We start from the raw sequence: 133961 nt of genomic DNA, 5'->3' as shown, positions 1-133961 counted from the left end.
AGAAATATTTTGGGGGGGGCAATTGCTAGCGTGCTTCACCATGCCATATCTCACCTTGTTATGTAGTGGCGGTGAAATTCCACAGTATGCATAGCTCATGCACATTTTAAAAAAATATATTAATTTTTTCTGTTGCTAAATGTGGTACAGCCCGCCGAATTCCACTTTATTTTGTGGCGGTGATATGAAGCCTCTGCAGACCTAATGCACATTAAAAATGAAAGTTTTAATTTTTTTCTGTTGTAAAACACTATACAGCCCTCTGTATCCCACATTGTCATTTTATGATGGTGATATGAAGCTAGTTGCAGACCTAATGCACATTAACCCCCAGAGCTTTTTTCGGTTTTGCGTTTTCTTTTTTCTTCCCAGAGCCATAACTTTTTTTATTTTTCCATCAATATGGCCATGTGAGGGCTTGTTTTTTGCGGGACAAGTTGTACTTTTGAACGACACCATTGGTTTTACCATGTCGTGTACTAGAAAACGGGAAAAAAATCAAAGTACTGTGAAATTCCCCCAAAAAAGTGCAATCCCACACTGTTTTTTTGTTTGGTTTCTTTGCAAGGTTCACTAAATACTAAAACCGACCTGCCACTATGATTCTCCAGGTCATTATGGGTTCATAGACACCAAACATGTCTAGGTTCTTTTTTTATATAAGTGGTGAAAAAAAATTCCAAACTTTGTTACAAAAAAAAAAAACCTCACTATTTTCCGATACCCGTAGTGCCTCCATTTTTCGTGATCTCAGGTGAGGACTTATTTTTTGTGTGCCGAGCTGATGTTTTTAACCCCTTCATGACCCAGCCTATTTTGACCTTAAAGACCTTGCCGTTTTTTGCAATTCTGACCAGTGTCCCTTTATGAGGTAATAACTCAGGAACGCTTCAACGGATCCTAGCGATTCTGAGATTGTTTTTTCGTGACATATTGGGCTTCATGTTAGTGGTAAATTTAGGTCAATAAATTCTGCGTTTATTTGTGATAAAAACGGAAATTTGGCGAAAATATTGAAAATTTTGCAATTTTCACATTTTGAATTTTTATTCTGTTAAACCAGAGAGATATGTGACACAAAATAGTTAATAAATAACATTTCCCACATGTTTACTTTACATCAGCACAATTTTGGAAACAAAATTTTTTTTTGTTAGGAAGTTATAAGGGTTAAAATTTGACCAGCGATTTGTCATTTTTACAACGAAATTTACAAAACCATTTTTTTTAGGGACCACCTCACATTTGAAGTCAGTTTGAGGGGTCTATATGGCTGAAAATACCCAAAAGTGACACCATTCTAAAAACTGCACCCCTCAAGGTACTCAAAACCACATTCAAGAAGTTTATTAACCCTTCAGGTGCTTCACAGCAGCAGAAGCAACATGGAAGGAAAAAATGAACATTTAACTTTTTAGTCACAAAAATTATCTTTTAGCAACAATTTTTTTATTTTCCCAATGGTAAAAGGAGAAACTGAACCACGAAAGTTGTTGTCCAATTTGTCCTGAGTACGCTGATACCTCATATGTGGGGGTAAACCACTGTTTGGGCGCACGGCAGGGCTTGGAAGGGAAGGAGCGCCATTTGACTTTTTGAATCAAAAATTGGCTCCACTCTTTAGCGGACACCATGTCACGTTTGGAGAGCCCCCGTGTGCCTAAAAATTGGAGCTCCCCCACAAGTGACCCCATTTTGGAAACTAGACGTCCCAAGGAACTTATCTAGATGCATAGTGAGCACTTTGAACCCCCAGGTGCTTCACAAATTAATCCGTAAAAATGAAAAAGTACTTTTTTTTCACAAAAAAATTCTTTTAGCCTCAATTTTTTCATTTTCACATGGGCAACAGGATAAAATGGATCCTAAAATGTGTTGGGCAATTTCTCCTGAGTACACCAATACCTCACATGTGGGGGTAAACCACTGTTTGGGCACATGGTAAGGCTCGGAAGGGAAGGAGCGCCATTTGACTTTTTGAATGAATAATTATTTCCATCGTTAGCGGACACCATGTCGCGTTTGGAGAGCTCCTGTGTGCCTAAACATTGGCGCTCCCCCACCAGTAACCCCATTTTGGAAACTAGACCCCCCAAGGAACTTATTTAGATGCCTAGTGAGCACTTTAAACCCTCAGGTGCTTCACAAATTGATCTGTAAAAATGAAAAAGTACTTTTTTTTCACAAAAAAATTCTTTTCGCCTCAATTTTTTCATTTTCACATGGGCAGTAGGGTAAAATGGATCATAAAATTTGTTGGGCAATTTCTCCCGAGTACGTCGATACCTCATATGTGGGGGTAAACCACTGTTTGGGCACTCGGCAGGGCTCGGAAGGGAAGGCGCGCCATTTGACTTTTTGAATGGAAAATTAGCTCCAATTGTTAGCGGACACCATGTCGCGTTTGGAGAGCCCCTGTGTGCCTAAACATTGGAGCTCCCCCACAAGTGACCCCATTTTGGAAACTAGACCCCCCAAGGAACTTATCTAGATGCATATTGAGCACTTTAAACCCCCAGGTGCTTCACAGAAGTTTATAACGCAGAGCCATGAAAATAAAAAATAATTTTTCTTTCCTCAAAAATGATTTTTTTAGCCTGGAATTTCCTATTTTGCCAAGGATAATAGGAGAAATTGGACCCCAAATATTGTTGTCCTGTTTGTCCTGAGTACGCAGATACCCAATATGTGGGGGTAAACCACTGTTTGGGCGCACGGCAGGGCTCGGAAGGGATGGCACGCCATTTGGCTTTTTAAATGGAAAATTAGCTCCAATCATTAGCGGACACCATGTCACGTTTGGAGAGCCCCTGTGTGCCTAAACATTGGAGATCCCCCAGAAATGACACCATTTTGGAAACTAGACCCCCAAAGGAACTAATCTAGATGTGTGGTGAGGACTTTGAACCCCCAAGTGCTTCACAGAAGTTTATAACGCAGAGCCATGAAAAAAAAAAAAAAATTATTTTCTCAAAAATGATCTTTTAGCCTGCAATTTTTTATTTTCCCAAGGGTAACAGGAGAAATTTGACCCCAAAAGTTGTTGTCCAGTTTCTCCTGAGTACGATGATACCCTATATGTGGGGGTAAATCACTGTTTGGGCACATGCCGGGGCTCGGAAGTGAAGTAGTGACGTTTTGAAATGCAGACTTTGATGGAATGCTCTGTGGGCGTCACGTTGCGTTTGCAGAGCCCCTGATGTGGCTTAACAGTAGAAACCCCCCACAAGTGACCGCATTTTGGAAACTAGACCCCGAAAGGAACTTATCTAGATGTGTGGTGAGCACTTTGAACCCCCAAGCGCTTCATAGAAGTTTATAATGCAGAGCCGTGAAAATAATAAATACGTTTTCTTTCCTCAAAAATAATTATTTAGCCCAGAATTTTTTAATTTTCTCAAGGGTAACAGGAGATATTTGACCCCAATATTTGTTGTCCAGTTTCTCCTGAGTACGGTGATACCCCATATGTGGGGGTAAACTACTGTTTGGGCACATGCCGGGGCTTGGAATTGAAGTAGTGACGTTTTGAAATGCAGACTTTGATGGAATGCTCTGCGGGCGTCACGTTGCGTTTGCAGAGCCCCTGATGTGCCTAAACAGTAGAAACCCCCCACAAGTGACCCCATTTTGGAAACTAGACCCCGAAAGGAACTTATCTAGATGTGTGGTGAGCACTTTGAACCCCCAAGTGCTTCATAGAAGTTTATAATGCAGAGCCGTGAAAATAATAAATACGTTTTCTTTCCTCAAAAATAATTATTTAGCCCAGAATTTTTTATTTTCCCAAGGGTTACAGGAGAAATTGGACCCCAAAAGTTGTTGTCCAGTTTCTCCTGAGTACGCTGATACCCCATGAGTGGGGGTAAACCACTGTTTGGGCACACGTCGGGGCTCAGAAGGGAAGTAGTGACTTTTGAAATGCAGACTTTGATGGAATGGTCTGCGGGTGTCACGTTGCGTTTGCAGAGCCCCTGGTGTGCCTAAACAGTAGAAACCCCCACAAGTGACCCCATTTTAGAAATTAGACCCCCCAAGGAACTTATCTAGATATGTGGTGAGCACTTTGAACCCCCAAGTGCTTCACAGACGTTTACAACGCAGAGCCGTGAAAATAAAAAATCATTTTTCTTTCCTCAAAAATTATGTTTTAGCAAGCATTTTTTTTGATTCACAAGGGTAACAGGAGAAATTGGACCCCAATAATTGTTGCGCAGTTTGTCCTGAGTATGCTGGTACCCCATATGTGGGGGTAAACCACTGTTTGGGCACACGTCAGGGCTCGGAAGTGAGGGAGCACCATTTGACTTTTTGAATACGAGATTGGCTGGAATCAATGGTGGCGCCATGTTGCGTTTGGAGACCCCTGATGTGCCTAAACAGTGGTAACCCCTCAATTCTACCTCCAACACTAACCCCAACACACCCCTAACCCTAATCCCAACTGTAGCCATAACCCTAAACACAACCCTAACCGCAACACACCCCTAACCACAACCCTAACCCCAACACACCCCTAACCATAACCACAACCCTAATTCCAACCCTAACCCTAAGGCTATGTGCCCACGTTGCGGATTCGTGTGAGATATTTTCGCACCATTTTTGAAAAATCCGCGGGTAAAAGGCACTGCGTTTTACCTGCGGATTTTCCGCGGATTTCCAGTGTTTTTTGTGCGGATTTCACCTGCGGATTCCTATTGAGGAACAGGTGTAAAACGCTGCGGAATCCGCACAAAGAATTGACATGCTGCGGAAAATACAACGCAGCGTTTCCGCGCGGTATTTTCCGCACCATGGGCACAGCGGATTTGGTTTTTCATATGTTTACATGGTACTGTAAACCTGATTGAACACTGCTGCGGATCCGCAGCCAAATCCGCACCGTGTGCACATGGCCTAATTCTAAAGGTATGTGCACACGCTGCGGAAAACGCTGCGGATCCGCAGCAGTTTCCCATGAGTTTACAGTTCAATGTAAACCTACGGGAAACAAAAATCGCTGTGCCCATGCTGCGGAAAAACTGCACGGAAACGCAGCGGTTTACATTCCGCAGCATGTCACTTCTTTGTGCGGATTCCGCAGCGGTTTTACAACTGCTCAAATAGAAAATCGCAGTTGTAAAACCGCAGTGAAATGCGCAGAAAAAACGCGGTAAATCCGCCATAAATCCGCAGCGGTTTAGCACTGCGGATTTATCAAATCCGCAGCGGAAAAATCCGCAGAGGACCAGAATACGTGTGCACATACCGAAACCCTAACCCTAGCCCTAACCCTACCCCTAGCCCTAACCCTACCCCTAACCCTAACCCTACCCCTACCCCTACCCCTAACCCTACCCCTAGCCCTAACCCTAACCCTATTCTAACATTAGTGGAAAAAAAAAATTTCTTTATTTTTTTATTGTCCCTACCTATGGGGGTGACAAAGGGGGGGGGGGGTCATTTATTATTTTTTTTATTTTGATCACTGAGATATAATCTATCTCAGTGATCAAAATGCACTTTGGAACGAATCTGCCGGCCGGCAGATTCGGCGGGCGCACTGCGCATGCGCCCGCCATTTTGGAAGATGGCGGCGCCCAGGGAGAAGACGGACGGGACCCCGGCTGGATCGGTATGTATGATGGGGTGGGGGGGGACCACGGGGGGGGGATCGGAGCACGGGGGGGGGAATCGGAGTGCGGGAGGGGTGGAACGGAGCACGGGGGGCGTGGAACGGAGCACGGGGGGGCTGGAATGGAGCACGGGGGGGTGGAACGGAGCACCGGGGGGGGTGGATCGGAGTGCAGGGGGGGTGATTGGAGCACGGGGGGGTGATTGGAGCACAGGGGGAGCGGACAAGAGCACGGGGGGGAGCGGAGCACTGGACGGAGGGGAGCCGGAGCAGTGTACCGGCCAGATCGGAGGGCTGGGGGGGCGATCGGTGGGGTGGGGTGGGGGCACACTAGTATTTCCAGCCATGGCCGATGATATTTCAGCATCGGCCATGGCTGGATTGTAATATTTCACCCGTTATAATAGGTGAAATATTACAAATCGCTCTGATTGGCAGTTTCACTTTCAACAGCCAATCAGAGCGATCGTAGCCACGAGGGGGTGAAGCCACCCCCCCTGGGCTAAACTACCACTCCCCCTGTCCCTGCAGATCGGGTGAAATGGGAGTTAACCCTTTCACCCGGCCTGCAGGGACGCGATCTTTCCATGACGCCGCATAGGCGTCATGGGTCGGAATGGCACCGACTTTCATGACGCCTACGTGGCGTCATGGGTCGGGAAGGGGTTAATTATACCATTTTGGTGCAGATACGATCTTTTGATCACCTGTTATTGCATTTTAATGCAATGTCACGGTGACCAAAAAAAACGTAATTCTGGCGTTTTTGACTTTTTTTTCTTCGCTACGCTGTTAAGTTAATGTCCGCGGGTGGATCACAATTCCACCCGCGGCTATTGCGGGCACATGTCAGCTGTTCAAAACAGTTAACATGTCCCAGGAAAGATGTGGGCTCACCGCCGGAGCCCACATCAAAGGGAGGGTATCCGACATCGGCATACTATTACGTCCGATGTTGGAAGGGGTTAAAGGAAAACTGTAGAAATGATTGTATGCAGCATCTTCGAAGTCTCCTCCGGTCTATCAGGCTCAGTTTAGGAGGACGCTTACAGTTGTGTATAAAAGAAACCGCTCCCATTCTCATCCAGGAGAACGGGATGATTTGTTCGCACTCCTCATTGGTGTGCTATCTCAGTTTTTGATAATCAGGAGCTATTAATCTTTTCCAGGACCATTTTCAATTTTCCATATTACAGAATTGTATGTTTATAAATGTTGCACTGATGGGCCATATGGCGTCCAATGTTTTCTGCTCACACCCATCTGATTTCAGTCACATTGGAGCCCAATACAACGAAAAAAAACTCAACAGATCGTCCCGGCCTGATAGAAGAACATTGTTCCGAGTGCAGGCCAACACGGGCAGCAGGGTGGCTCAGTGGATAGCACAGCAGCCTTGCAGCGCTGGGGTCCTGGGTTCAAACCCCACCAAGGACGACATCTGCAAGGAGTTTGTATGTTCTCCCCGTGTTTGTGTGGGTTTCCTCCAGGTACTCCGATTTCCTCCCACATTCCAAAGACATACTGATAGGGAATTTAGATTGTGAGCCCCATCAGGGACAGTGATGATAATGTGTGCAAACTGTAAAGTGCTGCGGAATATGTTAGCGCCATATAAAAATTATCATTATTTTTACTCTTCGCCATGACAGCACCCACTGGAGAGAGGGAACCGCCCAATAGGAACAGGAAACCTACAGAAAAAATAAAAGGGGGCAGTTTGCCTCTCCTTCTCAGTTGGTTTCCTGTTCCTATGGGAACCACAGGACTATCTTACAGAAGACATACCTGGGCCAGTGCATGCCGCCTGTGCGGTCTCTGTGGGAACGGCAGGGGCTGCGGTCCAGAGGCAGCGTCGGGGGAGTTCCATTAAGACGGCTCCCCCCTTGTTTGATGGATGCAGTGAGATCCGGGGAAGGCCGCCCGGTCTCACTCAGGAGCGGAGTAGGTGGTGATGCGGGGGCTGAAGTGTGGAGCATTTCCCAGATGCTAGCCAGTGTGGGAAGCCGGGTCCGTGCATGCGCCAGCCAGCGCAGAAACTCCTGCAGCAGCGATCGCCGGGTAAGAGAAAGTGGCGTTTCCCGCACGCCAGCCGGTGTGGGAAGCCGGGCCGCTTGTGCGCAGAAATTCCTGCCCGGAAGTAAAAGTTAGGACTTCCGGGGCACGCAGACATCGGTGGGGAAAGCGCTACAGGTGCATGCGCAGTATACCGTGATCTTTAGAATGGAACTTCCGGGGTAAAAAACAAAAGTGTGTATGGCCTATAAAAGAAAGAGCATTGCTGGCAGGCGGCGATGCAATCATGTCATGCCCAGGCCAGATGGTGAACCCAGCAGGCAGAGATCACTCCGGCAGAGGGTCTACAGATGTCAGCCGCAAGAGTGATACAGCGGACTCTAGCTTCAGGACTGTATCTCAGCCACCTGATCTGGTACCAAAAAGCTTCACTGGGTTTTAACTCTTCATATTAAGCTGATACATCTTTTTTTTCTGTCTTGCCATATTCCCCCTCCAGGCCAAAAAGAAGCAAAAATCCAAGCCTTATGCAGTCAACCTCTCCCTGATTCCTACCCCAAGAAACTCTGTAAACAGGGCATTAGTGAAACCAGAATGCAACAATATCAGTCACTGATATACGGACTAATTAGAGAGGAGTTGCAAGCCATTACCCAGGCCAGTGCACCCCTAGAAAGGAAAAGCAATAAAAAAGTAGCCTCCAGCTCAGAGCCCGATAATGATCAAGTAGTAGCCTCGGACTCCTCACACGCATCATCTTCATCACCATCAGATATTGAAGGTCGATCATGCTTCCCTATAGATGGGGTGCATAATTTGGTAAAGTCAATCAGAAACACTATAGGATGTGAAGAAACAAAAGATACTCAAACTATACAAGATATAATGTTTCCGGGGTTGGCAGAGAGGAAAAGGAGAGCTTTTCCAGTAATTCTGGCAGATAAGGCCTTGATAAAGAAGGAATGGGAAAAGCAGGATCAAAGAAGCTTCCTCCCATCAGCCTCCAAAAGGAAATATCACTTTAGTGATGAGGAACTAATAACATGGACTAAGATCCCTAAGGTGGACACAGCTGTCGCCTCTACCTCAAAACAATCCACACTACCAGTAGAAGACGCAGGCCTGCTTTCTGATCCTCTTGACCGTAAAGCAGAGTCATCATTAAAAAGGTCATGAGAAGCCTCCACGGGCATATTTAAACCAGCAATATCCAGTACATGCACCGCCAGATCCATGCTCATATGGATTGATCAACTAGACCAACAAATTGAACAGAGAATCTCTATAAACTGCGGGATGCTATACCTTTAATTAGAGGGGCAGCAGCTTTTATGGCTGACGCATCATCTGATACACTACGCCTAGCAGCAAGATCAGCGGGTCTAGTAAATAATGCCAGACGAGCTTTGTGGATGAAGAGTTGGAAGGGGGACATGCAGTCGAAAACAAAGATCTGCGCTATCCCATGTGAGGGTGAGTTTCTCTTTGGGAAAGCCCTAGATGACATCCTTAAAAAAGCAAAAGAAAGAAAGAAGGCTTTCTCTGACCCCTCAATTCCTTTCTATAGGAGAACATTTAAAAGGAGGCCATTCGGAAGAAGGAAACAATGAGAAAGAACAACGCGATGGACCACAAAAGAAGAAAAACAGAGGGGTACAATGTTTAGAATAGAATTCCTTCAAATTCCCCACGACTCATCCCTCAGCTCGCCAATACACCAAAAAGCCCTTGAAATAGAAATTTAAAGCCTATTAAACAAAAGAGTCTTAAAGGGACTCTGTCACCTGAATTTGGAGGGAACAATCTTCAGCCATAGGGGCGGGGTTTTTGGGTGTTTGATTCACCCTTTCCTTACCCGCTGGCTGCATGCTGGCTGCAATATTGGATTGAAGTTCATTTTCTGTCCTCCATAGTACACGCCTGTGCAAGGCAAGATTACCTTGTGCAGGCATGTACTACGGAGGACAGAGAATGAACTTCAATCCAATATTGCAGCCAGCATGCAGCCAGCAGGTAAGGAAAGGGTGAATCAAACACCCAAAAACCCCGCCCCTATGGCTGAAGATTGTTCCCTCCAAATTCGGGTGACAGAGTCCCTTTAAGGTACCTTCACACTGAACAACTTTCCAACGAGAACGACAATGATCCGTGACGTTGCAGCGTCCTGGATAGCGATCTCGTTGTGTTTGACACACAGCAGCGATCAGGATCCTGCTGTGACATCGCTGGTCGTCGCTGAAAGTCCAGAACTTTATTTAGTCGTCAGGTCGGCGTGTATCGTCATGTTTGACAGCAAAAGCAACGATGCCAGCAATGTTTTTTCATGGAGCAACAACCAGCGAGAACGATAAGTACGTCACTGGATCGCTCCTGCATCGTTCAGCTGTTGCCGGTATTTGACGTCTCCTAGTGACCTAAACTGCGACGCTGCAGCGATCGGCTCGTTGTCTATATCGCTGCAGCGTCGCTAAATGTGATGGTACCTTTAGTCAGAGTTTCAGAGGGGCAAGAAGGTAGGGGGTTTTACTCTCCTTTATTTCTAATCCCTAATCCCGATGGATCATTTAGAACAATTATAAATCTAAAAAGGCTTAATACATTTATTCGAAACCATAAATTTAAAATGGAATCTATCAGGTCCACCATTAAGCTTCTTTTTCCAAATTGCATGATGGGGGGCATTGATCTAAAAGATGCATATTACCATCTCCCTATCTATGACAGTGTAACGCTCGCGCCGAGACTGGTTGGCGCAGGCGCCTGGGGGTGTGGCCCCACTGGACCACAGACCGAACTTCCCTGGAAGGGGCGTAACTAAGTAGTTTCCTAGGTGTTCGCTGGAGCCTCTGATGGTGAGGTCAGACTTGTGCAATAGGAAGCTACCAGGTACCACTCCAGGGTGGAGTCGGACTGTGGATGCTGATCCCACCGGGGACAAGACACGGGCAGGCAGGCACGGCTGTGACACTGGCTGACAGACGGGTATGGCAGAGGCCCTGACAGGTGGACTGGCTTGACAGAGATACAGGCAGGCAGACGGGCGCGGCTGGCACTCAGGCAGACAGGACTGATACTCTGGTAGGAACTGGTATTCGGATGGATGGAAATAGGTAAGAACCTGTTCAGACTGGAGAGTATATGGAAACAGGTAGGTACCTGTACGGCAAGTTGCTGAACAGAGGTAGAGCAAGAGCGGATGCAAAGCAGAACCACAGGAGGCGGAGTAAGAGCAGGAAGGTGAAGGCAGAGCTGAGAGCAGAGAAGGAAGAGCTAAGAGCAGAGAAGGAGAAGGCGGAGCCACGTGTAGAAACGCAGGAGGCGGAGCCAAGAGCAAGAGACGTAGAACCGCAAGGAGCGGAGCCAGGTAGAACCGCAAGGAGCGGAGCCGCAGAGCGAGAGCTGAGCAGAACCGCAGAGCAAAGCCACAGTGCAGAGCAAGGTCAGAGTGCAGAGCAAAGTTACAGAGAGCAGAGCTGAGAGCAAAGCCACAGTGCAGAACTGAGGGAAAAGCTGAGAGACACAGAACCACTGATTGTGGTAGAACTGAGCAGAGAGAAGCAGAGCCACAGAGAGTGGCGAACAGAGCAGAAAGATAAGGTGAAGGTACACACAGCAGAGTGGGAAATGATTAATGACAAAGGAGGGGCAGGGACGGACATAAACCAGAGTACAGACAGGAATGGACATAGACCAGAGTACAGACACGACGGACACACAAACAGAACACAGATTGAGGCCTGCTAATTGCAGCCCTCTGAGACAGGAAACAGACACGACCTGGCAGCTCAGTAGCAAGTGCTAACTGAGAGAAATAGTCTGCTCAGGCATCCTCCAATGGGTGAGGATGCCTTAAGTATCAGAGGCCTCAAGGCTATTGGCCAGAAGCACCTTAGGGAGGCGCACACTGTTGTGAGTTCTGTGGTCAAGCTCCCTCCTGTGGTCATGAGTAATACTTCGGCTGGTTCTGTCCATGAGCTTCCTTTGGTGGATGTGAGTGGGGCTGCGGCTTCTGAGTTTTCTTCCTCAGGTGACGAGGTTAAGTCGTTAGGTGCTGCTCTATTTAACTCCACCTAGTGCTTTGATCCTAGCCTCCAGTCAATGTTCCAGTATTGGTCTTGCTCTCTGTTGTGATAAGGTAATTCAGTACCACAATGGACATAGAGGTCAGAGCACATACAGTGACCTGACAATAACATAGTAACATAGTTAGTAAGGCCGAAAAAAGACATTTGTCCATCCAGTTCAGCCTATATTCCATCATAATAAATCCCCAGATCTACGTCCTTCTACAGAACCTAATAATTGTATGATACAATATTGTTCTGCTCCAGGAAGACATCCAGGCCTCTCTTGAACCCCTCGACTGAGTTCGCCATCACCACCTCCTCAGGCAAGCAATTCCAGATTCTCCCTGCCCTAACAGTAAAGAATCCTCTTCTATGTTGGTGGAAAAACCTTCTCTCCTCCAGACGCAAAGAATGCCCCCTTGTGCCCCTCACCTTCCTTGGTATAAACAGATCCTCAGCGAGATATTTGTATTGTCCCCTTATATACTTATACATGGTTATTAGATCGCCCCTCAGTCGTCTTTTTTCTAGACTAAATAATCCTAATTTCGCTAATCTATCTGGGTATTGTAGTTCTCCCATCCCCTTTATTAATTTTGTTGCCCTCCTTTGTACTCTCTCTAGTTCCATTATATCCTTCCTGAGCACCGGTGCCCAAAACTGGACACAGTAACCAAAAACATAGAACGAGCTCTGAGACGTGGGAACTCTGCTGACCGCAATCCCTAATCCTCTCCAACCACACTAGAGGCAGCTGTGGATTGCGCCTAACGCTCCCTATGCAACTCGGCACAGCCTGAGAAACTAGCTAGCCTGAAGATAGAAAATAAGCCTACCTTGCCTCAGAGAAATACCCCAAAGGAAAAGGCAGCCCCCACATATAATGACTGTGAGTTAAGATGAAAAGACAAACGCAGAGATGAAATAGATTTAGCAAAGTGAGGCCCGACTTTCTGAACAGAGCGAGGATAGGAAAGATAACTTTGCGGTCAACACAAAACACTACAAAAACCACGCAAAGGGGGCAAAAAGACCCTCCGTACCGAACTAACGGCACGGAGGTACACCCTCTGCGTCCCAGAGCTTCCAGCAAGCAGGAAAAAACAAATAGACAAGCTGGACAGAAAAAAACAGCAAACAAAATAGCAAAGCGGAACTTAGCTATGCAGAGCAGCAGGCCACAGGAACGATCCAGGAGGAAACAGGTCCAATACTAGAACATTGACTGGAGGCCAGGATCAAAGCACTAGGTGGAGTTAAATAGAGCAGCACCTAACGACTTCACCATATCACCTGAGGAGGGAAACTCAGAAGCCGCAGTACCACTTTCCTCCACCAACGGAAGCTCACAGAGAGAATCAGCCGAAGTACCACTTGTGACCACAGGAGGGAGCTCTGCCACAGAATTCACAACAGTACCCCCCCCCTTGAGGAGGGGTCACCGAACCCTCACCAGAGCCCCCAGGACGACCAGGATGAGCCATATGAAAGGCACGAACAAGATCAGGAGCATGGACATCAGAGGCAAAGACCCAGGAATTATCTTCCTGAGCATAACCCTTCCACTTAACCAGATACTGGAGTTTCCGTCTTGAAACACGAGAATCCAAAATCTTCTCCACAATATACTCCAATTCCCCCTCCACCAAAACCGGGGCAGGAGGATCAACAGATGGAACCATAGGTGCCACGTATCTCCGCAACAATGACCTATGGAATACGTTATGTATGGAAAAAGAATCTGGAAGGGTCAGACGAAAAGACACAGGATTAAGAACCTCAGAAATCCTATACGGACCAATGAAACGAGGTTTAAACTTAGGAGAGGAAACCTTCATAGGAATATGACGAGAAGATAACCAAACCAAATCCCCAACACGAAGTTGGGGACCCACACAGCGTCTGCGATTAGCGAAACGTTGAGCCTTCTCCTGGGACAAGGTCAAATTGTCCACTACATGAGTCCAAATCTGCTGCAACCTGTCCACCACAGTATCCACACCAGGACAGTCCGAAGACTCAACCTGCCCTGAAGAGAAACGAGGATGGAACCCAGAGTTGCAGAAAAACGGCGAAACCAAGGTAGCCGAGCTGGCCCGATTATTAAGGGCGAACTCAGCCAAAGGCAAAAAGGACACCCAATCATCCTGATCAGCAGAAACAAAACATCTCAGATATGTTTCCAAGGTCTGATTGGTTCGTTCGGTCTGGCCATTAGTCTGAGGATGGAAAGCCGAGGAAAAAGACAAGTCAATGCCAATGCCCATCCTACCACAAAAGGCTCGCCAAAACCTCGAAACAAACTGGGAACCTCTGTCAGAAACGATATTCTCTGGAATGCCATGTAAACGAACCACATGCTAGAAGAACAATGGCACCAAATCAGAGGAGGAAGGTAATTTAGACAAGGGTACCAAATGGACCATCTTAGAGAAGCGATCACAGACCACCCAAATGACTGACATCTTTTGAGAGACGGGAAGATCTGAAATAAAATCCATAGAGATATGTGTCCAAGGCCTCTTCGGGACCGGCAAGGGCAAAAGCAACCCACTGGCACGAGAACAGCAGGGCTTAGCCCGAGCACAAATCCAACAGGACTGCACAAAAGTACGCACATCCCGCGACAGAGATGGCCACCAAAAGGATCTAGCCACTAACTCTCTGGTACCAAAGATTCCAGGATGACCAGCCAACACCGAACAATGAACCTCAGAGATAACTTTATTCGTCCACCTATCAGGGACAAACAGTTTCTCCGCTGGGCAACGATCAGGTTTATTAGCCTGAAATTTTTGCAGCACCCGCCGCAAATCAGGGGAGATGGCAGACACAATTACTCCCTCTTTGAGGATACCCGCCGGCTCAGATAAACCCGGAGAGTCGGGCACAAAACTCCTAGACAGAGCATCCGCCTTCACATTTTTAGAGCCCGGAAGGTACGAAATCACAAAGTCAAAACGGGCAAAAAACAGCGACCAACGAGCCTGTCTAGGATTCAACCGCTTGGCAGACTCGAGATAAGTCAAGTTCTTATGATCAGTCAAGACCACCACGCGATGCTTAGCTCCTTCAAGCCAATGACGCCACTCCTCGAATGCCCACTTCATGGCCAGCAACTCTCGATTGCCCACATCATAATTTCGCTCAGCAGGCGAAAACTTCCTGGAAAAGAAGGCGCATGGTTTCATCACCGAGCAATCAGAACTTCTCTGCGTCAAAACAGCCTCTGCTCCAATCTCAGAAGCATCAACCTCGAACTGGAACGGAAGCGAAACATCTGGTTGACACAACACAGGGGCAGAAGAAAAACGACGCTTCAACTCTTGAAAAGCTTCCACAGCGGCAGAAGACCAATTGACCACATCAGCACCCTTCTTGGTCAAATCGGTCAATGGTTTAGCAATACTAGAAAAATTGCAGATGAAGCGACGATAAAAATTAGCAAAGCCCAGGAACTTTTGCAGACTTTTCAGAGATGTCGGCTGAGTCCAATCATGGATGGCTTGGACCTTAACAGGGTCCATCTCGATAGTAGAAGGGGAAAAGATGAACCCCAAAAATGAAACCTTCTGAACACCAAAGAGACACTTTGATCCCTTCACAAACAAAGAATTAGCACGCAGGACCTGAAATACCGTTCTGACCTGCTTCACATCAGACTCCTAATCATCCGAGAAGATCAAAATGTCATTCAAGTACACAATCAGGAATTTATCCGGGTACTCTCGGAAGATGTCATGCATGAAGGACTGAAACACTGATGTAGCATTGGCAAGTCCGAATGGCATTACTAGATACTCAAAATGGCCCTCGGGCGTATTAAATGCTGTTTTCCATTCATCGCCTCGCTTAATACGCACAAGATTATACGCACCACGAAGATCTATCTTGGTGAACCAACTAGCCCCCTTAATCCGAGCAAACAAATCAGATAACAACGGCAAGGGGTACTGAAATTTAACCGTGATCTTATTAAGAAGGCGGTAATCTATACAAGGTCTCAGTGAACCATCCTTCTTGGCTACAAAAAAGAACCCTGCTCCTAATGGCGACGATGACGGGCGAATATGCCCCTTCTCCAAAGACTCCTTCACATAACTCCGCATAGCGGCGTGCTCAGGCACAGATAAATTAAACAGTCGACCTTTTGGGAATTTACTACCAGGAATCAAATTGATAGCACAATCACAATCCCTATGCGGAGGTAGGGTATCGGACTTGGGCTCATCAAATACATTCCGGTAATCAGACAAGAACTCTGGAACCTCAGAAGGGGTGGATGACGAAATAGTCAGAAATGGGACATCACCATGTACCCCCTGACAACCCCAGCTGGACACAGACATAGATTTCCAATCTAATACTGGATTATGGACTTGAAGCCATGGCAACCCCAACACGACCACATCATGCAGATTATGCAACACCAGAAAGCGAATAACCTCCTGATGTGCAGGAGCCATGCACATGGTCAGCTGGGTCCAGTACTGAGGCTTATTCTTGGCCAAAGGCGTAGCATCAATTCCTCTCAATGGAATTGGACAGTGCAAGGGCTCCAAGAAAAACCCACAACGCCTAGCATACTCCAAGTCCATCAAATTCAGGGCAGCGCCTGAATCCACAAATGCCATGACAGAATACGATGACAAAGAGCAGATCAAGGTAACGGACAGAAGAAATTTTGACTGTACCGTACCAATGGTGGCAGACCTAGCGAACCGCTTAGTGCGCTTAGGACAATCAGAGATAGCATGAGTGGAATCACCAAAGTAGAAACACAGCCCATTCCGACGTCTGTGTTCTTGCCGCTCAACTCTGGTCAAAGTCCTATCGCACTGCATAGACTCAGGTTTAAGCTCAGGTAATACCGCCAAATGGTGCACAGATTTACGCTCACGCAAGCGTCGACCGATCTGAATGGCCAAAGACATAGACTCATTCAGACCAGCAGGCATAGGAAATCCCACCATGACATTCTTAAGGGCTTCAGAGAGACCTTTTCTGAAAATAGCTGCGAGCGCACCTTCATTCCATTGAGTGAGTACGGACCACTTTCTAAATTTCTGACAATATACCTCTATTTCATCCTGACCCTGACACAGAGCCAGCAAATTCTTCTCTGCCTGATCCACAGAATTAGGCTCATCGTACAGCAATCCGAGCGCCAGGAAAAACGCATCAATATTACTTAATGCAGGATCTCCTGACGCAAGAGAAAATGCCCAGTCCTGAGGGTCGCCACGTAAAAAAGAAATAATGATCCTAACTTGTTGAACAGGGTCACCAGAGGAGCGAGGTTTCAAAGCCAGAAATAGTTTACAATTATTTTTGAAACTCAGAAATTTAGTTCTATCTCCAAAAAACAAATCAGGAATAGGAATTCTCGGTTCTAACATAGAATTCTGAACCACAAAGTCTTGAATATTTTGTACTCTTGCCGTGAGCTGATCCACACATGAAGACAGACCTTTAATGTCCATTGCTACACCTGTGTCCTGAACCACCCAAATGTCTAGGGGAAAAAAAAGGCAAAACACAATGCAGAGAAAAAAAAATGGTCTCAGAACTTCTTTTTTCCCTCTATTGAGAATCATTAGTACTGTGGGCCTCCAGTACTGTTGTGATAAGGTAATTCAGTACCACAATGGACATAGAGGTCAGAGCACATACAGTGACCTGACAATAACCAAAAACATAGAACGAGCTCTGAGACATGGGAACTCTGCTGACCGCAATCCCTAATCCTCTCCAACCACACTAGAGGCAGCTGTGGATTGCGCCTAACGCTCCCTATGCAACTCGGCACAGCCTGAGAAACTAGCTAGCCTGAAGATAGAAAATAAGCCTACCTTGCCTCAGAGAAATACCCCAAAGGAAAAGGCAGCCCCCACATATAATGACTGTGAGTTAAGATGAAAAGACAAACGCAGAGATGAAATAGATTTAGCAAAGTGAGGCCCGACTTTCTGAACAGAGCGAGGATAGGAAAGGTAACTTTGCGGTCAACACAAAACCCTACAAAAACCACGCAAAGGGGGCAAAAAGACCCTCCGTACCGAACTAATGGCACGGAGGTACACCCTCTGCGTCCCAGAGCTTCTAGCAAGCAGGAAAAAACAAATAGACAAGCTGGACAGAAAAAAACAGCAAACAAAATAGCAAAGCGGAACTTAGCTATGCAGAGCAGCAGGCCACAGGAACGATCCAGGAGGAAACAGGTCCAATACTAGAACATTGACTGGAGGCCAGGATCAAAGCACTAGGTGGAGTTAAATAGAGCAGCACCTAACGACTTCACCATATCACCTGAGGAGGGAAACTCAGAAGCCGCAGTACCACTTTCCTCCACCAACGGAAGCTCACAGAGAGAATCAGCCGAAGTACCACTTGTGACCACAGGAGGGAGCTCTGCCACAGAATTCTCAACAGCTCTCTCCTGGATCGTTCATGTGGCCTGTCTGCTCTGCATAAGCTAAGTTCTGCTTGTGTTACTTTTGTTTGCTATTTTTTCTGTCCAGCTTGCTATATTGGTTTTTCTTGCTTGCTGGAAGCTCAGGGACGCAGAGGAAGCACCTCCATACCGTTAGTCGGTGCGGAGGGTCTTTTTGCGCCCTCTGCGTGGTTGTTTGTAGGTTTTTGTGCTGACCGCAAAGCTATCTTTCCTATCCTCGGTCTATTCAGTAAGTCGGGCCTCACTTTGCTAAAATCTATTTCATCTCTGTGTTTGTATTTTCATCTTTACTCACAGTCATTATATGTGGGGGGCTGCCTTTTCCTTTGGGGAATTTCTCTGAGGCAAGGTAGGCTTATTTTTCTATCTTCAGGGCTAGCTAGTTTCTCAGGCTGTGCCCGAGGCGCCTAGGTCTGGTCAGGAGCGCTCCACGGCTACCTCTAGTGTGGTATGATAGGATTAGGGATTGCGGTCAGCAGAGTTCCCATGTCTCAGAGCTCTTCCTATGTGATTAGCAACTATCAGGTCATTTTCTGTGCTCGTAACCACCAGGTCCATTGTGGTTCTGAATCACCAGTTCATAACAGCACACAGTCTCAATAAGAATCCGGAGTGGCTGGCGCCGCCCCCCTATGCACACAGCCAGGAAGTGTACACAGAGCAAGCTGCCATAAAGCACATGGCATGGAGCCGACAGCAGACAGATCTCACAGCATGGCACTGGGTGAGTGAGTTGATGTAACAGGCAGGTGGGGAATGGAAGGCCATGCAGTGATGTCGGCAGGGTTGTTACAGACAGATATCAAAGATACTTCAGGGTCGCAGTGACATTCGAAGGCCAAATCCGTCACTTCCAGTACACGGCCATGCCCTTTGGCCTCTCTACAGAACCAAGGATCTTTACCAAAGTGATGTTAGAGGTGATGGCTTATCTACGTCAAAAAGACACCTTAATTATCCCTAACCTAGATGACTTTTTAGTTATCGGGAATTCGGCTATCCAGTGTGCTGTTTAGCTTACACTGTCTCATCTTTACAGGATCTAGGCTTGATCATCAACTTCAAGAAATCCAGACTTATCCCACTTTTCCTCTAGACGTTTTTAGGGTTCCATCTGGATTCCACAAGCCAGAGGTGTCTACTCCCTCAGGTAAAGATTTTGCTCCTAAAAAATAAGGTGACAGCCGCAATAGACAGACCACGAATGTCTGTTAGGGAAGCAATGTCCTTGTTAGGATCCCTTTCTTCCTGTACCCCAGCGGTCCAGTGGGCACAATACCATACCCAGATGTTGCAACATCAAATCCTTCAAGATGAGAAACGACTTCTTGGCCACCTCGAAAACAAAGATAACCTTATCTAAGGAAGCCCTAGCTTCTCTAGTGTGGTGGTTATGATAGTAAACACTTGGCGGGTGGTGTCCCTTGGGTTATAACACCATCTCATACTCTAATTACTGATGCTAGTCCCCGCGGAAGGGGCGCCCATATGGGAAATAGTTTCTGCCAAGGCATATGGAATAAAGAAATCCGACAGTCATCAAACTTAAAAGAACTAAATGCAGTAAATCATGCATTACATAATTTTCTTCCACAGCTTCGAGGAAAACACATCAGAATTTTGTCAGACAACACTACGACAGTGGCATATCTAAACAAACAAGAAGGTACTGGATCAGACGCTCTAATGTCTTCCGCAGGAAAGATCTTGAACTTGGCCGAAAGACATCTCTCTTTCTGCCCTTCACATCAAGGGAGAGAACAACCAACAGGCGGACTTCCTAAGTCGATATGCTCTACGACAAGGAGAATGGTGCCTAAATCATCACATCTTCCAAAAAATAGCATCATTATGGGGTCATCCTCAGAGGGGTTAATTTATACACTCTTGCACAGCAGGAAACAGTCCACCACAAAGATTTACCCTAAAATATGGAAGAAGTTTCTTCAGTTCCATACAACTTCTGATTCTACAGAAGTCCCGATAGAGCCCATCTTAGAATTCCTAAAAAAGGGAAAAGATTTGGGGCTTTCTGTAAATACACTACACTGTGTGCAGAATTGTTAGGCAAGTTGTATTTTAGAGGATTATTTTTTTTATTATTGATCAACAACTATGTTCTCCATCAACCCAAAAGACTCATAAATATCAAAGCTTAATATTTTTGGAAGTTGGAGTGTTTTTTTTTTTTAGATTTGGCTATCTTAGGAGGATATCTGTTTGTGCAGGTAACTATTACTGTGCAGAATTATTAGGCAACTTAATAAAAACCAAATATATTCCCATCTCACTTGTTTATTTTCACCGGGTAAACCAATGTAACTGCACAAAGTTTAGAAATAAACATTTCTGACATGCAAAAACAAACCCCAAAAATTAGTGACCAATCTAGCCACCTTTCTCTATGATGACACTCAGCAGCCTCCATCCATAGATTCTGTCAGTTGCTTTATCTGTTTACGACCAACATTGCGTGCAGCAGCCACCACAGCCTCCAGACACTGCTCCGAGAGGTGGACTGTTTTCCCTCCCTGTAGATCTCACATTTTATGAGGGACCACAGGTTCTCTATGGGGTTCAGATCAGGTGAACAAGGGGGCCGTGTCATTATTGTTTCTTCTTTGAGACCTTTACTGGCCAGCCACGCTGTGGAGTAGTTGGAGGCATGTGATGGAGCATTGTCCTGCATGAAAATCATGGTTTTTCTTGAACGATACCGACTTCTTCCTGTACCACTGCTTGAAGAAGTTGTCTTCCAGAAACTGGCAGTAGGTCTGGGAGTTGAGCTTCACTCCATCCTCAACCCGAAAAGGTCCCACAAGTTTATCTTTGATGATACCAGCCCATACCAGTACCCCACCTCCACCTTGCTGGCGTCTGAGTCGGAGTGGAGCTCTCTGCCCTTTACTGATCCAGCCTCTGGCCCATCCATCTGGCCCGTCAAGAGTCACTCTCTTCATCAGTCCATAAAACCTTTGAAAAGTCAGTCTTAAAGGGAACCTGTCACCTGAATTTGGCGGGACAGGTTTGCGGTCATATGGGCAGGGTTTTCGGGTGTTTGATTCACCCTTTCCTTACCCGCTGGCTGCATGCTGGCCGCAATATTGGGTTGAAGCTCATGCTGTGTCTTCCGAAGTACACGCCTGCGCAAGGCAAGATTGCCTAATCCCGCCAAATTCAGGTGACAGGTTCCCTTTAAGAGCCCCATATTTGCAAAATGTTTGTTCCCCATTGAGACTCATCCCAGGATCCATCTCCACCCATCGAACCTTCCACAGTCCCACCGCCCACTCTTGGAAAAACTCCACTTCTGCACCACGTCCTCACCAATCACACTAACAATTCCCATGGAGAACATCAACAATATCCCATACATAGCCAGCAGCCCAAAGAGAGTAACATAACCCCCCTTCCCCATGCAGACCCCCAGCATGAAACATCACCCCCTTCCCCAGAAAGACCCACAGTACACACACGCAGCCCCATGCAAGGATCAACCCCTTCCCCAGAAACCCCCAACATGCAGCCCCATGCAAGCATCACCGCTTTCCCCGGGCAGACTCCCAGCATGCAGTCCCATGCAAGCAACATCGCCCCCTTCCCCGCGCAGACTCCCAGCATGCAGTCCCATGCAAGCAACATCACCCCCTTCCCCGGTCAGACTCCAAGCACGCAGTCCCACGCAAGCAACATCACCCCTTTCCCCAAGAAGACTCCCATCATGCAGTCCCACGCAAGTAACATCACCCCCTTGCCCAGGCAGCCCCCCAGCGCGCAGTCCCACACAAGCAACGTCACCCCTTCCCCATGCAAGCGATGTCATTCCCTTTCCAAGGCAGACCCCCAGCGTGGAGTCCCATGTAAGCATCACTCCCCCCCAGGCAGACCCCCAGGGTGCAGTCCCATGTAAGCATCATCCCCTTCCCCTGCCAGACCCAGCGCACAGTCCCATGTAAGCATCACCCTCTTCCCCAGACAGAACCCCAGCGAGCAGTCCCATGTAAGCATCACCCCCTTCCCCAGGCAGACTACCAGCGTGCAGTCCCATGTAAGCATCACCCTCTTCCCGGGCAGACCCCAGCATGCAGTCCCATGTAAGCATCACCCCCTTCCTCAGGCAGAACCCCAGCGTGCAGTCCCATGTAAGCATTACCCTCTTTCCCAGGCAGACCCCAGCGTGCAGTCCCATGTAAGCATTACCCTCTTTCCCAGGCAGACCCCAGCGTGCAGTCCCATGTAAGCATCACCCTCTTCCCCAGGCAGACCCCCAGCATGCAGTCCCATGTAAGCATCACCCCCTTCCCCAGACCCCCAGCGCGCAGTCCCATGTAAGCATCACCCCTTCCCCAGGCAGACCCCCAGCGTGCAGTCCCATGTAAGCATCACCCTCTTCCCCAGGCAGACCCCCAGCACGCAGTCCCATGTAAGCATCACCCCCTTCCTCAGGCAGAACCCCAGCGTGCAGTCCCATGTAAGCATCCCCCTCTTTCCCAGGCAGACCCCAGCGTGCAGTCCCATGTAAGCATCACCCTCTTCCCCAGGCAGACCCCCAGCATGCAGTCCCATGTAAGCATCACCCCCTTCCCTAGACAGATCCCCAGCGTGCAGTCCCATGTAAGCATCACCCTCTTCCCCAGGCAGACCCCCAGCACGCAGTCCCATGTAAGCATCACCCTCTTCCCCAGACAGATCCCCAGCGTGCAGTCCCATGTAAGCATCACCCCCTTCCCCAGACAGATCCCCAGCGTGCAGTCCCATGTAAGCATCACCCCCTTCCCCAGGCAGACCCACAGCACGCAGTCCCATGTAAGCATCACCCACTTCCCCAGGCAGACCCACAGCATGCAGTCCCATGTAAGCATCACCCCCTTCCCTAGACAGATCCCCAGCGTGCAGTCCCATGTAAGCATCACCCTCTTCCCCAGGCAGACCCCCAGCACGCAGTCCCATGTAAGCATCACCCTCTTCCCCAGACAGATCCCCAGCGTGCAGTCCCATGTAAGCATCACCCCCTTCCCCAGACAGATCCCCAGCGTGCAGTCCCATGTAAGCATCACCCCCTTCCCCAGGCAGACCCACAGCACGCAGTCCCATGTAAGCATCACCCACTTCCCCAGGCAGACCCACAGCACGTGCATAAACATCTGATCCGTAACTCTATGGAGGAACAGGCGCCGCCCATTCCTGTGACGTCATCCCCACACATGGTCACATGGGCATGACGTCAGCAGAGGTCCTTCCGGCCATTTTGCTGTAGCCTCTACCCTATAGGCTGTTCTGGCCACAATGCTAGAAGGTTATTGGTAGGGAGGATTGGTGACGTAGTGGAGGCGTGTCGCCTGTTTAAACTGTAGCGGCGGCGCCGAGGTCCTGTGTGACGGGCAGCACAGAGCGCAGGGCGGCGGCGGCGGCGGGCACCATGGGGGTGGTGGGAGCCCCGGAGACGGCGGCGGACAAGGGGCAGCTGTCGGTGTGCGGGGAGAAGCGGTTCACGGTGCCGCAGCCGCCGTCCATCGAGGACTTCACCATAGTGAAGCCTATCAGCCGCGGGGCTTTTGGGAAGGTTTATCTGGCTCGTAAGAAAATCAACAACAAGCTGTTCGCAGTGAAGGTGAGCGACCCGAGCATAGCGAGCGGCAGGGCATGCTGAGACTTGCAGTGCACCGGGGGAATCCTGTGCATGACTACTCCCAGCATTGCATCTATTGGTTGTCAGGGCATGCTGGGAGTTGTAGTTGTGCCACGGCTTGCAGACCCCTTGGATAACTGGCACACCTAATTAAAGGGATGGGATGATGAAAACTGGGTCTGGACTCCTACATTTAAAGGGGGTTACTGCCAAACGTTCACACTATCCCCAACCCATCAGATAAGGGGATGACTTACTGACAGAGGGGGTCTGACACACTGGGAACCCCAGTGATCCCAAGGAATGGAGCGTGGGTGCACATGATCGGCCTCCACTCTGTCCATGGTGTACGGTACTGTCAGGTGCAGATCTCTACTATGTCCCATAGACAATGGATGGAGCGTGATTGGCCTCCACTCTGTCCATGGTGTATGGGACTGTCAGGTGCAGCGCTCCACTATGTTCCATAGACAATGAATGGAGCATGATTGGCCTCCACTCTGTCCATGGTGTACGGTACTGTCAGGTGCGGATCTCTACTATGTCCCATAGACAATGAATGGAGCGTGATTGGACTACGCTCTGTCCATGGTGTACGGGACTGTCAGATGCAGCGCTCCACTATGTCCCATAGACAATGAATGGAGCGTCATTGCCCTATGCTCTGTCCATGGTGTACAAGACTGTCAGGTGCAGCGCTCCACTATATCCCATAGACAATGAATAGAGCTGATCCTGAGCCCACGCAAGATCGGGCTCCTCAAGATAAAGGGATCAGTGAGTTACCCCCAATCATTGTAATTTTTGGAAGATGCCTGTAAACGGAGGTGGTCTCACATGTGCAATACCACTGTTACAGAGCATAAGAGCGCCGGCGTGTGTAGCTATCGGAGGGGTCAGACACCCGGCCCCCCACTGATCAGCTGATGTTAGCGGCTGTAAATCCTTCTCAGACCCTTTATGGACCCTGAAGCTGAAAGGGCTTTTACACTTTTTTCAGGCGATCACTGGGGACCGGAGGTCGAACCCTTCTGCACATAATGTCATATGTAGCTGTCATGATGGGAATACCCCTTTAAAGGCATTGACTGGTTCAAAGGGGTGTACAAACAATGATCCTCTGTGCAGTGGATAGGTGATCAGTGAGGATTCCCTGTTCTCACCTGTATGCTGCTCCTATAATGCTGCTGTCTGATCATGTGGCCGTGTGGGGTCTATGCCCCTCGTATTATCAGGACGATGTTTTGCATCATTAGTCTCTATATGAACGTGACTGCGACGCACAAGATGGGACAATTGCGCTACAATATCAGACATTACTGTGGGTCCTGTGTGGCCGCCTCCATGTGACCCCTGTTACCGTTTGTCCCCTATAAGTTACCAGTGGTCACCAATGCGTTTGGGATCAGCAAAGTTACAAGGTGTTATCTCAGCATGCTCAGGTGCTAACCGAGTGTCTTCGGCGTGCTTGAAAACTTTGTTTTAGTCCCTGCAGCTGCGTGGCTCGTGGCTGTGGAAACAGCTGAGAGACATGCAGCCGTGGGGACTCGAACACTGTGTTAGAGCCCGCCGGAGACCCCACCCGAGTGTGTTCATCACTTAAGGTACCTTCACACATAACGATATTGTTAACGATATCGTTGCTATTTGTGACGTAGCAACGATATCGTTAATGAAATCGTTATGTGTGACAGCGACCAACGATCAGGCCCCTGCTGGGAGATCGTTGGTCGCTGAATAAAGTCCAGAACTTTATTTCGTCGCTGGACTCCCTGGAGACATCGCTGGATCGGCGTGTGTGAATTGTACTGGACACAATGGTGTCCTGATTGTTGTCAGATGTTCCTATCACTTAGGACAATGGCTGGGATAAAGCACAAGGTCTCGGTCCAGAAAAACCTATTGAGGGCAACAGTTCAGTTTAGATGGAAAAATGGTGACAATGAGGCGGCTTTGACGGTATGTATAGTATCCACACAGTCGGCGTATGACCAGGAGGGGTCCCGTTGGGCTACTATCTAGGGTATGTTCACACATAACAGAAATGTAGTGTTTTATTGTATCCAGCAAAGTGAATGAGATTTCTGATGCAAGCGGTGAAAGAAGGAAACCTGCTCACCGGAACAACGCCAGAAATGCGCTGGTGATACGTCTTATGGATGCAGCCGTGAGATTATGATCAACTAATAAAAGTTCAACATAATATCTCCATCCTAGGTTTCTTAAAGGGGTTGTCCACCACTTGTACAACCCCGTCTCACTGCTCATGTTTAGCGTTGGCCTCTCAGTGGTTAGCACTGCAGCCTTGCAGCGCTGGGGTCCTGGGTTCTAATCCCACCTTGGACAACATCTGCAAAGAGTTTGTATGTTCTCTCCGTGTTTGCGTGGGTTTCCTACGGGCACTCCGGTTTCCTCCCACATTCCAAAGACATACTGATAGGGAATTTAGATTGTGAGCCCCATCGGGGACAGTGATGATAATGTGCGCAAAAATTGTAAAGCGCTGCGGAATATGTTAGCGCTATATAAAAATAAAGATTATTATTATTATTACATAACCACATGTGAGCCATGAGATCGCGAGTGCCGACACTGGAGGAGGGGAGATGTTCTTATTATAACCGGGTCAAACATGAGGAATCACAATGGCTTGTCCCAATAGTGGACGACCCCTTGAAATGTAACGCTCACGATGCTTTTTCCTTGCAGATTTGAAGCAGGTTTCTATTCTGCGACATCAGTTCTTTCAGTGTCTCTAATAGCATTTTCCACCGATTCAAATGAATGAGAGAAAAAAACGTACCCCAAACTGCACTTATTTCCACTATTTTTTTTTTCCAGCCAACACTCCAGTATTTGCTGCAAACTTTTCTGCTGCAAATATTGAATGTGTGCACGCATCCTTAAAGGGGTTGTATGGCCTAAAGCACCAAGTGTGTGCAGTCACTCTGTAAGTGCCGACTTATGACTTCCAACATCGTGCACCCTGCGCCGTGAGGATTCTCCCATGCAGTGTTTTATTAGCAGGAGATTATCACTACAGGACTGGGTGTCTTGTGCCTACTAGTCTAACCACACTTCCACCAATGATTGGCTGCTCTTTGTCAATATACAATATACACAGAACGCAGCCAATCGGAGGTGTGGGCGGGGTCATACAGAGCTCAGCATTCAGAGCTCTGCTAGATCTGCAGCAGAGAGAAAAAAAAACATGGACAGAATATGGATGACCTCCACAGACTTTTTTTTTTATTATTTATTTAATGGGCAGGAAAAGCTTGGAAAGGTGTTTTTTTGTTTGGGTATTTTTTTTTTGCATACATTACATCTAAATAAAGCCTAATAAACATTTCACTGTGAACGTGACCATGTCAGGATCTGATTGTAAGCGAGGATGTTAATAATCACTGGAAGCAAGTATGTTCCGAAACCGCTTTAAATTCTTCATATTGATCCTTTCTTTCCTGTGTTCTTCACCTGCTGTTTGCAGGACAGTCCTGTACTGAGCCGCGGAGAACCACGTGGCAGAAATTCCAACAATTTTCAGCGAGTCCAAGTGAAGCAACAAAACGAAAATTGTGCCTGACCTGGAAGTTATGCGAAACTTTGATAAGTCGCATTAAAACTTTTGCAGTGTCGGCTGCAGGGCGGCGCGCTAGTACCCAGAGCCACTGTGAGAAAAGCTGGAATTAAATCTAATATATTTATTAATTAATGTGTTTTTCTTTTTTCTGTTTCCCAGTTGGTAAAGAAAGCGGATATGATTAATAAGAACATGGTGCATCAGGTTCAAGCGGAGAGGGACGCGCTCGCCTTAAGTAAAAGTCCTTTTATTGTACATTTATATTACTCCCTGCAGTCGGCCAACAATATCTACCTGGTAAGTGCCCAGAAGCCTCACTGCGCCCATCGTCTGCTCTACAAGCCGCGCACATAAAGTGTTCGCTCTATAAATACAAACCTCAGTAAAAGGATTAATCCTCATTACATAGTGGAGTGTTACTGCTGATTCAGCCATTTCTTCTTTCTAGTCTGTGCCAAGAGAATAACAGCGGGTTTAGGTTTTTTTTTATATATAACATAACTTTTATTCCTATTTATTTAAAAATAACAAACCCCAAAATATCTGAAAGTGCAAATCAAACTGTGCAATGTAAAGTGCTATGTGCAAGATATGGAAAAAGTGCCAGTTAAACGTATAGTACCACTGGAACAACGTTTAGGGGGCTTTTTCACATAACCATATGGTGTCATCTACAAGCTTACCCCTATAAAACAAAAATCTGTTGGATTTTACATAGGTTACACTACCTTATTAATCTTCTAGGACTCGTATCACATCAAATCCTCTTTACAGATTATTGCACAAATAGGGGTGATCTAATAGGGTATACTTCCCCACATATACATTATTTCATTACATCTCCCCATGTGTCAATAACAATAAACAGCAGAAATACTAATATATTGATTAACGTCATTAATTATCATTTGACTTCGTATATACGCTGTTATTCTATCCGGACAGATTGTGGTATCAGCGCGCTCATACAAATAGTTTAAAGGGAAATGTCACATTAATCACATTTCCTTCACACATCTCTTACCCCAAATAACCACTTGAATACATCTCTGCCTCTATACTTTCTGGCATACGTTCTTATTTATGATCAAAAATGGGTTCAGTGTGTATTATATATATTTTTGTTATACTCATCTGGATCACCAAGCGTGTCGCTGGATTTAGCCACCAAGTTCATAAGGTGCCGTCTACGGCAATCGCCATTTCATAAGATGCTGTTATCCGGTTCCCTTCCCATATTATGTCTCCCGACGCGTTTCATCATACAGATTCTTCAGGGGCAAATGACATCTTAAAAGATATGAGCATAGCCATGGTGCTCCTCCATCTACTTGCCTTGTATAGATCAATACAAAAATGCCCAGACTCATAGTAATCGGTCAGCCAAGCGCCATCACCTAGCTACCTGTATACCACTCCATTACCATATACTAACAAAGGAGAAACATAGGAGTTTTATGGTAGAAAAGTTTATGACAAATCTTTATTAATACAATCACACGTATATTGACAAACAATTTTTAAAAAAATTGAGAAAGCCATGCTGTACATCGGCGAAACGTACGTCGGGGTGCGTCCAGTTGTGTATTACGGCACTGGTAAGGTTAACCCTTATTCTTTCTGTCTAATATCTGTTATAACTTTGTACCTATATGATGGCATGTGAGACGGAGCTATTATGAACTGTGGACATTATCATGCATTAACCATTGGGACAGAACTTGTGCTGTCCTCCCCCCTAGAGGTCTTGTGGGGATATGTTTGGACACACTATTGGATAGGGTTACTTACCATATATACTTTTGGTCCTTCTCTTTGGACGTTCATATTTACATGGTGCTGTATGTTGCTCATTGGTGTCCTTTACCAATATATATATATACAGTGGGGCAAAAAAGTATTTAGTCAGTCAGCAGTAGTGCAAGTTCCACCACTTAAAAAGATGAGAGGCGTCTGTAATTTGCATCATAGGTAGACCTCAACTATGGGAGACAAACTGAGAAAAAAAAATCCAGAAAATCACATTGGTTTTTTTTTTAACATTTTATTTGCATATTATGGTGGAAAATAAGTATTTGGTCAGAAACAAACAATCAAGATTTCTGGCTCTCACAGACCTGTAACTTCTTCTTTAAGAGTCTCCTCTTTACTCCACTCATTACCTGTAGTAATGGCACCTGTTTAAACTTGTTATCAGTATAAAAAGACACCTGTGCACACCCTCAAACAGTCTGACTCCAAACTCCACTATGGTGAAGACCAAAGAGCTGTCAAAGGACACCAGAAATAAAATTGTAGCCCTGCACCAGGCTGGGAAGACTGAATCTGCAATAGCCAACCAGCTTGGAGTGAAGAAATCAACATTGGGAGCAATAATTAGAAAATGGAAGACATACAAGACCACTGATAATCTCCCTCGATCTGGGGCTCCATGCAAAATCCCACCCCGTGGGGTCAGAATGATCACAAGAACGGTGAGCAAAAATCCCAGAACCACGCGGGGGGACCTAGTGAATGAACTGCAGAGAGCTGGGACCAATGTAACAAGGCCTACCATAAGTAACACACTACGCCACCATGGACTCAGATCCTGCAGTGCCAGACGTGTCCTACTGCTTAAGCCAGTACATGTCCGGGCCCATCTGAAGTTTGCTAGAGAGCATTTGGATGATCCAGAGGAGTTTTTGGAGAATGTCCTATGGTCTAATGAAACCAAACTGGAACTGTTTGGTAGAAACACAACTTGTGTTTGGAGGAAAAAGAATACTGAGTTGCATCCATCAAACACCATACCTACTGTAAAGCATGGTGGTGGAAACATCATGCTTTGGGGTTGTTTCTCTGCAAAGGGGCCAGGACGACTGATCCGGGTACATGAAAGAATGAATGGGGCCATGTATCGTGAGATTTTGAGTGCAAACCTCCCTCCATCAGCAAGGGCATTGAAGATGAAACGTGGCTGGGTCTTTCAACATGACAATGATCCAAAGCACACCACCAGGGCAACGAAGGAGTGGCTTCGTAAGAAGCATTTCAAGGTCCTGGAGTGGCCTAGCCAGTCTCCAGATCTCAACCCTATAGAAAACCTTTGGAGGGAGTTGAAAGTCCGTGTTGCCAAGCGAAAAGCCAAAAACATCACTGCTCTAGAGGAGATCTGCATGGAGGAATGGGCCAACATACCAACAACAGTGTGTGGCAACCTTGTGAAGACTTACAGAAAACGTTTGACCTCTGTCATTGCCAACAAAGGATATATTACAAAGTATTGAGATGAAATTTTGTTTCTGACCAAATACTTATTTTCCACCATAATATGCAAATAAAATGTTAAAAAAACAGACAATGTGATTTTCTGGATTTTTTTTTCTCAGTTTGTCTCCCATAGTTGAGGTCTACCTATGATGTAAATTACAGACGCCTCTCATCTTTTTAAGTGGTGGAACTTGCACTATTGCTGACTGACTAAATACTTTTTTGCCCCACTGTGTATATGTGTATATGTGTATATATATATATATATATATATATATATATATATATATATATATATATATATATATATATATATATATATATTTTTTTTTAAATTGTTAATATACGTGTGATTTGTATTAATAAAGATTTGTCATAAATTTTTGTACCCTAAAACCCCTTTGTTTCTCCTCTGTTAGTTGCCTTATATAGATTATGCGTGGCTTCTTGCGGTCGCATGTTTCCGTACGCCGGCACCTCCGGTAATTGGGGCGCATGCGCCGTTAGAACCAGACCGCTTACATCCCGTCCGGATATTGGAACGCAAGCGGTAAACAGTGATCCGCCAGCGTCATATCCGGTACACGAACATTACCGCATATTGCGGCCGATCGTGACTGTGACAAGCGTACGGCCCGTGCCTTTCGCTACGAGCCTGTATTACGTGGATATTCGTTATCCTATCAATTTCTTTTATAGTAACAGAATACATCATATTCTGTCTATCGCCTTTTTGGGCATATGCAGATTTTATTCTTCTTTTAATCTTCACAGTTAATTATTTACTTTATTGGATATGGTCCTACCCGAGGATCTTCTGATTTTAATACCACACAAATCAAAGAGCACCATCTTATACAAAAAATATGACAAATGAGAGAGAGTAAGTAGGGATTTATTTTAGTATTTGCCCTAAAAAAAGAACACAAAGAAAATGATACGACAGACCTCTCATTACTTATCATTAGGAAAGATAGAAAGGGAGTAGGTGCAGGAGCACCATGGCTATGCTCATATCTTTTAAGATGTCATTTTTCCCTGAAGAATCTGTATGATGAAACGCGTCGGGAGACATAATATGGGAAGGGAACCGGATAACAGCATCTTATGAAATGGCGATTGCTGTAGACGGCACCTTATGAACTTGGTGGCTAAATCCAGCGACACGATTGGTGATCCAGATGAGTATAACAAAAATATATATAATACACACTAAACCCATTTTTGATCATAAATAAGAACATATGCCAGAAAGTATAGAGGCAGAGATGTATTCAAGTGGTTATTTGGGGTAAGAGATGTGTGAAGGAAATGTGATTGATGTGACATTTCCCTTTATACTATTTGTATGAGCGCGCTGATACCACAATCTGTCCGGATTGAATAACAGCATATATATGAAGTCAAATGATAATTAATGACGTTAATCAATATATTAGTATTTCTGCTGTTTATTGTTATTGACACATGGGGAGATATAATGAAATAATGTATATGTGGGGAAGTATACCCTATTAGATCACCCCTATTTGTGCAATAATCTGTAAAGAGGATTTGATGTGATATGAGTCCTAGAAGACTTTTTTTTTTTTTTAATAAATCGGAATAAGTTATGTTTTATATATATATAAAAAAAACCTAAACCTGCTGTTATTCTCAAAAAATTTTGGTTTTGGTTGAATCAAAGCCCTTGCTAAAAAGTAGTCAGTGCCAAGCAATCCAGTGGCCGTATTCTGTGGATGTCAGATGGTGGCCTGGAGAACAGTCTCCTGCCTCTCTCTTCCTTTTCCTCCCCCGGCTCTGCCTCTCTCTTCCTTTTTCCTCCCCCGGCTCTGCCTCTCTCTTCCTTTTTCCTCCCCCGGCTCTGCCTCTCTCTTCCTTTTCCTCCCCCGGCTCTGCCTCTCTCTTCCTTTTCCTCCCCCAGGTCTCTGCCTCTCTCTTCCTTTTCCTCCCCCAGGTTTCTGCCTCTCTCTTCCTTTTCCTCCCCCAGGTCTCTGCCTCTCTTCCTTTTCCTCCCCCAGGTCTCTGCCTCTCTCTACCTTTTCCTCCCCCAGGTCTCTGCCTCTCTCTTCCTTTTCCTCCCCCAGGTCTCTGCCTCTCTCTTCCTTTTCCTCCCCCAGGTCTCTGCCTCTCTCTTCCTTTTCCTCCCCCAGGTCTCTGCCTCTCTCTTCCTTTTCCTCCCCCAGGTCTCTGCCTCTCTCTTCCTTTTCCTCCCCCAGGTCTCTGCCTCTCTCTTCCTTTTCCTCCCCCAGGTCTCTGCCTCTCTCTTCCTTTTCCTCCCCCAGGTCTCTGCCTCTCTCTTCCTTTTCCTCCCCCAGGTCTCTGCCTCTCTCTTCCTTTTCCTCCCCCAGGTCTCTGCCTCTCTCTTCCTTTTCCTCCCCCAGGTCTCTGCCTCTCTCTTCCTTTTCCTCCCCCAGGTCTCTGCCTCTCTCTTCCTTTTCCTCCCCCAGGGCTCTGCCTCTCTCTCTTCCTTTTCCTCCCCCAGGGCTCTGCCTCTCTCTCTTCCTTTTCCTCCCCCAGGGCTCTGCCTCTCTCTCTTCCTTTTCCTCCCCCAGGGCTCTGCCTCTCTCTTCCTTTTCCTCCCCCAGGGCTCTGCCTCTCTCTTCCTTTTCCTCCCCAGGTCTCTGCCTCTCTCTTCCTTTTCCTCCCCCCCCCCCCCCCCCCCGGCTCTGCCTCTCTCTTCCTTTTCCTCCCCCCCCCCCCCCCCCCCCCGGCTCTGCCTCTCTCTTCCTTTTCCTCCCCCCCGGCTCTGCCTCTCTCTCCCTTTCCTAACCCCAAACCCCCCCCCCCCCCCCCCCCGGTGGCGGTTCTCAGGGCTCACGTCCGACAGCCACAAATTAGTGATCCGACCCTTGGACTGGATCCTGACATTGATTCCATGCTCTGCAATTTTCCCACGTACCATACAAATGAATGGACAGAGCCACATAGAGCGGCCATATCTTTATTCCACGCAGAATAGAACATCTATGCATGGCCCATAATATAGGGAATACACCCCTTCACCCCAGCCAAATTGTTGTTTTTTTTTTTGCTACATACCATCATGAATCCATGATTAATAACAGCAGTGTCTTCTACCAGATAATGGAGTATCTCATTGGAGGAGACGTGAAGTCGCTCTTGCACATCTACGGTTACTTTGATGAGGATATGGCGGTGAAGTATATATCGGAGGTTGCTCTGGCCCTTGATTACTTACACAGACATGGTATAATTCACAGGTAAAGACCATTATTTCACAGTTTGGTAGCATAATGATCACTGGGGGGGGGTCTGACTACTGAGACCCCCACCAGTCCTTAGAGCGGGGCGTTGAAGAGTCCTGTCTGAATAGAGCGTGTGCTCCTCCACTTTATTAATTCTTCATGAAGAGACTTTCTCCGGCTTTCCTACAGAGAATAAATGTAGCAGAGCTGAGCATGATTGACCTCCCTTCAGATGAGGCTCTGGAGAACTCTGATCTCTGGATTGGTGGGGCCCCAATACTCGGACCCCCAAGAATCAAAAAGCTTTTCTCCATGCTTTGTATGAAGTACACAAGTTATTCCTCATCAATCCGTCACTGTTTTTTTCTTTAAGAAAGAAGCCATTGCTGTTATGAATAGGTAATTCAGAACCACAATGGACCTTGAAGTTCAGAGCACAAAAGTGACCTGACAAAAACCACAAAACATAGGATGAGCTCTGAGACGTGGAAACTCTGCTGACCGCAATCCCTAATCCTAACACACCACACTAGAGGTAGCCGTGGATTGCGCCTAATGCTCCCTATGCAACTCGGCACAGCCTGAGAAACTAGCTAGTCCTGAAGAAAGAAAAACAAGCCTACCTTGCCTCAGAGAAATTCCCCAAAGGAAAAGGCAGCCCCCCACATATAATGACTGTGAGTTAAGATGAAAATACAAACACAGAGATTAAATAGATTTAGCAAAGTGAGGCCCGACTTACTGAATAGACCGAGGATAGGAAAGATAGCTTTGCGGTCAACACAAAAACCTACAAACAACCACGCAGAGGGGCAAAAAGACCCTCCGCACCGACTAACGGTACGGAGGTGCTCCCTCTGCGTCTCAGAGCTTCTAGCAAGCAAGAAAAACCAAAAAAGCAAGCTGGACAGAAAATATAGCAACAAAAGTAACACAAGCAGAACTTAGCTTATGCTGAGCAGACAGGCCACAGGAACGATCCAGGAGGAAGCAAGACCAATACTAGAACATTGACTGGAGGCCAGGATCAAAGCACTAGGTGGAGTTAAATAGAGCAGCACCTAACGACTTAACCTCATCACCTGAGGAAGGAAACTCAGAAGCCGCAGTACCACTCGTGACCACAGGAGGGAGCTTGATCACAGAATTCACAACACATTGCTAAATCTGTAAAAAAAAAAAAACTTTAAACAGTTCCTGAGACATACAGTACAGACCAAAAGCTTGTGGACACACCTTCTCATTTAAAGATTTTTCTGTATTTTCTTGACTATGAAAATTGTACATTCACACTGACGGCATCAAAACTATGAATTAACACATGTGGAATTATATACTTAACAAAATAGTGTGAAACAACTGAAAATATGTCTTATATTCTAGGTTCTTCAAAGTAGCCACCTTTTTCTTTGATGGCTGCTTTGCACACTCTTGGCATTCTCTTGATGAGCTTCAAGAGGTCACCGGGAATGGTCTTCCAACAATCTTGAAGGAGTTCCCAGAGATGCTTAGCATTTGTTGGCCCTTTTGCCTTCACTCTGCGGTCCAGCTCACCCCAAACCATCTTGATTGGGTTCAGATCTGGTGACTGTGGAGGCCAGGTCATCTGGCGTAGCACCCCATCACTCTCCTTCTTGGTCACATAGCCCTTGCACAGCCTGGAGGTGTGTTTGGGGTCATTGTCCTGTTGAAAAATAAATGATGGTCCAACTAAACCCAAACCGGATGGAATAGCATGCCCTACACCATCACACCTCCTCCTCCATGCTTCACGGTGGGAACCAGGCATGTAGAGTCCATCCGTTCACCTTTTCTGCGTCGCACAAAGACACGGTGGTTGGAACCAAAGATCTCAAATTTGGACTCATCAGACCAAAACACAGATTTCCACTGGTCTAATGTTATTTCCTTGTGTTTTTTAGCCCAAACAAGTCTCTTCTGCTTGTTGCCTGTCCTTAGCAGTGGTTTCCTAGCCGCTGTTTTACCATGAAGGCCTGCTGCACAAAGTCTCCTCTTAACAGTTGTTGTAGAGATGTGTCTGCTGCTAGAACTCTGTGTGGCATTGACATGGTCTCTAATCTGAGCTGCTGTTAACCTACGATTTCTGAGGCTGGTGACTCGGATAAACTTATCCTCAGAAGCAGAGGTGACTCTCGGTCTTCCTTTCCTGGGGCGGTCCTCGTGTGAGCCAGTTGGGGACACTTTCAAAGTTTTCCCAATTTTTTGGACAGACTGACCTTCACTTATTAAAGTAATAATGGCCACTCGTTTTTCTTTACTTAGCTGCTTTTTTTTGCCATAATACAAATTCTAAGAGTCTATTCAGTAGGACTATCAGCTGTGTATCCACCAGACTTCTGCACAACACAACTGATGGTCCAAATCCCACTTATTAAACCTGACAGGGCACACCTGTGAAGTGAAAACCATTCCCGGTGACTACCTCTTGAAGCTCATCAAGAGAATGCCAAGAGTGTGCAAAGCAGTCATCAAAGCAAAAGGTGGCTACTTTGAAGAACCTAGAATATGAGACCTAATTTCAGTTGTTTCACACTTTTTAATTATATAATTCCACATGTTAATTCATAGTTTTGATGCCTTCAGTTTGAATGTACAATTTTCAGTCATGAAAATACGGAAAAATCTTTAAATGAGGTGTGTCCAAACTTATGGTCTGTACTGTATACATTCAGCAATACTTGCAATTGTCTATGTTGCAAATCCTGTACCGTGCTCAGGTCCTGTTCTGGATAATGGGACCCCTGCATGGTACTTTCTGGGTTTTAGAAGGGGTATTACTAAGGCAATTATTTATTATTATAGCGCCATTTATTCCATGGCGCTTTACATGTGAGGAGGGGTATACATAATAAAAACAAGTACAATAATCTTGAACAATACAAGTCACAGCTGGTACAGGAGGAGAGAGGACCCTGCCCGTGAGGGCTCACAATCTACAAGGGATGGGTGAGGATACAGTAGGTGAGGGTAGAGCTGGTCATGCAGCGGTTTGGTGGATCGGTGGTTACTGCAGGTTGTTGGCTTGTCAGTGGGTCTTCAGGCTCTTTTTGAAGGTTTCGATGGTAGGCGAGAGTCTGATGTGTTGTGGTAGAGAGTTCCAGAGTAGGGGTGATGCGCGAGAGAAATCTTGTATACGATTGTGTGAAGAGGAGATAAGAGGGGAGTATAGAAGGAGATCTTGTGAGGATCAGAGGTTGCGTGTAGGTAAGTACTGGGAGATGAGGTCACGGATGTATGGAGGAGACAGGTTGTGGATGGCTTTGTACGTCATGGTTATGCTTTTGTACTGGAGTTTCTCGGTAATGGGGAGCCAGTGAAGGGATTGACAGAGGGGAGAAGCTGGGGAATAGCGGGGGGACAGGTGGATTAGTCGGGCAGCTGAGTTTAGAATAGATTGGAGGGTTGTGAGAGTGTTAGAGGGGAGGCCACAGAGCAGGAGGTTACAGTAGTCGAGGCGGGGAGATGATGAGGGCATGGACTAGGGTTTTGCAGATTCTTGGTTTAGGAATGTACGAATCCATGAAATATTTTTGAGTTGAAGGCGGCAGGAAATGGAAAGGGCTTGGCTATGTGGTTTGAAGGAGAGATCAGTGTCAAGGATTACCCCCGAGGCAGCGAGCTTGTGGGACTGGGGAGAGTGGGCAGCCGTTTACTGTAATGGATAGGTTGTGTAGGCATGGGTAGGCAATGTGACTAGCCGGTGTGCAGCTGCATCTCTTTTTGTTTAGATGACCCCTTTACATTACACCTTGGTGACCCATTGCTAGTCTCCTCCTTCCCTTGCACTACTTGCCCCTATGTGTCATGACATTCGGTGACTGCAAGATCGAATCTCTGGATGCATCACCAGTGCGGATCCTGCTGTCCATTATAGATGTTGTGTCTGTGCTCCGGGGGCAAAGGTAACGTCAGCTAGTGATTGACGTGAACTTGGCAAAGTGGTTGAAGAAGAAACTATTGTTTACATATCGGGCAACAATTCAGGGACCTTAAAAGGAACCTGTCATGTCCAGAAAAAAGACAATTTGCCTGTATGAATAGAGCTAGTCTATATGTAAATCACATTAAAATCCTTTCTGGAGCAGTGGCTATAGGGAAAAAATGACCTTATGTTCTCCCTGCAGCCGCTTGTGTCCAGTCATCGGGACGGTGCAAGGAGCTGTTAGTCACCACTTGCTGTAATCACTCCCTGCACATTAATCGACAGCGTGTAGTGATCGGTGACTAATGTACGCTCTGCTTCGCTGAGCATGCAGGGCTTTCAGTAGGGAGATCGGAGTAAGCTGCTGCTGCAGATCTCCGGCGGCAGCCTATCCTCACGTGGGAACAAAAGGATCATGTGGTTCCAACACATCGGCTACTTATCTCCTGTTCGGAGGGCCCTGCTCATTACTCATTACATGGTTGATGGTTTGGCCTTAAAGGGTTATTCCACTAACATGCTATCTATGCCTGGGATAGTGTCAAATCAGTTGATCGATCAGTCGTTCGACCATTAAACATTTGACGGATCTTTGCTGCTCCGCTCCGGCCTTCCAGCCAGCCCCTGCCGGAACGGATCAGTGAGACCTCTCCCAGGAGCAGGTCATCCATAACATAGTAGTGGAACCACCCTTTTTAAGATTTTCCCTTCTATACTGTGATCAGATGGCACAAGGCCGATTTAGCAGTTTTTCTGTAGAACATTGTGTTCCTCCTGTGTAATCTCTGCACAAGTTTTCTCCCTGTTCACATTATAATCCATGTTAATCTGAGCAATTCTTATTTTTTTTCACGCAGGGACCTTAAGCCGGATAACATGCTGATTTCTAACGAGGGTCACATTAAGCTCACAGACTTCGGACTCTCTAAAGTCACCCTAAAGAGAGGTAAGTCTCCTCGTGCCGCATTACCTCGTATTAGAGCATCATGGCAGCGACTGCAATTTACAGACTTGGTGCTCATGCAGACGTCTGAGCAAGGACTGGCCACGGATCTCCGCACCCCAGCGTCACAGCTTCATGGGTCCATATGTATCTGACACGCTCCGATCTGGAGACCCCCGGCCAGTCTATGCGTTACGGTCCGTGTTCGGACGTCTGCCTGAGTCCTTATATTGCGAATGTCATGTCCCTCTTATAAACCTCATATTAGCTGTTGTTCCCTGTTATCAGCTTGGACATGATCTGTTGGGGGGCCTCGAGGACGGGGTTTGGGAAATGCTGACATAGTAGGTTCCGTGCTTTATCAGTCTCCATTCGTAGCCCTCCAGGGTCAGATATCAGGAGGACGGGCACAGGGATTCTGGTGTCTGGAGGTTACACGTGTGCACAGCTTGACGCCTGGTTATACAAATGTCTTTATTGCATCAGATTCTGAGACTTTTTGCAAAGGAACACAGCATTTGTATATAAAGCGTTTTGTAGTTCGTTTATTTGTGTGTTAGTTTTTATTCTAGACGCATTTTATTTACTCAATATTATTATTATTATTATTATTATTTTTTATCATTATTAGAAATTAATATGATCGATATTCTTACAACACCTTCAATGGCCAAACCCAAACAAGACTACTTCCGAACTCCGGGACAAGTACTTTCTCTTATAAGCTCGCTGGGATTTGTAAGTACTTACCCAAATGACATTTCTGTGACTAATTAGAAAAAAAATGTCCAATAATGGTCAAAAAAAGGCTGTCGCTTCTTCACCGGAGAGGTGATCTCTTACTGATCGCTGGGGTCAGACTATTGGAAGCCCCCATTGAATGAAGGTCCATAAAAAGAAAACTGCAAAAAATCTGTGTGAACAAGCCCTTAGCCTTTTATCCTACAGCCTGTAGTCAAAGCTTTGCTGTTATCTGACTCGGCAGTGATAACTTTTATCTCTTTGGTTCTGGACAGTGGTTATCACACAGGACCAGACTACACAGGTTCTGTTTGCAGTAGGCACAGTGGCTTTTGAGAGAATATTCACCCCCTTTTGGCTTTTTACCCATTTTGTTACATGACAACCTGTGTTTTAAATATTTTTGTAATCTGCTTTGTGTGTGATGCATCAGCACTAAATAATCTAAGTTGGTGAAGTGAGAAAAATATAAGGATAAATAAAATTTATGGGATCAAAGCACTAAAAATTGGCTTGTGCCTATGTATTCACCATTTTTGCTATGAAGCCCCCCAAAATTTATGGTGCAAGCAATTACCTTCATAAGTCCCATGCTTAGTGACAGGACGTCCCCCTGTGTGCAATCTAAGTGTCACACGTCGGTCAGTATATGCACTTTACCTTTTCTGAAAAGCAACAGAGGCTGCAACACCATTAACAAGAGGCTCCACTTAGGCTACGTTCACATTAGCGTTGCGCGCCGGTGCGTCGGCAACGCAACGCGGGACGCACCAAAAACGCGCGCAAAAACGCTGCGTTTTGCGACGCGTGCGTCGTTTTTTGACGAAAATCGGACGCACGAAAAATGCAACTTGTTGCATTTTCGTGCGTCCGACGCTAGCGTCGAAAACGACGCACATGTCGAAAAACGCTAACAAAAAAACGCACGCGTCCCCTATGTTAAACATAGGGGCGCGTCGCCGACGCAACAGCGACGCACATTAGCGTAACGCTAATGTGAACGTAGCCTAACAAACACCATGAAGACCAACGAGATCTCCAAAAAAGTCATGGACTAAGTTATTGAGAAGTACAAGTCAGGGTTGGGTCATAAAAGAAATATCCCAATCTCTGATGATCCCCTGGGGCAACATCAAATCCATCATCATCAAATGGAAAGAACATGGTACCACAACAAACAAACCTGCCACTACAACAAACCTGCCAAGAGTGGGCAGCCCACCAAAACCCTCAGCCCGGGTAAGGAAGGCGTTAATCAGAGGCAGCTGAGATCAAAAATCACCCTGAAGGAGCTGCAGGGTTCCTAAGCAGAGACTGGAGAATCTGTCCACACAACTACAATAAGCCGTACACTCCATAGAGGGGGCCTTTATGGGAGAGTGGACAGAAAAAAGCCTTTACTTACACACAAAAATTGTAAGGCTCATTTTGAGTTTGCCAAAACACTTGTGGGAGACTCTGCAAATGTCTGGAGCAAAATGCTGTGGTCAGAGGAGACGAAAATTAAAGTTATGCTATGTCTGGCCCCAAACCAACACAGCTCGTCACCCAAGAACACCATTCCCACAGTGAAACGTGGTGGCAGCATTATGCTGTGGGAATGTTTTTCGACAAAAGGGACACAGAAAATGGCTTGAGTCAAGGTGGAAGATGGATGGTGCAAAATACAAAGATATTCTTGCGCAAAACCTGTTTGTCAGTAATTTGATATTAGGACGCAGGTTCACCTTCCAGCAAGACCATGACCCATACTCGACCCATAAAGCCATACTTGAGTGGTTTAAGGGGAAATGTGTAAATGTTTGAGTGGCCTAGTCAAAGCCCAGACCTTAATCCGATGGAGAATCTGTGGTCAGACTTGAAGATTGCTGTTCACCAGAGGAAACCATCTAACTTGGAGGAGCCGGAGCAGTTTTGCCTTAAGGAATTGTCAAAAATCTCAGTGGAAAAGCTCATGGAGACTTATCCAAAGAGACTTGCAGCTGTAATTGCGGCAGAAGGAAACTCTACATAGTAGAGGGGGGTGAATAGTTATGCACACTGAAGTATTCAGTAATTTTGTCCTATTTGTTTGGTTCACAATACAAAGAAAACCAAATGTTCACAGTTGTAGGCATGTTCTTTCCATGAAAAATGCCAAGGGGGTGACTACTTTCGCAAACCACTTGTAATTATGGAGACACATTGATCTGCATAAACAACAAGCAAAATTACATTTTTAATGATGACCATTGATGGTTTGGATGCATTGGAGTATATCCTGCCTTGCCCTCCTTTTGTGTCTATATTTTTCATTTTGTACCTTTTCTTGTTTCCTTTGTAATAGAATACTCCAGTCCGCAGTAAGGTGAAAGGAGCGGCTCCTTCCGTAACCCCAGTGTTTAGTGAGGTGTCTCAGAATAACTCTACCCCTCTTTTAGTGAGCAATAAAGAACATTTGGGGAAAGCCGGGAAGCTCCTAATATCATGTAAGTGGCTTGTGATGGACATTTCCGGTGATCTGAGCGCTTCTCATTTCGGGTGGTCACACGCTTCAGCACATCTGTGGCCATTACATGGACTATGGGTGTATTTCCTGCAATTTTCTATCCATTCTGCATCTTTTTTTTGCAGTGTAAATCCGTTCTCTATACACTGACACAATAGAGAGCTTGTTTTGGCATTGTGCTTATATGCAGCAGCCAAGCTGTTAATGGCGAAATTCAGTGTAAAGCATGGGGGCAAAACAGCAGCCTGAGCCTGTGACAATGCTTCCTGTGCATCTAATCTTTTTGGGATCCACTTTGTATCGTCAATTATCTCCTATGGAAATACATTCCTATCATTATAATGTAGAGGATTACTGATGGATCGACTGCTGGTACTGTAATAGTTTCCTAAAAGGGGGGCTCTTTCGGAATAGCATGGTGGTCACTCGCGTGCGCCAATGCTCCATTCATTCTCTATGGAGAAAGCAAAGTAGCGTGCCGTCCCTCCATTTCATTGGTGAGGGTCCCAGTATTCAGCCCCTCACCAATCCGAAAGTTGTCGACTATCCATTTGAATAGGTTATAACTTTTAATACTGTGAATGGCCCTTTAATATAAATCAATATAAAGATAGATTCATGTGAGTTGTTTTTTTTTTTCCAGGTCCTGAGGTAAACACATCTAGCCCCAGCATGCCGGTGAAATGTCTCACGCCCAACCTGCTGAAGTTAAGGCCACGGGTTGGAACGTCCAGCACCAGCAGCCAGTCCCGGTTATGCTTATCAAGTGTGGAGTCCGATTATTGCAGCAGCCCGAAATGGGAGAATGGAAACCAGGTTTGGATTATGTTTTACTTTGATTTTTTTTTTTTTTTAGAGGAATATTCTTTTCTTACACAGTGATGACACATCCCTACCATATGCCATCATGTTATCACTGGAGGTCTGACCTCTCTAGGATCCCCACCGATCCAGAGAATAAAGGAGATTCAATGTTTTACGTTTTTTCCTGCAACTTGCTGATGACCAGAAACGCCACTGCCATGTTTTGCTTTCCCATTTTGGTAAATGACAGCATCTTGCTGTCATATAAAGGGGTTGTCAAAGGTGGTCGGTCTCCATGGTAAGGGACTCAGAAGTGCAGCTCTGAAGCTGGCTGAATTCGCTATCCCTTCTCTCATTCGATGCTATATTTTTGGGTCAGTGGCTCAGCCTAACTGCAGTCATTAGGAGCGCATGGATTCATGAGAGGCAGAAGAAAGTGGGCGCTCCTAAGACTAAAAGCTGAGAAAACCCCTTTAATGAAACCTCTAAGACCTCCTCCATTAATCTTGAGAATTATTAAATGTACACGGCCCTTCTTCAGTTGTTTCTCTGCACAGTGAATCTCTTGGGCCACATAGAAAAAACTGAACTGAATCAGTGCTGCGACCACCTTCGTTGTCAGAATCAAGGGGGTCCTAGACGTCAAAGCCCCAGTGATCACTAGGTAGCAATGTGCCATGACTAAGGTAAAATTGTGAAGTTCTTGTTAAAAAGGCAACTTTGCAATTTACCTCTTAAAATTCTCATTTACGGCTCGTCGCTTAGTGAACGGCCACCTCTGCAGTCTTATCGGCACATGGCCATTCTTCTAGGCTAGGAGCTCGTGCTTGCTCTGAAGCTTGGCAGAAGACTAGATCCGGCCAACTTCACTACCTAGAACAAAGAAGATCAGACAACTTCTTTTAAAATAAATACGTTGTGGCTCCAACCAGGGCTGTAGAGTCGGTAAGCCAAACCTCCGACTCCTCAATTTCCATGACTCTGACTCCACCAAAATGGGCTTCGACTCTGAGTCCACAGCCCTGGCTCCAATCAGTTTTTATTTAATTGTTTTTCTGACTGTCGCAGCATTATTGATCATGATCTGTTTTTTTTCCTGTCTGTTTTGCTTCAGGATTTTGAGGCTCCGCGCTTTCTCTGCTCCAGCCGTCTAAAGAATAGTTTGTCTGATAAGTCGCTGAGCAAATTTCCCATAGGAAAAGTTTCAAAGTGCATGAAGGACCTAGAGTCGGCCATCTCCCCTATTGTTAATAACAAAAATAACAAAAAATCGGACATCAAGAATATTAATGACCTGGAGGACACTCCCATTGCTGGCCTAAACGCAAAAGGCTTAATAAGGAAATGTCTTTATGACCCGAACACTGAGGAAGAAAAGGAGAACCTGCGTGCGGATGGACAGTTGAAAGAGTTGCCCAGATCTCCTGAATCTCCTCCTTGGTTAGCGAGTTCTTCTTTGGATCCCCTAAAGTACAATGAAGATGTTATTGCCGATCGAGTTGGAGTCAAAAGAAACTTTTCTCTTGTTGAAACGAGCCCCAAGGAAGAACTTATGGAAAAGAAAACCAATTCCCAGTATGAACGAGCCTACAAACTTTCTGGGGTTCAGGACAACCCAACTTCAGGTCTCACTATGGAGATTACATCATTGATTCTTGGTGACCTCCATGAAAACAAGGAGAAGGATGATGATGATCAACTCACAAATACTTTTGTCCCTGCTCCAGCTACTCCAGAGAAGCTCTGCTCGGGGAATACGGTTGCCAAAAATTTATTGTGCGAATTAAATGAGAATTGTGAGCTGAAGAGCGATACCTGGAAACCAAGTGCAGAGAGGGAGTTGGAACCCATGGCCAATATGTCTCTTGCAGAGCAACCACTGGAGAAAGAACTGTCCGAAGTCGATAAAAGCATGAAAGAACTGTCTTTTGACTCAGAGAGTGATGTGAACGCCAGTTGCTCTTCTCAGGAAGCAGGTGCAACCTGGACATCAAAAAATGAGGAACGAGGGGAGGGCAAGGCTTTAGATCTTGGTTTATCAGGACTTGTCAATATTTCTTTGGCATCTCCTGCCACAACGCGGACATTAAATAAGAGTAAAAGAAGAACCGTGGTGGCTTTCAGGAGCTACAACAGTCCTATAAATGGGTCAAACCTCTCCGAACCTTCTCGGATAAGTATTGGATCTGTGGACAAACTACACTTCTCGTTGGGTTACACAGGATCTTATCCGATGGCGGCTACTCCGGCCCAAAAGGACAGAACGCACAAGAACTCCCAGGTATAATCGGCTGTGCTGCGTGTATAGCATTAGACCAGTGTTCCCCAAGTCCGGTCCTCAAGAGCCACCAACAGGTCTTTTTTTCAGGATATCCTTAGTATTGCACAGGTGATAATTGCATCACCTGCACAGGCAAGCATTCACTGACCTGTGTAATACTTAAGAAATCCTCAAAACATGACCTGTTGGTGGCTCTTGAGGACCGGAGTTGGGGAACACTGCATTAGACTAATGGTTCAATAGTCTGTGCACCAAAGAAATAATCAAAGTATACAGGCTGTGTCTGAAGCCAGGGTTTACCATGGACTTAAAGGGAACTTATTGGTTGATTCATGCTCCCTAAACCTCGGGTAGTATGGGCCGAAGCCTGCCTGCATGATTGCAATAGTAGCTGCCCTCCTTGCTCTACCCGTCAAGAGACCCAGTTATTATTGTTTTTTTTTTTTTGTTTTTTTTTAATTCTGAGAAATCTTCAGCTAGTAATTAATTTGTGCACATACCCATCTTCCTGTGAAGCCCAGCCGTTCATGGGAGAACTTGAATTACGCTAAGTACTGGAATATATTCCGATTATTTATATATATATATATATATATATATATATATATATAATATTATACATATGCAGACCACAACAGAAAACCTGTATATTAGTCTGTCATGCATGCTCAACACCAAGTGGGGGAGCTAAAAACAGAGAGATAGAAAAGGACACTCCAGCATAGAAGCCTTATAACCCAATAGAAAGAATGGAGTTCAAGTCCAATAATTTAAAAGGGTATAAATTTATTACAAAAATAAACATTTAGAGTCAATAATAATACAGTAAAGGTACTGATAACCATTAGAATTTCAGCAAGAAAAACAGGTGGAAAAGATCGGTGGGTACACCAGACATCACCACATGAATATCATGAAATAAAATGCAAAGTGCTTTGTTATAAAGGGGGAAAAATTAACAGGATGAAGGGTAGTAGATGTAACTCAAACAAAATGGCTCACTAACCTAGGGATCAGTGCCCTGTCAATATCATGACCCTCCATATTCTAGATACCTTACCCATGTTGTCATATCCTCTGGCTCCCCACCGTGCAGCCCCAACGCGCGTTTCGCGTTGGCTTCGTCATCTAGTTTTAAAAAAAGAATCCCATTTAGTATTATTGTGCCTGTAAATGTCCAAGCTGTCAGAATACAAAATGATTTAAAGGGGACTTGACAGCAGGATGTTGCCCTATTAACGAATTACAGCGCTGCATTTGTCATGTAAGGCTGATTTCTAGCAACCCCAATGTTTGGGTAGAATTGGCAGCATAATCATGAAATCTGTGTTTTTAATCTTCTGGTGCCGCATATGGTGCACTTGGAGCTGATGCAGCCCACCCGGCTCACAGAGGTTGTCTCTTCGCTTCTTCCCTACATCACTCACGTGCTGTTACAGCTGCGACTTCGGGCATGCACAGTGATCGGCCGATATGCCACTGCCCTGGCGTCACACCGTGCAGACCCTAAGCCTGACCGGCCGGGTGGTGTCTCGCAACAGACGCGCTGCCCTGTGCCTGCACGTAGTTGTACTTCTGCCCTAGTCCTGCACAATCCAAACTTTTCAACAAGAAATCAGTTGATACTTGTATAGTAAAAAAAAAAGCATCTTCTGTAATTTTTAGGGTCTGGCAGACACCCCCTACAGAACACCAAAGTCTGTGCGACGAGGAGCAGCGCAGGCAGAGAATGATAAAATCCTCGGGACACCGGACTACCTGGCTCCGGAGCTGCTACTGGGGAAATCCCACGGTGAGTTTCTCTATACTGGACGGCCTGGTGGGTTTAGTTGCACATTTTCGTTATGTGTCTGTTTAGTGACTATCATGGTAATATAGGATTATTTGTCGATTCTGGTTATTTTACGTTTTGATCCCCATAATATGTTTTCTTTGCACTCAGGTTTTGTGATCTCCGGTAAGTTGACCATTGCCGCTTTGGTGGCACAAGACCGCTTTACTCAGTCGGGTGACTTTTGCATCTCCGTGTCGCTGGCTTCACATCTATTACTGCAGAGTAGATTGTGCCTCATTGACCCAGTGAACAATGTGCCTCAATTGTAATGTCTGGGTCTGAAAGAGCTAATTGCATGCGTTCAAAATATGGAGACATCCCTCAGTGCAACTCTGGGAAAATATCCCAAATTGGTCAAATGGAGACTCGGGTCATGTAATGTATCGGGAGTATAAACTCCAGGTTTCCAAAGTGTTCTGTGCACTATAAGGCAAAGAAATGGCTGCAAGTTACTGGGCTGTACAGTAACCTAAATGACCCAATCGCCTGCTTTCCCCGGACAGAGTTCTCTGCTCTCAGCGAATGTCTAAATGTAAGAAGAAACTGCATTGCCAGTAAAAGGCCACGGTCAACATTCTGTATTCTACGTCGACATTCTGTATTCTACGTCGACATTCTGTATTCTACGTCGACATTCTGTATTCTACGTCGACATTCTGTATTCTACGTCGACATTCTGTATTCTACGTCGACATTCTGTATTCTACGTCGACATTCTGTATTCTACGTCGACATTCTGTATTCTACGTCGACATTCTGTATTCTACGTCGACATTCTGTATTCTACGTCGACATTCTGTATTCTACGTCGACATTCTGTATTCTACGTCGACATTCTGTATTCTACGTCGGTATTTGTAGGCAAAACCAGGAGAGGAACAATAGGAGGAAAAGAATAATAGGAACACGTCACCAATTCTGGGGCAGAGTTCATGTAAGGGGCAGGTAGTGCACAAAGACTGCACTGTACAGATTCAGCAAGATCTGCAGAGCCCCCATTGGTAGGAGGCAGGTAGCGCACCAAGACTGCACTGTACAGATTCAGCAAGATCTGCAGAGCCCCCAGTGGTAGGAGGAAGGTAGAGCACCAAGACTGCACTGTACAGATTCGACCAGATCTGCAGAGCCCCAACTGATACTAGACGCGCGGCAGGTGTCGTGTTGTACATCGGCAGGAGTTTTTTAATGCATGAGGTGTTAAAGGAATACTAAACATCAATTCCTCCCTTCTTCAGCCAAGGGTAGAACAGATCCTCAAACCCCTGTGATTTTTGAAACATTTCTAGAATACTTTGTCGGTCAGCAGAATTTTTTGCAATTTCTAAAACTGACAACTAGTGAGATTACTCTGTGTATGTTGAGCTTTAAAGGGGTATTCCAATCCCCCCAAATCCTATCCCAACATGTAGTAGGTGTAATTATAATAATCAATATTTCAATTAGAAATGTAGTAAAGTTCTTTTAATTACCGTAGCTATGCTGCTTCCCCATGTGCGGGACATTGCAGTAGCTTAGGTATCCATGGTTACGACCATTAACAACTGTCAGAGTGGTTATAACCATGGATACCTAAGCTACTGAAATGCCCTGGACATTGGGTAAGCGAAGAACTATACTATATTTCTAATTGGAGGTATTTGCTAGTATAGTACCTACTACATATTGGGATAGGATCTTGGAGAAGGGAATACCCCTCTAAGGGATTTGCCAGATTTGCAAAACCCCTCTTGCCTCTGTTGTTCTTCTGTGAGGCATAACATTGCTTAAAAACAGAGAAATGTAAAAACCTGCTGCCAGGGAATCTTGACAGCAGCATGATGTAGGGGCGGAGACCCTGATTCCAGCACTTAGTTTACTGGTTGCAGCGGTATTGATAGACTCAGCCTTCTGTGCTGCAGATCTAGCAGAGCTGAGACGTTGAGCTGTGTATAGCTTCATACACATCTTTCTGTGTACTTTTTTAAGTGACCTCTTCTAATCTGTGGTGGACGACGAGGAGGCAAGATTCCGGTTATACTATACTGATAATCTTCTGCTTATAAAACACTGATTGTATTGAAAGAGCAAAGCACAGGCCAGTAAGTGTGGCATCAGGGTCTCTGCTTCTACATTATGGTGCTGTCAGATCATATTGCAAAAACCTGCTGCCAGATTACCTTTAGGCTGTGTGCACACGTTGCGGATTTTTCGCTATAAAAACGCATACATTATGCATCCCATCATTTGGAATGCATTCCGCAATTTTTGTGCACATGACGCGTTTTTTTACCGCAATGCGTTTTTTCGCGGAAAAAAAAAACCGCAGCATATTCATTAATTTTGCGGATTTTTTGCGTTTTTTCCGCTATTAAATGCATTGGGAACCTCCGGGGAAAAAAAAGTGAAAAAAAAAAAAAAAAAAACGCATGCGGATTTCCTGCAGAAAAAGTCTGGTTTTGTTCAGGCAAAATTCTGCAGAAAATCCTGACGTGTGCACATAGCCTTAATTGATTCCGGCCCCTATAGTGTACAGATCATTTTTGGAAACTTCCATGTTAGGAGCCGATACATGTAAATGACCCTGGTTACATTTTTTGTGAATCATTAAAATTTTCTGCGAGTTTTACTCGAAGTTGTACATGGAGGGGGATCTTCTTTCTGACCCTGGTGTATTTTTGGTTGAGGAAAAACAAAATTGACAGAAGCCGCGATTTCGGATTAGTGGCCAAACGGCCCACAGCTTTACACTTAGTCTGGCCTTAGGCTCGGTGCTGGATGGGAGCTTTTCACGCTTTCTCGCCAGCTGTGCCAGAATGTGCTTGGTTTGGCTGCTGGACGTGGAAGGGTTAATGACGGCTTGACACTAACACGAGACGCTCGGGGATCCGGACGATCTGCTCACTGACCTCACTGATCTATGCATTTCTTTAGGACCGGCTGTGGACTGGTGGGCCCTCGGAGTTTGCCTGTTTGAGTTTCTTACTGGCATACCCCCATTTAACGACGAGACTCCCGCCCAAGTGTTCCAGAACATCCTGAAGAGAGGTGCGTTTTTATTAAAGTTGTCACGTCTCCAAAAATAACATTGCCAGGAGGATCTCCTACCCCCTGACAGCTACTGATGATCTTGTGATCTCGCTCTGTTTGGCGTGCTCACCTGTTTATTTGCCAACGTGAGTGCTGTTTGGGATCTCCACATGTTTTTTGGTCGAGTGTGACTTTTTAGTAGGGCGCCATTTTTTTTGGTGCAAATGTACTCCAAATTTTGCGACATTTTAGTTCAATATGCACATTTTTGCTTTAAAAAAAAAAAAAGCGTAAAATAATGGTAAAAGAGCATTTTTGCTTGAAGGGAAGGGATCATCCGAAAATTATAGTTCTAAATCATGCTTGTGTTGCGTTTTTTTTATTTATTTGTTTTTTTATATGAGGTTTTTATATTTTTCTTTTTTTTAAAAAAAAAAATAATAATAATGACCATCATGCAATTTTCACACTGGCCACTGTGGTTTTTAAGTAAGTTTTCAGCAGCCTCATTGTCATCAAAGGCAGGTAACGCCTCTGTGCACAGTCGATAACACAAGATCCACCAATCACTATTGACTATATCACAGCTCGCCTGCTCCTCCTCACTTCACCATGGCCTTTGCACGCGCTCATTAGATACCATACAAAACACAGGTCTGAGCTTGTTCATTGTGTCTATGCACATGTGCTGCCTCCTGAAATGGGAAGTTGAGTCAAAAAAAAAAAAAAAAAACCCCACGGGCCAGTATGAAAATTGCCAGATTTTTTACTTTTTATTATTTTCAAATACAAATTGTGACATGGAAAGAAAAATAAATGTAATTAATGAACAATGTGTGCCATTTTAAAGAATTTGGCTTTAAAAAAAAAAAAAAAGACAAAAGTAGAAAAATTTACATAAATTTTTGACGTTTCCAGATATTCCTTGGCCAGAAGATGATGAAACCCTTTCGGTTAATGCTCACAGTGCAATAGATATTCTCCTCACCCTCGACAACACAAAGCGAGCTGGATTAAAAGGTAATGGATTCTTTCTGGTGGACTCGCTGCTTGAAGAATGATTATATGTTACAGCCTTGTCTTTAATAGGAAGATGTATATAATTTTTGGAGGGGGTGAAGGGGACTAGTATGGACATCATAATTCTGCTATTTTACTTAACCTGGATGTAAACCTACAAATAATTGTCTGATCTGCAGTAGTGATTTACAAAAGAAAGCGGTTTTGCTTTTCTTACCAAGTGGTGAAAATATGTGGTTGCCTTAAGTCATCACTTGGGAGCCCGATGCTTACGGGCTCCAGTACACACTACGGAGGCTGTTTAATGGGAACCTGTCAGCAGTATTGTGCTCAGTAACCTACAGACAGTGTCAGGTCGGCGCCGCTATACTGATTACAATGATATCTTGGTTGATGAAATCTGTCTTGTGGTTGTTGTTGTTTTAATCTTTATTTTCAGCTTTTAGTTAATGATACGCTCGTGCTCCGGGCGGCCTGTGGGGGTCTTCATGTGGTGCTCCGATTAGGTATTCATAATGCAGACTGTTGACCGGTCACTGATCCCTCACAGGCCGCCCCGGAGCACGAGCATATTATTAACTCAAAACTGAAAAAGATTAAACAACAACCACAAGACAGATTTTATCAACCAAGGAATCACTGTAATCCGTATAAGGCCGGAGTCACAATACAGCGAGATATGGCCGAGTCTCGCAGGTTAAAAACAAGCTCTGGCGCCGGCACTCCGGAGCGGAGCGTGCGGCTCCATGTATTGCTGTGCGGCTGCACGCTCCACTCCAGAGTGCCGGTGCCAGAGCTTGGTTTTAATCTGTGAGACTAGGTCGTATCTCGCTGTGTGTGATCCCGGCCTAACGGTGCCGACCTGACACTGTCTGTAGGTTACTGTGCACAATCCTGGTGACAGGTTCCCTTTAATTGGAAACGGTCGCTGGGCTTTCAGCCATTAAACCACCAGAACCTCATTATACTGCTGTGAATTAGAAATCTGCCCTTAATAGTATCTGTCATATCTGTGTAAAAAGTCTGGTGTCGTTGAAACAAAGAAAAGTGCAGCAGGGTCCATTTTTTCGGCACTTGTTCTCTACCTTTGGGGATAATATTTGATTAATTGCATGTATTGTTTTTTTGGCTAAAAATCATTTTTGCAATTAGACTAAATAAAAAAAAAAAAAAAAATGTTGCACAGTTTGTAATACAGTGGCTATAGAAGTCACTGTCTATTGCTGGCTGGAGAATGAGTTAACTCAGAATCTATCAGTAAGCTCACGAAGACTGTCTGACTGGAGAGTTTGTAAGACTTACAGTATCTTTTTCTGGATATCTTCAGATTTATAGCCACAGACCACCAGGTTCCTTTAAATGCTTAAAGGCCTGTGCCGTAAGGCTGCGGAGATTAGAGCATTATATTTCTACATAGGGTTGCATTGCATGGAGTTACTGTAATAAATACAAATATACATGTTATATTTTCACCTCTAATGATGGCATGTATAATGCTTCTGTTTTTGTTTTTGTGCAGAACTGAAGACTCATCCTTTGTTCCAGGGTATGGATTGGGAAAACTTACAGAACCTTCCCATGCCTTTCATTCCACAGCCGGACGATGAAACGGACACGACTTATTTTGAAGCCAGAAATAATGCCCAGGATCTTAAAGTGTCTGGTTTCAGCCTGTAGGACTTTTCTGCCCCCCTGAACCTTCCTCCTTTTCTATGAATAGGAACATTGCCCATATTAATAATTCCGGTTTTTAGCTTTTGCTACCAAGTTTTGTCATTTTTAATTCGGCGCGTGGTATTCCCAAATGTATGAAAAAAAATGGGACATCGATGTGGATCTTAAGGTTTGTAAATGGTTTTGCTTTAAAAGCAGCATTCTCAACCTGTGCACCTTACATTAAGCCTAGGACCGCAATTGTAAAATAAAGTAATATATCAATTACTTTTTTTTTTTTTGTACATTGAACTCTAAAAAGAGAAAAAAAATTTTTTTAAAGAAAAGATTATATATATAATTTTTAATGTTCCATTTAAAGAAACATTACATAAATTCATAGTGCTAGCTAATATAATAAACTTATCAGATAAATCTACCTCTTGCCCTTTCTCCTGAACTCTTATTTCAGTCTAAAATATGCCTTGGTCAAAAGAGACACTGTCAACAGTGGGGTGACAGGTTACAGCTAGCAATTGAAGTCTATGGGTTGGTGAATTTAAGAGGAACATGTACTCGGTATGCTGCAGCTTTCTAGTAAGTGTTAATCTCACCCCAGTGCTGAATTCACAGCTGCACTGCTCAGTACTGTTGTCCATTCTGCTGATGTGTCTGAACTTGTGCAACATGGAGAGGGACCTGAGCCAGAAGGTAGACTGAACTGTGCTAAGTGTGCACTGAGCACTTGTGCTTTGTTTGAATAGTCATTTTGGGCTGACAGGTTTTCTTTTAACTTGAATAGCTTATCAAAAAATGGCAGCGTCATTTAAAACATGCTCAAAAGAGAAGCTACAGCATCAAAAACTCACTAAAAAAAATGCATGCATTTCCCCAAGAATAAGATGTGGTCTTGTTGTTTTGTTTTTTTTTTTTGTTCCGAAAGATAGCTTAAGGCTTAATATATTAGCTCAGCCAGGTAGGACTGGGTTACATCCTAGCACTGCAGGTTGTGATTAGATGCACCTGGTGAGCTTTTGACAAAAACAGGGCCTGTGTTCACTGTGTGTCAGTCTGCTCCATGGAGCAAAGTTGAGTGTGCTGCTGGGGAATAACCAGCCAAAATGCAAGACATTCCAGGGTCAGCTAGGAAAGCTGAGCAGTCTGTTTGTTTAGAGTTGCAGCAGCAGCCTGTTCAGTGTGAACTGTGCAAGGAGTTGGGAGTTTGGCGCTGCAAGCTGCTTAACCCTAGGCTGAATATGATACTAAGACATGGTAGGAACGTACCACTTAGGCTAGGTGCACATTTGCGTTCAGGAGGGCTGCATACTTCCTCCCTGAAGCTCCGCCTACTTCTTTATGGGTCCGTCCTGCGTACTTATCTTTAACATTGGGTATGCCGGGAAATAAATTTTATGCGTCCGCATGCGGCGATTTGACGTGTGCGGCGACCGCACGGAAATGCCATATTTTGCGTTTGTGTAGTCACCGCGCACGTCAATACGCCGCATGCGGACGCATCCGCATACAACGCATATCCTGCGTACCAAATGTTAAAGATGAGTATGAAGGACGCGTACAGAAGTAGGTGGAGCTTCAGGGAGGAAGTACGCAGCCCCCTGAACGCAAATGTGAAACCAGCATTATTTGATTAACGTTTGCTCCTGGAGAAAGTGTGAGCATACACTGACATACAGTATGTACCTGCTGAATGAACTCTTTATTTGCTGTTTTATGTTTGTGCCCAGAAGATTCCATTTTTAATCCATTGGAGTTTTATGAAAGCAATAAAAAGGAGATTTGTGTACTCACCGTAAAATCCTTTACTCCGATCCAATCATTGGGGGACACAGGACAATGGGTGTTATGCTGTGGCCACTAGGAGGACACTAAGTAAACACAGAAAGAATAGCTCCTCCCCTGCAGTATACACCCTCCTGCTGGCTCTCAGTGAACCAGTTCGGTAACAAAGCAGTAGGAGCTTAATATTTAACAAGGATGAACTATGCCAAAACCACGTTAACTCAAAAAAACCAAAGCCAATAGGCTAACAGGGTGGGTGCTGTGTCCCCCAATGATTGGCTCGGAGAAAAGGATTTTACGGTGAGTACACAAAAATCTCCTTTTCTCCTACGCCTCATTGGGGGACACAGGACCATGGGACGTCCTAAAGCAGGTGGAAAACTATTAACTGCAATTGCTGCTTCTACCCACAAGTTACAGATGCGGCACAGCCGCCTGCAAAGTTCGTCTGCCGACGGTCACATCTGCCGAGGCCTGAGAGTGAATGTGGTAATGTTTTGTTAAGGTATGCAGGCTGGACCAAGACTCTCCCGAAGCTTGGTGCCGGATGGCCCAAGACGCACCCACTGACCGAGTGGAGTGAGCCTTAATCCCTGCTGGGACAGGAAGACCTCTGACTCGGTAGGACTCTTGAATAGCCGAACGAATCCATTTGGCTATTGTCGCCTTGGAAGCGGGAAGCTCTTTCCTCGGTCCTTCCGGGAGGACGAATAGGGCATCTGACCTGCAGAAAGACGCTGTCCGCGAGATATATCTCCTAAGAGCTCTCACTAAATCCAATGTGTGAAGGGTCTTCTCGATGCAATGGACTGGTGCCGGACAGAGTGACGTTAAGACAATCTCCTCATTGAGATGAAAAGAGGATACAACTTTCGGTAGAAAAGAGGGGGATGTCCTCAAAACCACCTTATCCTGATAAATTCAGGAACGGAACTTGAGAGGACATAGCCGCCAGCTCAGAGATTCGTCTAATAGAGGTGACCGCAACCAGAAAAGCAACTTTCCATGAAAGAAGAGACAGAAAAACCTCCTGTAGCGGTTCGAAAACTCCAAGGACCTGATTAAGATCCCATGGTTCCAACGGCATCCTATAGGGGGGCGCCCGATGGGAGACTCCCTGAATAAACGTCTTGACCTGTAATCTGTTGGCAATCCTGCGTTGGAAGAGAACAGACAGGGCTGAGATCTGCCCCTTGAGAGAACTAAGGGCGAGACCCAAGTCCAAACCCGTTTGTAAGAACTCGAGAATGGAAGGGCGGGAAAAATGTAGAGGAGAACGTCCTCGGTCGCTACACCAAGAAAAGAAAGTCTTCCAAGTGCGATGATACAGTTGTGGCCAAAATTATTGACACCCCTGCAATTCTGTCAGATAATACTCAGTTTCTTCCTGAAAATGATTGCAAACACAAATTCTTTGGTATTATCTTCATTTAATTTGTCTTAAATGAAGAAACACATAGAATTGTCCTAAAGCCAAATTGGATATAATTCCACACCAAACATAAAAAGGGGGTGGACAAAAGTATTGGCACTGTTCGAAAAATCATGTGATGCTTCTCTAATTTGTGTAATTAACAGCACCCATAACTTACCTGTGGCACCTAACAGGTGTTGGCAATAACTAAATCACACTTGCAGCCAGCTGACATGGATTAAAGTTGACTCAACCTGTGTCCTTGTGTGTACCACATTGAGCATGGAGAAAAGAAAGAAGACCAAAGAACTGTCTGAGGACTTGAAAAACCAAATTGTGAGGAAGCACGAGCAATCTCAAGGCTACAAGTCCATCTCCAAAGACTTGAATGTTCCTGTGTCTACTGTGCGCAGTGTCATCAAGAAGTTTAAAGCCCATGGCACTGTGGCTAACCTCCCTAGATGTGGACGGAAAAGAAAAATTGACAAGAGATTTCAATGCAAATTTGTGCGGATGTTGGATAAAGAACCTTGACTAACATCCAAACAAGTTCAAGCTGCCCTGCAGTCCGAGGGTACAACAGTGTCAACCCGTACTATCGGTCAGCATCTGAATAAAAAGGGACTGTATGGTAGGAGGCCCAGGAAGACCCTACTTCTTACCCAGAGACATAAAAAAGCCAGGCTGGAGTTTGCCAAATCTTACCTGAAAAAGCCTAAAACGTTTTGGAAGAATGTTCTCTGGTCAGATGAGACAAAAGTAGAGCTTTTTGGGCAAAGGCATCAACATAGAGTTTACAGGAGAAAAAAGAGGCATTCAAAGAAAAGAACACGGTCCCTACAGTCAAACATGGCGGCGGTTCCCTGATGTTTTGGGGTTGATTTGCTGCCTCTGTCACTGGACTGCTAGACCGTGTGCATGGCATTATGAAGTCTGAAGACTACCAACAAATTATGCAGCATAATGTAGGGCCCAGTGAGAAAGCTGGGTCTCCCTCAGAGGTCATGGGTCTTCCAGCAGGACAATGACCCAAAACACACTTCAAAAAGCACTAGAAAATGGTTTGAGAGAAAGCACTGGAGACTTCTAAGGTGGCCAGCAATGAGTCCAGACCTGAATCCCATAGAACACCTGTGGAGAGATCTAAAAATGGCAGTTTGGAGAAGGCACCCTTCAAATATCAGGGACCTGGAGCAGTTTGCCAAAGAAGAATGGTCTAAAATTCCAGCAGAGCATTGTAAGAAACTCATTGATGGTTACCGGAAGCGGTTGGTCGCAGCTATTTTGGCTAAAGGTTGTGCAACCAAGTATTAGGCTGAGGGTGCCAATACTTTTGTCTGGCCCATTTTTGGAGTTTTGTGTGAAATGATCAATGCTTTGCTTTTTGCTTAATTCTCTTTTGTGTTTCTTCATTTAAGACAAATTAAATGAAGATAATACCAAAGAATTTGTGATTGCAATCATTTTCAGGAAGAAACTGAGTATTATCTGACAGAATTGCAGGGGTGTCAATACTTTTGGCCACAACTGTAGATACGCATAGACGTAGGCTTTCTAGCGCTGATCATGGTAGCTATGACTTTTGGAAAGAAACCTGCCTGGGTTAGGACCCAGGACTCAATCGCCAGGGAACGTCGGCAACTAGTTCTGCGTACCACGCCCGGCGCGGCCAATCTGGAGCAATCAGGATTTACCGGTACCCTCTCCGCTCTGATTTTCTTGATGACTCTCGGCAGGAGAGGAAGCGGGGAAAATATGTACGGAAGCCAAAAATGTTGCCACGGGAGTATAAGAGCATCTGCCCCGATGGCTGCTGGATCGTGGGACCGAGCCATGAAGTTGGGAACCTTGGAGTTCAGCCGTGAGGCCATCAGATCCACGTCCGGGGTTCCCCAGCGACAGCAGATCTGGTGGAAGATCTCCGGATGGAGAGACCACTCCCCGGAGTCGAGGCATTGCCGACTGAGGAAGTCTGCCTCCCAATTGTCCACTCCCGGGATGTGAACCGCAGAGATCATTTAACTGTTTTCCTCAGCCCATCAGAGAATGTGGCCTACCTCTGTCATGGCCGCCCTGCTGCGGGTTCCTCCTTGGCAGTTGATGTATGCCACTGCAGTGGCATTGTCAGACTGAATCCTGATTGGGCGACCTGCTAGGAAGGGATGGAACTGGATAAGTGCCAGCCTGATTGCCCGGATTTCCAAGATGTTGATTGGAAGGCGTGATTCCTGGGGGGACCAGTGGCCCTGAGCAGGGTGATGAAGGAAAACCACTCCCCAGCCTAGAAGACTGGTGTCTGTTGTCACAACCAGCTAGTGTAGTGGAAGAAAAGACTTCCCTTGATTCAGGGAGGATTTCAGTGTCCACCACCTGAGAGACTGTCTGACTCGCTGGGGAAGGAGGAACCGACGGTCTAGGGAGAACGGGTTCCTGTCCCAAACAGCCAGGAGGGCATGCTGTAGGGGACGGAGGTGTAGTTGGGCAAATGGAACCGCCTCCATAGCTGCTACCATCCTGCCGAGGACTCTCATACTGAAGCACAGAGTGAGAGCGAGGCTGAGAGAGTTTCTGAGCTTCTCGCTGTAAGACACATCTTTTCCGGGGGAAGAAGAACCAACCCCTGGGACGAGTCAAGTATCATTCCTAGAAAGGAAATTCGCTGAGCCGGTACTGGTGAAGATTTTTTGAAGTTCATCTTCCAACCCAGGCGAGAAAAGGTATCTATTGTGATGGCCACTGCTTCTTTGCAGGACCGGAAAGAGGGGCCTTTGATGAGGATATCATCTAAATACAGAAGCGCCACCACACATCGGGTGTGGAGTATGGCCACGGCAGCCGCCATGACCTTGGTGAATACCATGGGGGCGGTGGTGAGGCCGAAGGGCAGAGCAACGAATTGGAAGTGATCTTCCTGAACTGCGAAGTGAAGAAACCTTTGGTGAGAAGGTAAAATAGGAATGTGGAGGTATGCGTCCTGGATGTCTATAGACGCCAGGAACTCCCTTTTTTCCATGGAGGCGATGACCGAATGAAGCGATTCCATCCGGAACCCTGACGAACTTGTTCAGCAGTTTTAGGTCCAGTATGGGCTGTACTGTACAGTCCTCCTTTGGAACGATGAAGAGGTTTGAATAAAAACCTTGCAACCTTTCGTTTTGAGGGACCGGAATAATAACTCCGTCTTTTCTCAGAGAGCTTATAGCTTTGAAGAACTCTGATGCTTTTACCCTGGGAGGAGAAGACAGGAAAAAACGGTTTGGAGGACGAGATAAGAGATATATCTTGTATCCGGAGGACACTAGACCGCGAACCCACTCGTCGTGAACGACCGAGAGCCACGCGGCACTGAAGGAAAGCAGGCGGCCGCCTACTTTGAGGGTGTCCCCCGGATACCGCAGTGAGTCATTGTGTGGAAGGTCTGCCCGTTCTAGCGCCTCTGGATCCCGGCTGTCTTGGCCTGCCTCTCCATGAAGGGGAAGGCTTAAAAGAGGTCTGTGAACCTCTGTCTCCATGTTGTGCCCAGCCGGAACCGGGAGATGTGGAAGTAGAGGACCAGTTTGAGTTGTAACGAAAAAATTGGGTCCAAGCCTGTGGTTGCGGGTTCCAAAAGGGCCGAGAGGGTCTCTGTTGTGGAAGAAATTTACTCTTCCCTCCAGTGGCGTCAGAAATTAACTGGTCGAGCTTTTCGCCAAAAAGGCGACCGCTCCGATATGGGAGAGAAGTCAATGACTTATTAGAAGTAGAATCCGCACGCCAGTCCCTGAGCCATAAGGACCTCCGGATGGTGATGGCATTGGCTGCTGCTTGAGAAGCGCAGTCAGCGGCATCCAGGGACACGGTCACTACAAAATCTCCAGCTCTAGCTATCTGAGTAGCGAGGTCTGCTACCTCGGGGGGAAGATTGGTATCCAGTACTGTTGAAAACAAGACCTCAGCCCAGTGGGTCATAGCCTTAGCCACCCACATAGCGGCAAAAGATGGAAAGAGTGCGGCCGCTGAGGCTTCAAAAGCTGAATTGTCGATCTGACGATCGGTTGGAGGCGCCGTCCGAGGAGGATAAAACAGATTTCGTAGCCAGGCGCGATACCGGAGGATCTACTGGGGGAGATTGTGACCAATCTTTTCTTAGATCCTGGGCAAAGGGATATTTGGACTCCATGGGCTTCTGCCCTGTGAATCGTTTATCTGGACGGATCCTGTGAGATTCAACAATTTCATTAAACTCGGGATGAGTAGCGAACACTCTGTGAGCTCGTTTGGTCCTCTTAAAGGACACGACATGATCCGTTTTAGATAAAGGTTCCTCCTCAAGTCCTTATTCACTGAGTCAATTAGAGAGTCGAGAGTCTCCTGATCGTGATGATATTCCTGATCTAGGGACGTATCAGAATCGTCCTCTGAAACAAGTTCTCTACTAGCCCCAATGGAAGGGGAGCGAGAAATGGAGCTCTCAGAACCCGAATCCCGGTGATGGTCTGGGGATATAGCATGAGTCCTTTTCCTGGAAGAGTGAGAACTCCTTGGCAAGGTATGACCCCTGGAGTACGAGGTGTTCTGACCATCGGAAGCGTCGTCCGTATTAGTGCCCTAGTTAGAGGAAGGGTCTCGGAACGAGTCTAATGCTTTTGCCAGAGATGCCATAGACCGGGAAAGGGAGGTCGCCCACTCAGGGGGACTAGGCTCACTGGGTTCTGTATCAGCAACAGGTGGTTACTGAGCAGTCACCGGTTCGCAAGCTGTGCATAATGCAGTATTGTGACCCCGGGGTAATGATACCTTACAGGAGGTACATGCAGCGAAAAATACAGTGTGGGTTTTCCCAGACTTTTTGTGAGGCTTTGGTTGAGACATAGTAAAGCCTGGAGGAAAGCACTTACTAGCAGGGGAAGGGTTAAGCTATGTTTCTGGGGCATACCCAGGTCCTGTGTCTTGAGTCCCCAGGGCAGGTCCGCAGTGTAGGCAGAGAAAAAACGCTATTCCTGAGGGCTGTGATAGGAAACGCTGGAGCAGTGCTGCAGCATCAGGGCTGTGGGTGTCCCAAGATGGCCGCCGAGACCAGGAAGTGGAAGCTCATCACAGGGAACGAGAAGCGCCAGGAAAAGAGGGTGGGGCTAACTGCCAGTGGGCGTGGCCAAAACTCCAGCCTGTATTGAGGGAATTTTTTTTTTTTTTTACTTCTCTGCGGTTGCGACCTGCAGCGCCGCGACCGCTATTGGCGCCAACATTAGCTGCACTCCTTCGTGGGGTTGCCGCACTACGGATCACCCACGACACAGGCTTAAGGTGCGGACCTCCCATACCCCGGGGACCAGGACCCCCCAAGCGCCTCGGCCCCCGCAGTGTACTCACTGTAGATGCGGTGGGCCGGTGCTCAATCCACCGTCACCATAGTCAGGGAGGGGGTGGAGAGCTTCTGCCGCTATACGTCATCCGCTATATCAGTTGTGATGCAGAGGGGGGCTGCACGGATGCCATATATATCATGTCCGGCTATGCACCTGGCTCCAGGAGAGGTAGATGGAGGGCTATTCCATGTGGTCGCCTGCTATGGAGGGGGAAGATCGGAACGCGAAGGAACCGTCGCCCCTAAGGTGAGCTCAGGGCTGGCATCCAACGTTGCAGGCGTACTTTGCTCTGCCCTCTTGAGGGCAGACAAAGTACTGCAGTGCGCAGGCGCCGGGCCTCTGACCTTTCCGGCGCCTGCGCACTGCAGTACTATCCTCTGCCCTCAAGAGGGCAGAGCAAAGTACGCCTGCGCCGGAGCCGTGGCTGAAGATCAGAAGAGGACGTCATGGAAAGAAGATAGGAGGCGCCGGAGCGGACCGGAGACGCCCATCCGACCTGACCAGCAGCGGGACCGCCCCTGGGTGAGTATAATATAACGTCTTTTTCTCCTTTTTCAGGTAACATCGGGGGCTTATCTACAGCATTACAGAATGCTGCAGATAAGCCCCTGATGCCGGTGGGCTTACCTCACCCGCGATTTTCGGGGTGACAGGTTCCCTTAAAAGAAAAATAAAATAAAAAGCTAAAATAAAAACGGTGGGGTCTGAAAGCAGACCCAAGTGCCTCCTACAGACACTAAGCAAGAACTGGTTCACTAAGAGCCAGCAGGAGGATGTATACTGCATGGGAGGAGCTATTCTTTGTGTTTACTTATAGTCCTCCTAGTGACAGCAGCATAACACCCATGGTACTGTGTCCCCCAATGAGGCATAGGAGAAACCGTGTTTTGAGCAAAATGCATTGCCTGTGAGAGTTACCCGACAGAGTAAATCCCTACTATAACGTCATCTCCAAAATCTACCGTATTTTTCAGACTAAAAGATACACTTTAAAAAAAAAAAAAAAATTCCCCTCCAAAAATTTGGAGGAAATGGGGGGTGCATCTTATAGTCCGGATGTACTTGTGGTGGGGGAGCAGGGGTCACAAGAGGTGACTGCTGTGGCTAACAATGTGCTGCTGTTAGGAGAAATGAATATTCACTGCTCCCCACGCCCATAGTCCCTCCCATCTCCTTGCACTGAAGTTGTCGCCAAGAGGGACTATGACAGTGAATATTGGGGAGCAGTGATTATTTTCTCCTTAATAGCAGGAACACTGGTAGCCTCAGCGGCCGGCTTCCTGCAGCGGCTGGGCTATCAAGTGTGCCCACTACTAAAGAGTGCATAATCACTGCTTTCCACTCCCATTGGGCATGGGGAGCATTGAATATTCATTTATTTTAATAAACGGGCACAGTAGCTGCAGAAGCAGGCTTCCTGCAGCGGCTGGGCAATCACGTGTGCCTCCCATGGGAGTGGAGAGCAATGAATATTCATTTCCTTTAGTAGCAGGCTCACATGAACACCCAGCAGCTGTGGCTACAAGTGTGCCTACTATTAAACAGAAATGAATATTCACTGCTCCCCACGCTCCTGACTATTCAGGCAGCTGGCCTTGGCTTGTAAGCGGCACATGACGTCACTGGTATATCACGTGTACGGGCATATACAGTTAGGTCCATATATATTTGGACAGAGACAACATTTTTCTCATTTTGGTTATAGACATTACTACAATGAATTTTAAAGAAAAGAATTCAGATGCAATTGAAGTTCAGACTTTCAGCTTTCATTTGAGGGTATACACATTAAAATTGGATGAAGGGTTTAGGAGTTTCAGCTCCTTAACATGTGCCATGCTGTTTTTAAAGGGACCAAAAGTAATTGGACAGATTCAATAATTTTAAATAAAATGTTCATGTTTAGTACTTGGTTGAAAACCCTTTGTTGGCAATGACTGCCTGAAGTCTTGAACTCATGGACATCACCAGACGCTGTGTTTCCTCCTTTTTGGTGCTCTGCCAGGCCTTCACTGCGGTGGTTCTCAGTTGCTGTTTGTTTGTGGGCCTTTCTGTCTGAAGTTTAGTCTTTAACAAGTGAAATGCTGCTCAATTGGGTTGAGATCAGGTGACTGACTTGGCCATTCAGGAATATTCCACTTCTTTGCTTTAATAAACTCCTGGGTTGCTTTGGCTTTATGTTTTGGGTCATTGTCCATCTGTAGTATGAAACGACGACCAATCAGTTTTCCTGCATTTGGCTGGATCTGAGCACACAGTATGGCGGCTCTTAATACCTCAGAATTCATTCGGCTGCTTCTGTCCTTTATCACATCATCAATAAACACTAGTGACCCAGTGCCACTGGCAGCCATGCATGCCCAAGCCATCACACTGCCTCCGCCATGTTTTACAGATGATGTGCTATGCTTTGGATCATGAGCTGTACCACGCCTTCTCCATACTTTCCTCTTTCCATCTTTCTGGTAGAGGTTGATCTTGGTTTCATCTCTGCAAAGAATGTTCTTCCAGAACTGTGCAGCTTTTTTAGATGTTTTTTAGCAAGGTCCAGTCTAGCCTTTTTCTTCTTGATGCTTATGAGTGGCTTGCACTGTGCAGTTAACCTCTATATTTCCTTTCATGCAGTCTTCTCTTTATGGTAGATTTGGATATTGATACGCCGACCCCCTGGAGAGTGTTGGTCACTTGGTCGGCTGTTGTGAAGGGGTTTCTCTTCTCCATGGAGATTATTCTGCGATCATCCACCACTGTTGTCTTCCGTGGGCGCCCAGGTCTTTTTGCATTGATGAATTCACCAGTGCTTTCTTTCTTTCTCAGGATGTACCAAACTGTAGATTTTGCCACTTCTAATATTGTAGCAATTTCTCGGATGGGTTTTTTCTGTTTTCGCAGCTTAAGGATGGCTTGTTTCACCTGCATGGAGAGCTCCTTTACCGCATGTTTACTTCACAGCAAAACCTTCCAAATGCAGCACCACACCTCAAATCAACTCCAGGCCTTTATCTGCTTAATTGAGAATGACATAACGAAGGGATTGCCCACACCTGTCCATGAAATAGCCTTGGAATCAATTGTCCAATTACTTTTGGTCCCTTTAAAAACAGGGTGGCACATGTTAAGGAGCTGAAACTCCTAAACCCTTCATCCAATTTTAATGTGGATACCCTCAAATGAAAGCTGAAAGTCTGAACTTCAACTGCATCTGAATTGTTTTGTTTAAAATTCATTGTGGTAATGTCTATAACCAAAATTAGAAAAATGTTGTCTCTGTCCAAATATATATGGACCTAACTGTAAATGTATGTATATTGTATATACCAGCCTGTCTCCTATTCAGTTACTTTAGACTCCTTGGTGATATCATGGTCACATGACTGATGTCACCTAAGTCCTTAAGCAGTCCTAACCTCAGAACAGAAACGTTTGTGGCCTCTAAGCTATTTGGGAGCCTTGGCAATTGACCATTGTCCCCCTTCCTAACATCTTCACTGAGCTTAAACTCCAAAAATTCTGTAAAATCACGTTTTGTAGGGGGGAAACCAGGTAAGTACAGAAAATTTTCAACATTGAGAACTCCCCAAACACTCATTGTGAGACTGTAAGGAAGGAATCGTGTGTGTCAGAGATGTGTTGCGGGGAGGTTGTAACTAAACATTCTTTTCTGGATGTAGATGAAGATGCACCATCATTGGCGCTGCTCACCTCCTGACATAGTGGTAAGCGGTACGTGACAATGCCTTTTACATAGAAGAGACTGGCAGACTAAGCAGTTTTGTATAGGCTCCATAACGACACTGTACATGGAAACTGAAGTTTATTTCTTTTTTACACCGTAATGGAAAAATGGAACAAGTTTGCTGTTGGATATTCTTGCTGAGCACTCCCCTCCTCCCGCCAATTTTCTGTACCTTTAGAAAAGCCGTTTTGACACTTCATTTTTATGCATAGATTTTATTACTAAAGTAAATATTACAGGAGAGAAATTCTATTTTCACATTATCCATCGCAGTCCATTTTCTTGTAAATCACGACCCTGACATTCGCGTACCTGCCTCGATCCCTCTTATTTCTTCTATTACATGCTTTCCAGAAGTTTAAAAATAATTTACCTTAATTAAATTCAAATGTGATAAAACGCATTAATACTACTGCCAGCTTAGTATATATGTCTTGTATTCAAGCTTTAGTAAAATTAGTCCTTATTTTATCATTCACGTAGTGCAAGGGAATTTACTAGAGCAAAGAGTGGAAGAACTCCCGACCGCTGCCATCCTCCGTGGGCCAATTAGTAGTGGGGGCGTCCCCAGTAGCTTTTCTGGATCAGAGTGGCATCTGATGAACTGTTCAGGTCGGCTTCCTAGAGATGAGAGGAACGCGTCAAAAATTAGACAACATTCCAAAATGTGACAGGGCCGCACTTGGTGCACATTTCACGTTTTTGCATTTTCACCTCTTTCCTGAACAATTACTGATACAATTACATAATCGGCCGTATCCCTGCCTTTGATGAAGACTACCTTGTGGCTCCAGTTCCCAGAGCGGAGGCTGCTTTTTTCCCCCAAAAAGCTCTACTCTGCCTTATAAACCGGTGAAAAGTGCCCTAGAATAAAATATACCTCCGTTTCCTTTGTAGATATAGATGCATCAACCAGTGGGCAATAAATGGCCAGATGACTGCAAACACCAGTGTGCCGGACGAGATCTCGAAGGGCCACCAAGATGGTTTCTGCAGAAGACAAAAATCACAATTACAACTGTTCTGTGTGTCATTGTTATTCACCATATACCGTCCACTATTTACCGGAGGTCACACGTTACATCACTCTGCTTCACACTAAACGCCTACGCCTGTGCCCCATATTTATTTTTTATTCTAGTGGAAGCTTCCAAGCAGAAGCCTCCTACAGAACAGTCAGGTCAGTTCTTTTTAGTCGCTTCATGAAGCCATCCTCTTTCCAATTTCTGCTTTTTTACAGATGGTGTTATGTTTGCATCAAGAATTTGTAGAATTTTAATTGAATCTATTCTTCCCTCTACCCGTGAAATGTTCTCCGTGCCAGTAGCGGCAGCAACCCAAACCATAATTTATCCACCCCATGCTTATTGGTTGGCGAGATGTTCTTTTCCTGAAATTCTGCGTCGTTTTTTCTCCACTCATACCTTTGATCATTGTGACCAAAGAGTTCTATTTTAACCTCATCCGTCCACAGGACTTGCTTCCCAAAGGCATCAGGCTTGTTTAGATATTCTCTTGCATACGTCTGATGCTGATTTGCATGGTGAGGACACAGAAGAGGCTTTCTTCTGATGACTCTTTCACGAAGGCCATATTTGTGCAGGAGTCTCTGAACAGTAGAACTAAATAAAACAACTCCAGAGTCTACTAAATCTTTCTGAAGGTATTTTGCAGTCAAGGGGGAATTCTGATTTGCCTCTCTAGCAATTCTACAAGCAGCTCTTACTGAAATTTACTTGGTTTTCCAGACCTTGTCTTGACCTCCACTCTTCCTGTTGACTGCCATTTCTTAATTACATTTCAAACTGAGGAAAGGGCAACTTGAAACCGCTTTGCTGTCTTCTTATAGCCTTCTCCTGTTTTGTGGACCTCAACCATTTTCAGAGTGCTAAGCAGCAGCTTAGTAGAACCCATGGCTGCTGTTTATTGGCATAAGGTTAAAGGAGGCTGGATTTTTATAAATCTGGGAAATTTGCATCACCTGGCCTTTCCTAACAATGATAGTGAACAAGCCATAACCCTAACAGGCTAATTAAGGTATGAAACCTTGGTCAAAGTTATCTGAGCACACAAATCTCCAAAAGGTGTTGAAACTTTTGTATCAACCCATATTCCTTTATCTAATTTTTAACATTTTAAAAAAAATTTTTTTTGCCTAAAATACATAGTAAATGTGTCATGTTTAACTTGAGGCCTCTTAGAGATCGTTTCATCTTCAACTTGATTAATTGTTCACAATATCAGTAATTTCGACCATGGGTGCCCAAACTTTTACATGCCACTGAAGATTCATTCATGGATTTTTTTTAAGCTCTTCTTCAAGAAGAATCCAGGAAGAATCTACTTGAAAAATACATTTTGTGCTCATAACTAAAAAAAAGTTCTAATTGTATAACCTAGCCCCAAATGACCAATGAAAGTTAACCTTTCATATTACAAATCAATTATCTTGCGGAAACATGGTCGACAACTGAATCTTGTTATTGATCTCACATTAGAAAAGGCAACGATTCCACTAAACTAGATACTTCATCTGTAACTGTACACAGAAATAGAACTGACGATTATATTCAGGAATTAATGGAACACAGAGCTCAAAACTTTTAAGAGTTTATCACCTCTTCATAGGATACATGTCTGATCGCTGCTGTGACCCCTCCAAAATTCCAGAATACGGCGGACCCCACAGTCTCCTGTGTGAATGGAGTGGTAGAGAGCAAGTGCGGCCACTACTCCTATAAATGATTATACGATACGATATGGGACTCTCGCTTCTAGGCCACGTTCACACTAGCAGTATTTGGTCAGTATTTTACATCAGTATTTATAAGCTAAAACCAGGAGTGGAACAATCAGAGGAAAAGTATAATAGAAACATATGCACCACTTCTGCATTTATCACCCACTCCTGGTTTTGGCTTACAAATACTGACCGTGTAAAAGTGGCCTAACAATAACAATCATATAATGACTTATCCTGTTGAGAGAAGTAAATGTGTTGCGTATGGAACAACCCCTATAAACAAACGTCTTATTTTACCTTGTTAGCGGACTGATGAAGATTAGATTCCAGAAGCAATGATCTTGCCTAAAAAAATAAATAAATCAAAATCACAAGCGAACTGGGAGGTGGTACTATTTTGCCACCATTGGTAAGCATACCATAATGGGGGGCATAAGTTCCGTTAAGAGAGAAGTATCCAGCAGGGATTGATCATTCACTTATGTCCTTACGGTTTAGGACCCCGGAGCAGAAGTGTATCACTAAGACTCCTGCAGGTCAGATACCTGAGAAGCAGTGAGCGCCTCCAAAGTCTGCAGCCTCTGCAGCACGTTCTGCATGTCTTCTTGTAACCGCATTAGGACCACCGCTATCTGCTCGTTAATGCTGCCCTCTGGTGCTCTCTCCGACCCCCACCGTTCACCATCACCGCCGTTTCCCATCTGACCCCCGCGGCCTCCATCACCCACAGGATGCATTCGATTAGCTGCACAGGAAAAAAAAAAAAATCATGCAAAATAATCGACATCACTCAACTTTTCTATATAAGGGATCAAGGAAACCATAGTCATGGAGGTGATCTACGTGAGGGTGCATCAGGGGCAACACAACAACCCCGGCTGCGCACATGAGATACAGCGGGTAGATTTGTATTGTGCTCGTGACTTGGATGATTGTATGGTTTATATCTTAATGTGGATAAATCCTAAATGTAATGACCTTGCATTCTTGCATGAACGCGCTTTATTAAAAAGCCATGCTGTGCCCTTGTAGCTAATGACTGTGACCTCAGAAGATGAAGATTCCTTTTAACCCCTTAACGACTGGAGTTTTTTTTTCACATTTTCCTTTTTGGCTCCCCTTCTTCCCACAGCCATAACTTTTTTATTTTTCGGTCAAAATGGCCATGTGAAGGCTTGTTTTTTACGGGACAAGTTGTACTTTTGAACAATACCATTGGTTTTACCATGTCGTGTACTCGACAACAGGAAAAAAAATTCCAAAAAAGTGCAATTCCACAACTGTTTTTTTTTTTTCACCATGTTCACCAAATGCTAAAACTGACCTGCCATTATGCCATTCTCCAGGTCATTACGAGTTCACAGACACCAAACATGTCTTTTTTATTTAAGTGGGTAAAAAAAAAATCCAAAAGTTTATTAAAAGAAAAATCAATTTGGCTATTTTCCGAGACCTGTAGTGTCTCCATTTTTCGTGATCTGGGGCTGGGTGAGGGCTTATTTTTTGCATGCCGAGCTGACATTTTTAATGATACCATTTTGGTGTAGATACAATCTTTTGATCTCCTGACCGAATTTTAATGCAATGTTGCAGAAACCAACAAAATGTAATTCTGGCTTTTTTACTTTTTTTTTTTTTTTGCCATGCTGTTTACCGATCGGATTAATTCTTTGTATAGCTTGATAGATCGGGCGATTCCAAATATGAGTATTTTTTAATTTATTTTATTGTTTTATTTTGAATAGGGCAATTTGAACTTTTATATTTACATTTTTTTTACATTTTGTGTTTCAACAGTCTTCATGGGAGCCTAGAAGCAGCAGTTGTCTGATCGGCTCTGCTACATACAGGCAATTATCAGATCGCCTGTGTGTAGCAGAAATTATCTCTTGCTATGAGCGGGCGGCGCTCATAGCAATACGGCACTAACAACCACAGGGGTCTCCGATTATCTTCGACATGCTCGAATAATATGTTTGAGTCCCTGCGCCTGCATGTCTTGCGTCTGTTTGACAGTCCCATCACATATGGGGATTGCTTAACAAATAGGCAATCCCTGCATGTGTTATGCAGCCGCATGGACTCAAACATGTTATTCCAGCATGCTGAAGATACGCTAGTAACACCTTATCCAACCAAGCACGTTCGCCCATCATTTGTCAGCGGGCTTTAGCTATGTCACCTGAGAGCAGCATGACGTAGGGGCAGAGAACCTGATTCCGGTGATGTATCACTTACTTTACGGGGTGCTGTATAACACTAATTGGCAGCTTTCTGTGTACACTGTGCACTGGCAAAAAAACAGCCAATCAGTGGTGGGGGGCGTGGTTGGACTACCTAGCAGCATGTTTACTAGTCTTCTAATTATAAAATCACTGTTTTATCAGCAGGAGATTATCAACCCTGCAGCAAGCAGCCCAGTGATACATCACTGGAAATCAGGGTCTCTGTCCCTCATTATATGCTGCCCTCAGATGATAGATTCTCTTTGAGGCTTATTCACGTGGCTGTATAATGTCCATAGGTCACAGCCCTTCATGGGTCTCATGATCTGAAGTAACAGCAGCATATAGGCCTCTTCTACCGCCAGTACCTGCAGTTGGGTTGGGAACTGTGGATTGCCCGATTGCTGGTGTAGCCCTACTCACCTCGTCCTCTTCTGGATGCAAAGTATTCAGCCTTTTCATTGCCAGATTTATCTTTTTGAGGCGCTCGTCCAGAAGGCTTCCCGTCTTCTCCACCTTCCTTCGCTTCTCCGCCAAATCTCACATCTGATGAGGTCTCCGTCATCAGAGCGCGTTCCACCAGCTGACTGTGATCCACCTGCGAATCATGAATGTTTGAGGAGAATGACCTAATGCTAAATCTACGCATCTGACTGGGACTTCCATGTGCAGCCTCCAATATAAAGGTTTTCTGGCCTCTTGTCCGTTTAGCCAATTGACCACTCTACAAAGTGACATGGGCGACAGCCTTAGAATTACCGCACACCTGGGTTTCGCTGGAATTTTCCCAGAAGCTTATCCGTGAATTTCTAGATATGTGAGGGCAAGAGGTGATGGAGCTTTTTTTATGCTGAGCGGTCTTCAAAACTCATTTCCACCCTTGTTAAAGATGAAAAGGTTCAGACGGTCATTGTTCAAAGCAGTGACAGTAGTAAGGGTAAGGGCTCATACTCACTTGCGTGAAATACGGCCGAGTCTCGCATGGTAACACCCGGCTCTGCCTCCGGCACTTGGGAGCGGAGCGTGCAGCTCCATGTATTGCTATGCGGCCGCACGCTCCGCTCTGGAGTGCCGGAGGCAGAGCCGGGTGTTACCATGCGAGACTCGGCCGTATTTCACGCAAGTGAGTATAAGCCCTAAGAGTGCCCCTGCGGCAGGGTTGGAATAAGACAGGGTAATTTATATAGACCTCACTGGTCATTGTGAACAATGGATCAAAATCAGTACATTGTTTCATGCAATTTAATGCACCCTCGCCTGAGTATACAAGTTTCTTTGAGTAGGAAAATGGGAGAAAAACATAAAAAATTTTTAGCCCTACCTTCGTGCCCTTACATCTGCCTTCGAGGACGAGTACATATTCCATGTTTGCCAATACTAATGACTATACTATACTTCTATATTATACTGTTGACTATACTATACTACTATATTATACCACTGAATATACTTTAGTCTTTTATTGTTGTAGTGTCCCTGCTCGGCAGCTGTATACGGCATGTCCACCACTGACATGCCAATATTACAATAAGGGTATGCTGACACTGGCGTCTTGTGAGAGAATTGGGACGATTATGTTAATGACACTCAGCTCAAACTCGATCAGAGTGTCATCTGAGTGTGACCTGATTCTCGCACATGAGATTCACAGCACTGTTTTGGAGATGGAGAACTTAGAAACAAAGGAGAAGATGGAGAAATATAATTCTCCATCTTCTCCATTGTCTTTGTGAGTGAACATGGGTCTGAACTCAGATGACATCAGACTGCAGTTCCACACGCACAAATAGACTTGTATGGGTGCACGTGATCCGAGTATCAGAGGCACTCACAGCATGCTGCGATTGTTTTCTCATGCCCAATTAATATAATATTGGGCAGAATGCTATACGGAAAAACACTGCACAACACTCGGCCATGTTGTACGCCATTGTGAACATACCCTAAGGGTAGGGCTACATTCCTGTGCTTTAATTTTTGCTTTTCCTTCTTAAAACCATGGATGATCCCAGATACTTATATTTTAGAGATAGGAATCAATTATTTTCCTTTATGGGTGGAGTTGTCCTTTAAAAAAAAAGGGGGGGAATAGGAGTAACAAATGATATGGTTGCCAACAGAATAATATGAAGAACACTTTTTGCTTCTGGCCGATTGGCATTGGAAACATGATAAATAGGGGAACATGTTGGAGAAAGGTCCCGTTATTTGCTCTCTCAGTTTCGGAGTGGTATGTAGAGGTCTCCAAGTGCCAGATAGTTACTAAAACACTGAGGCCATTATAATCTGTTGCATCGATGCCAGATTCAATCATCATGGAAGAAAATCCCACTTACATCGTCGTGTCCAAACTGCTCCATGGAATCACAGAAGATCTCGGAGTCGGAGTCACTCGTTAAATGCTGCATTGCAGCAACGTCCTCTGTGCAATCATCTCCTGAAAGACAGGATTTTACTGGTTAAGGGTATGTTCACACGTTCCTGATTTCCCTCCTTTTTTTTTTCAGGACTGAAACCGCAGCTCTTTGCAGAAAACGCAGGTCCTTTTTTTGGTGCTTTTTTGGTGCGTTTTTTGATGCGTTTTTTGATGCGTTTTTTAATGCAGTTTTCTATGCAGAGTCTGTGTGTTTTCTAGGAAGTTTTTTAGGGTTAAAATGGCTGAAAATACCCTAACCCTACCCCTAACCCTACCCCTAACCTTAGTGGGAAAAAAAAAAAATTCTTAATTTTTTTATTGTCCCTACCTATGGGGGTGACAAAGGGGTGGGGGTGTCATTTACTATTTTTTTTATTTTGATCACTGAGATAGGTTATATCTCAGTGATCAAAATGCACTTTGGAACGAATCTGCCGGCCGGCAGATTCGGCGGGCGCACTGCGCATGCGCCCGCTATTTTGCAAGATGGCGGCGCCCAGGGAGAAGACGGCCGGACGGACACCGGGAGGCCGGGTAAGTATAAGGGGGGGAGATTAGGGCACGGGGGGGGGGGGGCATCGGAGCACGGGGGGGGAGGGAGGGCATCGGAGCACGGGGGGGTGGGATCGGGGCAGCCACACTCCGCCCACGCACTTCCGCCCGCTTCCCCGCACTTCCTGCTGCAGCGGTTCGGCACCACAAACCGCAATAAAACCCGCAGATATATTTTTGATCTGCGGGTTTTACTGCGGGTTTGACCTCACAATGGAGGTCTATGGGTGCAGAACCGCTGCAGCTCCGAAAAAAGAAGTGACATGGTACTTATTTTTTACCGCGGCTATTCAGCGCGGCTTTTTTTCCCCGATTCCCGCATCATGTGCACAGTGGTTCCTGTTTTCCATAGGGTACATTGTACTGTACCCTGCATGGAAAACAGCTGCGGAACCGCAGCGGCAAAAACGCTGCGGTTCCGCAGAAAAAAAACGCACTGTGTGAACATGGCCTAAGGCTACTTTCACACTAGCGTTTTCTGCAATCCGTCACAATGCGTCGTTTTGCAGAAAAAACGCATCCTGCAAAAGTGCTTGCAGGATGCGTTTTTTCCCCATAGACTTGTATTGACGACGCATTTGGAACGGATTGCCACACGTCGCATCCGTCGAGCAACGGATGCGTCGTGCTTTGGCAGACCGTCGGGAGAAAAAAACGCTACATGTAACGTTTTTTGCTCCTGACGGACCGCTTTTTCCGACCGCGCATGCGCGGCCGGAACTCCGCCCCCACCTCCCCGCACCTTAGAATGGGGCAGCGGATGCGCCGGAGAAATGCATCCGCTGCACCCATTGTGCAATGCGTTAAACGCTAGTGTCGGAATCTCTCCCCGACGCATTGCGACGGGGAGATTCCGACGCTAGTGTGAAAGAAGCCTAATTGTGACTTTTAGAAACAGTTTCCCAAGTGTAACACAAAAAGACAGCGAGGTGGGGACATGATCTGGATCAGAGTTCGGACTGATTGAAGTTATAATGGGGTAAGGGGTAAAACTAACCCATGGTGGAGGAGGAGGGCGATCTGAATGGATCATGAGAGGTCCATCAATGGATCATTATGGTCATGAGTCCATTATGAATGTGAGCCACGTCATGAAGGCTCTGCTGCCTTCACATTATATGCTTGTATCAACTCCGATGCTGAGAAGGTACCATAGCACAGGATTTTCTGTGGGATGACTCTAAATAGTAGAGAGGAGTCGGCTATACTTTCCGTCAAGGTAAAAAGGAACGTTTCACCAGCCTGATGGAGGCCACGGACAGATGAACGGATCCTTATACATACATTTGGGATCGTTTCCTAAAATATGAACCCAAGCTGGGGCTGTAATGTGACGTGAATACCAATACTGACCAACTATTTGGATCAGAGGTTGATCAGACTGTGGTCCAAAAGTCATCAGTTTTTCTCCTAAGTGGAGAAAAAAAATGTTTCTCCACCTTCTTTCTGTCTATCAGTGAAAATGTCATCTGAGTTTGGTCCAGTTTTGTCACGGACCTACAGACATGCAGATTTTGATTTCACCCTCGGATCAAAATCAGACACGTCTCCATGATTTTCCGGAGATTGCTCAGTCCGCAAAAAATCATGGACATGTGAATGGCCCCATAGAATATCACAGGTACAAATGCAATCCGGGAAAAGCACTCATACGAGGACATCAGACATGGGAATGAGGCCTTACCTGTATGGATTGATAGCAGGTCCACTTTTAGAATGGTTTCTCACCCTGGATCACCCCTATAACATGTCAATTCCCAAAACCCCTGGCAAAAAGTTGACGAGACGATGCCAAGACAAGCTGCTCATCTCCCTCATTGCATGGCGTCATGTCAGATAACTGACTGTCCAAGTAATACAAGAGAGCATGTTTGCAGGACTGAAAGGTGGCCCCCTTCATTATGACGTCCATATGTTCTAACAAAGCACATGGGAAGAGTGTGTACTGATGGGGCAACCCCTGTACAACCAGCTGGTATAATACACATGGGCAGTGCGTGTACTGATGGGGCAACCCCTGTACAACCAGCTGGTATAAAACACATGGGCAGTGTGTGTACTGATGGGGCAACCCCTGTACAACCAGCTGGTATAATACACATGGGCAGTCTGTACTGATGGGACAACCCCTGTACAACCAGCTGGTATAATACACATGGGCAGTGCGTGTACTGATGGGGCAACCCCTGTACAACCAGCTGATATAATACACATGGGCAGTCTGTACTGATGGGACAACCCCTGTACAACCAGCTGGTATAATACACATGGGCAGTGCGTGTACTGATGGGACAACCCCTGTACAACCAGCTGGTATGATACACATGGGCAGTGCGTGTACTGATGGGACAACCCCTGTACAACCAGCTGGTATAATACACATGGGCAGTGCGTGTACTGATGGGACAACCCCTGTACAACCAGCTGGTATGATACACATGGGCAGTGCGTGTACTGATGGGACAACCCCTGTACAACCAGCTGGTATAATACACATGGGCAGTGTGTGTACTGATGGGACAACCCCTGTACAACCAGCTGGTATGATACACATGGGCAGTGCGTGTACTGATGGGACAACCCCTGTACAACCAGCTGGTATGATACACATGGGCAGTGCGTGTACTGATGGGACAACCCCTGTACAACCAGCTGGTATGATACACATGGGCAGTGCGTGTACTGATGGGACAACCCCTGTACAACCAGCTGGTATAATACACATGGGCAGTGCGTGTACTGATGGGACAACCCCTGCACAACCAGCTGGTATGATACACATGGGCAGTGTCTGTACTGATGGGACAACCCCTGTACAACCAGCTGGTATAATACACATGGGCAGTGCGTGTACTGATGGGACAACCCCTGTACAACCAGCTGATATAATACACATGGGCAGTGCGTGTACTGATGGGGCAACCCCTGTACAACCAGCTGGTATAATACACATGGGCAGTGTGTGTACTGATGGGACAACCCCTGTACAACCAGCTGGTATGATACACATGGGCAGTGCGTGTACTGATGGCACAACCCCTGTACAACCAGCTGGTATGATACACATGGACAGTGCGTGTACTGATGGGACAACCCCTGTACAACCAGCTGGTATAATACACATGGGCAGTGTCTGTACTGATGGGACAATCCCTGTACGACCAGCTGGTATAATACACATGGGCAGTGCGTGTACTGATGGGACAACCCCTGCACAACCAGCTGATATAATACACATGGGCAGTCTGTACTGATGGGACAACCCCTGTACAACCAGCTGGTATAATACACATGGGCAGTGTCTGTACTGATGGGACAACCCCTGTACAACCAGCTGGTATAATACACATGGGCAGTGCGTGTACTGATGGGACAACCCCTGCACAACCAGCTGGTATAATACACATGGGCAGTGCGTGTACTGATGGGACAACCCCTGCACAACCAGCTGATATAATACACATGGGCAGTCTGTACTGATGGGACAACCCCTGTACAACCAGCTGGTATAATACACATGGGCAGTGCGTGTACTGATGGGACAACCCCTGCACAACCAGCTGATATAATACACATGGGCAGTCTGTACTGATGGGACAACCCCTGTACAACCAGCTGGTATAATACACATGGGCAGTGTCTGTACTGATGGGACAACCCCTGTACAACCAGCTGGTATAATACACATGGGCAGTGTCTGTACTGATGGGACAACCCCTGTACAACCAGCTGGTATAATACACATGGGCAGTGCGTGTACTGATGGGACAACCCCTGTACAACCAGCTGGTATAATACACATGGGCAGTGTCTGTACTGATGGGACAACCCCTGCACAACCAGCTGATATAATACACATGGGCAGTGTCTGTACTGATGGGACAACCCCTGTACAACCAGCTGGTATAATACACATGGGCAGTGCGTGTACTGATGGGACAACCCCTGTACAACCAGCTGGTATAATACACATGGACAGTGCGTGTACTGATGGGACAACCCCTGTACAACCAGCTGGTATAATACACATGGGCAGTGCGTGTACTGATGGGACAACCCCTGTACAACCAGCTGGTATAATACACATGGACAGTGCGTGTACTGATGGGACAACCCCTGTACAACCAGCCGGTATAATACACATGGGCAGTGTGTGTACTGATGGGGCAACCCCTGTACAACCAGCTGGTATAATACACTTGGGCAGTGTCTGTACTGATGGGGCAACCCCTGTACAACCAGCTGGTATGATACACATGGGCAGAGCATGTAGTGATGGGGCAACCCCTGTACAACCAGCTGGTATAATACACATGGGCAGTCTGTACTGATGGGGCAACCCCTGTACAACCAGCTGGTATAATACACATGGGCAGTGTGTGTACTGATGGGACAATCCTTGCACAACCAGCTGGTATGATACACATGGGCAGAGCATGTAGTGATGGGGCAACCCTGTACAACCAGCTGGTATAATACACATGGGCAGTGTCTGTACTGATGGGACAACCCCTGTACAACCAGCTGGTATAATACACATGGGCAGTCTGCACTGATGGGGCAACCCCTGTACAACCAGCTGGTATAATACACATGGGCAGTCTGTACTGATGGGGCAACCCCTGTACAACCAGCTGGTATAATACACATGGGCTGTGGGTGTACTGATGGGACAATCCTTGCACAACCAGCTGGTATAATACACATGGGCAGTCTGTACTGATGGGGCAACCCCTGTACAACCAGCTGGTATAATACACATGGGCAGTCTGTACTGATGGGGCAACCCCTGTACAACCAGCTGGTATAATACACATGGGCAGTGTGTGTACTGATGGGACAATCCTTGCACAACCAGCTGGCATAATACACATGGGCAGTGTCTGTACTGATGGGACAATCCCTGTACGACCAGCTGGTATGATACACATGGGCAGAGCATGTAGTGATGGGGCAACCCTGTACAACCAGCTGGTATAATACACATGGGCAGTGTCTGTACTGATGGGACAACCCCTGTACAACCAGCTGGTATAATACACATGGGCAGTGTCTGTACTGATGGGACAACCCCTGTACAACCAGCTGGTATAATACACATGGGCAGTGCGTGTACTGATGGGACAACCCCTGTACAACCAGCTGGTATAATACACATGGGCAGTGTGTGTACTGATGGGGCAACCCCTGTACAACCAGCTGGTATAATACACATGGGCAGTCTGTACTGATGGGACAACCCCTGTACAACCAGCTGATATAATACACATGGGCAGTGCGTGTACTGATGGGACAACCCCTGTACAACCAGCTGGTATAATACACATGGGCAGTGTCTGTACTGATGGGACAACCCCTGTACGACCAGCTGGTATAATACACATGGGCAGTCTGTACTGATGGGACAACCCCTGTACGACCAGCTGGTATAATACACATGGGCAGTGTGTGTACTGATGGGACAATCCTTGCACAACCAGCTGGTATGATACACATGGGCAGTGTCTGTACTGATGGGACAACCCCTGTACGACCAGCTGGTATAATACACATGGGCAGTCTGTACTGATGGGACAACCCCTGTACAACCAGCTGATATAATACACATGGGCAGTGCGTGTACTGATGGGACAACCCCTGTACGACCAGCTGGTATAATACACATGGGCAGTGTGTGTACTGATGGGACAATCCTTGCACAACCAGCTGGTATGATACACATGGGCAGAGCGTGTACTGATGGGACAACCCCTGTACAACCAGCTGGTATAATACACATGGGCAGTGCGCTTTGTCTGCTTTACCTACAATACTAATTACAGTAAGACGCAGAAGATTAGAGTATTAGTCTGTGCTCCAGCCCTGATGACTGCCGGTCATGTGAGAAGGAACTCGTGTATAATAATATGTTATTCATCCTCTTGGGAACACTACATGCCAGTTGGGTTGAAATAAGGTTACTTGGAGCACCAGCACTTTTTATCCGGATTTCTAGAACTAAACGTCCTTTTACACTGGCAGGTTTTGCCCACAATGAGCCTTCTCCAGCGTTCATTCAGCCCAATATTGGCCCCTTGTGTTCACCTCTGCACAGAACATTTCTGTTATGTATACAGCACCTGAATACAAAGCATTTCTTACACGGATTGACTCTGTATTGCAGCCGGTAGTATAGTTAAAAGCAGCTTTAACAATTCTGGGAATTTCACAGCTGAAATCCTCACAGATTTAGGGTATGTGCACACGCTGTGGATTTTGCTGCGGATCCGCAGCGGTTTCCCATGCGTTTACAGTATAATGTAAACCTATGGGAAACGAAATCCGCAGTGCTCCTGCTGTGGAAAAAACTGTGCGGAAACGCAGCGGTTTACATTCCGCAGCATGTCAATTCTTTGTGCGGATTCCGCTGCGGGTTTACACCTGCTCCAATAGAAAACTGCAGGTGTAAACCCGCAGTGGAATCCGCAATAGAAACCGCGATAAATCCACAGTAAAAACCGCAGTGGTTTTGCACTGCAGATTTATCAAATCCGCTGCGGAAAAATCCGCAGCACTCACAGATACGTGTGCACATACCCTAAATGTTTTTTTTTTTTACACAGCTAGGTGAGGCAATCGACATCCTGGGAGGCATTCTCCTTATATCGGAAGATACACAGTACGGCTACTTTCACACATCAGGTTTTTTTTGCATCAGGCACAATCCGGCGAATGTTGGAAAAACCGGATCTGGCGCAGATTGTGAAAAACTGATGCGACGGATCCATTTTTTTCGACGGATTCAGCTAGCATATCTAGATTATTGGATAAAAAAATTTGGAGCATGCTCAGTTTAAAAAAAACAGAATCCGGTGCCGGAATCCGTTATATTCCGGATCCGGCACCTTCCGGCTCCCATAGGATTCCATTCTAGCAAACAGCCGGAAGCGGCGGATCCGGCGCTTCCGGCTTTTTCGCCGTAGACAAAAACCGTTGCTATGGACGTTTTTTCCAGAAACCGGAAACGGCAGATCTGGCGAAAACCGGACGAAACGCAATGTCTATGGGGAAAAAAAATGGATTCGGCAGCAACATTCGCCAGATCCGTTTTTTTGAAATTTAGCCGGATTTAGCCTGACAGCGAAAACCTGATGTGTGAAAGTAGCCTAACATAGCCTCCCTGCTGCATCACAGATACAAATGTAGTGATGACAAAAAAAACTTGATGACAACCGGCTGAATTGTGAATGCAGCTCTGAAGTTGCATTGATGACAAGATGAGTAATACTATGTGCTCAGAAAGTTACTCCATTTTATATGTACCCATGATAAATATATAAAATGAGTATGTATGTATGTATGTATGTATGTATGTATGTATGTATGTATATATATATATACACACATATATACACACAAAAAAGAACAGCAGCACATGTGCATGAATCTAGGCCATGTGAAAACACAGACAAACATTCAATATAGATTATACTTCTCAAAAGTATTTTTTCACAAAAATATTTTCATAAAACTTATAGTAATAGATGAAAATGAAGGTTCGTTGCGCATAAATTGGCCAATTCATGTGTGCCCATCAACCATGGCAAGGTGACCTCCCTCTGATGGGTCCTACTCTACAGTACACTAGGCCACCAGCCCAAAATATAAATAAATAAAATATATATATATATATATATATATATAATATAAATAAATAAAATATATATATGTGTGTGTGTGTGTGTGTGTGTGTGTGTGTGTGTGTGTGTGTGTGTGTGTGTGTGTGTGTGTGTGTGTGTGTGTATGTATGTATGTATGTATATATATATATATATATATATATATATATATATATATATATATATATATATATATATATATATATATACTAGCTATTGAACCCGTTCTACGCCCGGGTGGCAAGCATTTATATTGGTATATGGTCTCCATCACGTGCTGCGGCCATCCTGCGCCCGTTCTGTCATGTGCTGCGGCCATCCTGCGCCCGTTCTGTCATGTGCTGCTGCCATCCTGCGCCCGTTCTGTCATGTGCTGCTGCCATCCTGCGCCCGTTCTGTCATGTGCTGCGGCCATCCTGCGCCCGTTCTGTCATGTGCTGCTGCCATCCTGCGTCCGTTCTGTCATGTGCTGCTGCCATCCTGCGCCCGTTCTGTCATGTGCTGCTGCCATCCTGCGCCCGTTCTGTCATGTGCTGCTGCCATCCTGCGCCCGTTCTGTCATGCGCTGCTGCCATCCTGCGCCCGTTCTGTCATGTGCTGCTCCCATCCTGCGCCCGTTCTGTCATGTGCTGCTCCCATCCTGCGCCCGTTCTGTCATGTGCTGCTCCCATCCTGCTGCCATCCTGCGCCCGTTCTGTCATGTGCTGCTCCCATCCTGCTCCCCTGTTCTGTCATGTGCTGCTGCCATCCTGCGCCCGTTCTGTCATGCGCTGCTGCCATCCTGCGCCCGTTCTGTCATGTGCTGCTGCCATCCTGCGCCCGTTCTGTCATGTGCTGCTCCCATCCTGCGCCACTATTGTATTATGTGCCCCCCATAAGACGCTCCAGTGTGTATGCCCCCGTATGCTGCTGCCATATAAAAAAAAAAAAAAAAATGCCATACTCACCTATCGTCCGGCTCCACTGCAGGTGTGTCTTCAAGAAAATGGCGCCGGAAAGCGCGGACTGCGCAGGCGCCGATTCCGGCAGCAGGAATCGGCGCCTGCGCAGTCTGCGCTTTCCGGCGCCATTTTCTTGAACACACACTCCGGCTCCTCTGCCTGTGACTGGACTCTGTCACAGCAGAGGAGCCGGGAGACGGAGCCGCACGCAGCGCTGGAACGGAGGACAGGTGAATATACTTACCCTCCCTCCTGGCGCGTCCACGGTCCCTGACTCTCCGTTGGAGATCGCGGTATGCGTTCAGGGCTTACGCATACCGCGATCTCCTGGGAGCGTCACTCTGTGGGGGCCAGACTGTGCCGGCGCTTGCGCCTGCGCAGTCTATAAAGGCTTCGGACAGAGTGACGCTCCCAGCGTTATATTATAGAGATATATATATATATTTTATTTTTTTTTTTTATTCTCAGTAACTTGTGGCCCTGAACAAAAATCTATTTGTTCAAGGGCAGCAGAGTGGCTCACTGGCTAGCACTGTATGGTGGCTCAGTGGTTAGCACTGGATGGTGGCTCAGTGGTTAGCACTGGATGGTGGCTCAGTGGTTAGCACTGGATGGTGGCTCAGTGGTTAGCACTGGATGGTGGCTCAGTGGTTAGCACTGGATGGTGGCTCAGTGGTTAGCACTGGATGGTGGCTCAGTGGTTAGCACTGGATGGTGGCTCAGTGGTTAGCACTGGATGGTGGCTCAGTGGTTAGCACTGGATGGTGGCTCAGTGGTTAGCACTGGATGGTGGCTCAGTGGTTAGCACTGGATGGTGGCTCAGTGGTTAGCACTGGATGGTGGCTCAGTGGTTAGCACTGGATGGTGGCTCAGTAGTTAGCACTGTTGCTTTGCATCTCTGGGGTCCTGGGTTCACATCCCATGAAGGACAACATCTGCAAGGAGTTTGTATGTTCTCCCCGTGTTTGCGAGGGTTTCCTCCAGTTTCCTCCCACACTCCAGAGACATACTGATAGGGAATGTAGATTGTGAGCCCCAATGGGGACAGTGAGTTTGTCTGGTATCATGTCACTGCTCATAATGAATAAATCATAAAGGGATGGGGCACTAACCTTTCCTGGCTTCCACCTGTTTCCCGGCATCATCCGCTGTGGTCTCTGGATTTCCATTCACCTCCTGTGTGGTGTCATTGAGATCGGACTTGCTGGGTACATGATTGGGAACGTCTGGAACGTCTTCATTGTGACTTATATGTAAACCGTTAGGAATAGTGGGGTTCAGGCCGGGCCCAGGAGAGGCTTCGTCCTGCACGGCTTTGTCCTCTAGAAAAGAAAGGTTGTCGGCAGGAGTAATTGTAATAATCGCCGAACATCACGTGTTCACAATCTGTACTTTTAGACGAATATAGACTGAACTGTCAGGTCATAGTTTGCCGTCCGGCCCCGATATAACCCGTATATATAATACTCTTCATCCGCTAGACTCTCATACTGAGTAGTGTATACAGTACATGGATGGGATTGATGAAGGGGACCGTATGGTTATCAGAGGGTCGCACTGCGGACAAAGTGTGAACACAGCTCAAATATATGCTCAACTGTCATAAACGCCCAGGATAAATAACGTTCATCACCTACTCACAGCACAGAGTACATGACCAATGTATAAATCACTGGGGGTCCAATGAGCCCCCAATCATGAGAACAGTGATCCCGTCTCCTTCATGTGAATGGAGGGGTACTGTGCATGCACGACCACAGCACTACTCACTTCTATGGGAGCAGCAGAGAGCATGTATGACAGATGCTCCTACAGCCAGTAAATGAAGCCGCGGTCACACATGCGCACACTACGGTCGCACATGCGCACACTGCTGCTCCATTCACATAGGAAACCATGTCATGTTTGCTGAGAGCCCCGGTGGTCAGACCCTTTGCGATCATACATTTATCACCTATTATAAAAAAAAGTGTCTTTGTCCATGCAATTGTATTACAGCTTATACCCATTCAAGGGTAGGAGTTGTAATACCAGATGCATCCTGTAGTCAGTAGCGGCACTGTTTAAAACAAAAAGAGCCCTTTTTCAAATCCTGGACCCCTTAAACTTAATAAATGTCCTGTATATAAGGTGGTCCGGCCTCCTAACAAGTCCTATGTAAGGAGCTAAAGATGTTTCAAAGAGTTTTCACGTCTCCCTTGTATGGTCCACGTCAAGGTATAATTATAGAGGATGTATATATAAAGCACAATACACCAAAGTACCTTTCTCACTTAGCTCGGCCTCGTCTTCACCCTCCTCCTCCTCCTCCTGGCCTCCGTTCTCCTCCTCTTCGGACTCCGCTCCACTATCACTGCTCTCCGCTTTCCCGTTCACAGCCTTACAGTTCGGGGTAGAAGTCAGAGCAGAGCTGAGATCTACAGGAGGGTAAAGTCACAAGACAAGGTAAACCCATCACAAGTCACATTTCCGATGCGGCAGAGAACACAAGCAAGTCTTAATATAAACTTTCAGAAGGTACTAATACTACTTATGGAGATTCAGCAGGCAGAGCAATGCACTCTGGGAAAAAAAATGCAAAATAGCTCTCCGTGAAAAGGAAGAAAACTGTCTCTCTAGCACCACCTAGGGGTAAGTTACACTGTAAATTAATGTGATGATTCTCCAATGTGTACAACTGATGAAAAGCTGCATAGTTGCCACTTTCTCGGCGTATAATGGCTCATGTCACCTACAGAGCACTGTACTCGCCCACAACGGCCCATCGAATGCCAACAAGACACATTTGCTATAACCTGAGCGCATGCGACGATCACAAAAATGAGACAAGAGAGTTTTACAGGTAAAGCAGTCTAAAGAGGCTGTCAGGACATGTTGGGAGTTGTGGTTACACAACAGCTGGAGTGACACAGGTTGATGACCTCTTGCTCCCCTCTTGTCTTTGCAGTAGGGGAAGAAACCGGAAAACCCGGAGGAAACCCACACAAACACGGGGAGAACATACAAACTCTTGGCAGATGTTGTCCTTGGTGGGATTTGAACCCAGGACCCCAGCGCTGCAAAGCAAGAGTGCTACCCACTGAGCCACCATACAGTGCTAACCACTGAGCCACCATACAGTGCTAACCACTGAGCCACCATACAGTGCTAACCACTGAGCCACCATACAGTGCTAACCACTGAGCCACCATACAGTGCTAACCACTGAGCCACCATACAGTTCTAACCACTGAGCTACCATACAGTTCTAACCGCTGAGCCACCACACAGTGCTAACCACTGAGCTACCATACAGTGCTAACCACTGAGCCACCATACAGTGCTAACCACTGAGCTACCATACAGTGCTAACCACTGAGCCACCATACAGTGCTAACCACTGAGCCACCATACAGTGCTAACCACTGAGCCACCACACAGTGCTAACCACTGAGCCACCATACAGTTCTAACCACTGAGCCACCATACAGTGCTAACCACTGAGCTACCATACAGTTCTAACCACTGAGCTACCATACAGTGCTAACCACTGAGCCACTGTGCTAAAAGAATAAAGCTCCCAATTCACTGACTGCAAGCAGAGATCCTGAGAAAAAGAGCCAAAAAGCAGCCATACAAAGAATACTTGCACATTTTTGACTAAAGTTTTTCAGAAGTGAAACATCGATGGTCTAGAAAAGAGGTCAACAACCCACGTCACTCCAGCTCTTTATTCACAGATTGCAAGCAGAAAAAAAAAAAAGATAACTTCACCTAAAGTATGTAAAATAGCATAACTTCCATCATCAATGAAGGAGCTATATTTGCATAAACCTGAATACCATTTTTCCGGGCATGTTAAGCATTTATTCTCCGATACATGGCTGCAATCTGCGTTAGCTGAAAGTCATCCAAACGCCTCGTCCAGGGGTCTGCGGAGAAGCTAATATGTACATGTGCCAGTTGGACGTCCACTCTCCAGAAAAAGATTATTGGCGTTTTTTGGATTGATTTGGCAGGTCTTTTTTAATGCTTTCCTGGGTCAGTGGCACCAGAGGTGCCCAGCGCTTGTGTGCCCAAGCTGAACCCGCATTCTGAGGCCAGAACACTTTTGGAGGGCAGATATCTAATCTCTACGGCTTGCTGAAGACATGGACACACATCCGGAAAAACTGAGCTTTGCTGGCCAAGAAAATAAGGCCCAAAAGACAAGACAAATGGATGGTAGATAGCAGCGGTCAGAAGTGGAGATAAGTGTGGAGAGGTGAGAAAGCACCTAATTAGCTTTGGCTCCTTTAAATGCGATTAAAGGACACGTCTCAATTAGAAGGATGGATTGACCCCCAGCACACCCCGGACCACCACTGCACTTCTGAAGGAAAAGTGTCATCAGAATACAATCTGTTATAATTAAATCATTTTGGGTTGTTTTTTTTAATGTTAAATGCATTTTTTTCAACCTTCCACATCACAATCTATACATCAGAAACAAAAAAGAAATTGCAATTTTCAGGCCGGCCACTAGATCTAATATTTGACCCCTACTTCCTGTCCTTCATGTGGCCGTTGGCAGCAATAGACTGACCTAGACCCTATTTGTTTGTATATAAGCGTTAGCTGTGCATGCTCTGATCTGAGCAAAGTTCATTGCACATGGATGTGGTGGACGTGAGCTGTGATGTCAGGATTTTATACCCTGAATGTAAAGGTTCTTCCATGATGATTAAATCCTCACCTTTCTTGTAAAAAGCAGATTTGGCGTTTTATAGCAATCCATAATTAAAGTGTATGTTAATGAACGGCGGGTGCAGTGGGCGGAGCAATGCACCTACAGCTCTGCTGTCTCTCTCCTTATTCCCCGCCCGCCATCCGCCTCCTGTCTCCGACTGACAGGTCACTGAAACATGAGTGTGGTACAAAATCCTGATGACGAACCTGATTTAATAGATCATTCCCTGCGGATACATTCCCGCTAGGGTGTAACCAGGCGAAGCAGCTAGTCCACATGTACGAGATCTGCACTCTGCCCTATGTAAGTGCACCGGGTCGCAGGATCAGATGGAAGTACAGACAAACAATGAGGGTCTGTGGCACACATTGATGTGCTATGTGAAAAGGTCCATGGTGTTTTAGACCCAGAAAGCCCCTACACTAATACAAAGCCACTATGGCGACCAGCTGGTTTACCATGTTAGAGAGGAGGCCATCACCCTGAGCTTATGTAAGGCTGTGTGCACACGTAGCAGATTTGGTGCGTTTTTTCCTTGCAGATTTTCTACAGCAACCTGAAGCTATTCTGATGCCAGCACAGTGAATGAGAAACCAGACGTGTTGAGTATTTTTGACTTGCAGAGTTGGTGCAGAAAAATAATCTGCAGCTTGTCCATGTCAAGTCTCTGTGCGTTTTTGCCCTGCTTGACTCAAATCAGTCAAAAATGCAGAAAAAAAACACGGCGAAAGGGCCACGTTTTTCCTGCCAAGAGATGCAGAAATGGTGCCGAAATTTTACTCAACGTATGCACATACCCTAATAACTGACAACCCAGTAGTTATGTTCAATAAGGGCATTATTACCAGGTTTTTGTTGCCGTTATACACAGCTGAGGGGCCGGATGTTATACACCAGGGGTGAGGGACCGGATGTAATACACTAGGGGTGAGGGGCCGGATGTTATACACCAGGGGTGAGGGGCCGGATGTTATACACCAGGGGTGAGGGGCCGGATGTTATACACCAGGGGTGAGGGACCGGATGTAATACACTAGGGGTGAGGGGCCGGATGTTATACACCAGGGGTGAGGGGCCGGATGTTATACACCAGGGGTGAGGGGCCGGATGTAATACACCAGGGGTGAGGGGCCGGATGTAATACACTAGGGGTGAGGGTCCGGATGTTATACACCAGGGGTGAGGGGCCGGATGTTATACACCAGGGGTGAGGGGCCGGATGTTATACACTAGGGGTGAGGGGCCGGATGTTATACACCAGGGGTGAGGGGCCGGATGTTATACACCAGGGGTGAGGGACCGGATGTAATACACCAGGGGTGAGGGGCCGGATGTTATACACCAGGGGTGAGGGGCCGGATGTTATACACCAGGGGTGAGGGGCCGGATGTAATACACCAGGGGTGAGGGGCCGGATGTAATACACTAGGGGTGAGGGGCCGGATGTTATACACCAGGGGTGAGGGACCGGATGTAATACACTAGGGGTGAGGGGCCGGATGTTATACACCAGGGGTGAGGGGCCGGATGTTATACACCAGGGGTGAGGGGCCGGATGTAATACACCAGGGGTGAGGGGCCGGATGTAATACACTAGGGGTGAGGGGCCGGATGTTATACACCAGGGGTGAGGGGCCGGATGTTATACACCAGGGGTGAGGGGCCGGATGTTATACACTAGGGGTGAGGGGCCGGATGTTATACACCAGGGGTGAGGGGCCGGATGTTATACACCAGGGGTGAGGGACCGGATGTAATACACCAGGGGTGAGGGGCCGGATGTTATACACCAGGGGTGAGGGGCCGGATGTTATACACCAGGGGTGAGGGGCCGGATGTAATACACCAGGGGTGAGGGGCCGGATGTAATACACTAGGGGTGAGGGGCCGGATGTTATACACCAGGGGTGAGGGGCCGGATGTTATACACCAGGGGTGAGGGGCCGGATGTTATACACCAGGGGTGAGGGGCCGGATGTTATACACCAGGGGTGAGGGGCCGGATGTAATACACCAGGGGTGAGGGGCCGGATGTTATACACCAGGGGTGAGGGGCCGGATGTTATACACCAGGGGTGAGGGGCCGGATGTTATACACCAGGGGTGAGGGGCCGGATGTTATACACTAGGGGTGAGGGACCGGATGTTATACACCAGGGGTGAGGGGCCGGATGTTATACACCAGGGGTGAGGGACCGGATGTTATACACCAGGGGTGAGGGGCTGGATGTTATACACCAGGGGTGAGGGGCCGGATGTTATACATCTGGGGTGAGGGGCCGGATTTAATATACCAGGAGTGACGGGCCGAATGTTATACATAAGGGGTGAGGGGCCGGATGTTATACACCAGGGGTGAGGGGCTGGATGTGATCCATGGGGTCAATATGACTGAATGAGAAATCTGAATTCAACAAAGATGTGAGGATTGTGTCCCAATATTTTTTTCCATATTTTGTAGTATATCACACTATTGCGTTACACAACACACTGCCACGATATAGGTTTTCTGCCTTTGTACGGTATATATATATATATCCATAAAGCCCAAAATGTATTCACAATAACCCTTCAATAATCATTTTGTTATTATGATTATTATTATTTAAAAAAAAACCTTACATGTTCTCTAAGCAAAAAAACATATTAATGCCTTTTCTGTGAGATATGTCACCAATATCAGATCGGTAGGGGTCCGACATAAATACACTGGACAGAGCAGCATTGCCAGGCTCCATACATAGTGTAGTGGCCACGGCTGGGGCCTGCAGATCAGCTCCCAATCACTTGATCGCGCCGTTCCAGCTCCATATATTGTTTACATCCAGCTGCCATCAGAGCACATAATGCACAGTCCTGGACACCCCCTTTAAGTCTAATTTTATTAAACTACACTACCCCTTTAAAAGGATTTATGGTTTAGCGGTTTATGACTGCCTCAAACAATGAGCGGACTTTTTCTTCCAGGCTCTTATAGGTAATTTGGCACTTAGGATAGTGTAGAGGAAGGAGGCCGGGTTAGATAGCGCCACCATAATGTAGAAATGTGCGGCATCAGCAGGAGTTGCCTCTTTTTTTGCCGACCACAATGCAGACCGTTCTCCAGTATTCAGAGAAATCAATGCGCTGATAATTAGAGCTCGTGCATTACCGTCCTCCTATATAATGGCCTCTACAGCGCCAGAGATCTGCTGGAGTAATCGCTGCTACGGACAGATCCCTGAAGGAAGAATCACCATCCGCTCCCTATAAGCACAAGTGCCAAAAGTTCCCATTCCCTCCATCTGCGCAGCACGCGGGCTCATTAAACCCGCCACACCGTGAACTTTGATATCCTGAGTTGCAAAACAGTTTTCTCACTTTGCACCGATTTGGTGGATTAACTGAATACAGCATCGTGTGTCACCGCCAAGAACGGCTCAGCCGGTGAGAGTGGAAATTTACCCCGAGCTCCAGGCTACACGACAGGAAGAGCAAATAAAGGGGAAAACAGGGCAAAAACGCAAAACAATAAAAAAAACAAAACAGTGATAACAGTAACCTCATAACAGTTCATGAAATGTACGAGTGAAATAAAACGCAGCTCTTTATATTACTCCAGGGTATTATAGAAATGTTTCCAAATTATTGTTAAAGAAGACCTGGATTTTTTTTTCTACTTTCAATCTTTGCTCTTTTTTTTCTTTCTTTTTTTTTTAAGAATTCTACATTGTGCCGTCCCTCTGTTATTCCTCCTGGAAATGAACGCATCTACAAATGGGCATTACAATTAGCAACCATGGTGCGTCCATACACAGTCTGCCACTTTTAGCAATACTATTGCATTGGACATTGCAAGGGGCACGGCCGTATAAATCAGACAACAATGCATGGACTGGCTGGCGCCTCTCCCGACCATAGAAATATATGCAGCTTGCATCGGTATAGCCGCCGGCCAGTCCGAGCATTGCGGTCTGATTTATACGACCATCTAATTGCGTAGGGAAAACAACACATTGGAATTAGTAGCGATTGACTACCAAGAGCTCCTTTCACAATTCTGCTGGAAACAGTCAGCAAGCTTGTGGTCAGACACACCACTAAGGCTGCTTTCACACATCAGGTTTTTTCTTTCAGGCACAATCCAGATCCGTTTTTTTTCTTATGCTGGATCATCATCAATCATCATCATCATCATCATTCTCTCTCTCTCGCAGTGGTATTATCACCTGACCCACTACTGATACTTCCATAGGCTTCAGAGCTGAAATCTCACAGCATTTCTTGCAGGCTGAACCTCTGTTTATTTGTATGGTCGGAAAATTAAAGGGGTATTCCAGTTTCGATAAATTATCACTTATTGATGGAATAGGTGCTAATTGTTAGATCAGCGTGGGACTGACTACTGGGGCCAGATTTAGACGTCCGATTTTCACAGTTTGAAGTACGGACTAACCAGGGATCTACTAATCCAAACTCATCATCTTATACAGCTGATGAGCTTGGGATAGGAGACCCACAACCGGGCGTGCGTGAATAGATGATCATTTATAAACTGGGACGCCCCTTTAACTTTCCAGCATGAAATGCACAAAATAAAAGCTCCGTACAGATATTCAGTGAGCATGGAAGCTCGGAGATTTCAGCTCCAGAGCCTGCAAAACGGTGAATGCAACTTCTCATTATAAGTCACATTGCCCTGAACATAGACTTTAATACAGAAGAACTAGTAAAACAAATCTCTTTTAACTTCATTGAAAAAACAGTACAGACAGAATAGTTGCTGCATGCTCTACAATTTTAGGAATTTTTTTTAGATTTAGCAAAAAGAAAAAAAAGAAAATGGAATGTTCCTTCATACCTTCTAAAGACTTAGTAACTTTGTCCAGTCGTACTGGCGTGCAGAAAGAATAAGAAAGAGCAGAAAGTTTTGATTGGAGGAAATAGATAAGAAGGAGAATCACATACTAAAAGTTTTCTAAAACAACAATGTAGTTTGGCCAACCTGAAGTGACACCAGATCCTCGCCCAAGTTTTTTCTCTTCCACTATTTCATAAAACGGACCTATGACGTGGAGTAACTCTTCTACTTTTTCCGTCATTGGCATTGACTCAAGGATCTAGTGTCCAAAAGGCAACATGTCACATAACAGCATAAGGATTCAAAATTTAATTTTTTTTTAACTTTGCTTTTACACTCTTGAAATTGCAACACCAAGATTGAAAAGTCATGGAATTACAGAAATCACAGGACGGCTAGACATGTTAATGATATGGATGGGCAGCACGGTGGCGCAGTGGTTAGCACTGCAGCCTTGCGGCGCTGGGGTCCTGGGTTCAAATCCCACCAAGGACATCTGCAAGGAGTTTGTATGTTCTCCCCGTGTTTGCGTGGGTTTCCTCCGGGTTCTCTTGTTTCCTCCCACATTCCAAAAAAAGACATACTGATAGGGAATTTAGATTGTGAGCCCCATCGGGGACAGCGATGAGAATGTGTGCATTTTTATATAGCGCTAACATATTCCGCAGCACTTTACAGAAGTGCTGCGGAATATGTTAGCGCTATATAAAAATAAAGATTATTATATGCAAACGACAAAACATTTGAAACAAAGTTTTCAAAACATTTTGAATTGTTCAATATCAAGTATGAGAATGATAAGCAGAAATCCCCGCACTTACAGGCTTGGCTGATATCAAGGAGTGGTCATTAATGGTAGTCTGAGGAATGTTCTGCTGCACTGAATGCGCTTGAGTAAATCATCAAGATCTGCTGCTGGCACCTCCCTTTGCAATTGACAACCGATGATGTTCCAGATGTACTCGATAGTTGACAAGTTTGGAGATGCTGCAATGAATGGTAGATAGCCCAGGCTGCTCACAGTAGCACCAGCATTAACATGCGGCCTGGAATTGTCAAGTCACAAAACGGCTCTTGAGACACTTGGAGAAACAGACGTATCAATGGTTCCAAGTTTGATCCATTCTGTACTGCAAGCAAAATTAGACATCACATACCGTGTCTAAGGGATCAGTGTCTACACAAACCATAGAAGGTGTTTGCATGGCATTGGGCTACAAGCCAGACGTCCAGCAACATCCCCATCACTAATCTCAAAGACTATCAAGGTGCAGAGCAAGATGGTAATAGAGGCTGGATTTTAGGTCTATCTTTAACAATTACTCTTTAGTCTTGGACATAATAATAGCCGGAGACTGGTCTTGAGACCAACACCATGGAGAGGCCTTCACAAAGGTGTAACACCAGTCCGATTAGGATGTGGGGTTGGCATAATGTATGGAAGCCGGACCCCTCTAGTCTTCATTCCAGCTCAGTGTTACATTATTCTGCTGGTGGGACCAGAGGTATGGCCATTTCTTTAATGTCCCATCCCAGGAGTCATTTTTCCACAATGCAATGTAAAGCCGCATGTTACTCATACTACGTGGCCTATATCTGCTCCCATGGCTGCAGCGTCTCCAGACTTGTCTCCCACAGAGAACATCTGGGACATCATTGTTCAGCAAATGTACATGAGCTGCCAGCAGAGGATCTTGATGATTTGCCCAAGTGCATTCAGTGCAGCAGAACATTTCTCAGACAACCATTAATAACCTTATTGACAGCAGCCGAGGCCGTAAGTGCCAGGATTTCTGCACGTGGTGCTTATACTAGATACTGAGTAAATTGAATTGAAAATGTTGTTTGCATTTGTTTTTTCATTATTTGCAGATCATTAACATGTCTACCCGTCCTGTGATATCCGTCATTCCATTACTTTTTCCTTCTGGGTGTTAAGATTTCAATGTTGAGGAGTGTATTTATGGAAACCTAACAGATGAAAATAAAAAATTAAATTACCGTATATACTCGAGTATAAGCCGAGATTTTCAGCCCAAATTTTAGGGCTGAAAGTGCCTTCCTCGGCTTATACTCGAGTCACGGTAGCGGTGGGGTCGGCAGGTGAGGGGGTGAGGGCGCTGAGGCATACTTACCTAGTCCCAGCGATCCTCGCGCTGTCCCTGCCGTCCCACGGGCTTCGGCGCTGCAGCTTCTTCCTCTCTTCAGCGGTCACGTGGGACCGCTCATTACAGAAATGAATAAGCGGCTCCACCTCCCATAGGGGCGGAGCCGCTTATTCATTTCTCTAATCAGCGGTGCCGGTGACCGCTGATAGAGAAAGAAGCTGCAGCGCCGAAGACAGGAGGGGACAGCGCGAGGATCGCCAGGACTAGGTGAGTATAGCATATTCACCTGTCCTCGTTCCAGCCGCCGGGCGCCGATCCATCTTCCCGGCCGGCGCCTCCATCTTCCCGGCGTCTGCGCTCTCTGACTGATCAGGCAGAGGGCGCGATGACGCATATAGTGTGCGCGGCGCCCTCTGCCTGATCAGTCAGAGCAGAGACGCCGGGAAGATGGAGGCGCCGGAACGAGACGCTGGGAGCTGCAATCAAGGGAGGTGAGTATGTGTTTTTTTTTTTTTATTGCAGCAGTAGCAGCGGCAGCACAGATTAATGTGGAGCATCTATGGGGCACAGTGAACGGTGCAGAGCACCGTATAAGGCACAGCTAGGGGGCACAATGAACGGTGCAGAGCACCGTATAAGGCACAGCTAGGGGGCACAATGAACGGTGCAGAGCACCGTATATGGCACAGCTAGGGGGCACAATGAACGGTGCAGAGCACCGTATATGGCACAGCTAGGGGGCACAATGAACGGTGCAGAGCACCGTATATGGCACAGCTAGGGGGCACAATGAACGGTGCAGAGCACCGTATATGGCACAGCTAGGGGGCACAGTGAACGGTGCAGAGCACTGTATATGGCACAGCTAGGGGGCACAGTGAACGGTGCAGAGCACTATATGGGGCACAGCTATGGGGAAATATGAATGGTGTAGAGCACTATATGGCACAGCTATGGGGAAATAATGATCTATTTTTATTTTTGAAATTCACCGGTAGTTGCTGCATTTCCACCCTAGGCTTATACTCGAGTCAATAAGTTTTCCCAGTTTTTTGTGGCAAAATTAGGGGGGTCGGCTTATACTCGGGTCGGCTTATACTCGAGTATATACGGTAATATTAAAAATGTGAAAACTAACGGTTTTGTACCTAACCTACATTATCGATTGGAGATACAGGCTCCAAGCCTGAAGCTGCACCTCTGCTCATATCATGTCCTCTTAGGATGGAGCGTGTAGATCCAAATTCTTAAAAAGAGTAACTTCTTTTATACAATTATTTATTTAATTATTGATTAACTCTGTAAATTATAAAAGGTTTGTCACATACTATATTTCCTTCTCTCTCAAACACCATACTGAAGGAGCTGTTTTCACTGCATAGTTCTTGCTCTTTTAGAAGCTGCTTTGAACTGCACCTTTAGCAAGAACCCCGTACCCAAACAATATTTACAAACACTCTGCCTGTGTGCACTTCTCTGCTCCCATCATGCTCGGACAGGATGGTGTTTGTGTACAGATTCTTGCTAGAGCTGCAGATCAAAGCGTCTTCTAAAAGAGTAGAAACTAGGCAGTTAAAACAGCTCTTTCATCATGGTTTTTGAGAGAGAACGAAACATAGTAAGGAAACGGAGTACATAGACTCATAACTTTGTAAACACTGATTATTAGCCCAAAAAAATGTAGCTGCTCTTTATTTACATTGTCACATATACAGACATAAGTGGTGCTATTTAAGCTAGACATGATGTCATTTCATCATTTAAAAAGGTTTGTTCACTACTATTTTTTCTTTTACTGGACTCATGGTGGTTTTAAAACTAAAAGGAAAAAAAAACACATACTCACCTACTGGAACGCTGCACCATTGCCTATTTCCCCCACTGGCCTATTCCGGTGACCCCTGCAGCCATTCATCAGTAGACTGATCATCACTTCTCCATGCTGACTGGCTGCAGTTTTGATATCATGTCAGAGCCAGAAGAGAGGAATGGGAGACTGCTTCTTCTAATCCAGCCTGCTGTTCCTATGCACCACTACTGAAGAGGAGGCCAGAGGGGAGAAATGACCCTCGCATGAAAGCTGCAGCCAAATAACACAAGACAGTCGCCTAGAACTTTCAGCTACAACATTATGCCAAGCTTCCAGCCAACAAGCGACCACTGATTGTCTGCAGAGGTCATGACTTCCCTGCCTGTAAAGGAAGCTAGAAACTTGACTTGGGACACCGGCAACGGTGCAAAGGCCCAATATTTTAGTATCACAATGGGCCCATTTGTAAAATAAAATATAGTATTGTCCAACCTTACGTTACAAGTCAGCAGTCCTCAATGTGCGTTGAGGATTCTCCGGTTCTAGCCCAGGCAGTGGGCGGTCATGTGACCGCAAGGATGTGATTTGCATACTTACTCCCGGCCACATTCCGACTAGACGTGTCTGGCATCGCTCAATACACTTGCAATAAGCGAGGCCACGCACATCTAGTCTGCATGTGACCGCACGTATGCAAATCATACACTTGGGTCACGCTCCTGCCAAGAATCCTCACAACGTAGAGTGACTGAGCTGTGAGAATTCATAAACAGTGACTGCAGACTTGTACCCTAAGGCCGGACAACCCCTTTAAGCTCTTGGAAACCTAGCAAAATCATAGAAAACGAAAGTGCAGCTTTAATCTAGATCTTCTATGCATCACTTTCAGTCCAGCTATATTTATTATTCTAAAGATTCTGCATCAGTTTCCCCCAATGAATACATTTAGGCCAGGCAGCACGGTAATCATGGCCATGAGACCAGGGTACCACACCCTCGGTGACCCAGATATTATAATTACTTTCAGGTCATCTGATATAAACCACCAGCATGAAAACAGGACATGTCCCCGAGTTATAAAAGCCAAAGAGCACCAGCCGGCTATAAACTGCACAAGTCATTTAACCCATGGACTTCTGCTCTAATTCTAGTTTTTGTGCTGCACCCAGGGACTTGTACGATTGCAATCGCTCCCGTGTTATATCCTCATGTGAAACTCTAGAGGAGATTGCACATCCTAGAAGATAAGCGAGGTGCGGGGAAGTGAGGTGTGAGCAATCTCTGGATGAAATTACCACCGACAATCTACTTAGCTGTAATCAAATCCCAGGAGAGCGCTTATTATTTTCCTGCAGAAATCTAATGACCCAGATCGTTAGTCTGCACTGAGCCGGGATGTTCCTGGAATTTCACATTACTACAGTAGGCTTTTAAAGTGGAATATTAAGATTGTCAGTTTCCAACAGACGTGGTGATAGTCTACTTTACTGTTGTGCCTTTCTTGTTCCGCAATGATGAATCACCAGCCACAGAATGGTGGATCTATGGATCTCACCTGAATCTGGCCAGATAGAACAGCAGAAGCTCGGCCAAATCCAGTGGGACTACAGCCCCAATATATATGGCACCTCCTGACTCTTCCCTCGATGGTCGGTTGGATTTTTAGCATTCCTGATCTGTTTGTGCCCAGGGAAGATAAGCTGCTGTCAGAGGGGACTGACCGCTTACTTACCTCTTTCCATTTCTAACACATGCATGCTCACTGAAAGCTTAAAGGGATATTCCCATCTCCAAGATCCTCTCTCAATATGTAGTAGGTGTAGTAATAATAATAATAATATTAGCAAATACCTCCAATTAGAAATGTAGTATAGTTCTTCTGATTCTGTCTCTTTCCTCATGTGCTGGCATTGCAGAACCTTAGGTATCCATGGTTACGACCACTAGAAACAAGCTAACTGTCACTATATCAGTGGTCGCAACCATGGATACCTAAGGTCCTGCAATGTCTGCACATGAGAAAAGAGACATAGCAAATCAGAAAAACTATACTACATTTCTAATTGAAGGTATTTGCTATTATTATTATTATTATTATTATACCTACTACATATTGGGATAGAATTTTGGAGAAGGGAATACCCCTTTAAGGTGGATTTACACCTGTTGATTGCAGCAGTTAAAAGACCATCGATCGGCTATATACATTAATTCTATGATCGTATTATCGGCGGCAGATGCCCTGCTGACATGGGGCGATGTGCTACCGATAACGGTGCCTGCATTAACAATCAAATCACCTGACCAGCGAGGATTTTGCTCATTCATTGTCTGATTCCTAGCATGCTTACACAATCAGATAATGAATGGGTGAATGAAACCTCTAATGAAAGCTCATTCCCGATTATGAGGTTGCCTAAATAGGGCCTTAGGCTACATTATTGCTTCCGGCTATGACTTGGTGCTATAGTGTCCGACCATCACACACTTTAGAGTAGGATAAACCTTTCCTTTCCTATTCTATAACCCAGGAGAATATTTCCCATCTTATGATGAAGCAAAGCTGACAAAACCCTCAATGTTGTCTCACCTTTTTCATTTCATCAACGTAAGCAATCATGGCGTCTTCCTTAGACATGTCACCCAATGAGTTCCAGGCATCCCTGGAGACAAAAAAAAAAAAAGATCATGTCAATAAGGTAAACAGAGAAAAAAAATAATAAAAATGCAATATGGAACAGTGGAATTATTGGGGCATAATGGAAAACAAAATCTGGGGTTCTGGCCCCATCCAAGTCTAATAGCTCCTCCAGAGAAATGTCACTGTCCTCCTTCCCACTTATGTCATCATAAGCGGCTAAAATTACAAAATGCAAACATGCAACTTACATTTTTTTATATTTAAATCCTTTCCATTCACAAGACCGGAGCGATTTTTAAATATTATAGCTTACTGCTTGTTGCCTAAGATACCGGTCACCTCTGCAGTCTATCAGCGGTGGCTAGTCTCCTAGGAAACAAGTGCGCGCTGGCAAATTCTTTGCTACAGAGCTTGCTTGCACTGACGGGGTGGAACTTTCAAAGTCATTCTTATTGACAGCCGAATCCCTGCTGCTTAATTGGAGGAGCCAACTATCAATCAGAATTATGTCAGAAGTCCCGCCCAGAGCAGGGTGGAAAATAAACCTCCGCCCTGGCGAAGCAACGTCAGCACAGGCAGCTGAATCGCCAGCAGGAGCAATCTGTGACCGCTCTGTGCTGGGGAAGAATGACCCCGTGCACAACAGGCAGGCGGGTAGGAACAACCTGCCTGATAGTGTAAATCAAAAAATGTGCCTAAGCACTAAAGGTACCGTCACATTTAGCGACGCTGCAGCGATATAGACAACGATGCCGATCGCTGAAGCGTCGCTGTTTAGGTCGTTGTGTGGTCGCTGGAGAGCTGTCACACAGACAGCTCTCCAGCGACCAATGATGCCGAAGTCCCCGGGTAACCAGGGTAAACATCGGGTTACTAAGCGCAGGGCCGTGCTTAGTAACCCGATGTTTACCCTGGTTACCATTGTAAAAGTTAAAAAAAAAACAAACAGTACATACTTACATTCCGGTGTCTGTCACGTCCCCCGACGTCAGCTTCTCTGCACTGTGTCAGCGCCGGCCGGCCGTAAAGCAGAGCACAGCGGTGACGTCACCGCTGTGCTCTGCTTTACGGCCGGCCGGCGCTGACAGTCAGTGTGGGAAGCTGACGCCGGGGGACGTGACAGACACCGGAATGTAAGTATGTACTGTTTGTTTTTGTTTTTTTAACTTTTACAATGATAACCAGGATAAACATCGGGTCACTAAGCGCGCCCTGCGCTTAGTAACCCGATATTTACCCTGGTTACCAGTGAACACATCGCTGGATCGGCGTCACACACACCGATCCAGCGATGACATCGGGTGATCAGCGACCAAAAAAAAAGGTCCTGATCATTCCCAGCGACCAACGATCTCCCAGCAGGGGCCTGATCGTTGGTCGCTGTCACGCATAACAATTTCGTTAACGATATCGTTGCTACGTCACAAAAAGCAACGATATCGTTAACGAAATCGTTATGTGTGAAGGTACCTTAAGTCTTGGATATAACCTTTAAATGGGAATTTTGGCATTCACTAACAGCAGGTAAAGATGATAAAATGCAGAATGGATAAGGATTATATATTATGCAGAAGGTTTCATCACACACGGAATAGTGTGACTGTTCGCTCTCGATGGTCAGTCTTTTGTTTCTTTGTAGCATGCACAGAACAAACTATTCAGAAACATAAAGCTTATCTGTACGCCATATCTGCAGATAAGAACTAGGGCAAAGGTTGAAGGCTACAACACCACACACACACACTTTCACATGCAGGGTACTGGTGTCTGCTATAAGCAACACACAACTGGTACTATATGATCCATAGCTTATATTTACACCGCTCGATAATAAAAAGTCACCATTTGTATCGGCCGACAGGATCCCAGAATCCCGGTCTCTGGATGTTGCACGGTCCTTGTGTGGCTTGTTTGTAAAAACTGTAGAATTTCAGCATCATTTCATTGGATGGCTGGAAGGAGCCTGCAAAGAAAAAAAAAAGTCAAAATTCAGTAAAATGGGGTTCAGTGCTTTATAAAATCTACATGTGAAAATAATCCACTGACCTGGCCTGTGGTAAGATATTCAGGAGAGAAAGCCATTACTTTTTTTTTTTTTTTTTCTTTACATCAAAATCATTTTTATTGAAAAACTCCCAACTACAAATTTCCATCTTTCAAATAACATAATAATTCAATAGTATAAAACAGAAGCAAAGTAACTTCAGTTCCCCAATAACCCACCTAAACCCAAATCCCGACATCCCAGAGAACCATTTTCATATCAGTTCTAGAATAACGGAGTATAAAATTTGTAGAAGGGGGAGAAGAAGGAAAAAAAGGACTAAAAATGACTCCATTCCTCCACCGACATAGGGCTTACATCCGCCTCCCATTTAGCTTTACCTATCTGGGGGTGATTATCCAGTTGGGATGACAATAGGCACTTAAGGTACCGTCACACTAAGCGACGCTGCAGTGATACCGACAACGATCCGGATCGCTGCAGCGTCGCTGTTTGACTGTTTGGTCGCTGGAGAGCTGTCACACAGACCGCTCTCCAGCGACCAACGATGCCGGTAACCAGGGTAAACATCGGGTAACTAAGCGCAGGGCCGCGCTTAGTAACCCGATGTTTACCCTGGTTACCATCGTTAAAGTAAAAAAACAACCGCTACATACTTACCTACCGCTGTCTGTCCTCGGCGCTCTGCTTCTCTGGTCTGGCTGTGAGCACCGGGCAGCCGGAAAGCAGAGCGGTGACGTCACCGCTCTGCTTTCCGGCCGCTGTGCTCACAGCCAGACCAGAGAAGCACAGCGCCGAGGACAGACAGCGGTAGGTAAGTATGTAGCGGTTGTTTTTTTTACTTTTAGGATGGTAACCAGGGTAAACATCGGGTTACTAAGCGCGGCCCTGCGCTTAGTAACCCGATGTTTACCCTGGTTACCAGTGAAGACATCGCTGAATCGGTGTCACACACGCCGATTCAGCGATGTCTGCGGGGAGTCCAGCGACGAAACAAAGTTCTGGACTTTCTTCCCCGACCAGCGATATCACAGCAGGGGCCTGATCGCTGCTGCCTGTCACACTGGACGATATCGCTAGCGAGGACGCTGCAACGTCACGGATTGCTAGCGATATCGTCTAGTGTGACGGTACCTTTATGGTAAATTAAACCCTTTGTATGACCTGTAGAAGTGATAGTATCTATAAGGCCGGAGTCACACTACAGCGAGAGACGGCCGAGTCTCGCAGGTTAAAACCAAGCTCTGGCACCGGCACTCCGGAGCGGAGCGTGCGGCTCCATGTATTGCTGTGCGGCTGCACGCTCCGCTCCGGAGTGCCGGTGCCAGAGCTTGGTTTTAACCTGCGAGACTCGGCCGTCTCTCGCTGTGTGTGATCCCGGCCTTAGGGGGATGATGTTGTATGCCAAGATCCATCAGACCCGATTGAGCGGAGAGAGAAGGTCGGATTTATAGGTATTGGTGAAGTGTTACTTGATAAATTGAATCCCTCCTGGAGCTGCTAAAAACTTAAGGAAAGAGTTTGTAAATAATTGTTCCCTTTTTGCTCCCAATCAGAAAAACCCTTTAACTTTGAGTGATATTTCGCCCAAATTGGGATTATGTCATAGTGGTGAGTATTTGCTGAATCCCTTAATACCCATACATTTCCTTCCTCTGTCCCACACTTTATACACTAACGCCAATGTTGGAGTAAGAGGATTCCCTCCAGGAGAAATCCCAGACTCCAGAAGACACAGGGGTGAGGCCCACTTCATATTCGGTACAGTAAGAGCACCCGACTTGCCCATGTCTTCTCTTCTTGCCCAGCCATGGCGGTGTTGTAATTGGGGTGTAATAAAATACAGCCATGGATCAGAAATGGCCAGTCCACCCTCATCAAGGAAACCATTACTACATATTCTATCTATGCCTTAATGATTAGGGTGGAGTCAGACATAGATGTGTAAGGAAGCTCATATTAAGGCAATGCTCCATGGGGAAGGCAGCAGATCTAAAGTCTTCTTCAGAAGGAAGAGATACGTCTACAGACCTCGGTTTGTGGCTCTTGCCCTTCATCAGGGCAAAACACGATGTTGATGGAGATGACTTAAAGCCCCCATATATATTAGACTAAACTGAGCAGACTGTCTAATGTGTATGGGGGAAACCGGGCACTCCCCGACAAATAATGTCGGGGAACAGTAGGATTCGGCCAGTTGGATTTCCAGAGCCAGATCCTTTTATTCTCTGGGAGATAAGCTGCTAGGTGAGTCATGCAGCTCTCTCATAGAGGTCATGGTAGATGACTGTTTCCGTGCATGGGGAATTGGGGAAGATAGCAGTACAGGATGAAGGCTTTTAGCTGTAACCAACCAGTATCCTGCTCTGCACTGATGAGGGGTTAAGGTACCTTCACACATAACGATATCGTTAACGATATCGTTGCTTTTTGTGACGTAGCAACAATATCGTTAAGGAAATCGTTCTGTGTGACAGCTACCAACGATCAGGCCCCTGCTGGGAGATCGTTGGTCGCTGAGGAAAGTCCAGAACTTTATTTCGTCGCTGGACTCCCTGCAGACATCGCTGGATCGGCGTGTGTGACACCGATTCAGCGATGTCTTCACTGGTAACCAGGGTAAACATCGGGTTACTAAGCGCAGGGCCGCGCTTAGTAACCCGATGTTTACCCTGGTTACCAGCGTAAAAGTAAAAAAAACAAACACTACATACTTACCTAACGCTGTCTGTCCCCGGCGCTCTGCTTCTCTGCACTCCTCCTGTACTGGCTGTGAGCGTCGGTCAGCCGGAAAGCAGAGCGGTGACGTCACCGCTCTGCTTTCCGGCCGCTGTGCTCACAGCCAGAGCAGAGAAGCAGAGCGCCGGGGACAGACAGCGGAAGGTAAGTATGTAGTGGTTGTTTTTTTGTACTTTAACGATGGTAACCAGGGTAAACATCGGGTTACTAAGCACGGCCCTGCGCTTAGTAACCCGATGTTTACCCTGGTTACCGGCATCGTTGGTCGCTGGAGAGCTGTCTGTGTGACAGCTCTCCAGCGACCAAACAGCGACGCTGCAGCGATCCGGATCGTTGTCGGTATCGCTGCAGCGTCGCTTAGTGTGACGGTACCTTAAGTCTATGTATTCTTCGTATCTATCTCTCTCTCTCTATATATATGTATATACACACACATACACACAGCATAAAACATATTGTGTGCCAGGTAACATTCACTTGCGGGATCGATTCTCACCATTCTTGGGCAAACTCTGGATCACGTTCACGGCAGCTTCGAATCGAGTTTGGTGAAGGGGTTTAGTGTCGGCCATATTGCGGATGAGGAGATTGCAAACACCAGATCCTGAGAGATCAAAATGCTGAAAGAAGAAAAGGAAGAAGTTATTATTACACAGCGATAATTACAGGGGCTCATGCACAACCTCCTGACTGGAATAGGACGCCCATACAAGTGTATATGGCATTTATATGCCACCATAAGCTTTTATTTTTTCCTCACAGAAGAACAGCCCTCGCCGTCAGATCCCAGACTGTGGAGAGTATCTACAAGACTCAGGGCTGCCGAAGGTCAAATTATCAGATAAAATAGGAGGTCTCTGTGATAAGTAACCTGCACCTTAGACAGTAATGTAAGAACTCTGACACTAATATGACCAGGTGATTTTCCACTTCAGAGCCCAGATTTGCTGGACAGCAATGACCATGAGAGCGGTAATGGTGACCAGATCAGTTGTTCCTCAACACAACTGAATATTACTAAAAAAATGTCTGCAAGTGTTTTCTTAAAGAGTTTCACATTCACTTCCAAATCTGGAAATAAGCGATGCAGATAACGTCACGTCTACACCTGTCTTGGAAGATTGGAGAATTTTTATCCTTGACAGGGCACGATTATCCCGATTGGACCGAAGCGGCACTGCACATGCCCGTCCACTGCTCCATTCATTCCTTTGGGGCTGCCGGAAATTGCCCGAGCGCACCGCTCAACAGAATGATTGAAGCAGCGGTCGAGCATGTGCGCTGCGGCTCCTGTCTGATGGAGATAAAAGTGCCCCGTTCTGCTGATAGCTGCTCGTCCCAGTGGTCGAACCCCAATTATTCATAAGTTATCACCAATACGTTTTTATCCTCTTAATATTGCAGTCATCATATTATACAGCACTGTGTACTTACAACTGCTCATTTTGCCCTTCTACCCAGATTATTCTTCTCTTTTCTCTTTGTAGAAACAGGAAGTCTCTTGTCCCAGGATTTATCATTCCCCTCTTTAACTCCTGACCCAGCTCCCCATCCTCCCCCTGCCAGGGACTTTTGCTGTGATGACTACAGGGAAAATTGACCTCCTGTTTCTACATAGAGCTAGTCAGTTATTAATCATGTGATGTCATAGAACTAATGGAAAAAAGAAGAATTAACTGGGTAGAAAGGTAAAACAAGCAATAGTAAGTACACAATGCCATATATTAAGAGGATGAAAACTGTGAAGGAGGGAGTGCTTCTTTAATGATAGCTATGCACATTAGATGCAAATCGTCCAGTCCTGCCAATCTCGAGAGGACCACTTGACTCTCCCACTGGAATGATCAGGCAGTTGGATTTCAACATGCCCAATCCTATTGTTCTCAGGATATTTAGCAGCAAATTATGCTCTTCTTCTTACTGACCAAGCTGAGCGTACATGTGTGCAGGGGTCAGGAGAGCTAGCTGCCATAGCTCTCCATTATGGGACTGCCTCTATAAACCTTCTTTGTAAAGTATATATTCCCGTTGTGTGCAGGTAGCAGAATTGCATCCAGTAATTATAGCTCACAAGTAACCCTATAACACTAGGAGAAGCGTTGGAGACTTTACATTACTAATAATATCAAGTAATTATTAGGTGTAATCGAATAGCCCATTATCACGTCTTGGAGGTGTCACACTGATGCTTGTAAGACCGACCGAATAAACTGCAGAGACAGGAATAACCGCCATTTATAGGGGTATAGTCATTGATGCAGGTCTCTGAAGCAAACAGTTCAGGACAGAAGTTTCTGTAAGTGTTATTGCCGCTATGTCAGTGATGTTTACCCGCGACTCTCCAGATGGTCCCCTGGTAATATACTCTAGGGCTATGTTCACACAGAGGTTTATGAATAGATGGTGAAGCAGATCCTGTCCTCAAGGCTGTCCGAGTGCTGGACTACAAGGAATGTCTGGAGGGTGCGATTTCTGAGGTGAAAGGACACCAAAACTTTTACATTAGTTTAGTTTCATTTGGTGAACAGAGAAGTTATGGCGCATTGCAGCATGCAGAAATCCTCTGCCGGGAACAATAGACTACAGTATAGATGAATCTGTCAGCAGCATTTTAGCCTCCCCCTAACTATATATATGTGCATGTAGCCAATTCAAAGGAAAGTCCTGCAATATCTTTACATGGCCAGTCCATTCCTCCGTTACTGAGAAATCACTATATGACTGGATATGCAAATGACTGCTTGACTAATAGCTCTTTTGCCTGGAGCTGAAGTCACACAGCAGGCAGTCAGTCAAGCAGGAGGAGGCGATGCTGAGTGGGGAACAGAGCTGGAGTGACAGAGGCTTCAAACCTATTATAGCTCTTAAGACACATGTGCATCTCAACTCAAATGCTCATTTCTCAGCAATGCAAGAACTGGCAATGTAAAGACATTGCTGGACTTGTTTAGGAAAAAGCTTCATTTGCATATAAATTGTTTGGGGGTGAAATACTGCTGACAGATTCACTTTAAAAGGACCTGTCATTTATCATTAATATGTGGTGAAAGACATCCCTGTTCTTATTAATCCGATGCTGTTTTACCTGGCGAAAGACGTCCCTGTTCTAATTAATCTGGCTCTTTTTAACTGGCGAAAGACATCCCTGTTCTAATTAATCCGGCGCTGTTTTAACTGGTGAAAGACGTCCCTGTTCTAATTAATCTGGCACTGTTTTACCTGGCAAAAGACGTCCCTGTTCTAATTAATCTGGCACTGTTTTACCTGGCAAAAGACGTCCCTGTTCTAATTAATCCGGCACTGTTTTACCCGGCGAAAGACGTCCCTGTTCTAATTAATCCGGCGCTGTTTTACCTGGCGAAAGAGGTCCCTGTTCTTATTAATCTGGTGCGGTTTTACCTGGCGAAAGATGTCCCTGTTCTTATTAATCTGGTGCTGTTTTACCTGGCGAAAGATGTCCCTGTTCTTATTAATCTGGTGCGGTTTTACCTGGCAAACACATCCCTGTTCTAATTAATCCGGCGCTGTTTTACCTGGCGAATTAAGTCCCTGTTCTTATTAATTCGGATTGGCAATTTTGGACCAGAAGCATCATCCTCATGGCACTCCTGGTCCTAACCGTGCGCTCTCAGATACCACTATATGTACCAGTATCAATGAGGACAATGGCACTGAAGGTGGCAGGATAAGAAGCAGATCTTGGCCAGATTCACAGCAGCGCTTACCAGCTCTACTGGAAAGGGCTTGCTAGCTCTGAGCACATTCAGCCACCACGGCCAGACTGAAATCCCTCTGTTCTTGAGAACAGAGAGTCTTAACAACAAGCAAATTGCAAAGTAATTTTACCATTGAAAAAAACATGAGAAATACCCTTTAAAAAAATAAATAAATAGACAGCGCTGATTTTCTCTAGGGGGCTCACTAAGGATATCTAGGCAACATATGGTAGATATTGTAACACCTAGGACCTCACAACTGCTCATTGTGGAGGTTGTGTCCTCAGAAGACCTCCTTGTCAATAATCTGAATTCCTCCTGATTATATACTCACAGAGCCGGTGCCGGGAGGCTGAATATCTTTGGATCGGCTTGTGGCAGTCAATATTCATTATGAATTCTCCATGAGCCTCGTGTTACTTTAACATGATCATGCATGTCTCCGACTGTGTGCACAACATGTTTGTGGCCTCCGTTTACCATATCCGCGAACAGAGGCATCCGACAGCCATACAGTGCCATCGCCTGACGTATAGGAGAAGGCCAAAATAACACTCTTTATTGGCCTAAGCTAATGTAACCCTATATATACAATTGACCAGTGATTGTTTGCAGACCAGAATGGGGGTAGACCTGCTTTGTGGCCAGTTCTAAAATTTTATGGAAATCTGCTTTTAAAGCACTTATCCTGCCTTTCCCACTTTCACATCGGGGGCAGTCAGGCATTCCAGGCATGGCATTGGCCGCTGCGTGCCAGGCTACTGAACAAGGTGTATGCAGCAGTGGCTCTCGCCTCCTGGCTGTGGCTGCACATCAGTTCACGAGACTCCTGCAACCTGCCGGGTGGTAACTTGTAGAGTTGTGTTGCACGTATCCTACACTATGGTTCATGATGGCGATTTTCAAGCAAAAATTCAGCTAGATTTTCTGTGATCGGCACAATCGCATTGCCCATGCTGGTAATCATTATAAGTGACATGACGCAACAAAGCAATTATCATGTCCCACAATCAGAGTCGCCCCCCCCCCCCCAGCCTGCTATACACCCCCAGTCTCTTACATATCCCTAGCCTCCAATGCTTTCCACAGCCTCTTAGGCCCCCAGGTTCCTATCCTGCTCCCAGCATCTTATGCATCCCCTTGTTCCTATGCCCCCGTCCTCCTATGCTCCCCCAGCCTCCTATGCTACCTCACATCCCTTATGCACACCCAGCCTCCTATGCACCTATCCCCTATGCAACCCATGATGCACCCCCAGCCATCTATGCTCCGCCACTCTCTTACATATCCCTAGCCTTCAATGCTTTCCACAGCTTCTTATGCACCCCCTTGTTACTGTGCACCTCCAGCCTCCTATGCCCCCCCGCCACTATGCTCCCCCGTGCAACCCAAGCCTTTTATGCTCCCCCCTTTATGCACCTATCACCCATGCAACCCAACATGCACCCCAAGCCTCCTACGCACTGTCCCCAATGCACCCCCAGCCCCTATGCCACCCACAGCCTCGTAGGTCCCCACCCCCTAGGCTCCCCACTATGCACCCCCAGCTTCCTATGCTCCCTGCCCCATCCCCTTTGCTACCCACCATGCACCCCCAGCCTCATATGTCCCCCACTATGCACCCCCAGCCTCATATGTCCCCCACTATGCACCCCCAGCCTCATATGCCCCCATCCCCTATGTCCCCCACTATGCACCCCTAGCTTCCTATGCTCCCTGTCTCCCATGCACCCCCATCCCCTTTGCCACCCACCATGCACCCCCAGCCTCATATGCCCCCATCCCCTATGCCCCCCACTATGCACCCCCAGCCTCATATGCCCCCATCCCCTATGTCCCCCACTATGCACCCCTAGCTTCCTATGCTCCTTGTCTCCCATGCACCCCCATCCCCTTTGCCACCCACCATGCACCCCCAGCCTCATATGCCCCCATCCCCTGTCCCCCACTATGCACCCCCAGCTTCCTATGCTTTCTCCCATGCACCCCCATCCCCTTTGCCACCCACCATGCACCCCCAGCCTCATATGCCCCCACCCCTAGGCTCCCCACTATGCACCCCCAGCTTCCTATGCTCTCTGCCCCATCCCCTTTGCTACCCACCATGTACCCCCAGCCTCATGTCCCCCACTATGCACCCCCAGTCTCATATGCCCCCATCCCCTATGCTGTCTCCCATGCACCCCCATCCCCTTTGCCACCCCCCATGCACCCCAGCCTCATATGCCCCCATCCCCTATGCTCCCCACTATGCACCCCCAGCTTCCTATGCTCTCTGCCCCATCCCCTTTGCTACCCACCATGCACCCCCAGCCTCATATGCCCCCATCCCCTGTCCCCCACTATGCACCCCCAGCTTCCTATGCTTTCTCCCATGCACCCCCATCCCCTTTGCCACCCACCATGCACCCCCAGCCTCATATGCCCCCACCCCCTAGGCTCCCCACTATGCACCCCCAGCTTCCTATGCTCTCTGCCCCATCCCCTTTGCCACCCACCATGCACCCCCAGCCTCATATGTCCCCCACTATGCACCCCCAGTCTCATATGCCCCCATCCCCTATGCTGTCTCCCATGCACCCCCATCCCCTTTGCCACCCCCCATGCACCCCAGCCTCATATGCCCCCATCCCCTATGCTCCCCACTATGCACCCCCAGCTTCCTATGCTCTCTGCCCCATCCCCTTTGCTACCCACCATGCACCCCCAGCCTCATATGCCCCCATCCCCTGTCCCCCACTATGCACCCCCAGCTTCCTATGCTGTCTCCCATGCACCCCCATCCCCTTTGCCACCCACCATGCACCCCCAGCCTCATATGTCCCCCACTATGCACCCCCAGTCTCATATGCCCCCATCCCCTATGCTGTCTCCCATGCACCCCCATCCCCTTTGCCACCCACCATGCACCCCAGCCTCATATGCCCCCATCCCCTATGCTCCCCACTATGCACCCCCAGCTTCCTATGCTCCCTGTCTCCCATGCACCCCCAGCCTCATATGCCCCCCACTATGCACCCCGAGGCTCCTACGCTCTTGCTGTGTAGTCATTAGAACAGCACTCTCAGCTCAGAGACCGGGCAGGCAGGCAGCACAGAGAAGCAGCGAGCAGCAGGACCCAGCAGCTTCATCACTAGATACAAAGGTCAGGGAGCCGTGCGGCCGGGCGCAGCAAACAAAGCACAGCCTAATAACCCTACACTGCTGCGACATACTGAGGGGTCCATGCGACAGCTGAAGCCTGACTGCAGCACACACGGAAGAAGCCATCACCTGTGAAGACACCTGCAGAGCCCGCAGCCTTCATAGTGTCCCCATCTGTCATAACCAGCCGCAAAGCGTCTCGGGAACTGTAGTCCTGCGGGAGATTCCCGAACACAGCAACGCGTGATCACTAAGGACTTTTTTTTTCTTTTCTTTTTTTTTTTTCGAACAGCTTTATTAATATAGACATGACGGAGGACAAAAAAAATAGTAAACACTAGACCGGCCATTTTGTTGTAGTGAGATTTGAGGAAGAGAAATAGATAATAAAACACAATTTTCGGTCTTTTCACAATACTGTCCTTGTTACTTTATGACTTGGTTGCTGCTCAGTTCCTTATTATTTCCTATATAGTGACTGCATATTCTACAACTATGTACAGAAACCTGTATTAATAGCTGTTCCCATTACCAGCGATGGTGGTCATAGATAAAAAAATAGACCATTTCTTTTTTTATCTTCTATCATAGCCATGTTTGCCAGCCTTTGGTAATGCCGGGCCAGGAGGAAGATGAGCGTGGTACATTTATTCCCAATAACCATCATATCTGCCAACTATCCCAAATTTTCCAGGACTGTCCCCACTTTTCGGAGTAGGAGACAGTTCAGGCAAATTTGTGGTGTGGTGACACGGGGCAAAAAATGGCGAGGTTTACTCCAATGCGGCCCATAAATGTACGGTTGTGATTGAGGTAGCCTCCCTTGAGGACCTTACTAAAGTGTCCTCAAAGCCAAAATTATAAGTGGGTGATAAATGCAGAAGTGGTGCATATGCTTCTATTATACTTTTCCTCTGATTGTTCCACTCCTGATTTCGGCTTACAAATACTGATATAAAATACTGACCGTGGACTAATGAGCATTTCGCCATTACATGTACCCCAAGAAATCTACAAAGTGCTTCTTCTTGGAAGGTTTTGAAGGTGCCAAGAAGTTTTCCAACTCTTCCAAGAGTCAGGAAAATCTTCCCCTTCTCCGGGAGCCTTAGGGACATTTCCAGAGAGTGGACAAATTTGCCCTCAGGATGATGTTTGTGTTTTTTTATGTGGGGTTCTTTCCTTACCTAGTTTTTTTGGGTGGAAGTGCCCTTCCAATGGTAACAACTGATCATCAAGCTGCATCCATGGTGATCAGATGATTGATTGCCACATCGGCGTTGTTTTTCAAAGGCTTTATGCTGAAGAAACAACTCATTTTTATGAAGCAGGCAATTTTTTTTTTTTACATAAAGAGGTTGTCTGTTGAAAACCGATTATCTCCTATCTGCAGGATAGGTGACAACTTACCGATAGGTGGGGTCTGACCGCTAATGGAGAAGCTGTGCACAGGCCTAACTGCTGTAACATTAATTTTCTATTGAGCTGCCAGAAAATGTTTTTTTTCCTCACCTAAATTTTGGGATGGAGCTGCCCTTCCAATGATAACAACTGATCATCAAGCTGCACCCATGGTGATCAGATGATTGCCATGATGGCTTTGTATTTGTTTTCTTTATAATTATTTAAAAAAAAGAAGGCAACCGGCCAGCAAAAGTTTTTTAGAATTTTTCGAGCGAAAGTACAGGAAGGAGGTGGGAAGCTAAGGAAGACGAAAGATGCAAAGTCAGTAAGAGAGGGAAGAAGGAGGGAAGGGGAAGGAATAAGGGGAGGGAAAAAAGGGAAGAGGGATGGGATAGAACTATAAAAGGATCAGAGGAAGAGGGTACATGTGAATAAATCTTCCCATAAGATATTACAACATGCGTCACGGTGTTTTGAAATTTCGTGAACGTATCATGGATGGAAGAGGTTAAATCTTCCATATACATAATATCGTTAACCTTCGCCAAACAGAGTGATATAGGAGGACAAGCTTTTTCCCCCCACAGTAATTAAATGCAGACACATCCAGCCATTATCAGGAATTTTAATAAAGAACTTTTCTAAGAAGCAACAGGAATTTCACAGTGATGAAGTAAGAACAGGGCAGGATCCAATTCTCCCGCAAATCCTTTGACTTTTCGTATGATATCCTTAACTTCTGACCCAAATAAGAGTATTTTACAAGTCCAGAAGATGTGAAGCAATGACCCTTCTGCCTCGCCACACCTCCAGCATGCGCAAACACACAGGCTTCATTTTCTAAAGGTGCTATGTTGGAGAGACAACTCCCAAGTATGAATACAGGTAATTTTTTGCTTAAAGGGGTTATCCGTTGAAAAAAGTTATCTCCTATCTGTAACAACCGGGATAAAAGTGACTAATTCTGCCAATCGCTGCAGGTCCCAGCAGTCGAACCCCCACCATCCATCCTGTGGCTAGGCTATAACTTGATTTCATTAAACAATCCATTTAAAGAGTATTCCAACTATTGTCAACTCTGGCATGTCCTGGGTCGGTGTCTGATGTTCTCCTGCTGGACTGCATCAACCCGTGATGACCCCTGCCATCGTCTGAAGTCTGTTCAAGGTCGGTGTCTGATGTTCTCCTGCTGAGCCTGTGCTGCGCCTGAGGCCTGAGAGAGAGGCCGTCCTAGTATGCCTGTGCCAGATAACCCTGGACTGCATCAACCCGTGATGTCCTCCTGCCTTCGTCTGTTATCCTGAGACGAGTACCCTTCCTTGATGTGCGGAATCGGGATCCTGGAACCATTATGTTTTGTTTATGTACTGCGTTTTCATTTAAGTAAACTTTGTTTCTTCATACCTGAAATTGTACAGAGTAATCTAGTTCTGCATATCGCCATCTGCTCAGCTGCCGCCGACCCTGCTCGCTGCCCTTCCCGAGTCTGGGTAGGTCCAGGTCACTCTATGTGGTCCAGTGGGTCCACATTCCGTTCCCACTTGGGACGCTCGCGCCACGTCGTCATGGACTGGCAACGTGGAGGAGTCGGCTGGGCCGCATCTGCGGTCGCAGCCGTAACACTCTGGCAGTGCTCCTCCTGTTCCTCCTTGCACAAAGGCTGAGGTAGCAGTCTTGATACTGGGTTGTTGCCCTCCTATGGCCCCCTCCACATCTCCTGGTGTACTGGCCTGTCTCCTAGTAGTGCCTCCAGCCTCTGGACACTACGCTGACAGACACAGCAAACCCTCTTTCCACAGCTCACTTTGATGTGCCATCCTGGATGAGCTGCACTATCTGAGCCACTTGTGTGGGTTGTAGAGTCTGTCTCACACTCTGTTTCACGAGTGTGAAAGCACAACCAACATTCAAAAGTGACCAAAACATCGGCCAGAAAGCATTGCTACTGAGATGTGGTCTGTGGTCCCCACCTGCAGAACCACTCCTTTATTGAGTGTGTCTTGATAATTGCCAATAATTTCCATCTGTTGTCTATTCCATTTGTACAACAGCATGTAAAATTGATTGTCAATCAGTGTTGCTTCCTAAGTGGACAGTTTGATTTCACAGAAGTCTGATTTACTTGGAGTTATATTTTGTTGCTTAAGCGTTCCCTTTATTTTTTTGAGCAGTGTATATGATCCTGACATCACACAGGTCCTGTGAGGACTCTGCAGGTGGAGATACGGTGGACCTCCTCTTACCCACTCAATGAAGGTCCACTAAAACCAGCCCATAACATAACTCTCATTTCATACTCTCAGCACGTAGTGTGCTGGAGGAAACTACTCTGGTTTTACATCACTGACACCATCATGCACAGTGACACTTCAGCAGTGACTCTGTATATACAGTTTATATATATATATATATATATATATATATATATATATATACTAGCTATTGAACCCGTTCTACGCCCGGGTGGCGAGCATTTATATTGGTATATGGTCTCCATCCTGGTATGTGCTGCTCCATCCTGCGTCCCCATCCTGTCATGTGCTGCACCCATCCTGCGTCCCCATCCTGTCATGTGCTGCACCCATCCTGCGTCCCCATCCTGTCATGTGCTGCACCCATCCTGCGTCCCCATCCTGGTATGTGCTGCACCCATCCTGCGTCCCCATCCTGTCATGTGCTGCACCCATCCTGCGTCCCCATCCTGGTATGTGCTGCGACCGCATCCTGCGTCCCCATCCTGGTATGTGCTGCGTCCGCATCCTGCGTCCCCATCCTGGTATGTGCTGCGTCCGCATCCTGCGTCCCCATCCTGGTATGTGCTGCGTCCGCATCCTGCGTCCCCATCCTGGTATGTGCTGCGTCCGCATCCTGCGTCCCCATCCTGGTATGTGCTGCGTCCCCATCCTGCGTCCCCATCCTGCGTCCCCATCCTGGTATGTGCTGCGTCCGCATCCTGCGTCCCCATCCTGGTATGTGCTGCGTCCGCATCCTGCGTCCCCATCCTGGTATGTGCTGCGTCCGCATCCTGCGTCCCCATCCTGGTATGTGCTGCGTCCGCATCCTGCGTCCCCATCCTGGTATGTGCTGCGTCCGCATCCTGCGTCCCCATCCTGGTATGTGCTGCGTCCGCATCCTGCGTCCCCATCCTGGTATGTGCTGCGTCCGCATCCTGCGTCCCCATCCTGGTATGTGCTGCGTCCGCATCCTGCGTCCCCATCCTGCGTCCCCATCCTGGTATGTGCTGCGTCCGCATCCTGTGTCCCCATTCTGGTATGTGCTGCGTCCCCATCCTGGTATGTGCTGCGTCCGCATCCTGCGTCCCCATCCTGGTATGTGCTGCGTCCGCATCCTGCGTCCCCATCCTGCGTCCCCATCCTGGTATGTGCTGCGTCCGCATCCTGCGTCCCCATCCTGGTATGTGCTGCGTCCCCATCCTGCATCTCCATCCTGCGTCCCCATCCTGCGTCCCCATCCTGCGTCTCCATCCTGCGTCCCCATCCTGCGTCCGCATCCTGCGTCTCCATCCTGCGTCCCCATCCTGCGTCCCCATCCTGCGTCCCCATCCTGCGTCTCCATCCTGCGTCCCCATCCTGCGTCCCCATCCTGCGTCTCCATCCTGCGTCCCCATCCTGCGTCCCCATCCTGCGTCTCCATCCTGCGTCCCCATCCTGCGTCCCCATCCTGCGTCTCCATCCTGCGTCTCCATCCTGCGTCCCCATCCTGCGTCCCCATCCTGCGTCTCCATCCTGCGTCCCCATCCTGTCATGTGCTGCACCCATCCGGGGGCCTGAGCAGGCGGGGACACCGGCGCGCTGTGGGGGTCAGGTGCCGGTATCGCCGCCAGCTCAGGCCCCCCAGCACTTACTATATTCACCTGTCCTGCGTTCCAGCGCTGAGCGGCGCCATCTTCCCGGTCTCCTGGCTGTGACTGTTCAGTCAGAGGGCGGCGCCGGCGCGCATTAAGCGCGTCATCGCGCCCTCTGAACTGAAGGTTACAGGCCGAAGACCGGGAAGATGGCGCCGCTCAGCGATGGAACGCCGGACAGGTGAATATGGCCGATACTCACCCTCCTGGCGGTCCCTGCTTCTCTGTTGGAGATCGCGGTGTGCGTTCAGTGTGAACGCACACCGCGATCTCCCGGGAGCGTCGCTCTGTGAGGCCCAGACTGCGCCGGCGCTTGCGCCTGCGCAGTCTATAGAGGCTTCGGACAGAGTGACGCTCCCAGCGCTATATTATAGATATACATATATATATATATATATATATACAGTATATATATATATATATATATACTAGCTGAAGAGCCCGGCGTTGCCTGGGCATAGTAAATATCTGTGGTTAGTTATAGCACCTCGCTTCTCTTATTTTCCCATCACGCCTCTCATTTTCCCCATCACATTTTTAATTTTCCCCCTCACATCTCTCATTTTCTCCCTCACACCTCTCATTTCCCCCTCACTCCTCTTATTTTCCCCCTCACTCCTCTCATTTCCCCCTAACACTTGTCATTTCGACCTCACATCTGTCATTTTCCGATCACTCCACTATTTTCCCTCACTCCTCTCATTTTACACTCACAACTTTTCATTTTCACCTCACACCTCTCATTTTCACCTCAGATACATGTTTGTCATCTCCCTTATATATAGTATACACCTGTATGTCATCTCCTGTATATAGTATATACCTGTGTGTCATCTCCCCTGAATATAGTATATGCCTGTATGTCATCTCCCCTGTAAATAGTATATACAGTACCTGCTGTATGTCATCTCCTCCTGTATATTGTATATACCTATGTGTCATCTCCTCCTGAATATAGTATATACCTGTATGTCATCTCTTCTGTATATAGTATATACCTGTATGTCATCTCCTATATATAGTGTATACCTGTATATCATCTCCTGTATATAATATATACCTGTATGTCATCTCCCCTGTATATAGTATATACCTGCTGTATGTCATCTCCTCCTCTATATACCTATGTGTCATCTCCTCTTTTATATAGTATATACCTGTATGTCATCTCCTCCTGTATATAGTATTTACCTGTATGTCATCTCCCCTATATATAGTATATACCTGTATGTCATCTCCTCCTGTATATAGTATATAGTATATACCTGTGTGTCATCTCCACCTCCTATATAGTATATACCTGTATGTCATCTCCTCCTGTATATAGTATATACCTGTATGTCATCTCCTCCTATATATAGTATATACCTGCATGTCATCTCCTCCTGTATATAGTATATACCTTTAAGTCATCTCCTCCTGTATATAGTATATACCTGTGTGTAATCTGCTCCTGTATATAGTATATACCTGTGTGTCATCTCCCCTGCATATAGTACGTACCTGTATGTCATCTCCTCCTGTATTAGACCTCGTTTGTTATGGCTGGCAATCAGGCAACACAGCGTGCAGTAATCAGCGCACATACAGAGATCTGGCAATAACCAAAAACAATAGGACGAGCTCTGAGACTTGGAATCTCTGTAGACTGCAGTACCTGATCTATCCTCACACAACTATAAGCAGCAGTGGATTGCGCCTATCACTACCTATGCAACTCGGCACTGCCTGAGGAGCTGACTAGCCTGAAGATAGAAATACAAGCAGTCAGGCTCAGAGAAATACCCCAAAGGAATAGGCAGCCCCCCACATATAATGACTGTTAGCAAGATGAAAAGACAAACGTAGGAATGAAATAGATTCAGCAAAGTGAGGCCCGATATTCTAGACAGAGCGAGGATAGCAAAGAGAACTATGCAGTCTACAAAAAACCCTAAAACGAAAACCACGCAAAGGGGCAAAAAGACCCACCGTGCCGAACTAACAGCACGGCGGTGCACCCCTTTGCTTCTCAGAGCTTCCAGCAAAAGTTAATAGCAAGCTGGACAGAAAAAAACAGAAAACAAACTAGAAGCACTTATCTAGCAGAGCAGCAGGCCCAAGGAAAGATGCAGTAGCTCAGATCCAACACTGGAACATTGACAAGGAGCAAGGAAGACAGACTCAGGTGGAGCTAAATAGCAAGGCAGCCAACGAGCTCACCAAAACACCTGAGGGAGGAAGCCCAGAGACTGCAATACCACTTGTGACCACAGAAGTGAACTCAGCCACAGAATTCACAACAGTACCCCCCCCTTGAGGAGGGGTCACCGAACCCTCACCAGAACCCCCAGGCCGACCAGGATGAGCCACATGAAAGGCACGAACAAGATCTGGGGCATGGACATCAGAGGCAAAAACCCAGGAATTATCTTCCTGAGCATAACCCTTCCATTTGACCAGATACTGGAGTTTCCGTCTAGAGACACGAGAATCCAAAATCTTCTCCACAATATACTCCAATTCCCCCTCCACCAAAACAGGGGCAGGAGGCTCCACAGATGGAACCATAGGTGCCACGTATCTCCTCAACAACGACCTATGGAATACATTATGTATGGAAAAGGAGTCTGGGAGGGTCAGACGAAAAGACACCGGATTGAGAATCTCAGAAATCCTATACGGACCAATAAAACGAGGTTTAAATTTAGGAGAGGAAACCTTCATAGGAATATGACGAGAAGATAACCAAACCAGATCCCCAACACGAAGTCGGGGTCCCACACGGCGTCTGCGATTAGCGAAAAGCTGAGCCTTCTCCTGGGACAAGGTCAAATTGTCCACTACCTGAGTCCAGATCTGCTGCAACCTGTCCACCACAGAATCCACACCAGGACAGTCCGAAGACTCAACCTGTCCTGAAGAGAAACGAGGATGGAACCCAGAATTGCAGAAAAATGGAGAGACCAAGGTAGCCGAGCTGGCCCGATTATTAAGGGCGAACTCAGCTAACGGCAAAAATAACACCCAATCATCCTGGTCAGCGGAAACAAAACATCTCAGATATGTTTCCAAGGTCTGATTGGTTCGTTCGGTCTGGCCATTAGTCTGTGGATGGAAGGCCGAGGAGAAAGATAGGTCAATGCCCATCCTACCACAAAAGGCTCGCCAGAACCTCGAGACAAACTGGGAACCTCTGTCAGAAACAATATTCTCAGGAATACCATGTAAACGAACCACATGCTGGAAGAACAAAGGCACCAAATCAGAGGAGGAAGGCAATTTAACCAAGGGCACCAGATGGACCATTTTAGAAAAGCGATCACAGACCACCCAAATGACCGACATTTTTTGAGAAACGGGAAGGTCAGAAATGAAATCCATCGAAATATGTGTCCAAGGCCTCTTCGGGACCGGCAAGGGCAAAAGCAACCCACTGGCACGTGAACAGCAGGGCTTAGCCCTAGCACAAATTCCACAGGACTGCACAAAAGCACGCACATCCCGTGACAGAGACGGCCACCAGAAGGATCTAGCAACCAACTCCCTGGTACCAAAGATTCCTGGATGACCGGCCAGCACCGAACAATGAAGTTCAGAGATAACTTTACTAGTCCACCTATCAGGGACGAACAGTTTCTCGGCCGGACAACGATCAGGTTTATTAGCCTGAAATTTCTGCAACACTCTCCGCAAATCAGGGGAGATGGCAGACACAATGACTCCTTCCTTGAGGATACTCGCCGGCTCAGATAACCCCGGAGAGTCGGGCACAAAACTCCTAGACAGAGCATCCGCCTTCACATTTTTAGAGCCCGGAAGGTATGAAATCACAAAATCAAAACGAGCAAAAAATAACGACCAACGGGCCTGTCTAGGATTCAAGCGCTTGGCAGACTCAAGATAAGTAAGGTTCTTATGATCAGTCAAAACCACCACGCGATGCTTAGCACCCTCAAGCCAATGACGCCACTCCTCGAATGCCCACTTCATGGCCAGCAACTCTCGGTTGCCCACATCATAATTACGCTCAGCAGCAGAAAATTTCCTGGAAAAGAAAGCACATGGTTTGAACACTGAGCAACCAGAACCTCTCTGTGACAAAACCGCCCCTGCACCAATCTCAGAAGCATCAACCTCGACCTGGAACGGAAGAGAAACATCAGGTTGACACAACACAGGGGCACAGCAAAAACGACGCTTCAACTCCTGAAAAGCTTCCACGGCAGCAGAAGACCAATTAACCAAATCAGCACCCTTCTTGGTCAAATCGGTCAATGGTCTGGCAATGCTAGAAAAATTACAGATGAAGCGACGATAAAAATTAGCAAAGCCCAGGAATTTCTGCAGACTTTTTAGAGATGTCGGCTGAGTCCAATCCTGGATGGCCTGAACCTTAACCGGATCCATCTCGATAGTAGAAGGGGAAAAGATGAACCCCAAAAATGAAACTTTCTGCACACCGAAGAGACACTTTGATCCCTTCACGAACAAGGAATTAGCACGCAGTACCTGGAAAACCATTCTGACTTGCTTCACATGAGACTCCCAATCATCTGAGAAGATCAAAATGTCATCCAAGTAAACAATCAAGAAATTATCCAGATACTCACGGAAAATGTCATGCATAAAAGACTGAAAAACAGATGGAGCATTGGCAAGTCCGAACGGCATCACCAGATACTCAAAATGACCCTCGGGCGTATTAAATGCCGTTTTCCATTCATCTCCCTGCCTGATTCTCACCAGATTATACGCACCACGAAGATCAATCTTAGTAAACCAACTAGCCCCCTTAATCCGAGCAAACAAGTCAGAAATCAATGGCAAGGGATACTGAAACTTAACAGTGATCTTATTAAGAAGGCGGTAATCAATACACGGTCTTAGCGAACCATCCTTCTTGGCTACAAAAAAGAACCCTGCTCCCAATGGTGACGACGATGGGCGAATATGTCCCTTCTCCAGGGACTCCTTCACATAACTGCGCATAGCGGTGTGTTCAGGTACGGACAAATTAAATAAACGACCCTTAGGGAATTTACTACCAGGAATCAAATCGATAGCACAATCACAATTCCTATGCGGAGGTAGGGCATCAGACTTGGACTCTTCAAATACATCCTGAAAGTCCGACAAGAACTCTGGGATGTCAGAAGGAATGGATGACGAAATAGACAAAAATGGAACATCACCATGTACTCCCTGACAACCCCAGCTGGTTACCGACATAGAGTTCCAATCCAATACTGGATTATGGGTTTGTAGCCATGGCAACCCCAACACGACCACATCATGCAAATTATGCAGTACCAGAAAGCGAATAACTTCCTGATGTGCAGGAGCCATGCACATGGTCAGCTGGGCCCAGTACTGAGGCTTATTCTTGGCCAAAGGTGTAGCATCAATTCCTCTCAACGGAATAGGACACCGCAAAGGCTCCAAGAAAAATCCACAACGTTTAGCATAATCCAAATCCATCAGATTCAGGGCAGCGCCTGAATCCACAAACGCCATGACAGAATACGATGACAAAGAGCACATTAAGGTAATGGACAAAAGGAATTTGGACTGTACAGTACCAATAACGGCAGAGCTATCGAACCGCCTAGTGCGTTTAGGACAATTAGAAATAGCATGAGTAGAATCACCACAATAGAAACACAGTCTGTTCAGACGTCTGTGTTCTTGCCGTTCTACTTTAGTCATAGTCCTGTCGCACTGCATAGGCTCAGGTTTACTCTCAGACAATACCGCCAGATGGTGCACAGATTTACGCTCGCGCAAGCGACGACCGATCTGAATGGCCAAGGACATAGACTCATTCAAACCAGCAGGCATAGCAAATCCCACCATTACATCCTTAAGAGCTTCAGAGAGACCCTTTCTGAACAAAGCCGCTAGTGCAGATTCATTCCACAGAGTGAGTACTGACCACTTCCTAAATTTCTGACAATATACTTCTACATCATCCTGACCCTGGCATAAAGCCAGCAGATTTTTCTCAGCCTGATCCACTGAATTAGGCTCATCGTAAAGCAATCCCAGCGCCTGGAAAAATGCATCAACATTACTCAATGCAGAATCTCCTGGTGCAAGAGAAAACGCCCAGTCCTGTGGGTCGCCGCGCAAAAAAGAAATAATAATCAAAACCTGTTGAATAGGATTACCAGAAGAATGAGGTTTCAAGGCCAAAAATAGCTTACAATTATTTCTGAAGCTCAGGAACTTAGTTCTGTCACCAAAAAACAAATCAGGAATCGGAATTCTTGGTTCTAGCATCGATTTCTGATCAATAGTATCTTGAATCTTTTGTACATTTACAACGAGATTATCCATTGAGGAGCACAGAGCCTGAATATCCATGTCCACAGCTGTGTCCTGAAGCACTCTAATGTCTAGGGGAAAGAAAAGACTGAAGACAGAGCTAAGAAAAAAAAATGATGTCAGGATTTCTTTTTTCCCTCTATTGGGAATCATTGGTGTGGCTCCTTGTACTGTTATGGCTGGCAATCAGGCAACACAGCGTGCAGTAATCAGCGCACATACAGAGATCTGGCAATAACCAAAAACAATAGGACGAGCTCTGAGACTTGGAATCTCTGTAGACTGCAGTACCTGATCTATCCTCACACAACTATAAGCAGCAGTGGATTGCGCCTATCACTACCTATGCAACTCGGCACTGCCTGAGGAGCTGACTAGCCTGAAGATAGAAATACAAGCCTGACTTACCTCAGAGAAATACCCCAAAGGAATAGGCAGCCCCCCACATATAATGACTGTTAGCAAGATGAAAAGACAAACGTAGGAATGAAATAGATTCAGCAAAGTGAGGCCCGATATTCTAGACAGAGCGAGGATAGCAAAGAGAACTATGCAGTCTACAAAAAACCCTAAAACGAAAACCACGCAAAGGGGCAAAAAGACCCACCGTGCCGAACTAACAGCACGGCGGTGCACCCCTTTGCTTCTCAGAGCTTCCAGCAAAAGTTAATAGCAAGCTGGACAGAAAAAACAGAAAACAAACTAGAAGCACTTATCTAGCAGAGCAGCAGGCCCAAGGAAAGATGCAGTAGCTCAGATCCAACACTGGAACATTGACAAGGAGCAAGGAAGACAGACTCAGGTGGAGCTAAATAGCAAGGCAGCCAACGAGCTCACCAAAACACCTGAGGGAGGAAGCCCAGAGACTGCAATACCACTTGTGACCACAGAAGTGAACTCAGCCACAGAATTCACAACACTCGTTCACACGTTATTTGGTCAGTATTTTTACCTCAGTATTTGTAAGCTAAATTGGCAGCCTTATAAATCCCCAGCCAACAGGAAGCCCTCCCCCTGGCAGTATATATTAGCTCACACATACACATATTAGACAGGTCATGTGACTGACAGCTGCCGTATTTCCTATTTGGTACATTTGTTGCTCTTGTAGTTTGTCTGCTTATTAATCAGATTTTTTATTTTTGAAGGATAATACCAGACTTTTGTGTGTTTTAGGGCGAGTTTCATGTGTCAAGTTGTGTGTGTTGAGTTGCATGTGGCGACATGCATGTACCGACTTTTGTGAGATGAGTTTTGTGTGGCGACATGCGTGTAGCAACTTTTTGTGTGACGAGTTGCATGTGACAAATTAGTGTAGCAAGTTGTGTGCAGCAAGTTTTGCGCATGGCGAGTTTTATGTGTGGTGCGTTTTGAGTAGGTGCAAGTTTTGTGTGAGGCAACTTTTGCATGTGTTGCAACTTTTGTGCATGTGGCAATTTTTCCACTTGTGCAAGTTTTGTGTGTGGTGAGTTTTCCATGAGGTGAGTTTTGCACGTGTGGCTAGTTTTGTGTGAGCCTAGATTTGCATGTGGTGAATTTTGCGCATGGCGAGTTTTGAGCGGGGACTTTTGTGTTTCGACTTTTATGTGGCGAGGTTGGTGTATGTGTGGTGAAATGTTTGCTGAGGGTGGTATATGTGTTCAAGCACGTGGCAGTGTGTGGCGCATTTTTTTTGTGTGTGTTCATATCCCCGTGTGTGTTGAGTATCCCATGTCGGGGCCCCACCTTAGCAACTGTACAGTATATACTCTTTGGCGCCATCGCTCTTATTCTTTAAGTCCCCCTTGTTCACATCTGGCAGCTGTCAATTTGCCTCCAACACTTTTTTTTTTCACTTTCTCCCCATTATGTAGTAGATGGGGCAAAATTGTTTGGTGAATTGGAAAGCACGGGGTTAAAATTTCGCCTTACAACATAGCCTATGACGCTCTTGGGGTCCAGACGTGTGACTGTACAAAATTTTGTGGCTGTAGCTGCGACGGTGCAGATGCCAATTCCGGACGTACACACATACACACACATACACACACACACACACACACACACACACACACACATTCAGCTTTATAATATATATATGTGTATATATATATATGTGTATATACAGTTTTTGCACACATTATCATCCCCGATGGGGCTCACAATCTAGGTTCCCTATCGGTGGGTCTTTGGAATGTGGGAGGAAACCGGAGTGCCCGGAGGAAACCCACGCAAGCACGGAGAGAACATACAACTCTTTGCAGATGTTGTCCTGGGTGGGATTAGAACCCAGGACTCCAGCGCTGCAAGGCTGCTGTGCTAGCCACTGCGCCACCGTGCTGCCCGTGCATCATAGACACCTTTGCACAAAAAATGAGTGACTTTTGCATTACGGAATGCATTCACCCTGGTGATCGTACGTTTGTGGATGTCGAGGAAGAGGACAAGGAGGAGGATAAAACCAAACAGACCAAATCAGGAATTGTATACCCATGTGTGGTTGTGAATAGCTGCATGAGAATACACCTCCACAAAAAGGTTCCCGCCATTGTCACACACGACCATGCCTGGCTGTAGGTTCAGAGGTGTAATCCAAATATCTGACTGCTCTTTCAGTGCCATCCACAACTCTAAAGCAAATTAGCTTCAGCACAGCCTGTTGCAGCTTGGCTGAGGCAGTGCTGCAGTGCTTCCAGCTTCTGACTAATGTGTTTATTTCAGAGATGGAGGCTGAAGAGGAGGAGGTGCAGGAACTGTAGACAGTGTGGGCAACCCTGATTGATGTAAGACCCGCAATCCTCAGCATGGGGAGGATGTCTTCCATCCCAAGGTCCAACTGGGTCCTGGTTTCCACTATGTTAACCCAGTGTGCCATCAGTGAGATGTACCATCCCTGCCCACAAGCACTTGTCCACGTGTCCGTGGTTAGGTGGACTTTCCCAGTAACAGCATTGTTGAGGGCATGGGTAATGTTGTGGGACACGTGCTGGTGTTATGCCGGTACCGCACACCGGAAGAGATGGTGGCAACTGGGGACCAAGTACCTTGGGACATCCTGCGCCATCATGTTGCGGAAAGCTTCCATCTCAGTGAGCCTAAAAGGCAACATTTCGAGCGTAAGAGACAAAGTGAGAATTTAGAACTGTGGTCTGTGGGGTGTTGGCTGGTTATTTCCGCTTGCGTTCCAATGACTGGGGTAAAAACAACTGAAGGCTGTGCTGGTACAATGACTTGGATGGGCTTGATGATGGTGCTGGTTGACTGTGGGCATCAACAGGTGCAGGGCCTAAGGCATCTTCACAGGCACGGTGAACTGGGTTTTGGCTTTACGCAAAGCAGTGGAAGAAGCAGTGGTGTCACCTGCAGTGTTCCTGGAGCCTGGGATTTGGCCCACAAAGTCGGGTGCTTTTCTGTCATTTGCTTAATCATGCTTGTGGTGGTAAAAACGCTAGTGCATGCCCTTATCATCTCCCGCCTCGACTACTGCAACCTCCTACTCTCTGGACTCCCCTCTAGCACTCTGGCACCACTCCAATCCATCCTACACTCTGCTGCCCGACTAATCCACCTGTCCCCCCGCTATTCCCCAGCCTCTCCCCTGTGTCAAGCCCTTCACTGGCTTCCTATCGCCCAGAGACTCCAGTTCAAAACCCTCACACTGACATACAAAGCCATCCACAACCTGTCTCCTCCATACATCTGTGACATGGTCTCCCGGTACCTACCTACACGCGACCTCCGATCCTCCCAAGACCTCCTTCTCTACTCCCCTCTCATCTCTTCTTCCCATAACCGCATCCAAGACTTCTCCCATGCTTCCCCCATACTCTGGAACTCTCTACCCCAACACATCAGACTTGCGCCTACCATAGAAACCTTCAAAAAGAACCTGAAGACTCATCTCTTCCGACAAGCCTACAGCCTGCAGTGATCCTCAACCTACTGAACAGCCGCACAGCCAGCTCTTCCCTCTCCTAGTGTATCCTCACCCACCCCCTGCAGACTGTGAGCCCTCGCGGGCAGGGTCCTCCCTCCTTATGTACTCGTGTGCCTTGTTATCTGCTCATGTTTAATGTATTTGTCTATATTTGCCCCGTATTCACATGTAAAGCGCCATGGAATAAATGGCGCTATAAAAATGTATAATAATAATAATAATAATAATAATATATATATATATCAAGCAAAAAAAGAAGGCAGCACTCCAACATCAGATAAAGGTGAAAAAAGGCTGTGAAGTTTATTTCAGACCCACATCTCGCGACGTTTCGGCTCGCACTGAGCCTTTCTCAAGCAATGGGTGGTAACAAGTTGTGTCCTTATATACAAACCATCCTCAATCATTTACATAATACATAGCCAAATATGTGTTTACAAATATTTATAATACATATACATTATATTTCCACAGTGCTCCAAGTGTTACCCTATATAAAGTGCATAGTGCTAAAGTGCTTTTTAATTTCTCTCCTTTCCCCCTGCCCACAAGTAATACTGCTTTTAGGGTTATTCATAGTTAATTAATGTACATAAAAGGATTCATAACCTCATATATTATTAATGTATGGCGCTTACCCTGCCGAATAGACGGAGTCACCTGGAGGACTAACATGCCGCTGATTTTCGGCGTTCTCTAGGATCTACTGCGCATGTCAAAAACCTCCCATTCCCATGTGGTGTGACGCTAGCCAGTGAGACAACAGACGTTACTTCATTTCATCCGCGCCTGCGCACAAGGACAATATCTGCCCCGCACTTCCATCTTAGTTGTGGCAGCGCAAAGCTATTAGATAAGCTCTCTCTATTAATGTTCCTTGCTGTTTATGCAATAAATCCATCTTATATCCAGATATCAAAGGGGCCACTATAACATTCCACCTTCGGCAATCAGGACAACACCTTATTCAGGTTGTCTCCCGCTGCCCATGGACCTTTACTTCGACCTGTGACCTTCTCAGACCACATAATCTCCGTAAGAGGACCCATATCAGTGTGCCTTTCTTATGCCCAGTATCTTAAACAGAGCAGAGATACTTTCAATATTAAATTAATATATTCGCTATTGAATGCCAAATTGTATATTTATTAGTCATATGAAGACAATCTCAACTGGCCAGCATACCAACATCAGGAAAATATACGGGGAATAACTATAAATTATAACAAATAAAAAAATAAAAAAATTATATTAATAATTGTGTCCTCCACCGTGAACATCCAATTCGTAAACAGCAGGGCAAGGACCTTTTCGCTGGGAGCGGAGATGTATCTAAAAAAATACAAACATAACACTTATTAAAATTGGAGCAGTAGAACAGTCTTCATTCTGCATGTTCCATATAACCGGAATGTATATACCCCAATTCATATAGATATATCCCATTAAGGTAGCACCATTGATGGATAGATTTTAAATTCTACATTTAAACCTTTAGGTTTTAGTGTGTTTAGTTCATAGATCCAACGAAGTTCTAATTTTTTTCGGAGATTTATTCTGTCTCCCCCTCTTCTTTGCGCTGGGACTCTATCTATGATTCTAAATTTTAGATCCTTTTCCGTATGTTTAAATTCTACAAAATGTTTCGAGACTGGTAGATCTTGTCTTTTTTTCCTTATTGAGAAGCGATGGTTATTCATGCGGGTTTTAAACTCGCATGTTGTTTCCCCAATATACCATAATTTGCAGGGGCATTCCAATAGATAAATAACATGGTCAGAGTTACATGTAAGATATTCACGAATTCTATATTGCTTATTTGTAACTGGATGATCAAAAGTAGATCCCTTTATCATATGTTTACAATTTACACATGATAAACATGGGAAACACCCATGCTGTTTGTTACCTGTGATTGTGGTTTGACCAGTGTTTTTGAGGGAACCAATATCTGATTTTACTATATGATCACCAAGATTTTTATTTCTACGGTATGAAAAAAGTGGAGGTTCTCTAAACTCTTTAATATTGGGTAGGCATTTGCCCAACATACCCCAATGTTTCCTAATTACCTCCGAGATAGCTCCACTCTCTTCCGTATATGTCATTACACATGGGATTCTATTTAGCATTTTTTTCTCTGTATTTTTCTCAATTAATTCACTTCTATTTCTATTGAGTATCCCATGCTTGACTCCATTAAGTAATTTCTTCGGGTATCCTCTCTTCAAGAACTTTTGTGCCAGTTTGTCTATTATTCCCTCAATCTCATTTTCCTCTTTCACTATTCTGCGTACCCTTAGCATTTGGCTAAGGGGTATTGACCTAATCATACTACTGGGATGTTGACTATTGAACATTAACAGGTTGTTTTTATCTGTTTCCTTGACAAATAAGGTTGTAGTGAGTTCACCGTTCTCCTGTCTCACCAAGACATCCAGGAACTGTATACTTGTCCTTGAAGATATCAACGTGAATTTAATAGTTCTATCTATCGTATTTAAATACTCATGGAAGTATGTAAGCTCTATTTCTGTCCCTGTCCATAGGAGGAAGACGTCGTCTATGTATCTCCACCACACCAGCACATGCTGGAAGTGGTGGGACACATAGACGAGATCCTCCTCCAGGACACTCATTACCAGGTTTGCATAAGCGGGGGCCATACTGGCCCCCATTGCTGTACCGCGTTGTTGCGAGTAAAACGTATCCCCAAAAAGAAAGTAGCTCCGCCCCAAAATAATTTCCAATAATTTCAATATAAATTGTTTCCCTTCCATAGACACTTCAATTGTATTTAGCTTCTTTTCTACTGCTTTTAATCCAGTTTGGTGTTCAATTGATGTATAGAGAGAGATGACATCAAATGACGCCAAAATTGTCTCTCCCTCTAATTTAGTGTCTTCCAATTTTTTTAAAAAATCTGTTGTGTCTTGGATATATGATTTGCTTTTTCTGGCAATTGGGTTGAGGATCTTGTCTAAAAATATACCCATCCTACTGAACACTGAGTCCACCCCCGACACTATAGGTCGTCCAGGGGGGTCCTTTAGTGTCTTGTGGATTTTAGGGGTCGTATATATTACAGGTGTTCTCGGGAATTCTATATATAGATAATCCATAAGCTCTTGATCTATTACGTTATTTTTTACTGCATCTTCTAGACATTTTTTAATTTCAGCCATAATGGTAAATTTCGGGTCACCTTCCAATTTATGATACACCGTACCATCTCTAAGTTGGCCCTCAATCTCTGCAATATATTTGTGCTTGCCCATGATGACGACAGCACCCCCCTTATCCGCGGGTTTAATGATGATGTCGTCATCATGGACAAGCTCCTTCAATGCCTTGGATTCCTCCACCGTAATGTTCGGATGTTTGAAATTTTTAGTAGCCCCATTCCTCAATTCCTCTATCTCCCCTCTTACCACCTTTTCAAACGCACTGATAACTGCAGAATTTACTTGCGGTACAAACTCACTACTTTTTCTCAGTCCCATAGATTTAGAATTAAACTCAGTATTTTCTACAGTATACATTATGTTTTTGTCATGAAACCACTCTTTTAATTTTATGGATCTAAAAAATCTCTCCAAGTCCATTTGCACATTGAACCAGTTAGTATGTGAGCAGGGAGAAAATGATAATCCTTTACTGAGGATAGAGGTCTGTGCTGGAGTAAGTACCTTGTCCGAGATGTTAACTACGAGGTCTGATCTCGTTTCTTGTTGGCCACCTGCCTCTGTGGCTGAAGTCTGTTTTTCTCCGGTTTTTTTCTGTTCCCGGTGGTGCCGCTTGCCTCCTCTCCTCTTGTGTTCGATTGTCCTTCTATTGTTTTTTCCTGGTCTATAAGAAAAATCAACATTAACAACATGTCCCACATATTTATCATTACATCGGTTTCTTCCATGTCCACCTTTCTTCTTCCACATGGGTTTATTGCCCTCTCTCTGCCATGAATAGATATGTCCCGCTTCATAGTCCTCCAGATCTCTATTCCATTTCTTTCTCTTTACCTCCTCCAATTCATTACGTAATTTTACACTTTCTTTGTCAACCTTTTCTTTAAAAATATTCCAATCTTCTATCGTTATTAATGCCTTAATTTTTTGTTCAATTCCTTCAGTATTTACTTGCATTTTCTTACTTTCTTCTTGTAGATACTCTATGTTCAGCAAAATAGTGTCCATAGCATATTTATTAGACAACATGACAAAGCGTGCACAATACATAGTGTCACCTTGAAATAGGTTTGGGCGTATATTTGACCTCAAACCTCTAGGGATCTTCCCTTCTTTATAGTATTGACCCAAGGTTACCATATGCAGCTGTAAATTGATCATACGTTTGATATCACTTTCATACTTGCACTTAAGTTCTGGTATGGATGGTGTTTTAAGAAAAATTGCTTCTCCATCAAGTCCACCAAGGATACGCTCCTCATCCTCAGGTGTATATTTAAACACTCCATGTTCCATGGCTCCTTCCTCCATAGAACAACAAAAATGGCTTCAGAATAAATAATTGTAGTTTGTAAAGCAAAACTATGTTATAATTGTGCACGCTACTCCGGACAAAAATAGATAGGAAAAAACGAGAGCAGCACAATCCTCACCGGTGGGTGCCAAGCCTCCTGGATAGGACCATCCACTAGTCCAACCACGTAATATATCAAGCAAAAAAAGAAGGCAGCACTCCAACATCAGATAAAGGTGAAAAAAGGCTGTGAAGTTTATTTCAGACCCACATCTCGCGACGTTTCGGCTCGCACTGAGCCTTTCTCAAGCAATGGGTGGTAACAAGTTGTGTCCTTATATACAAACCATCCTCAATCATTTACATAATACATAGCCAAATATGTGTTTACAAATATTTATAATACATATACATTATATTTCCACAGTGCTCCAAGTGTTACCCTATATAAAGTGCATAGTGCTAAAGTGCTTTTTAATTTCTCTCCTTTCCCCCTGCCCACAAGTAATACTGCTTTTAGGGTTATTCATAGTTAATTAATGTACATAAAAGGATTCATAACCTCATATATTATTAATGTATGGCGCTTACCCTGCCGAATAGACGGAGTCACCTGGAGGACTAACATGCCGCTGATTTTCGGCGTTCTCTAGGATCTACTGCGCATGTCAAAAACCTCCCATTCCCATGTGGTGTGACGCTAGCCAGTGAGACAACAGACGTTACTTCATTTCATCCGCGCCTGCGCACAAGGACAATATCTGCCCCGCACTTCCATCTTAGTTGTGGCAGCGCAAAGCTATTAGATAAGCTCTCTCTATTAACCCCTTCATGACCCAGCCTATTTTGACCTTAAAGACCTTGCCGTTTTTTGCAATTCTGACCAGTGTCCCTTCATGAGGTAATAACTCAGGAACGCTTCAATGGATCCTAGCGGTTCTGAGATTGTTTTTTCGTGACATATTGGGCTTCATGTTAGTGGTAAATTTAGGTCAATAAATTCTGTGTTTATTTGTGATAAAAACGGAAATTTGGCGAAAATTTTGAAAATTTCGCAATTTTCACATTTTGAATTTTTATTCTGTTAAACCAGAGAGTTATGTGACACAAAATAGTTAATAAATAACATTTCCCACACGTCTACTTTACATCAGCACAATTTTGGAAACAAAATTTTTTTTTGCTAGGAAGTTATAAGGGTTAAAATTTGACCAGCGATTTCTCATTTTTACAACGAAATTTACAAAACCATTTTTTTTAGGGACCACCTCACATTTGAAGTCAGTTTGAGGGGTCTATATGGCTGAAAATACCCAAAAGTGACACCATTCTAAAAACTGCACCCCTGAAGGTGCACAAAACCACATTCAAGAAGTTTATTAACTCTTCAGGTGCTTCACAGCAGCAGAAGCAACATGGAAGGAAAAAATGAACATTTAACTTTTTAGTCACAAAAATGATTTTTCAGCAACAATTTTTTTATTTTCCCAATCGTAAAAGGAGAAACTGAACACGTACGTTGTTGTCCAATTTGTCCTGAGTACGCTGATACCTCATATGTGGGGGTAAACCACTGTTTGGGCGCACGGCAGGGCTTGGAAGGGAAGGAGCGCCATTTGACTTTTTGAATGAAAAATTGGCTGCACTCTTTAGCGGACACCATGTCACATTTGGAGAGCCCCCGTGTGCCTAAAAATTGGAGCTCCCCCACAAGTGACCCCATTTTGGAAACTAGACGCCCCAAGGAACTTATCTAGATGCATAGTGAGCCCTTTAAACCCCCAGGTGCTTCACAAATTGATCCGTAAAAATGAAAAAGTACTTTTTTTTCACAAAAAAATTCTTTTAGCCTCAATTTTTTCATTTTCACATGGACAACAGGATAAAATGGATCCTAAAATTTGTTTGGCAATTTCTCCTGAGTACACCGATACTTCACATGTGGGGGTAAACCACTGTTTGGGCACATGGTAAGGCTCGGAAGGGAAGGAGCGCCATTTGACTTTTTGAATGAAAAATTATCTCCATCGTTAGCGGACACCATGTCGCGTTTGGAGAGACCCTGTGTGCTTAAACATTGGAGCTCCCCCACAAGTGACCCCATTTTGGAAACTGGACCCCCCAAGGAACTTATCTAGATGCCTAGTGAGCACTTTAAACCCTCAGGTGCTTCACAAATTGATCCGTAAAAATGAAAAAGTACTTTTTTTTCACAAAAAATTTATTTTCGCCTCAATTTTTTCATTTTCACATGGGCAATAGGATAAAATGGATCCTAAAATTTGTTGAGCAATTTCTCCCGAGTACGCCGATACCTCATATGTGGGGGTAAACCACTGTTTGGGCACACGGCAGGGCTCGGAAGGGAAGGCGCGCCTTTTAACTTTTTGAATGGAAAATTAGCTCCAATTGTTAGCGGACACCATGTCGCATTTGGAGAGCCCCTGTGTGCCTATGCAATGGAGCTCCCCCACAAGTGACCCCATTTTGGAAACTAGACCCCCCAAGGAACTTATCTAGATGCATACTGAGCACTTTAAACCCCCAGGTGCTTCACAGAAGTTTATAATGCAGAGCCATGAAAATAAAAAATAATTTTTCTTTTCTCAAAAATGATTTTTTAGCCTGGAATTTCCTATTTTGCCAATGGTAATAGGAGAAATTGGACCACAAATGTTGTTGTCCAGTTTGTCCTGAGTATGCAGATACCCCATATGTGGGGGTAAACCACTGTTTGGGCGCACGGCAGGGCTCAGAAGGGAAGGCACGCCATTTGGCTTTTTAAATGGAAAATTATCTCCAATCATTAGCGGACACCATGTCGCGTTTGGAGAGCCCCTGTGTGCCTAAACATTGGAGATCCCCCACAAATTACCCCATTTTGGAAACTAGACCCCCAAAGGAACTAATCTAGATGTGTAGTGAGCACTTTGAACCCTCAAGTGCTTCACAGAAGTTTATAACGCAGAGCCATGAAAATAAAAAAAAAAAAATATTTTCTCAAAAATGAATTTTAGCCCGCAATTTTTTATTTTCCCAAGGGTAACAGGAGAAATTTGACCCCAAAAGTTGTTGTCCAGTTTCTCCTGAGTACGCTGATACCCCATATGTGGGGGTAAACCACTGTTTAGGCACATGCTGGGGCTCGGAAGTGAAGTAGTGACGTTTTGAAATGCAGACTTTGATGGAATGCTCTGTGGGCGTCACGTTGCGTTTGCAGAGCCCCTGATGTGGCTAAACAGTAGAAACCCCCCACAAGTGACCCCATTTTGGAAACTAGACCCCGAAAGGAACTTATCTAGATGTGAGGTGAGCACTTTGAACCCCCAAGTGCTTCACAGAAGTTCATAACACAGAGCAGTGAAAATAATAAATACGTTTTCTTTCCTCAAAAATAATTTTTTAGCCCAGAATTTTTTATTTTCCCAAGGGTTACAGGAGAAATTGGACCACAAAAGTTGTTGTCCAGTTTCTCCTGAGTACGCTGATACCCCATGTGTGGGGGTAAACCACTGTTTGGGCACACGTGGGGGCTCAGAAGGGAAGTAGTGACTTTTGAAATGCAGACTTTGATGGAATGGTCTGCGGGCGTCACATTGCGTTTGCAGAGCCCCTGGTGTGCCTAAACAGTAGAAACCCCCCACAAGTGACCCCATTTTGGAAACTAGACCCCCAAAGGAACTTATCTAGATGTGTGGTGAGCACTTTCAACCCCCAAGTGCTTTACAGAAGTTTATAACGCAGAGCCGTGAAAATAATAAATACGTTTTCTTTCCTCAAAAATAATTTTTTAGCCCAGAATTTTTTATTTTCCCAAGGGTTACAGGAGAAATTGGACCACAAAAGTTGTTGTCCAGTTTCTCCTGAGTACGCTGATGCCCCATGTGTGGGGGTAAACCACTGTTTGGGCACACGTGGGTGCTCAGAAGGGAAGTAGTGACTTTTGAAATGCAGACTTTGATGGAATGGTCTGCGGGCGTCACGTTGCGTTTGCAGAGCCCCTGGTGTGCCTAAACAGTAGAAACCCCCCACAAGTGACCCCATTTTGGAAACTAGACCCCCCAAGGAACTTATCTAGATATGTGGTGAGCACTTTGAACCCCCAAGTGCTTCACAGACGTTTACAACGCAGAGCCGTGAAAATAAAAAATCATTTTTCTTTCCTCAAAAATGATGTTTTAGCAAGCAATTTTTTATTTTCTCAAGGGTAACAGGAGAAATTGGACCCCAGTAATTGTTGCGCAGTTGTCCTGAGTATGCTGGTACCCCATATGTGGGGGTAAACCACTGTTTGGGCACACGTCGGGGTTCGGAAGTGAGGGAGCACCATTTGAATTTTTGAATACAAGATTGGCTGGAATCAATGGTGGCGCCATGTTGCGTTTGGAGACCCCCTGAAGTGCCTAAACAGTGGAAACCCCTCAATTCTACCTCCAACACACCCCTAACCCTTATCCCAACTGTAGCCGTAACCCTAATCACAACCCTAACCCCAACACACCCCTAACCACAACCCTAACCCCAACACACCCCTAACCACAACCCTAATTCCAACCCAACTCTAAGGCTATGTGCCAACGTTGCGGATTCGTATGAGATTTTTCAGCATCATTTTTGAAAAATCCGCGGGTAAAAGGCACTGCGTTTTACCTGTGGATTTACCGTGGATTTCCAGTGTTTTTTGTGCGGATTTCACCTGTGGATTCCTATTGAGGAACAGGTGTAAAACGCTGCGGAATCCGCACAAAGAATTGGCATGCTGCGGAAAATACAACGCAGCGTTCCCGCGCGGTATTTTCCACACCATGGGCACAGCGGATTTGGCTTTCCATATGTTTACATGGTACTGTAAACCTGATGGAACACTGCTGCGGATCCGCAGCGGCCAATCCGCACCGTGTGCACATAGCCCA

The 133961-nt window shown here is 46.0% G+C and overlaps 2 protein-coding genes across 4 annotated transcripts; one reads left to right on the top strand and one right to left on the bottom strand.

The window, feature by feature from the left end:
* The first annotated feature begins 23480 nt into the window (after positions 1-23480).
* Positions 23481-52978, top strand: MASTL (microtubule associated serine/threonine kinase like). 2 transcript variants are annotated; one of them, XM_069729619.1, is made up of 13 exons: positions 23506-23765; positions 27526-27663; positions 33703-33842; positions 38628-38716; positions 39345-39451; positions 41781-41922; positions 42586-42758; positions 43861-45027; positions 46693-46819; positions 46970-46984; positions 49772-49885; positions 50786-50887; positions 52407-52978. In XM_069729619.1, the coding sequence occupies exons 1-13, from the start codon at positions 23574-23576 to the stop codon at positions 52562-52564; spliced, it is 2664 nt and encodes an 887-aa protein (XP_069585720.1). In that variant the 5' UTR covers positions 23506-23573; the 3' UTR covers positions 52565-52978. The 2 variants fall into 2 exon arrangements, with proteins under 2 accessions (XP_069585721.1, XP_069585720.1); XM_069729620.1 differs by lacking the exon at positions 46970-46984 and having other exon boundaries at positions 23481-23765.
* An 11918-nt stretch (positions 52979-64896) lies between these two features.
* ACBD5 (acyl-CoA binding domain containing 5) lies at positions 64897-109345 on the bottom strand. 2 transcript variants are annotated; one of them, XM_069729616.1, is made up of 14 exons: positions 109211-109345; positions 102718-102841; positions 99320-99440; positions 97427-97499; positions 91063-91177; positions 90919-90951; positions 83635-83787; positions 82483-82692; positions 72140-72240; positions 70227-70401; positions 68124-68323; positions 67876-67923; positions 65716-65825; positions 64897-65456 (listed from the first exon to the last, which is right to left on the bottom strand). In XM_069729616.1, the coding sequence occupies exons 2-14, from the start codon at positions 102791-102793 to the stop codon at positions 65444-65446; spliced, it is 1428 nt and encodes a 475-aa protein (XP_069585717.1). In that variant the 5' UTR covers positions 102794-102841; positions 109211-109345; the 3' UTR covers positions 64897-65443. The 2 variants fall into 2 exon arrangements, with proteins under 2 accessions (XP_069585717.1, XP_069585718.1); XM_069729617.1 differs by lacking the exon at positions 90919-90951.
* Between the last annotated feature and the right edge of the window lie 24616 nt (positions 109346-133961).

The sequence above is a fragment of the Ranitomeya imitator genome, chromosome 6 (assembly GCF_032444005.1).
Source record: "Ranitomeya imitator isolate aRanImi1 chromosome 6, aRanImi1.pri, whole genome shotgun sequence".
Taxonomy (NCBI): Eukaryota; Metazoa; Chordata; class Amphibia; order Anura; family Dendrobatidae; genus Ranitomeya; species Ranitomeya imitator.
The sequence above is the reverse complement of the archived record's forward strand: the minus strand, read 5'-3'. Positions and strand labels throughout refer to the sequence as shown.

Excerpts from the sequence above, each read along its gene's own strand:
- MASTL (XM_069729619.1), top strand. The coding sequence starts at position 23,574 with ATGGGGGTGGTGGGAGCCCCGGAGACGGCGGCGGACAAGGGGCAGCTG. Across the intron at positions 39,452-41,780 it reads TTATAAGCTCGCTGGGATTT|AATACTCCAGTCCGCAGTAA; the intron begins GTAAGTACTTAC and ends CCTTTGTAATAG. Across the intron at positions 45,028-46,692 it reads GAACGCACAAGAACTCCCAG|GGTCTGGCAGACACCCCCTA; the intron begins GTATAATCGGCT and ends TGTAATTTTTAG.
- ACBD5 (XM_069729616.1), bottom strand. The coding sequence starts at position 102,793 with ATGGCCGACACTAAACCCCTTCACCAAACTCGATTCGAAGCTGCCGTG. Across the intron at positions 97,500-99,319 it reads CCTGTCGGCCGATACAAATG|GGATGCCTGGAACTCATTGG; the intron begins GTGACTTTTTAT and ends TTTTGTCTCCAG. Across the intron at positions 91,178-97,426 it reads ACGTTGATGAAATGAAAAAG|ATCCTTGAGTCAATGCCAAT; the intron begins GTGAGACAACAT and ends TTTGGACACTAG.